Source organism: Gobius niger, assembly GCF_951799975.1.
Source record: "Gobius niger genome assembly, chromosome: 19".
Taxonomy (NCBI): Eukaryota; Metazoa; Chordata; class Actinopteri; order Gobiiformes; family Gobiidae; genus Gobius; species Gobius niger.
The window spans coordinates 265431-409609 of record NC_136870.1 but is presented as its reverse complement, the minus strand read 5'-3'; the positions used below and the strand labels follow the sequence as shown (position 1 = coordinate 409609).

Below are 144179 nucleotides of genomic sequence, written 5' to 3'. Positions count from 1 at the left end.
ACAAACCAGAGGCCATGACGAAACCCCCATCAACTTAAATTACCCCGTGTCCCTGGTCCTGTCTCTTAATTGCTTCCTGTCTCCGTGGGGGTTCCGACCTCTGGTTACCACGGCAACTGTGTCGTCAAAGCTCTGAAACGACAACACGCATCTTCACACGCATTCGGTTACATGTTAACAGCCTCTGGGCAAAAGCGCTGGCAAATTCGTCAATATTAAGATTTATGACAACCCGGCTGTCGTCAGCGCGGCTGGAAAATCAATATGATTCTAACTTTATGACTGTGTGTGTGTAGATAAAGAAGTATACCATGACTTTCCATCTCTTCTTTTCATAGCTTCAATAACAGAGCTTTACACACAGCTGCTGCTGCAGAAGAAGAAGCTGTGAATTCAAAACCATTTTGGCATGTGTGTTTGTTTATGTATGAAATCAATTGCTGACAGTGGTGTTATTGAAAATATTCCAATGTTATATTGTGTGTTCATGTGGTCCTCGGGAACTCGGGCGACCGACTTCCCCAGTTGAATTCACTCAACTGGGGAAAACGACTGAGGAACTCGGGTCAAAACGAGCTTCCTGACCTCCGCTCCTGACTGCGGAAATCAGATGATTTGTTCTTATATCGACTAATGTGAGCTTTTTAGTTAAAGGCACACTGCGTAACATTTTGGACTATACTGTTGCCATCAATACAAAACAAGCTCCTAATGAGCAGCTCAACACAGAAAATGCTATTACTGCAGTGGATAATCAAAGAATGGATTTGGATGAGGACCTAACCTGTTTAAATCTCTAATTATTCTGACTTGAGTCAACATCTCCATGGAGACGAGCTGGAGACGTACCCACTCCCGGTAAAGTTACACTCATGTCTTAGGAGGGGTGAGCCGTTCAATGAGGAAAATATCTGTCATAAAATAAATGCTTATATTTCAATTTGATTTATTGGGTGAAATGTTTCGCAATGTGGCTTTAAACACTGCTACGTTTTTGAGTTTAGTGCGAGCTGTCGTCATCCTTGTAGTAACAAAATTGCGAGTAAAATGCCTGACATCAACGTTAGCAAAAAGTACATTTACGTGATATTTTTTTTGTAAACTAACAAACAACTAACAAAGCTTTTGAGACGCAAAGCACAATTAAATGATTATCTCAGCTAAGCGCTAAAAGATGACCATGACAAAAACCACATGACACAAACCAAGTGGGGAAAAACGAGCGCCCCAGTCCACATAAATGCACCAATGTGACTTACCAAACTGTTTTGAAATCGTTTCTTTCTAAACTTCAAATCACATTATCAACATGATTGTTAGTGCAGTATGATGATTCAAAGTGATTTTTTCCGTTTTGTTATTTTGTCTTTTCTGTCAGAAAGACCAAACCGTGATAGAAATGACAAAATGTCACATTTCTGTAAAAATCGTCAGAAGTGAAGTATTACACTGCGCGGTGTGCGTATGTGACGTCATTGTCTCCAGTTGGTTTGTGTTCACAGATGAGCATTTAACTGAGCTAACATTTTAGTGTTAGCGTCTTAAAAGGGTTGTGGGTTTTTGCAAAATTTGGTCCTCCAACGACTGCTCAAAATAAACTTAAAGGAACAGGCCACCGTTTTTACATACTGAGATATGTTCTATCCTGAGCTTAGACGAGTTGATACGTACCTGTCTGGTCTTTGTGTGTGCCTTTGGCCTCTCCCAGTATATCCAAACGAGGGGGAAGTTGGAAGCTACCACGCTCTTCCACAGGCACAAAGACAGACAGGTACACATCAACTCGTCTAAGCTCAGGTAAGAATATATCTGTTGGGTGGCCTGTTCCTTTAAGAAAACAGCAGAGTTTAACTAAAAGGCTCACATTAGTCGATAAACACAAGTTGAGAAGCTCGTCTTGACCTGAGTTCCCCAGTTGAGCGAGTGTTCATGTGCATTATTCAAGCGGGATTAAACATGTTCCCAGTTCCAGAGGACCACATAAACGCTGCAGTTAGCAAGCTATTCCTAATATTAGCCTTAAACATTAAATACACTCAGAATACACCCACCAAGACAATATTTGTCTTCAATATTTGTGCATTCAAAAGAAATATGAGTTGTTGACGAGCAAAATGTGTCGTCCTGAGGGACTCCTCCCTGGGGAGGTGCTCCAGTTATGTCCCATTGGGAGACGGGCTCTTTTTGTGACCAACACAAATTGTTGGATGAAGTTGGTCAGAGTAGCAGGTAAAATCATTGGTGCACAGCAGACTCAGCTGACCTTTACAGCCAGAGGGTTGTACGTAAGGAGTTTAACCTCCTCCCCTCCGGACGCAGGCTCAGAATGCCCTGTACTGGAACTGGTCGGGCCAGGGCCTCTTTTATTCCAGAGGCTGTTGCAAAGATAAATGATCATATTTTGCTCACTGAAGCTGCTGCAAATGAGGCTTTATTTGATCTTCTGCTGATGGTCTCTCAGCTTCAGAGCCGGACTGATGATGCTGTGACTGTATGATCTTTGTCCCAAACACAATTGTTGTCTCACCATGTGTTCTTGTTTGTTTTTGCTTTATCATGTGTGGACTCCTGCTGCATAATCATTTCCTTCGGGACAGTAATAAAGTTGAACCTTGAACCTTGAACCTTAGGGCACACAGGAGGCCTGGGATCACACGGAGGAGCTGGAGGAAGTGTCTTTAAAAGTCCTCTTGGAAAAGAGAAGACGAGGATGAATTTGCATTTCCTGAGTGCTGGTTTTGAATATTTGAACTCTCTGTTTGTCATCAAAAAGAGGGAAAGAGGAGCACTTCCTGGACCTCCAAGGAGCCCGTCAGAGAGGGAAGGAAGGAGTTCATAAAAGAGTAATTCAACAAGTGTACTAGTCTGCAATGAGTAAAGTCAACTCGTATTTCATATCAGAAAATGACATGCCAAAATTTAACCTCTTAACCCCCGCCTGAACCGAGGGAATTTTTTCCAGTTCAGCTTTACCCAAATCTAAAAGCTTCTGGACTGGAGAGCAACAGTGTAATGCCTCATTTGAAAGCTGAGATCTACAAAAGTGATCGTAACTTTTTTGTCACATCGCCAGTGTTTTCGTCACATTTTTTTTGGTTGTGTCTTTTATTCATCCCTTTTTTTCATTGCGGTTTGTCATGTTTTTGTAGCTTTTTGTTGCATTTTCATCCTTGTTTTTAACGCTATTTTGATGCTTTTTTTTAAAGCTTTCATATTTGGGTAAAGCCAAACTGGTTTCAGGTTGGGGTTTGGACACGTGTCATGATTTCATGTGGCCCCTTTGAGGAGAACGAATTCCTGAGTATGTACAAAAAAAGTACGTCTCCAGCCCATTCCTGTGCGGCGTTATGGATTTTTAAAAAAATAACCAGTTTGCTAACTCCAGCCACTAGGGGGCAGCTTAAATTAAAAAAAGAAAGAATTCCACACGTGTCCAGAAGAGGGCACTGACATAATAAGAGATCAGGATATAAACAGCATATTATAGCCACGTGATAAATGGTCAGTCTGCCCCAGGGCGGCTGTGGCTACAATAGTAAGTTACTGCCATTGAATGTGGAGTGAATGAATAATGACTTAATGTAGCACTTTGAGAAGCATGTGACACAGGCTGATAAAGCACAATAAGTCTAAGCTGTTATTTATGAGGTCACAGTCCTTTACAATATAATGCGGCCAGTGACCCGCCGTGGGGGCTGAATTTCGCCCTCGACCCTGACGACTTCGACACCCCTGAACTGAAGTTTGCTTCTTTGCAGAGAGATACAAACTGCAGCCTTGAAGAAGCTGATTGGATAGTTGTATATGAAATAACTGTCTCAAAGGAATCATCTTCGCCATCTGACACCAGTGACTCATTCCACTCTTGTTTGTATCCATTGTCATGCTGGATACAGTGTTACGATATCTTATTGTTTTAACCTCCTAACACATTTATTTCAGCGTTTTGACAGTTTTTTCTTTTTTGAACATTTCTGTAGACTTTAAAAGCCGAGCAGAGAGCGCCCTTGTGTCAGAGCCTCCTTGTGTGCGTAAACATGTGACGCACTCTGAATAGCGGTGAGCAGACGTGCGTGGGCACTTGTGAGTAAAGTATTGACTGCTGCTGGCACTCGTCCTTCATGTCTTCTTTGAAAGGTTACCTCCGCCGCTCCTGTGAGTCACTCCGCTTGCCCGTCTCCGGGAGCTCCGATGTCTTCTAAGTGACGCAGGAGGAATGACTCACGGTTCAAACTCAGAAACGGAACAGGAGAGTCTAAAAATGTTATGTGTTTTTTGTTTGTAGACCATCCTGGTGGGAGACAGCGGCGTGGGGAAGACCTCGCTCCTGGTGCAGTTCGATCAGGGTAAATTCATCCCCGGATCCTTCTCGGCCACGGTGGGCATCGGGTTCACGGTGAGCAATGAAAAGAAAAGTCCAAAAAGTGACAACATGGCAGCAACAACACGAGGAAAATGGTCCGTTTAGTCTTAGCTTTCAAATGAGCTGTTACTCTGGCCTGTAAGCTGTAACCTTTTAGATTTGGGTAAAGCTGAAATGGAGAAGATGCACTCGGTTAAGCCGGGGGTTAAGAGGTAACGTCTTAGTTTTAATGTCAGAGCAAAGAAAAAAGAGCAAACACCTTTGCCATGCTTATTTAAGGAGGTTAATTCGAGTTATTTCTTGGAAATTATTACTACAGCACGGTGCTCCGTTGTCTTTCACACGCTTATTCATTCATAAATATTGACATGTTTGGTATCCACGTGTAGCATGAAAGGTGTGATCAAGATGACGCTGTAATCCAAATATGGTCATTTCCTTCGTGGGAAACAGCATCGGCTAAAGACGATTTGGAAACGGTACAAAAGCGGCCGTTTTGGACTTGACAATATCTTTAAAGTGTTTTTCTAAGGGATTTTTTTCCAATTATTCCTATCAGATGAATTTGAACTTTGAACTGCAACACTAATATATATCTTGTTCAAAAACAACAAGATCCAAAATCCTAGTGATTGGCGAGTGAAGTCTTGTAACACTTTGGGCCTTTCCGAAACCGCTCCCTCCTCCCTCACCCCCTAACACTCAGTCTGCTCGAGCCCGCGGAGTGGAGTTCTGTCCGAAATGGACCCCTCAGTGAGGGGGGGTGGGACCCCTCAGAGGGGGGAGTGGGAGAAAAGCTCCTTCTCAGCGAGTCTGCATCGACACCACACTTAACAGGTGTGTGTTACACCGGAGAGCAGTCCCACAAGCAACACACCAAACAACTTTAGTTCCGCCTTTATTTAGGGCCTAAGTGTTCATTTCAACAACTTTATCGTCATATAGACGTTTATTAATGAAAAAGAAAGCGACAGTGAGACTTAATATGAGGAAAGGTTCTCACTTGTGAGTTTGAATAAGCTAAATGATATAATGTAAATATGACATATTTGAATCTGAATTACTTTGTTAACTCATAAGAGAACCTTTTATTTATTTAAAAGTATGATCAGTCAAATTTGTGATTTTTGCCACATCGTGAGGGAGAGGGAGAGTGCGTCTGTTGAGTGAACGCTGGAGGTGCCCTCACTGAGGCCTGAGTGGAAGGGTGTAGGGGAAGGGAGGAGGGAATGGTTTCGGAAAGGCCCTTTGAGACTTTCTTACCAAAAAAGTGTTGTATGCTTTGAAGTCTCTGAGCCGTTTCATTCTGTTTGAACACTGACCTCTTGTGGACAAACTCATTTTGACACTATTTGCTGTAGATGGCACTCCTTTCCCTCGCCTGATCAGCTCCACGTCTGCTTTTGTGTCTGTTCAAAAGCAGGACTTTGTAAAGAAAAAGAAAATATATAACATGTATTCTGGCTCACAGCCACTTTCTCCACATGAACACAGTAAAATGGTAAATGTGTGAAATACAGCACATTTATTTATCTATGACTAATGATTTACATCGCTATGTGGACGAGGAAACATCCGTTGTTTAGGCCTCGCCGCTAAAGGCAGCTCAGTGAGACGCTCTGAGCAGATGACCCGCTTTAAGACACGATACGCAGCTCACAGATTGAAGCCGTTTTCGAGACAGTCACGTGACCAGGTGTTTCTGAAAGAGGCTCCGACGCAGTGTTTCGAAGCATCTGCTTCAGGAAGAGCGATACAAGCTCCGAAGCGCTGAGTTTTCTGGCCATCACTACAAAATCCCCATCTGACAAGATCTTTGTAATTAATATGCCAACAAAGTAAAACCCTAAATCAGGGGTCCTCAAACTTTTTTCTCTGGGGGCCACATTGTCGTTCCTGACTGTGATGGAGGGCTGGGCCGGGTTGGCTATAACAGGGTGGCGGGTCAGACAAAGAGCGGTTCAGAAGCCCCTTATAAGAGACCAACAGGCCCGGTTAGAACCATGAGGCCGTCCTTCTGTGGACCCACCACCTGCAGGAGGAGCCATAAGGAGCTGGTGCACAACGGAAAAGTGAAAGAAAATGGATGGATGGATGGATGGATGGATGAATTATATAGGGCTTCACTTTAAAATTTAAGTAGCCCAACTTTGCAGCATGTCTTGGCGGAACTCCAACAAAATCTCAATCTTAAATATTTGATTGAGTGGAGGACTACAACTCTGCAGCACACTCCATGGTTCTGAAATCCGTGCATTAAGACAACAGTGGAACACGCTGGGAGCACTTACACAAATGTGACCTTGAACAACCACTCTTTACTCAGCCATAAACCACATTATCTTGTTCTGTCAGCGCCGTCCGTGACCAAAGAGCTTTTCATGTGCCCTTGCAATTCTTACAGACTTTTCCTTCAAACGTATATGAAGAGCAGTAGGCTTTTCCAAGCTGATTAGGAAACATCCGATTCCTTTTAAAAACCGTCATTGTTCCTTTGCATTTGGAAAGTCTATCCTTTTCAATGGACTATTTTGAGCTTTTTACCATGTTACAATGTTCTTTCAAAAACAGACCTGGACAGACCTGAATTATTATCATTATTATTTTGAAAGGATTTTAAGTATCTCATTTCCAAGTTGTAAAAGAATAGATAACATTCAAATCCACGCTCTGTATCATGGATTTTTCTGAGTGCTCTTTCTTTGTCGTTCCACAGAATAAAGTGGTGTCGGTGGACAACGTCAAAGTCAAACTGCAGGTCAGTCAACGCCTCCCTCTCATTTCGGAACCCAAATCCAGCAGGTGCTATTTTTGGAACAGTGGCCGGCCTCCTCTTTCAGTGTTCTGTTTGTTTCTTTCAGATTTGGGACACGGCTGGACAGGAGCGCTTCAGGAGCGTCACGCACGCCTATTACAGAGACGCACACGGTGAGAATTCAAATGTACCGTGCATAATTATGGCTTATGCACCTGGCATCAAATAAGCAGGAACCTCCCTCTCTCCTGGTACAGCTGCCTTTTTCTGTGAACTACATGTGTGGTTGCTGCTCCACATTGTTTTACTGGTTGCTTTTGTACGTGTTTTTGTGGAGGTTCAGCTGATTTTTTCCATAATAGTCCAGAAGAAACAGCTAGCTTTTGAGCTAAAGACCTTGAGACCTACAAATTTGTTCTTCTGAAACACTGAAGAGGCACCAAGAGCCCCCACACCTGCCTAACAGAGGAGGCGTCACAAGAAGAGCTACAGGAAACAAAAAGGGACAAACGAGGAAGTATCCGGGCAAGACTCACAGCTACGCCACACAGTTATGCCACACATGCCGTCTGTCCCTTCTGTTGCTGTCTGGCTAATGGATGTTCACTGGAGAAAGCTCTTCCCAGAAGATGGTGAAAGACTGTTGTGGAGCGGAGGGAGCTGTGCAGGAGGAAGAAGAAGGAGGTGGAGGAGCTGACCAGTGCAGGACACCACGCTCTGAAACAGGGACAAACCCAGGAGGCAGTGTACCGTTTCAGAGGATCAGAGGAGACTGAAGCCAGCCAGGCTTTTTCCTGGTGCTACGGTTTCCCCGATCTCCATAAACATGCTGGTCAGGTTGAATGGCAAAATGAAGCACTTACTTACTTACTTAAAGGACCATTTATTCTCTTCAGGGATTGTGTTGGTTTGCATAATGGTTTGTGGGCACTTCTATTACGTAACAAAATCTAGGAAAGGAGAGCACTTCAACACTACAAGTAAACAAAGTGGACAGGATTACTCCAAGCTGTGTGACTGAAGCATAGCACTGATATTTTTGAGGAAAAAACATGGTTATGGGCGGGGCGTTATGACCTAAAATGTGTATCACAATATAAATTCACACTGGTGTAACTGTTCCCCCGGCCTAATGGCATGCTCAAAAAATGACATGTATGAATTGTATGAGATCAATCAATCAAACTTTATTTATAAAGCGCTTTTCATACCGAAAGGTATCACAAGGTGCTTTACAGATTACAACATTTAAAACAATACGCCTGGCACACCCTCCCATATATATATATATTTTATATATTAGGATTATAAATAGATTAGTCAGTTAAAAGCTAAGCTCAAAAGGTGGGTCTTGAGCTGCTCTTAAAAACATGAACGTTCTCTGCAGCCCTGAGCTCCTCCTCAGCCCTGAGCTCCTCCTCAGCCCTGAGCTCCTCCTCAGCCCTGAGCTCCTCCTCAGCCCTGAGGAGGAGCTCAGACCTGAGCTCCTCCTCAGCCCTGAGCTCCTCTACAGCCCTGAGCTCCTCCTCAGCCCTGAGCTCCTCCTCAGGTGGTTCCAGAGGCGAGGGCCGTAACACTGGAAAGTCGCCTCACCATGAGTCTTTCTGTTGACTTTAGGAATAACTAGGAGACCCCTGAGGAGGAGCGAAGGGGCCGTGAAGGTTCGTAAGGTAAAAGCAGTTCTGAAAGATAAGAAGGACCAAGACCATGAAGACATTTAAAAAACATTAAAAGAACTTTAAAATCGATCCTGAAACACAAGGGGCCAATGCAGCGATTCTCAAACCGGTGTAATGTGGTCCCGCCTCCTGGTCTTCATCAGGTGTAATGTGGTCCCGCCTCCTGGTCTTCGTCAGGTGTAATGTGGTCCCGCCTCCTGGTCTTCGTCAGGTGTAATGTGGTCCCGCCTCCTGGTCTTCGTCAGGTGTAATGTGGTCCCGCCTCCTGGTCTTCGTCAGGTGTAATGTGGTCCCGCCTCCTGGTCTTCAGGACATGAGCTGCTGAATTTTGTAAAAGTTGTAAACCTGAGATCCTCTTTTTGGGAAGACCAGAAAGCAGGGCATTACAGTAGTGGATGTGACTGGTGATAAAAGCATGCATGAGCGTCTCTGTGTTGGCCCAAGAGAGAATGGGGCGACTCTGGCCATGTTCTTTAGATGGTAAAAACCTGTCTTTGTGATATTCTTAATGTGTGGAATAAAAGTCAGCTCAGAGTCAAAGATCACACCCAGGTTCTTCACCTGTGAGGAAGGATTCATAGACAGTGACTGTAGTTTGGGTAAAAGTCTCTCTCTCTGGGCCGATGATTAACATTTCAGTTTTGTCCTGGTTAAAGCAGTACTAAGTAACTTATTTACCTTAATAAATCCTTTCCGTAGTCCCTGTGGGGGTGATACAAGTGTTTATGGGATGATTGGAGGGTCTTTCATCTCCCCCTGGTGTCTCTGGCCAGAAAACCATGTTTGCAACTTGGACACGAAGTCCTGGTTGAGTTTTTCTGACTGCTGAAGTTTGAGGTCATTGGTACCGGCGTGGATCACTACTGTGGAGATTGTAGGATGATTTTGGAGGATGTTTGGGACAGAGTTATTGATGTCCTGCACGAGAGCACCTGGGTGGCAGGAGGTGTGGCCGTTGATGACTCTCACATCGCGCACCATCGACGTACCGAGCACAAGCACTGATGGATTTGGCTTCACCACGGCCAGAGCCGGGCTCCGATCCACAACCACAGCGGCAGCGCGCTCAGGCTCCGTGCGGTTCAGCGCGGGCCCGGACGGAGTAGCAGGCGTTTCCCCCCGCTCATCCCGAGCACTCGGCCCCAGCATGCACGGAGGGGAGGCGGTGGAGGCCCCTGGGCCATCGGCAGTTTGCGGACTCGAGGTGCGCGATGAGTTGCTCTGGTCTCCGGGCAGTGTCTGTGTACCACACTCACATGATGTTCGTGGGCAGCCCAAGTCCGGAAACTGGCTCTCATGCCATAAGCCTCCAGGTGGTGATCTGACCGAAGCTGGCAGTCCGCTGCCGGTGGAAAGCCGTCGAGGGGGGGTCTCGGACTGAGTTAGCCCCGGCTGCGTTGCATGACGAGTGGGCAGAGGAGGAAAATTCTCGTTGTCCAGGATGTCGAATCTGTTTTCCAGCGCTCCGCCATCGGCGTGATGGGGGGCAGACTTACAAGGAGCTTTGCTGGCTCCAGGGACTACTATCCACTTGTCTGACTTCCGTGGGGTCGAACTAGTTGGACGTTTGGGCTTAGTATCGATTTGGAGCCAGTAGTTCACACTGCCGGGGACATGGCAGGAGGCGGCCTGCTGACGTGGACAGGTAGCGTCATTGGAGACGTCACCGGAAGAATGCACCGTGTCAGCGAGCTCCGCACTGGTGGGACTGGTTTGAGTTTTCCCACGATTATCTCCGAGTCCCTTTCCTCCTGGATTTTAAACAACATGGAAATCCTCTGCTCCAGATCAGCAAATCTTTGGCTCAGATCAGCACAGTCCCTGCAACTGGGCGTGGAGGTGAGCGTAGTAGCCATAAGCTAGCTGCCGGTTAGCACAAGTCCACGCTGAGGTTAGCCTCCGGTTAGCACAAGTCCACGCTGAGGTTAGCCGCCGGTTAGCACAAGTCCACACTGAGGTTAGCCTCCGGTTAGCACAAGTCCACGCTGAGGTTAGCCGCCGGTTAGCACAAGTCCACACTGAGGTTAGCCTCCGGTTAGCACAAGTCCACGCTGAGGTTAGCCGCCGGTTAGCACAAGTCCACGCTGAGGTTAGCCGCCGGTTAGCACAAGTCCACGCTGAGGTTAGCCGCCGGTTAGCACAAGTCCACACTGAGGTTAGCCTCCGGTTAGCACAAGTCCACGCTGAGGTTAGCCGCCGGTTAGCACAAGTCCACACTGAGGTTAGCCTCCGGTTAGCACAAGTCCACACTGAGGTTAGCCGCCGGTTAGCACAAGTCCACGCTGAGGTTAGCCTCCGGTTAGCACAAGTCCACGCTGAGGTTAGCCTCCGGTTAGCACAAGTCCACGCTGAGGTTAGCCTCCGGTTAGCACAAGTCCACGCTGAGGTTAGCCGCCGGTTAGCACAAGTCCACACTGAGGTTAGCCTCCGGTTAGCACAAGTCCACGCTGAGGTTAGCCTCCGGTTAGCACAAGTCCACGCTGAGGTTAGCCGCCGGTTAGCATAAGTCCACGCTGAGGTTAGCCTCCGGTTAGCACAAGTCCACACTGAGGTTAGCCTCCGGTTGGTAAAAACGAACGGGAACCCTGAGGTTTGAGAGAAAGTTTTGTTAAAATCAGCTAAAACTGCACTTGTGTAAGAGCTCGTCTGAGCTGGCAACGAAAACGCAGACGGCGATTGAAGGACTGTATATGACCTGACTGTGTCTCCACAGCTCTGCTTTTGTTGTATGACATCACCAGCAGATCTTCCTTCGACAACATCAGGGTGAGTAACAACTTTAGGTCTGGCAGACAATTGGCATTTAGACTCCACCATTTTGACCAAAATAATATAGTAATAATATTTTATATAGGGCTGAAACGACAAATCAACTATTTTAGTAATCGATGAATCGTTTTCTGGTTCACACAGACTTAAATGGAGCAAAAATGACATTAAAAATGTAGTATTTTTGATGAAAACCTACTGTGTTTTTATAGTTGGGGTCTGTAGTTTTTTGTACATTTAAAATTTCATGAATAGAGCCTCCAACAAACCCTTTTAGTTTACTCCATCAACACATCCTCAAGCAGCGCCACTTAAGCTATAAACTATAAAATCTACGTGTCACTGACGGCTGGTGAACATGGGCCTGTAGATACTCTCTGTCACTGCATCCAACAGATCAGTTTGTGGATGCAAAACAACTTTATCCAACTAAACTCAGACAAAACTGAGATCATTGTTTTTGGCCCACAGGCACAAAGAGAAAGTGTTATCAGTCACCTTGAGTCTCTCTCTCTAAAACCAAAAAATCAGGTTAGAAATCTAGGAGTAATCATGGACTCAGACCTGAACTTAAACAGCCACATCAAAGCAACAACATCAGCAGCTTTTTACCATCTGAAAAACATTGCTAAGATCAGAGGAATAGTGTCAAAACCAGACTTAGAGAGACTTATCCATGTGTTTGTCTCCAGCAGGTTAGATACTGTACCGGCTGCTCACTGGCCTCTCTAAACGAGCTATCAGACAGCTACAGTACATCCAGAACGCTGCTGCTCGAGTCCTGACAAGAACCAGGAAATACGACCATATTAGTCCAGTGCTCCGGTCTCTGCACTGGCTTCCTGTCACTCAGAGAATAGACTTTAAAACAGCTCTGCTTGTTACAAGTCTTTTCATGGTTTAGCTCCAAAGTCCATCTCTGACATGTTAGAGCCGTATGAACCATCTCGGGCCCTGAGAACTTCAGGGAGGGGCCTCCTGGTGGTTCCCAGAGTCAATAATAAACACGGTGAGGCTGCGTTTCAGTTTCATGCAGCTAAAATCTGGAACAGTCTTCACGAGGATGTGAGACAGGCCTCAACTCTGACAATGTTCAAATCCAGGCTGAAAACAGTTCTTTTTACCAATGCATATGACTGAAAGTATTTTATCTGCACTCTTGCCTTTAACTGTAATTGATTAATTTTATGTTGATGTTTTTATTGATTCTATTTGTTTTCAACTGTGAAGCACTTTGAATTGCCTTGTGTATGAATTGTGCTCTACAAATAAACTTGCCTTGCCTTGCCTTGCCTAAAACTCCTACACCATTCACTGCCAAGCGATTAATCCTAAAAATAATCGATAAATTAATCGATTGCAAAATAATCATTAGTTGCAGTTGTTTTATTTAGTGGTGGAACTGGGAATTACATTTTGTATTGAGTTAATTACAGGCCTGTAATTAATTAATCACAATTAATCACATTGAAAACCAAAAACCTAAATGATTCAATAATTAGAGAGAAGCATCAGTTTAACCACAAATGTATTTATTATTGTTAATCTGTATAGTTATTCAAGTAACAGAGGCAAAATGTATCTATAGCTATTGAGCTTTAAGTGCTTTAGGAACTCAGATCACTCATGTAACCTGTAGAGTAGACAACTTAGACAACTTAGTCAACTTAGACAACTTAGACAACTTAGCTACATAAAAAAAAAAGCATTCTCTGAATCACAAGCTCCATTACGCTGCTTGTTTAATGGAAATCGGCCTCATATTCAGTGGATATAGTTACTGTCTCAGATGGAGAACCTAATGTGTCTTTGTGGCAGGCCTGGCTCACGGAGATCCACGAGTACGCTCAGAGCGACGTCGTCATCATGTTGCTGGGAAACAAGGTGAGAGTGGGAAGCACAGGATGTCCGTGCTCAACTTTCTACACCCCTGACAATGTCTGATTCAGGATGCCGCTGTGTTTAGAATAGAAGGGCTTCCAGAGACACTTTTATCCTTTTCCACTCGTTTGGTTTTATTCAGCCTCAGAGATGGCGCTTAGATTTGTCAAGCTTCAATTTCTTATTGGGGCGGCACGGTAGCGCAGTGGTTAGCGCTCACACCTCACAGCAAGAAGGTCCGGGTTCGATTCCCACCAGGACGGGGCCTTTCTGTGTGGAGTTTGCATGTTCTCCCCGTGCCTGCATAGGTTTCCTCTGGGTACTCCGGTTTCCCCTACTACTAAAAACATGTACAATAGATTCCCCTCTGGGGCCAGGACTCCCCTGAAAAAGAAATTCTAATCTCAGTGGGACTATCCTGGTTAAATAAAGGTCAATAAAATAAAAATAAAACATAAATTGTAAGAGGGCATTATTGCCTAGGGCTAGGTACAATTAAACGATACCAGTATGGTATAAAAAAAAAGTTTAGGTACTGCTGGTATTGAAAAGATTAAAGCGTCGAAAGCAGGTACCGTAAAAATATGACACCGCTAGAGACAAAGTTTTGAAATAGTTTCGTTAGGGACAGCATTCAGCTCAGATCAATGATGAATGCAATCTGCAGAAAACGACTTGATTTTCTTTTTGTTTGTTAGTAAACCATCCTCAAAGCTGTACAGCACACAGGTGGATGGCGAGGATTCCTGATTTGCTCTCTGTCTTTGTTGTTGTTTTCCTTCAGGCGGACATGAACAGTGAGCGAGCCATCCGGAGAGACGAAGGGGAGCGACTAGCCAGAGTAAGCCTTTTGGTACAACCTCCAGACAATAAACCGAAAAACAACAATTCACTATGATTCTTTTGTTTGTCTTAAGGAATATTCTGTCCCTTTTATGGAGACAAGCGCAAAGACCGGAGTCAATGTCGAGCTGGCTTTCACTGCAGTGGCCAAGTGAGTGCATTTTTATCACGCCAATAAGAGTGGGCACCAGAATTGCCTTTTTTGTTTTTTACAGCGACAGGTTTGTAATAATTCACTTCTTTGTTTTTTGCTGTTGATGCTTTTAGAGATCTGAAGAGCCGGGCCATCCAACACCCCAATGAACCCAAGTTTAAGATCCACGAGTACATCGAAGCAAAGAAGGAGAAGTCCGGCTGCTGTAGCTACTTCTGAGCCCCTCCCCTTTAATTCAGACGTCTGTCAGAGCTGCGAGGACGGGAACATATCATCCCTTCAAGTCACTCAAAATGACTAAACTGTTTTTCCTTTCGGGAACACCCAGATGATCTCAAATATGGGCCATGCTTTAAAGTTGAAAGACTTCTTCAACCGTTTTTTCCTTTATCTTTTAAATTTTTCTTTTTTCTTTTAAATGCCAGTCTGAGCTAGCCTGGCCAGCCACACTCTCCTGCTCTTAAAAGTCAGATGATTTAAATGTGTAACGCGGCTCTCCAATGCAGAGGACAATCAAATCGTCTATCATTCAGAACAAACTTCTCTGACAAGCAATTAAAATAGTTTTGTTGATTTGTTGTTGATATTTTCAGTGCAATATTTCTCGTTAAATTGGATATATCCGCCATGTTGGAAGGACTATGAGTTTCTCTGATGGGCTCACCCACCCTTCAGAACTCACAGAGATCGCGCTGACTTACCAGACCACACGTCTTTACAGAGGACCGGAAAAGGCATGTAGTCTGACTGGCCAGGCTAGATGAAAGTCTGCACCTTTACATGTCTGGATGTGAGAAAGGTTGTATGCCCCCTCGTCCCCGGTTTACAGCCCCGGGAGGTGCGATTTTCCGGATAACGATGCCTTTTCTGATCCAAAGGTGGGACTTGTTGGTCTCTATGACACGCCCATTGTCCTAATCCGTGAGGTGATTCTTCCTCTTGCAGTGATCTGAAATAGCAGACTTTAGCGGTTCCTGTTCTGCCATGAGGATGACACTTCTGAGGAAACAGAACCGAGCCGAAACACACATGAAACAGCTGTAAGATTTGAACTCTGTTGGATTGAATATTTACCGTGTTGTGGTAAGGTAGCCTGGCTAGCTTTACAAGAGCAGTAAGGACAAGGACTGGGTACCGCTTAACGATACCAGTACAGTATCAAACAGTCCTACTGGTAAAAAAAATATAAAAGTATTGACAGAAAGGAGGTACCAAAACAAAACAAATAAATATATATATATATATCTTTAGCGACAAAGATTCAAAACCTGCTGGGTTCAGGGACAGCATTAAAGGAAGTGACTTGGTTCTTTCACCTCAAATGAATGGGATGAATGAACAGTATTGTTCTGTTTTCTGGTTCTGGAGGACAAATATTTTAGTATAGGTATCAGAAAAAGTATCGTTCAGGTGTTGGTATCGTAAACCAAGTATCGTTAGACTAGTGATGTCATGGTACCCAGCCCTTGTAACGACTGGGACCCGCTTTACGGCAAATCATTTCTCCCACAGATTTGTTGTCGAAACCAGGGGCGAGTACTTTTTACTTCTACTTCAGTAATATTTGGAAATAATTCTACTCTTACTTACATTTGCTTTTCCTTGCTTTTCCTCCATGAGTAATTCTGCATGTAAGCAAGTGGATTTTTCATATGTCCGCTCAGCGATCAGTGCTGAGATTTCCGGAGGTGACACACAGTATTTTGCTATACGCAGAGAAAAAACATTTTACCAAAATAATAATAGTCTCTGACATATCGACATGCAGTACATATACAAACCCAGGTTTACATGTCCAATATTAAGCTGAACTTTCTATATCAAACTGTTCATACATTTGAACGCTTGCCTTAACAATTCCAAACTGGCTGCACATCAGATTTTCTATTACAAGCCAAAAGACCCCTCCAGTGCTGCAGCCATGCCCCAGGCAGCCGAGCTGAAGGCGGGGCAGCCCAGGCAGCTCCGGGACAGGGAGTGGGTGCATCTGAACCATCCTGTACAGATTTCACGTTGAGTGGACTTCTTCAAGGTTTACTTTTTAAAATGATGTTTCTACTTTTGCTTTGGTGTACGTTTTAATGCTGTGTTGCATGTTTACTGGATTGCATGAGAAATTGGGAGCAATCCCCTTTTTATGATTTTATGATTTTTAACCGTTACCATGGGATGCACCGATCCGATATACTGGCATCAGATGTCGGAGCCAATATGGGAAAAAATACAATATCGGGTGTCTATTCCAAATATCTGATACTGAACCGATGCCTGTTTTTCACCAAACTAAATGGAAGTGAATATGGACATGCTGTACCTCATTTAGAAGCTCTGAATCTGGATAAGAAGAAGAAGATCTTTATTTATGTAGCGCCTTTCACAGACATGGTCACAAAGCGCTTTACATGAGACAATTGTACATTCACTCCATACTCTGTGATGGTAAACTACGTTTGTAGCTTCAGTTTCCCTGGGGGAGACTGACAGAAGCGCTTTCACGACTACACACGTCTGCACCAACCATACATACACTCACACACATCATTCATCCTGGCCTATTGTACATGTTTTTAGTGGTAGGGGAAACCGGAGTACCCGGAGGAAACCTACGCAGACACGGGGAGAACATGCAAACTCCACACAGAAAGGCCCCGTCCAGGTGGGAATCAGGGGGACCTTCTAGCTGTGAAGCGAGAGCGCTAACCGCTGCGCCACCGTGCCGCCCATAAGGAGAAAGTCCATTTTAATGTTATTCCATTACAGTTTATCAATAGATATTATTGATCATTAATAGCTAAGAAGAGAAGAAATGAGGACCATTCAACTTTTCACACACAGCAAGACATTTTTAAGAAAGTCCCTTGGTATCGTTTAATATCAGATATGGGTCGATACTCAAAGCATCAGGAGCGGTGCATCCCTGGCTACGAACGCCATCTTGAGGACTTTTGATTCAGAAACAAAACAAAGATTTAGTTTTAGGTCTGTTGTACGCCGTTTTCATGGCGACAGTGTCTATTTATTTTTTACTTACATTTAGGAATCCTCATCATGTTTACAGTGTGTCACCATAGCAACTCAAAGTGATGTCAATGAGAACTATAAGCAGAGTCATACTGAGATGGAGCAAAGGTCAGAGTTCTAAAGTTTTAACGCTGAAAATGGAGATGTTTTGACCTGATTTGTGGTTAATATCTTATTACTTTCATTTCTGGTCCGAACCACATGAACATGAACAACAAACAGGGTCGACAAAAGTGGCTACTTAACCTCTTATTCTCGCCTTACCCAAATCTAAAAGTGCCTCGACTGGAGTTTACAGCTTATATAGGCCAGGGTAATGTCTCATTTGAAAGCAAAGAGAAACTGATCCAAGCTCTTTTGTCGCCGCCTTTACTTTACTACTTTACACATATTTTCAGAAACTAAAAAGTCTTAGCTTTCAAATCAGGCATTGCACCAGACTACAGGCTGTAAATGAAAACGTGACCAAAAAAAACAACAAAAAAGTGACTGAGGCAACAATGAGACAAAAAACGTTTAGATCAGTTTTGTCGGTCTTAGCTTTCAAATGAGGTGTGACACTGGCCCATAGGCTGTAAAGAAAAACGCCAGGAAATAAGCGAATTAGGCAAAGACGTGCCAGAAACGCAACAAAAATGTGACAAAACTGTGACATAAAAGCGGCGACAGGCCTTTCAAATGAGCCGTTAAACTTTGAGATTTGGGTAAAGCCGCACTGGAGAAAATGTGCTCGGTTATGGCGGGGGGTAAGAGCTTAATCAGAAATCAAACCTGAGTATGAGTTGTAAAGGCCCACTCTGGCCATTTTGAAATTCTTGAACTGAACTGTAACCTATTGGAAGTATTGATGAGTGACGCAGACAGGTACTTTGTTGTACTGTAGTACAATAGTATTATACAGGAGTCCGACTCATTTCCAATACTATACTAGTGCAGCTTACAAACTTCTGATGTCTTTAAAACAGCTCAGCATTGATCATTTGACACGATATGCAATTTTCAAACCATGACTCAGGTTTGCTGATTTTTTTTTTCCAAAAGTACAGATTGTGGCCAAACGTGTATATTGTCCACTGTGCTGCTACATGTTTCTCTATGTGTTATATGCTGCATAAGAATAAACTATTTTAATTGATATGCTCATGTCTACGATGATGTGGATGAATGATCGACTGCAGTTCTCGAGTTCTCTCGATAAACTCTGCAGATCGATGGTTTGTTTAGAATACAGATTCTTCCATACGACAACAAAGGCAAGTAACGAAGAGTAGCTTTATCACACAGTGCTTATTCTACTGCAGTGATATCATACTGAAGTATCTGATTCTTTGTGTAGTAGTAGTGGAACAAAATGTGTTTATCTTAGTTTACGATGTATTGAAATAGGACAATTATGGGAAGAAATTGTTCATCTACGTGGAAAGCATTTGTATCAATTGCATGAACTCTCAGGCTGGTTTTCCTGCATTTCTGAGACACTGACCCCGAAAAGTGACCCTGTGAGAGGTGAAATGTGCCTATAAGACGTCCCTGTGAAGGATTGGCATGTTAAAAATGTGTTTGAAAAGTTAACAATGAGTTATGACATGAAAAAAAAACAGCCTTTAAAGGCCCATTCCTGATATTTGTATTAAAATAATGAAAGAGGAAAATGTTAATTTAGGTCCAAACTCATTCCTTACACACTTTTGCAGGATCCCAATTCTTCACAGGGACGAGTTTATCGGCACATTTGCAGAATGTGCACAGAAATGTTAGAAAAGTATGTTCATGAAATTGATACAGATGTTTTATAAATAGCAGTGTTAGGGGAGAAGACTTTGAAATTGTATTTAGATACTGAATACTGAATATTTTCCTTAAAATGTATTTTGTAACATATTTCGTTACTTTGTCTAATCAGAGTCCTGTATTCTGAATACTTTGAATACTTTCACATTGATTGTCATTACATTTATGTATACATTTTATGTATAAATATGAAAAATGAAGAGTACGATTGTTGAAACATCTGTTATGAACTCACTTACCATAAATGAGGAACTCTTTAACTCTCTTGGCCAATGGAGCCGCAGACACAGCATCATGTGACACATGTGCAGCGTTTGTATGTGAATAAGGCGTTTAAATCTTTATTATAGGAGGAAAAACAGCTCAACATTCAAAGTTCCTTCTTAATAATGTTGTGCAATACGGAGCTAAAATGTTATGATTGATACTGGGATGTTTTCCCGTGATATTTGGAAAATAACTGTATTGTAAATACTCAAATGAGAGAATACAGAATACAGTTACTCAAATGAGTATTCCCAACATATGTATTTAGTTACCCCCCTTTCCAAGTGTTGAGCAAGTTACTTTAAAATTGTAATATATTGTATACTAGTAGAAACAGCTTTAAAAATGTAATATGTTTGTATTACATTTTCCTGATTCAAAAATGTAGCTAAGTTACACTACTTTGAGTTACTTTTTGAAATATCAACTTAAAATAGTAATGCCAAAACTTTTTTTTCCTTTCTTCTTGTTGTGGTGCCAAGGGTCTGAAAAGGCAGAGTCTCATAAAAGTTTAATGTTATTTATTATTGAGACAGAAGGCTTTCCATAGGTACTGAATTCACCCCAATAAATCCATTATACGAACACCGTGTACGGTGGTAAACCCGCAAACCCACAATACACTGCAATCTTTAGGTTGAACAAAAACACCCATCCATCCATCCCCATCCATCCATCCATCCATCCATCCATCCATCCATCCATCCCCATCCATCCATCCATCCATTTTCTTCCTCTTTATCCGGGGCCGGGTCGCGGGGGCAGCAGCCTCAGCAGAGATGCCCAAACTTCCCGATCCACACACACCTCCTCCAGCTGTTCTGGGGGGACCCCGAGGCCACACCAGGCCAGCTCGGAGACATAGTCCCACCAGCGTGTCCTGGGCCTTCCACAAACCGCCCCAGAGCAGCTGAAGGTCCTGGACAAAGAAAACAAACAACAAAAACACACGATTGGCTTAAAGGAATAGGCCACTGTTTTTACATACTGACATATGTTCTTACCTCACTTTAGTCGAGTTAATATATCCCCGTCTGGTCTTTGTCCGTGCGCTCACACATACGCAGCCTCTCCCACATGTCACATAGCTCCAAAAAAGCTCACGATAGAAGCTACCAAGCTCTTCCACGTGTTCCCTATTTAAATAAAGTTACGTGAATTGTTTTCATGCCAAGTATATTTACACAGAAATGTAACATGTGGATTTTATAAGCAAATAAAAAGGGGGACTATATTGTGAGGCGTAATGATACAGGAGCAGTAACTCCTAAAGACTTCCCCGCTCACTTCCGTCAGTAGAAGCTGTGTGACTTGTAGAGCAGCAGAGAACAGTTGAAGAAGTGTGGATAACTTGTGAACGATGCCTTTTACGTGTATCGTGCCGGGCTGTGATAACAAGCAGAAAGTATATAGTGTAGTAATGTTTCACAGATTTACAACGACACAGGACTCAGGAGCTCCACCATGAGGTAGGAATGTGCAGCACTTTCCCAAAATATATTTTCTGCTTGTTGTGAAAGGCTCTGTACAAGTCACGCAGCTTCTACTGACGGAAGTGAGCGGGGAAGTCTTTAGGAGTTACTGCTCCTGTATCATTACGCCTCACAATATAGTCCCCCTTTTTATCTGCTTATAAAATCGACATGTTACATTTCTGTGTAAATATACTTCGCATGAAAACACTTCACGTAACTTTATTTAAATAGGGAACACGTGGAAGAGCTTGGTAGCTTCTATCGTGAGCTTTTTTGGAGCTATGTGACATGTGGGAGAGGCTGCGTATGTGTGAGCGCACGGACAAAGACCAGACGGGGATATATTAACTCGACTGAGGTTAGGTAAGAACATATCTCAGTATGTAAAAACGGTGGCCTATTCCTTTAATTTAACACAGCCCCAATCTATTATAGAAAACGCTATCTCAATGGCCGCCGCCTGGGCGCCGCCATGTTTATTTCCCATACCGACTTTGAAGCTAAGCAGGGACGGGCCTGGTTAGGACTGGGATGGGAGACCGTTTGGGAACACCAGGAAGCCTGGCGACAGTACTGAGTGTGTGCGTGGTTGGTGCTGGGGGCTGATCCGCCGTCACAACCACGCGAGTGCCCGAGATCTGACTGCCGTGCGTGTGCGCGCAAACAGGGCGTGTGTGGGCGTGTGTGTATGTGTATGTGTGTGCGTGTGCGTGTGCGTGCGTGCCCAAAACCTGCTCAAACAGGAGCCTCTAATCAAACGCGCTGCTCCGACTGATTTCTCCTCCGTGTGAGTAAAAGCGAAAATGAAACTACAACTTAACGAGCGCATGGCCTGCACTGCGTAGTTTTTTTTCTTTTTCTTTTTTTCTTTGCTGCTGTACCATTTGTTTTCTATTTTGCTTTCACGTATTGTGAGCCCAGAGGTACATTTTATTCTAAAGCAGCTTGGAAAGCATTGCCAATTTTATTGTAAGGTTATAAATACTGTCTAACAACGATCATTAGGCTATTTCATTTCAAAACCTACTCATTATTATTTTTGATTGTGACCTACCGGGATGCACCAAACCACGGGTCCTGCACCGTGAACCAAACCGTTAGAGCTGAACCCCTAATATTTATCCATAATTATCCCACTGTCTCTTGACTCCTGTTCCCCGAGTTTAGCGAAAATATTGTGGTTGTAGTTTATAAGAGAGGAGCACGGGTGCATCAAACACTCCAATTGCAGTTTGTTTGAAATTGTTTTTTGCCTTCATTCTTTTACTCATTTGTAGTGGCCATAGTTTTTGGAATGGGTTGGGAACCACTGGTCTACAGCTGAACTGTGTGACGGGTTGGACATTTCTTTGTAATCACTGACAATCTCAGATTATCAAATGAGGAGCCTAGCGAGGCCCGGCCAAAGGCCGGGCCTTTTTGTAACTCGCTACTTTTGTAATACGTTACCCATAATGCACGTGCCTGTGTGTGTGACTGGGGTGAAATATGTCTCACAGGTGCAAAGAAAGATATATTTGACACACTTTAACCTCCAGTGTGGATGTGATGTAAACATGCAGGGGGTGGTTACAAATATGTGAGATGAACCATTTCATAGTATGTGTTGATTACACTAAATAAGGCACGCAGAAGTTTCATACTGAAAAAAAAATACTTTAAACTATTTTTCCTAGATCTCCAAACTTTAAAACGGGTCAGTTTGACCCGTGTCATAACAGGAGGGTTAAGAAGTCAAACTTTCTGGTCCACTACTTTTGACCTAAGTAACTTTCCTCTTACTCGTGTTGGTATTCAGGCTTCTCTACCCACCTGTTTCTGTTGACATTCCCCTCTCTGTATCTGCCCCCTCTGCCCGGGACGAGGCGCTGTTCCCCCGCTGCTCCTCCTCCCTGGTCAGGCAGGAGGTGTGCGACTGTTTACCTCATCGTAATAACACAGCTCGGGGGGAGGGAGCTGGAGCTGACCCGTGGGAGCGCGCGGCCCGTGTGTGTGTGTGTGCGTGTGTGTGTGCGTGTGTGTGTGTGTGTGTGTGTGTGTGTGCGTGCGTGCGTGCGTGCGCGCGCGCGTGTGTGTGTGTGTGTCAGAAGAAACAAAGTCTCCGTTAGCTCCGTGAAGTCACAAGCCAGTTGAGCGGAAGTGAAGCGCTGCGCAACAGGTGCCAGGAGCGCGCGAGACCCTCTCCACTCCACTCAGTCCAAACTTTAGAACAGAACCAACAGGACGTGAAGCACCAGCAAACATGTCGAATCTCAGGCCGAGGCGGTGCGTGCTGGCGAAGGGCTCCGGGGGCTACGGCTTCCACCTCCACGGAGAGAAGGGCAAGACGGGCCAGTTCATCCGGCTCGTGGAGGCCGACACCCCCGCGGCGGCAGCGGGGCTAAAGGCTGGGGACCGGCTGGCCTTCGTCAACGGCGCGAGCGTGGAGGGGGAGAGCCATGCCCAGGTCGTGGCGCGGATACGGGCCACGACCGACGCGCTGGAGCTCATCGTCGTGGACCCGGAGACGCTGGAGCTGCTCCAGAGGCACAACCTGATGTGCAGGGAGGAGTACGTGACGGAGGGCATCCCCGTGCCGGGGCGCGAGGAGCAGGAGGAGCACGAGGAGGAGGAGGGGTACGGGGACGGGAGCGCCAACAGCAGCCGCAGGGCGTCCAGCCCGGTGCCGCTGATGGTGCATGAGGAGAACGGGGAAAGGATTTCGCAGAGGTCCAGCGTGAGCTTCAAGGTAAGGAGGTCAAGTACGATTTCAGAAACGATCTGACCTCAGATAGAGGTCAGGAGGAATAAACCTGGATAGATCTAGATGAGACTATTGTGCACACACTGAGCTTAGGCCAGGAGTCTGCAACCTTTAACCTCTCAACCCCCACCTGAACCGAGCACAGTTTCTCCAGTTTGGCTTTAAAGGTGCAATATGTAACTTTTTATGTGAAAAATAAAAAAGATATATTGATATTTGCGTGTATTTGACCTGTTCGTGACTCGGTGGCGTTCTGGGTGCAGCGTGGCACCTTTGCTTTCCCTCACAGTGGCCTTTATCACGCTCCAGAATCAGTTGTTTTGGGGTTTCTGGCCCTTTTCTGGTACGAACCCCGAACAATATTTGATCCTGGAGCGTCATAGTGAGGGAAAGCAGAGGTGTCATGCTGCACCCATAACCCATAAAAAGGGTCAATGCGCGCAAATAAATGTGTTTTTTTTTTCACATAAAAAGTTGCACAGTGCACCTTTAAGCTTCCTGACACAGTGTCTGAATAGAGATGAAAACGAGACTTAAACGAAGAGGAAAACAAAAAATCGACAAAATGTGACAAAACTGACACAAAAGCCACTAAGGAGCAAACAAAAAAGTTCCTCAAAGTTATGTCATGTGACTTAAAACAAAATGTGACAAAACCACAAAAATAAAACCACGAAAAAGCAATAAAAATGTGACAAAAAAGCTACAAAAAAGCCATTTAAAAAAACACTGGGGGAACAACCATGTGAGGACAAAGATCCATTTAGATCCATTTTGTAGGTCTTAGCTTTCAAATGAGGTGTTACACTGGCCTATAGGCTCCAGTCCTGAAGCTTTCAGATTTGGGTAAAGCTGGGGGTACGAGGTTAAAGGAGCCATTTCAAACCAAGTAAAACTAGGCCTATTATCTCCTACATCCGCAAACAACAATGCATTCAATGATAAATACATGAATCAAAAGAACACATTAGATTTTTTATTTTTGTTTCATGAAATCTCAAAGAGCCGTGAAAGCTCGGGACAAAGTGACCCTACGTAACGTTTTACACAGTCTGGACAAAGTGACCGTACGTAACGTTTTACACAGTCTGGACAAAGTGACCGTACGTAACGTTTTACACAGTCTGGACAAAGTGACCGTACGTAACGTTTTACACAGTCTGGACAAAGTGACCGTACGTAACGTTTTACACAGTCTGGACAAAGTGACCGTACGTAACGTTTTACACAGTCTGGACAAAGTGACCCTACGTAACGTTTTACACAGTCTGGACAAAGTGACCGTACGTAACGTTTTACACAGTCTGGACAAAGTGACCCTACGTAACGTTTTACACAGTCTGGACAAAGTGACCGTACGTAACGTTTTACACAGTCTGGACAAAGTGACCCTACGTAACGTTTTACACAGTCTGGACAAAGTGACCCTACGTAACGTTTTACACAGTCTGGACAAAGTGACCGTACGTAACGTTTTACACAGTCTGGACAAAGTGACCGTAACGTTTTACACAGTCTGGACAAAGTGACCCTACGTAACGTTTTACACAGTCTGGACAAAGTGACCGTACGTAACGTTTTACACAGTCTGGACAAAGTGACCGTACGTAACGTTTTACACAGTCGGGACAAAGTGACCGTACGTAACGTTTTACACAGTCTGGACAAAGTGACCGTACGTAACGTTTTACACAGTCTGGACAAAGTGACCGTAACGTTTTACACAGTCTGGACAAAGTGACCCTACGTAACGTTTTACACAGTCTGGACAAAGTGACCGTACGTAACGTTTTACACAGTCTGGACAAAGTGACCGTACGTAACGTTTTACACAGTCGGGACAAAGTGACCGTACGTAACGTTTTACACAGTCTGGACAAAGTGACCGTACGTAACGTTTTACACAGTCTGGACAAAGTGACCGTAACGTTTTACACAGTCTGGACAAAGTGACCCTACGTAACGTTTTACACAGTCTGGACAAAGTGACCGTACGTAACGTTTTACACAGTCGGGACAAAGTGACCCTACGTAACGTTTTACACAGTCTGGACAAAGTGACCGTACGTAACGTTTTACACAGTCTGGACAAAGTGACCGTACGTAACGTTTTACACAGTCTGGACAAAGTGACCCTACGTAACGTTTTACACAGTCTGGACAAAGTGACCCTACGTAACGTTTTACACAGTCTGGACAAAGTGACCCTACGTAACGTTTTACACAGTCTGGACAAAGTGACCCTACGTAACGTTTTACACAGTCGGGACAAAGTGACCCTACGTAACGTTTTACACAGTCTGGACAAAGTGACCGTACGTAACGTTTTACACAGTCTGGACAAAGTGACCGTACGTAACGTTTTACACAGTCTGGACAAAGTGACCGTAACGTTTTACACAGTCTGGACAAAGTGACCGTACGTAACGTTTTACACAGTCGGGACAAAGTGACCCTACGTAACGTTTTACACAGTCTGGACAAAGTGACCGTACGTAACGTTTTACACAGTCTGGACAAAGTGACCCTACGTAACGTTTTACACAGTCGGGACAAAGTGACCGTACGTAACGTTTTACACAGTCTGGACAAAGTGACCCTACGTAACGTTTTACACAGTCTGGACAAAGTGACCCTACGTAACGTTTTACACAGTCTGGACAAAGTGACCGTACGTAACGTTTTACACAGTCTGGACAAAGTGACCGTACGTAACGTTTTACACAGTCTGGACAAAGTGACCCTACGTAACGTTTTACACAGTCTGGACAAAGTGACCGTACGTAACGTTTTACACAGTCGGGACAAAGTGACCCTACGTAACGTTTTACACAGTCTGGACAAAGTGACCGTACGTAACGTTTTACACAGTCTGGACAAAGTGACCGTACGTAACGTTTTACACAGTCTGGACAAAGTGACCCTACGTAACGTTTTACACAGTCTGGACAAAGTGACCCTACGTAACGTTTTACACAGTCTGGACAAAGTGACCGTACGTAACGTTTTACACAGTCTGGACAAAGTGACCCTACGTAACGTTTTACACAGTCTGGACAAAGTGACCGTACGTAACGTTTTACACAGTCTGGACAAAGTGACCGTAACGTTTTACACAGTCTGGACAAAGTGACCGTAACGTTTTACACAGTCTGGACAAAGTGACCGTACGTAACGTTTTACACAGTCTGGACAAAGTGACCCTACGTAACGTTTTACACAGTCTGGACAAAGTGACCGTACGTAACGTTTTACACAGTCTGGACAAAGTGACCCTACGTAACGTTTTACACAGTCTGGACAAAGTGACCGTACGTAACGTTTTACACAGTCTGGACAAAGTGACCCTACGTAACGTTTTACACAGTCTGGACAAAGTGACCGTACGTAACGTTTTACACAGTCTGGACAAAGTGACCCTACATAACGTTTTACACAGTCTGGACAAAGTGACCCTACGTAACGTTTTACACAGTCTGGACAAAGTGACCCTACGTAACGTTTTACACAGTCGGGACAAAGTGACCGTACGTAACGTTTTACACAGTCTGGACAAAGTGACCCTACGTAACGTTTTACACAGTCTGGACAAAGTGACCCTACGTAACGTTTTACACAGTCTGGACAAAGTGACCCTACGTAACGTTTTACACAGTCTGGACAAAGTGACCCTACGTAACGTTTTACACAGTCTGGACAAAGTGACCCTACGTAACGTTTTACACAGTCTGGACAAAGTGACCCTACGTAACGTTTTACACAGTCGGGACAAAGTGACCGTACGTAACGTTTTACACAGTCTGGACAAAGTGACCCTACGTAACGTTTTACACAGTCTGGACAAAGTGACCCTACGTAACGTTTTACACAGTCTGGACAAAGTGACCGTACGTAACGTTTTACACAGTCTGGACAAAGTGACCCTACGTAACGTTTTACACAGTCGGGACAAAGTGACCGTACGTAACGTTTTACACAGTCTGGACAAAGTGACCCTACGTAACGTTTTACACAGTCTGGACAAAGTGACCCTACGTAACGTTTTACACAGTCTGGACAAAGTGACCCTACGTAACGTTTTACACAGTCGGGACAAAGTGACCGTACGTAACGTTTTACACAGTCTGGACAAAGTGACCGTACGTAACGTTTTACACAGTCTGGACAAAGTGACCCTACGTAACGTTTTACACAGTCTGGACAAAGTGACCGTACGTAACGTTTTACACAGTCTGGACAAAGTGACCGTACGTAACGTTTTACACAGTCTGGACAAAGTGACCCTACGTAACGTTTTACACAGTCTGGACAAAGTGACCGTACGTAACGTTTTACACAGTCTGGACAAAGTGACCGTACGTAACGTTTTACACAGTCTGGACAAAGTGACCCTACGTAACGTTTTACACAGTCTGGACAAAGTGACCGTAACGTTTTACACAGTCTGGACAAAGTGACCGTACGTAACGTTTTACACAGTCTGGACAAAGTGACCCTACGTAACGTTTTACAGAGTCTGGACAAAGTGACCCTACGTAACGTTTTACACAGTCTGGACAAAGTGACCGTACGTAACGTTTTACACAGTCTGGACAAAGTGACCGTAACGTTTTACACAGTCTGGACAAAGTGACCCTACGTAACGTTTTACACAGTCTGGACAAAGTGACCCTACGTAACGTTTTACACAGTCGGGACAAAGTGACCGTACGTAACGTTTTACACAGTCGGGACAAAGTGACCCTACGTAACGTTTTACACAGTCTGGACAAAGTGACCGTACGTAACGTTTTACACAGTCTGGACAAAGTGACCCTACGTAACGTTTTACACAGTCTGGACAAAGTGACCGTAACGTTTTACACAGTCTGGACAAAGTGACCGTAACGTTTTACACAGTCTGGACAAAGTGACCGTACGTAACGTTTTACACAGTCTGGACAAAGTGACCGTACGTAACGTTTTACACAGTCTGGACAAAGTGACCCTACGTAACGTTTTACACAGTCTGGACAAAGTGACCGTACGTAACGTTTTACACAGTCTGGACAAAGTGACCCTACGTAACGTTTTACACAGTCTGGACAAAGTGACCCTACGTAACGTTTTACACAGTCTGGACAAAGTGACCCTACGTAACGTTTTACACAGTCTGGACAAAGTGACCGTACGTAACGTTTTACACAGTCTGGACAAAGTGACCGTACGTAACGTTTTACACAGTCTGGACAAAGTGACCCTACGTAACGTTTTACACAGTCTGGACAAAGTGACCGTAACGTTTTACACAGTCTGGACAAAGTGACCGTACGTAACGTTTTACACAGTCTGGACAAAGTGACCCTACGTAACGTTTTACACAGTCTGGACAAAGTGACCGTACGTAACGTTTTACACAGTCTGGACAAAGTGACCGTACGTAACGTTTTACACAGTCTGGACAAAGTGACCCTACGTAACGTTTTACACAGTCTGGACAAAGTGACCCTACGTAACGTTTTACACAGTCTGGACAAAGTGACCCTACGTAACGTTTTACACAGTCTGGACAAAGTGACCGTACGAAACGTTTTACACAGTCGGGACAAAGTGACCGTAACGTTTTACACAGTCGGGACAAAGTGACCGTACGTAACGTTTTACACAGTCTGGACAAAGTGACCGTACGTAACGTTTTACACAGTCTGGACAAAGTGACCGTACGTAACGTTTTACACAGTCTGGACAAAGTGACCGTAACGTTTTACACAGTCTGGACAAAGTGACCGTAACGTTTTACACAGTCTGGACAAAGTGACCGTACGTAACGTTTTACACAGTCTGGACAAAGTGACCCTACATAACGTTTTACACAGTCTGGACAAAGTGACCCTACATAACGTTTTACACAGTCTGGACAAAGTGACCCTACATAACGTTTTACACAGTCTGGGGGACTATGCTGGACGGTCAGGGCTGTAAAACTTCCATCAAACTGTTTCAGTTCAGTTCCAGTTTATGCCTCATTTTTTCGCACTGATATGAATCTTTCCCTCGTTCTGACCTGGTTCAGCCCTAGTTCATTCCTTAGTAATAATCCAACTTGCTTTATTCATGCTTTAAACCTGGTGTAGTAACTATTAACTAATTGTCATTCATCTACCTTTAGTTATCTGGATAATAAATGTGCTCTGAGCTCTGGAATATTTTGATAACATAAGGCTGATGCTCTATAGCTTTTTTTATTTAGCACTTTGAGGTTTCGTTGAAATGTAAAGTGCAATATAAATAAAATGTATTATTGTTATTATTGTTATTATTGTTATTATTATTATTATTATTATTATTATTATTATTATTATTATTATAGCTAAAGGTCGTGAGTTTGTTTTTGACTGATGTGGGAAATGTGGTGGAAAATCTCTCAGGACCAGTAAAGAAATAATATTTCACGAGTAAACTAAACATGAAACATGAAAAACTAAAACATGATCACCCGAGCCTCGGCAAAGGACGATTTAAGTATATTCATGCCAGATATCTCGATATCGATACGATATTACTATGGTTTAAGTGAAAACCAAGCATTTTTCAGAAAAATTAAAACATAATAATAAAGAGTGCAGTTTTATTGATGAAAATATATGTCGTCTATATCTTGCTTTATTTGATTTTAATGTTTTGAATGTTCATATCTCAATATCGATACGATAACGATATATCTTTCAGCCCTACTCTGAATACAAGTATTCAGTAACGACCTAACACTGTTGAATAGTTTTCGCAGTAACTACCCAAGCTTATACCTGGCTTGGTTTTCTTTTTCCTTTATGTAGAAACATGCCACTCTAGGCTACTACTATAATGACAACATATACTCACACAAGACTTAAAGCCACACTGCGTAACATTTCACCCAGAAAATATAACAAAATATGAACATTCATTTAATTACAAGTGTTTTTATTGCTGATAAATACCTTATTACCTCTCCTCAGACCTGACTCATAACTGTTCTGAGAGCGGGGACATTGCCAGCTCGTCTCCATGGAGATGCCCCTTCTTGTTTTGCTTCTTTGACTACGGGTGTAAATACAAATGGTTTATTTTGGTAATCTGCCAAGATAATTGCTTTATGGAGCCAGCAGTTTGTGTTTTAGGACAATTTTGTTGCGCTTGTGACACAGCTATGTGCAGCCTGGAATGTTCCAAAGTGTGGCTTTAAGACAGTGTATACATTGTGTTGTGAGATTAATTGTGAACCAGATGAAAATTGCAGTTCTTTAAATGAATGTCATTGGTCTTATCGTGTGTAAAACCAGCTAACTCTGTAGTTTGCCCTCTACAAACTTCTGATCAGCATTTCATTTATTTACATTAGTTTTGCCAGTAATAATGTAAATCAAATCTCAGTGCCTATCAGAAAATCGACAATTCATTTAGAAAACTGATCAGCCTCACTGCTCAGTGGAACTTCTCTGGGCAGGAAAGCTTATGCTAAATGGGTGGACCTGTTAGCGTTAGCCGCGGCGCTTGCACTGACAGGGAGACATTCCACACGGTGATACCGGCTCCAGCCCACAGTGTCATCGCATACGTGAGCGGAATTCCCCATCAGGTCGGACTTGTCGGATCGGCTACGACAGCGCCTTCACTTTATCGCAGGAATACTGTCGGGCACATTGGAGTCACGTGAGCTAATGTCTGGACATTCTAGCAGGAATAGTTTCCACGTCACTGAGCAGTTTAAAGTCTGAGAGGAGATTGGAGCGTTGTGTAACAGTGGAATAAAAGGGTGTTGTTGGTGATTGTACAATTTTTGTCAGGTCAGTGAAGGTAACTCTGTTGATGTGGACTATAGAATACACTAAGATAATTCAACATAGTTATCAGCAATTTGAATAAAATATTTGCCTAGATACGGCGACCAAAGTTTGACTCGCTGTGCATAATGTCATAGACTATGGATAGACATATTAGCTACTGAAGCCTAATAGGAAATGGGGCTTATTTAACACAGGTTTTTCATTCTGACCTTCACATTTCTAACCCTAACCCATTCCTTTCAATATTTTATTTTTATTTTTGCCCTCATCTAGCCACAATAACAACATTTGAAGTTCGATTTATCGAGGCAAGAAAATATCTTGATACACGATAATATTGAGAACACGGACAATAAACTTTTGTTCTAAATGTACCAAACCACACACCACAAATGAAAGTATTGCATAGAGATATAAGGGGAAGTACAGGCAATAAATATGAGACCCAAAAATGTTTTGTTTATCTTTCTTTCATATGTTCAGATTCAGATTCATTTTATTGTTTGTTTTCCGAGGGAGAAATTGCTATACGTTTGTCAAGTGTGACGTCACGATTTCCGCTTCTGGGTACTAGCAGACCGGCAAATATACGAGAAAAAAAACATTAAATACTCTTTCAAACAACCATCAATATTCCTGAAACTCAGGAGAGTTACTGAACCTACTTATTTCTCAGACTCGTTAGCCGAAAATGCCGTACCTACTGCTATAAAAGTAATATTTACTAAAGTCACTACCTCCGGGGTTAGCGTAGCTGCTGCGGCGTTAGCATTTCTATGGGGTGTTAGCCACGTAATGCCAAAACTGATTTTACCACTACTCGGTAGCTAGTGATAATTACTACTATAGAAATCACAGAAGCTCTGTTAGCTGTCTGAGTTGTGTTCTTAAACATGAGTCCATCTGTTTGAATTAGCGTTCTACCCCCATGGAAATGAATGGTGAGGCCAAGCCCTATATTTAAGCATGGTGAGGTGTCATGTCTGATTCATGGCTTTTGTATCATTTCTGTGGTTTCTCCATTATTAATAGAATAGAATACAGAATATGAATTAGCATTTAGCTCAGAGGCTACTTCTAATCGTTAAAGTTCTGTATACTATATTATATAATGATTTCTAACTAGGCTTTGACGTCACCTAAATCTAGTCACTGGGTTGATGACAGCTGAAAACATATGGATCGCTCACACTTCACCGGAGCGAGACTCGTAAATAAATGTAGGTGTTTTAGTCTTGAAGCTAATAGCTAGCATTAATTTGACGTACAATAGATATTAAATTAGCGACATGATCTGAATTAATAAAAAACAATCGCATTCTACATTTATTTGAGTTTTGTTTTAAATAGTATTTTTATTGTTTTATTTTAAGTAAAATATAAGGAGACAGAAAGTCAGTCACAACTTTCTATGCCCAAGTCCTATTACTTCTACCTTTGCGTTTGTTTGCTTTAACATTCTGTTGCTTTTTTTTTCATTAGCAAATCAGTAAATTTGATATGAATGGAATTTACCAGGAGGAGGAGACGTGAAGTCTGTTATATAAAGTATATTGTATCAGTATATTGTATTTGCAGACGTTTGTTGAAAGCAAAGGACTGCTGCTCGGCATTATAAGAAATCATAAGCCCAAATGTAGAACAAAACAGTGATTATTGACGCCGAATGGGTTGTTTTTTAAATAAAAGACATTTTACAGCTTAACATAGATAAAAGAATACTTACAATGCTTTTATGCCATTACCTAAAGGCAATATAGCAATAATGATTGTGTCTGTATCAATAACTGCAGTGTTCCAAAGAGGAAGTTTATGTTCCTAAGCAGGCGGCTCCAGCTATCATTAAAACCTTTGTCTAACTCCGTGGCTGCACACCTCCAGCTGCATTCCTCCTGATGGGACACTTGGCACAGGCCGCCTGATCCGGGACACCCCAGCTAACCCAAACAATAGCCTCTTTGACAGCCCACTGGAGTGCAACGTGCTGGCACTCTTACCGCACAGCAAGATGGTCCTGGGTTCAGTTCCTACACTTTCAAGGGCCTTTCTGTGTGGAGTCTGCACTTTGTCCACTTGGTGTTCCCAGGCGAGACACGGCAGGTCAAAACATTTATTTTTGGTCAAGGTTTAGGTTTTTAGCAGAGTAAAAAAAAAAAGACAGAACTCAGCCTTTGCAATGCTCACTCAGGGATTTCCCGGAAATAACTAAAACATTGTGGCACACGGGCTGGTTTCCCACGAGTATTCATTCACAAATATTGACACATAGGGCCCAGTTGGTATCCACATGACGCTGGAAACCAAATATGGTCATTTCCTTCATGGCAGACAGCTGCGGCTAAAGACAGGACACATATATACAAACATTTGTGTTTTGTTTTTTATTCCACTCTTGCAACACCATAATCCACTTTAGTCTTGGATTTAAAGGAACAGGCCACAGTTTTTCCATACTGAGATCTGTTCTTACCTGAGCTTAGACGAGTTGATACATACCGGTCTGGTCTACGTATCAACTCGTCTAAGCTCAGGTAAGAACAGATCTCAGTATGGAAAAACTGTGGCCTGTTCCTTTAACAAAATGTTTTTTGTTTTTTTCACAGGGATTTTTCTTGAAATATCTATTTCCTATCCTGATTTATTGAGCTTTAAACCACAAAAACAAGACAGATTTGGAATTTTTACAGATTTTCTTGGTAATTTCGGCAGTGAATTTCTCCAATATGAGATCAGTAAAGGAATATCTGATCTTTTGCATGTAATGACATTTTTTTTAATTATGAAAACATAATGGCAGAATGACAAGAATAATGACAGAAAACTCACAATGTAAGACTCTGACAGACTCATAAGTTGTACATTTTATAAGATTGAACTTTTCATTACGAGTTAGATAATGACAGAAAACTCACAAAACATATTTTTCCTTATATTTAATTACTAATGTGCAGCACGTTTATTGTTTTGTTTTCCTATTCACCTGCAGTGTCTCGACTTGACTTTCAATTTGATCCCAAGCGCCACAGAATAGCCCTGACACAACTTATTCCCCAGTGTCCCATTTGGGTGACATCTTAGCCCCCCATCTTGGTTTCGGGGCCCCCGCTGAGGGTTGTCACGGTCTCCATAGCGACCTCCACTTCCAGAAAGGGGCTTTGTCTGAGCTGTTTGCCCTGGGACGAGAGCTCGGAGCTTGGGCAGGAAAGCAAAGAGGGCTCCCACTGCTCACTGAGGGGGCGCTGACCCTTAATGCTTACCGTTAGCGGAGAAGCTAGCTACTTTGTGGGCTAATTGCAGAAAAGGATGAATGTGGACTGATGTAGTGGAATGGCGGAGTTCGAAGCTCAATCTAGTTCATCTTAGTTTTCACATATTCAGCCCTAAAGATCAGGCCTTTTTATCATCACACATGGACACTTTCACTTGGCCTTCAGTGGCTGCATTAGCATAGCATCATTTTCTCAATCAGTGATTAAAACATGTTCATGTCTTAGCAGTTTTATTTGTTCACGCTCTGCAAACTAATTCATAAGTACATTTGTCTTTCATTAGTAAAGCAGAGAATAGCGATTTACACTTTTGGACTCTTCCTACAGCTTCCCCTGCTGCTAGCCAACAAGCTAAGCTAGCTCTTCATATCAGACGTATTACACAAAAAAAAAACACTCTCTTTTCGTCAAAATAGATACGGAAAATAAACCTGAATCCTCACATGGTAATTCGTACACGATGAGGAGAACTATAGTCGAACAGCGCTAGTCGTAAGCTAATGCTAAGCTAATATTTTGTTGAAACTGAAAACCGAGAAACTTTTTGACCTCTTTCTTTGTCCTGTAAAACTTCACTCTCTTTTCTTTAGAAACACCTTTTGTAAGACTGTGTGTTTGACGTCTCTGCTGTTAGCTTTGTTTAAAATGTTTTCTTTTCCATCTTTAATGCTCGGTGACAGTGTTCGGGGGCGTTGGGCCACGTATACAGTTGCTCCCAAGGACAGCAGAGACTTTGAACTTCAGTGAAAGCCAACCTTGGTGAGCTCCTCTCACCTCCTCTCATTATCATTCCTGCCTGTTTCACAATGTCTTATCGCGGCTCATAAGTCTGTCAGAGTTGGTCCATGTTGTAAATTTTATAAGTTACGCAAGTTTGAACTTTTCATTACGAGTGAGATATAGTTTCTGAGGGTGATATTTTCACATGAGAAAAAAGTACCCCAGTACGATCTTAATTATGGATAATTGTTATTTACTAATGGCAAACCCAGGCTGGATTCCAAAGTTTAAAAAAAACATTAATTTTCCCCTTACACTTTTAGTCAGCAGGTTTTTAACATTAGACCCTAGGAGACAATATACAGTATTTCATTGTTTGCTAGCACTGCATAACATTTCACTAATAAACAGAATGAAGCACAATCATTCATTTTGTATGGGTCTTCTTATTGGTGAGCAGTATTTCCTTAGAATAGGCTCGCTGGGAGCAGAACATAACCAGCTCATCTCTGACGACAGGTATAGGTCCTCTTCCAAATGCTTTATTTTGATAAAGTTCTGCAAAAATAGCATTTTTCTATTTATTTGACCACTATTTAAAGAGACTATACAGAGTTTAAAAAATATTAAAATGATGTATTTTCCTCCCCCTTCATGTTCCTCCATGTCCTAATGTGTAGAATGAGCTCAGACCTGTTCACCACAACTGCCTCTAAAATCCTGCACTGTCACTCACAAAGCTGTTACTTCGAGTCAGAAGTGCCGTCATGCACGAGCTTAACATAGAAGCTGCAGTTACGCGTATGATCTGAGGTGGCAGTAGTGAGTATATAATGTCCAACTTGCATCTAGCCCCTTTAACCAGGAAAATCCCACTGAGATTAAGAATCTGTTATTCAGGGGAGTCCTGGCCCCAAAGGAAAACCTATTTTACATGTTTTAGTGGTAGGGGAAACCTAAGCAGACACGAGGAGAACATGCAAAGGACATGAAAAGCTGCCTCCACGTGGGAATCGAACCCTGGACCTTCTAGCTGTGAAGCACGAGCGCTAACCGCTGCGCCACCGTGCCGCCCATGATTAGTTGATAGGCCATTGTGCGTGTGGCTAATCAATAAGAGCTAGTTTGATGACCTTGATGGGCTGCAAACCATGCAGCATTGTTGCTGTTCACTTTGGTTGTTGTTACTTCCTGGCTTCTTCTTCTACTGCTGTAGCACTCTGATCTGTACTTCTTGGCTTATATTGTTTCATAAGTAAAACACAAAATTGTCCTCCACATGTATTTTTAAAGCCCATAATCTAACACTTGGACCCGTTCTGAGAAGTTGAGTTGCTAATCACTCTTTTTGATCATAGTGAAACTATCTTCTCACCAACTCTGGCCTCTGGCCGAACCCTATCCTCAAAGTGGACTTATAAACCTCAGTATTAATATTTTACTTATTACAACTCATGAAGATGTTTGTGCATGGAAACTACACTTATCACCAAGGACTGTGTTGTGTGAATATTTCAGCGTCCTCTACAGTCAGGGGAATTGTCTATCTTGAACAAAGCACAAAAACAAAACAAGCTTTCATTTTCAGTTAATGCTAAGAAAACAAGGGTGTTGTTAATCTGCAGTTTTAGTGCTGAATGACCCGGAACAGGTCCGGTGATGGTTTATGGACTTGCAAAGGACACTTATTATTTTGATAACACAACAAAATGCAGTTCAGAAGCACTTCCTGCTGGTGGAGAATCTAATAATGATGCTCCAAACTGCGTGAATAAAACCAAAACACTTCTCTACAGGTATGTTTTCTGACGAGGAACAATGTAATGACATGGCTAGAAGCGGAAAAATATGTATATAATAAATGTTCATGTTATCTTGAAATGCTTACATGAAGTTGTCCCTCTCTCCTGTCACCTGCCCTTTGCTTTGTCGTGTTCACCACCTGATTGGCCGCATTGCCTGCCTCGCTTCCTGCCGTGGTGGGCGGAGCCTGTGCTAAAACCACTTCCCGTGGCAGCGTTGCTTGTGTTTGCTCTGGGGCGGGCTCACTGATAACCACTCTGCGAAGGCTGCATGTTCTTGTGGTTGGGGTTTATGGACGATAAAAGGCAATCATAAATGATAAAGCGTGCATTATCGTGATGTTCTGAGTCAGTCAGCGTGTGCATACACAAATGTTACACCGGGGAGTCCAATCAGCTCTGATAACGCCAGTGTGGACTTACTGGATACTGGAGTTTTTTTTTAGGTTACATGTTAAAATCATTTTTTTTAGCTTTGTTGTTCAGTAAGTTTTAATCTTGTAGAAGTGGATGTTCAAATTTAGCATTACCACATGGGGCTATGTTTATGTTGATATTGTAGAATCAACATGTCTGAGGAAGGGCGTAAGCCCGAAACGTTACAGTAATAAATACTTTTTCTGGGAGCTACTTAGTTGTGCGGACTTTTTCTCTTTTTCATCTTCATAGTCGACTTTGGTCCTGCACACTATTTAGATTGGATGTGCGTGTTTTTCCTTTTTAACGATATTTCAGAAGGGCTCATTATTGTCATACTGAAAAAAGAACCGAACAAAACTAATTGCAATGCTTAAAGAAACTAGATGCAAGTTGGTCATTTTATGCTCCCTACTGCCACCTCAGGTCTTATGCGTAACTGCAGGTTCCATATTAAGCTGGTGCATGACGGCGCTTCAGACCCGAATTAACACCTTTGTGAGTGACAGTGCAGGATTTTAGAGGCAGTTGTGGTGAACAGGTCTGAGCTCATTCTACACATTAGGACATGGCTGGAACATGTTGCGGGAGGAAGATTTTAACATTTTTAAACTCTGTATAGTCCCTTTAAGACACAAAATCACATTTAACATTTTTAGTAATTTCCAAAAGATAAGATAACCAGTCACAAACCAACATAGCACTGTAGTGTATTCCAGTCATTGTAAGAAGTGCAGTGAGCAATTGTGGAAACAAAACAGTCTCTGTACAAGAGAATGCATCAACATAGCAGAGGGGCAGTTGTCCAGAGTCAGTCAGCTGTACATCTCCATCTCAAAGCCACTGACCACTCTTTTAATGACATGGAGGTCAAAATCCTAGCTATAAAGAAAAAATGGTTTGAGAAAAAGGAGTTTGGGGATGGTGGGCATTTGTCACCACTTTACACAGGAGAAATCGTAGGAGAAGAAGGACTTTGTAAATGCCAAAAAGACTTTTGGAATGAGTGAAACAGTAAAGAAAAAGTAGTAGGTGGGGCTTTAGCTGTCCTGGTCCTTCCCCTCAGTTTGAATAGACTGTCAGCTTGTATGTTTCAAAGGACTATACAGAGTTTAAAAATGTTCAAACTAAGTATTTCCATCCACCTACATGTTCCAGCCATGTCCTAATGTGTAGTATGAGTTCAGAATGTCATGCACGAGCTTATAGAGACTGCAGTTACGCATAAGACCTGAGGTGGCAGTAGTGAGCATAACATGACCAACTTGCATAGTCTCTTTAACAAGTATTACTTTTGGCTACACGGGTTAGACGAAGCTTCTGAAGATAACATACTGCTCGATCACAATAAATGAACAGAAGAATGTATTAGTTGTGGTCATTTCTTACATTCAATTCTTCACAGGGATGAGTTAAATAATAATGAACAACAACTACTAGCTACTGGTTCACCATCAATAAAAAAGCTTTAGTATCAGATGCAAAACACACAAATGTCTGCTTTTACAATATGCTGAATAACAAAACAATATTTTTTCTGTGACTACAAAATAATTTGGTACAGGGCCTTTAATGTAACAAAATAAAATGGAATAAAAAAGTCGAGCTTGATCAACACGGGTGGGATAAAATAGTGATTTACCGTGACATGCCTATAACTGAAACAAAGCCTGTGAAACTGTTCTGTTGTGAACCTGGAGCCGAGAGCCATGTCGAAGCGGGGCAGCAGTAAAAGCATTAACCTTTGGTACACCGGGTCTTTATGGTGCTGAATCAGGTGGATCCTGCGCTCTCTCCTGTAAGCACAACTTCATGTAGTCTTGTCCCTCTCTGAAGATTAAGCCAGTGCAGAAATGACTCATGTGGGAGATATTTTGGCGATGAAACACTGCTGAACCACTCTATTATTGTGTTCAGGATATTGAACGTCTAGTAGCCTATCTGCAAATGAAACCACTGGGAGTTGATTTTCATTCATTCTTGTTTGAGTCAGTGGGTCATCTTCTTAAATGCTATCCCCGTGACGTCATTAGGGCTGTCACGATAATCACTCTATCGACTTATCGTTCAATACATGGCAGATACACATTGCATTTTTATCGTCTGTATAAATTACTTGTCACATTTTGGACTTTTTAATGACAGTACTGATGTTGTAAAGCACCTTGGAGAGATGTGACTGCCGTGATTGGGTGTGAGCAGATATCAGGGCGGCAGCTGCTTTATGGGCTTTATCTTTCACACGTTCTGCTCTGCGTGAGTGAGGCAGCGTGAGGAAAATGTACAATTCCACTGACAATCATTTTAATAACAGACTTATGACCTAATCTTGAACATTCGTAACTCTGAGCGTTCAAAAAAATAACCCTCACTTGCACATGGATTTTACATGTGATTTATTCGTAGCGTCACGTTTTTTTCCTCTGTTCGGTATGAGGTCCTTGCTTCCAAAAGGTAAATACTGTAGTTACTGTAATTCATATGGATCATTGCCATGGTCATGTTGATAAAGCTAAACGGGCAGACCTTAGTTTGCACACCTCTTAACCAGTAATCCGTATTGAGTACACAAAGAAGACTTGTTTGACCCCACTTCCAATGTGTTACAGTCCGGTATGGAACATATTAATGAGGTGGACACAATGCACTACTATGCTACAGTCTGTTCAGAGATAATAATGTGAGCTATGGAGCTGCATGAGCAGCGCTCGACCAATGACGTGGATATAGGGAGATATAGGGAGTTGAGTCAGTTACCATATACGTACGTCTTTTTGACGCACTTTGTTTCATTTTGAGAGGGGGTGAGTGACATAAAACAGCAAGAACTCGCTTAAAGCCTAACGTTTTCTTGGGCTAATAATAAAAATACATCTTTTTATTTGATTTTGTTTTATTTGTTTATTTCTTTGGCTTGCTTCTAGCATAGTGATGAACAAACACATAACTTTTGTACAAAATGGAATGAAAAAGATCAGGCCTAAAATTGACCCCTGGGGGGCTCCTCATTGCACTCACAGCAGTAAATGGTCTGATGATATTGGGGCTGGGTACATTAAAAACAACAACAACAATGGTACCAGCGCTCGTGCCTCACACCTTTCTGTGTGGAGTTAGCTTGTTCTCCCCGTGTCTCCATAGGTTTCCTCCGCAAAAAATATGTACAAGAGGAACCCTGTGGGGCCAGGTTCCCTGAAAAGCACATTATTTATCTCAAGGGGACTTTACTGGTTAAGCAAAGTTCAAAATATACGCCAATACCTGCAACGTCCAAAAAATACAATTTATTTACATTTGGTACAACCAAGTGACTTTCTGTAGTGCTGCCACAGAACATCAGGTATCTTTTTCAGTATCAGTTGTACCTAAACTTTGTCACACTGGTGCTGTATAATGGTATCCAGCCCCTGATATTATGAACACATCACTGTGGTAAAGCAGGGGTTATGCAATGTGTGTCACAACAATGCAGGACTTTGGACACAATTCAGAATTTTATTGCGGCCTTCGACAAAGATCATCCCAGAGGCTGAACGACCCATCTTTTATCTGCTATATTTGATCAATCATCCACAGGGCGTGAACTGATTAAATATCAGGCGCGCCCACTGGAGCGAGCGCTAGCTGCGGAATGATTGACAGAAGCTGCTGACTTCATGGATTTAAAAGAACTGCGCCTTCACTAAACGTTAAACCAACTAGTAGGGATAACTAGTAAATGAATTGATTGTATACTCTGTTTTCACAGTGCATCTACAGCATCGGCAGGGGGTGATATCTTTTGTTTGCAGAAGATAAAGTTCCTAACTGCTTTGCTAATAGATCATTGCAATCATTCACACTGACACTTTTATTTGATGGCCTTTTATTGTGCGGCCTTTCCTACATTATGCAATATTTAGTTTTTTTTAAGAAATGAAGCCTAGGCGTTAATTCAACCTGGGAGACGATTTTCAGCATCACATACCTCCAGCCAATGATCGCTTCCGAGAGGCCACACCTCCACCTCAGCCATCAGCGTAAGAGCCGCACCTCTGTAGCAGCCAATCATCGCCCTCGGTCCTGCTTTTAAGCCCCAGCAATCATGGTTCGTTCGCTTCCCAACTGTGCTGCGACCCACCTCCACTCCATCTCTGCCTCTTCCGTCCACGGCTTCTCCCTGCTGCATCTTCACGGGTCTTCCATACCACCACCAGTGTCCAGGCTCCGGGGGAGACATCCCTAACTACAAGCTGTTCATCCATACTGACTTTCATACATCGATGTTTCCGCCGGGTCTGATCGCCAAAACTAATATACATGTCAATAAATCTTCCTCATCGCTGCTTTTGTCTGTTTGAGTCTATCCAGGTTGAAATACTTTTGTACACTTTACCCTTAGTGATTAGGATTTAGAATAAGCATGTCATTTGAGCGCTTCAATGCTCAGAACTATGTGCCGTGAATGGGGTTTCCCAATCTGCAGTCCTAACAAACGTGCCGGTTTTGCAGATACTCAGTGGACTCTTGTGTTGCAGGAGGAGAGGAGTGGTCCGCGGCCCCGCCTGTGCAACCTGCAGAAGGGACCGGGAGGGTATGGCTTTAACCTTCACAGCGACAAATCCAGACCGGGACAGTTCATCAGAGCTGTGGACGACGACTCCGCCGCTCACAGGGCGGGGCTCAGGCCCAATGACAAGATCGTACAGGTAACGCCATCGCCTTCTGTTAAGGTCTTTTATTGTGTATTGTGTTTGAAGATATCATTCTTCATGATTGGAAGTATCTGTTCTAATCATGAACCAGGAAGTAGCAAACAGATGTTAAATGCAAGCCTGGCGGAGGCTCGTGTTGTGAACACTAGAGGGTCACACTCAGCGCCACAAAGAAGTGGGATGTTGGGAAAATGTGACGAAAGTTACCAAGTTTAGACCTAACAATCGAAATGAACAATCTCCTTTTCTTTGTTTTGAAAATGTGAAAAATGTGAAGTATTGAGGCAGGAAAATATCTTGATAAACTGTATTATTGTGGACCATTTTATGCCGACAAAGCTGTTACTCTAAAGCACAAAAATGACACAAAACTTAAGTTGAGTCAAATGTACCTAAGCACATCTTAAATGAGACAGGTTGAAATTGAAAGTAGAAACAAAAAATGCAAATAAATGTGAAGACGATTAGAGGTCGATCGATATGGGTTTTTCTAAGGCCGATGCATTTTGGGGGGATTTTTATTGGCCGATGCTGATTTATTTATTTTAATTTAATTTGACCTTTATTTAACCCGGAAAGTCCCATTGAGATTACGAATCTCTTTTACAGAGTCCTGGCACCAGAGGGGAACATATTGTGCATGCTCTGCCGATATTGGCAGGTTTTTCCAAATGTCTGGTCTATAACCCTGTTAAAACATAAATACTTGGCTGCTTCAGCAGTGGCCGATTTTATTTTGTTACTTAAGGTGATTCAATCATAATTTCTGTCCCAGCTTTGATTAGTTGCCGTTAGCATTAGCATACTGTTGCTAGCTGCGACATCTTGTGCTGTGATCAAAACATTGTGGAGGTTAAAACTACTTGTGGCCATCCCGCCTCTGCTCTGCCCGATCCCGTCAGACTTGGGAAGCTCAGCAGGAAGGGCCTGGTCGGTTCTTGGATGGGAGATGGTTTGGTCACACCAGGAAGCCTGGGGTGAAGGTAACCTGAATAACACCAGGCTGCTGTGTGCGCTCGAATCATGTCCAACTGCACAGCAGTCTGGGGACCATGGCCGAAATTTTCGCATGGATTTGGGAACCAATCACAGAACGAGGAGGGACGGCGAGACGATGACGAGCCATTCGATATACGGAAGCTTGTACTTTATTTACGGATAAAAAACAAAAAAAGTTTATTTACGAATCCAACATGACAGCAGCAGATGCGATGGTATTTTTCGATCAAGTTTTAGACCTTGTTCTTCATAGTTTAGAATTATTATATATAAAACCAATGCTTTATTATTACTATCATTATGAAAACTAACTCAGGGATTGAATTCTCCAGGTTCGGAGCTTCAGAATGACATTCAGCATGTCCATATCAACGGAGGTTCAGTGAAACTTGTAACCAATTTTCATGGCAATATTCCTCTGTTCCCCTGAGGCCTAGGGCGTCGTGGGAGGACTCGTTTTAAACGGGAAGTCTGTGGAGATATCGGCTTTTTTCTGCGCTAGATCGGCCTTTACAGATCATAAATATTCAGCCCAAAATCATTTATTGAAAGATGAGTCAGATGTTTCACTGTTCTGTGTTGTATTCGTTGCAAAACAGCAAAATGAGTACAAGTAATGAAAGCAGAAGAATCTAAGGTCTCGTCCCTGATTTCTGAAAGTTGTATCTCAGATGTTTCCACCCGCGTCTGAGAAAGACATTACAGTGTGAAGGACTTTTGATACGAACACTGACGATTTACAAACTAATGCTTCAAACAGAGCCTCCCGTCCTTCCCCTGGACCACTCCAGCCGACACTCCCCCTCTGCCTGCATTCCTGACCCCTCCCTGCCGTCCACATGTGTGTGTGCTGATGCATGTATACACTTAGTTTTGTATACACTGTGTCTGCATCTTATTCTAAAGCCTTTTTATTGATGATTTCATCTACAGTATCACTCCTGGAAAGTTGTGAAACATGTTCATGAACTTGATCAGAATGGTGAATGTTGTTTTTGTGGCTGTTACAGTGTAAGTCCAAGTCTTAGCCTGGTCTGTTTTCGTCCCTGGAGCACATGCTACAGCCTAATCCCCCCCACGCTGTCGGCCTCTCCCACGGCGCTCCCAGGATTGCGTGTGGAATGCTGGGAATCCCGTAGGAGCGCAGAAGGCCTGGGCGAGGGAGGAGCCTGGTACAGATGTGCACCTCTGTGATATCAGTGAGCACATACGCCCACGCTCTCCCAGTCTGGAGGAGCAGCACCAACGCCCGTGGATTTGATAGAAACGGATCTAAATTAAATCCAGGCTGGAGATCTGAAGCTGGGCCGGCGGGCAGTGCACTGCGGTCGCCCACTGCTCCTCATTGTGCAGTTAAAGGCGGAGTCTTGCGCAAAAATCACTTTTTAGAGCTTTTTACCATGTTACAATGTTGTTCTCTCATCAAAAAAAGACTTGCAGCTGTGTTACAAGCCACTGGCGCATCTTTGAGTAATCTTTAGATCTTCTCTAGTGGATACGAGTCCATCGCAGACGAATCACATCGCGACCAAACAGTCATTTAGAAACATTCAAGAGTCTGAGTAACATAACTGGACTCTGTAGTGTGTGTAATCTGGACTCTGTAGTGTGTGTGATCTGGACTCTGTAGTGTGTGTAATCTGGACTCTGTAGTGTGTGTGATCTGGACTCTGTAGTGTGTGTAATCTGGACTCTGTAGTGTGTGTAATCTGGACTCTGTAGTGTGTGTGATCTGGACTCTGTAGTGTGTGTGATCTGGACTCTGTAGTGTGTGTGATCTGGACTCTGTAGTGTGTGTAATCTGGACTCTGTAGTGTGTGATCTGGACTCTGTAGTGTGTGTGATCTGGACTCTGTAGTGTGTGTGATCTGGACTCTGTAGTGTGTGTGATCTGGACTCTGTAGTGTGTGTGATCTGGACTCTGTAGTGTGTGTGATCTGGACTCTGTAGTGTGTGTGATCTGGACTCTGTAGTGTGTGTGATCTGGACTCTGTAGTGTGTGTGATCTGGACTCTGTAGTGTGTGTGATCTGGACTCTGTAGTGTGTGTGATCTGGACTCTGTAGTGTGTGTGATCTGGACTCTGTAGTGTGTGTGATCTGGACTCTGTAGTGTGTGTGATCTGGACTCTGTAGTGTGTGTGATCTGGACTCTGTAGTGTGTGTGATCTGGACTCTGTAGTGTGTGTGATCTGGACTCTGTAGTGTGTGTGATCTGGACTCTGTAGTGTGTGTGATCTGGACTCTGTAGTGTGTGTAATCTGGACTCTCCTTGTCCCGTCAGGTGAACGGCGTGCCGGTGGTGGGGAAGCAGCACTCGGACGTGGTAGCCGCCATCAAGGCCTCCGGGTACGAGGTGCGTCTGCTGGTGGTGGACGCCGAGGCGGACGACTTCTTCACCAAATGTAACGTCCTGCCCAGCGAGGAGCACGTCAACGGTAACTGCAGCACGAAACACACACACACTCGCACGCAACGCGAACACACACACACACACACACACACACACACACACACACACACACACACACACACACACACACACTCGCACGCACAAAACGCACACACACACACACACACACACACACACACTCGCGCGCACGCACAAAACGTACACACACACACACTCGCACGAAACACACACACACACACTCGCACGCACAAAACGCACACACACACACACACACACGCACACACACACACACACACTTTCGAAAAATGTCCAAAATGTCCAAACTCAAACTGGTCATCACAATGTCTTGTGTTTTATATAATATAATGTCATTGAAAATACCAAAATTGCAAATCTTAAATGATATATATATATATATATATATATATATATATATATATATATATATATATATATATATATATATATATATATATATATGTGTGTGTGTGTATATTGTATTTGGGCATTAAAAAGCATTAAATTTGACTTGCTTCTGCCTGTATAAACCCTGGGATTAAACATAACAGTATTTTTGAATTGTGGCTTAAAGTAAAGTAGTGCTGTCAATCGATTCATTTCATTGCTTTAAATGTGTTTGTATTTCTTTTTCCTTTTTTATTATTTGTACGACCATAAACAATAAAATAGGTGGTATTACGAACCAACCAAAGGAGAGAAAATGCTTGGTAAATGCTTTTCTATTCCCTTCAGCTTTCCTAAATATAAAGTTTGTACGCTCATACACGAGTACAAATAGATGCCTCCATCTATTTATACCTGGTGTCCATCAAGAGTTTACCAGTGCATCAACCGTTCAACTGTAAACAGCTTTTGTAAAGTGAAAATGTCACAAACTGCAGCTTCATGTTTGATAAGTCAGGGGTGGGTTTTACATAAGTTCTGTGAACTTCAACCTTGAGTGTGCAAATGCTTTCCTTTTCCTGTGATCTGAAGTGAGTGTTGTGCTGATGACAACATACACATGATCATTGTTGTACTTGCTGCTCCGTCAGTGTCCACAGAGTATTTCGTCCACAGAGTATTTCGTCCACAGAGTATTTCGTCCACAGAGTATTTCGTCCACAGAGTATTTCGTCCACAGAGTATTTCGTCCACAGAGTATTTCGTCCACAGAGTATTTCGTCCACAGAGTATTTCGTTCACTGATTTTCTTTGTAATCCTTAACACTTTACTGTCTGTTCCCCTGTAGGGCCCCTCCCAGAGCCGAGTGCAGACCGGGCGTCGGACGAGGAGCAGGTACAGACTCCCCCCACATGCCCTGACCCTTCTCTCTGACCCATCCCCCCCCCCCTCTCTCTCTGGGAAAGCCCTGATCCTCCCTCACGTGCCTGGGGCAGATTAGGTCCAGGGAGGACAGGCAGATTTAATGAAACATGAGCCGAGCAATTAAATTAAATACAAATAAAAACTGTAAAAATATTAACTCTAGTAACCACAATACATCTCACACTGAAAACCAACATCAGATTAATTACGATGAATTAATTAGATAAGTTTAAAAATATGAATGTAAATGAATCCTATTTTACGTACAGACACTTTTTCAGTTTCCTTTGGGGATGGACACGGAGGAAAGCCAAAAACTATTTTACTGTCAAACTTGTTTATTCGCACAGTTAAAAGATAAACTTACTTAAAAAGATCATTCTCCAAAATAAAGTGTTTGAAATGATCACACAGGCCTCACATCTCCACGATAATCCGTTCAAATGTAGCATCGAAAATATTACTCTGACAAATATTTACAACAACTAAATCAGGGGTGTTAAAGCTACGCCCCGCGGGCCAACTGTGGCCCACGGCCCACTTTTAGTTGGCCCACTTCACATTCTACAAAATAATCAAATTTATTTATTTTTTTGCTTTAATTGAATATATATAAAATAAATGAAAACCCATTAATAGAACGTTGTGATGAAGGCTGTGTTTCTTTTTACTTAAGCATATTCAATTAAAAAGCATAGTTAACGTTTTATTGAATTTACTAACTTTAATACAATAGAGGTGAAGTTATATATCTGACCTCTACTGAGTTGTTGTATTTTTCTCTATGTGGCCCTCAGTGAAAACAGTTTGGACACCCCTGTCCTAAGTAAATGATTCGTAAATACAATTAATTAATTACAGAGGCCATAATTAAGTCAATTTAAATAATCGTATCAACCCACCACTAATATAGTCTATATAAAATATAATATAGATTTAGGAATGAATATTGTTCAGGCTGTCTCGCATAGCAACATAGATTTTGTGACTCACTGAACTTGAGAGGTGGTGAACTTTTTCATTACAAATATCACAATATCTAAAAGCATAGTGACATTTATTAATATGATGTTTATTAAAAAGCTGCATGACATGAGGAAGATATTCAATAAATGCCTTGAATACTGTGATATATTACAGAAACCATTTCAACACATTCCAGTTTGTATGAACAAAAACCATTATGCAATTTGTTTTTGTGTAAAAACAATACATAATTGGGTCAGCTTTGGGCCCCATAACCACAGGGGGGGCCATGAAAGAGCCCATTTTCAATTGAAAAAAAATGCCAATTATTTGCATTACATTTTGTATTAATTTCTATATAAAAATAAGGGGGCATGTGAAATCTTCCTGCCCCAGGCCCAAGAAAGTCTGTTGACGGCCCTGTTAGCTGCTATACAGGAGCCAAAACATTATCAGCCAATAAATGACGAAACCATAGGATATAAGAAGCATTCTTTTCTGAGCATATTAGAGGCAAAAACAAAGACTATCCCCCCCCCCCCCCCCCGCCCGGCTCCAGCTCGCCTGTAACCAGATTGGCACTCACAGGCTGACACACTCTCCTGACCTGTCACCATGGCGACAGGCGGCGCGTCCTGGGCGGCCTACGCTCCAGAGGATCACGGGGATTGGGACAAGAGTGGCTTTAGCTCGGGCGGATTATGCTAATGAGGCGCTAACGAAGCCTTGTTGGCCAAGCTAGTCCTGTAAAACCACAATGGCGTTTTCAGGGAATATTACCTAAACACTGCGTCACGTGACCTCTCGACCTCTCGTGTGTGCGCCCACAAAAGGGAGTCGGGATTGGCTAAATTTAGAAGAAGTGTTAAGTAACAAGGGGAATAAACAAGTGATTACACAGGAGTGTTTGTCTCATGTTTATGGTGGTGAAGACTGCTGGGAAATGTGGAAATTGAGGCTAATGCTTCTTAATATTATTTCACGACAACATAAGGTAAGGTAGGGTCAAGATACTGAATCCGATTAAAAAAGATAAACTGTAGAGTTGGTTGCACAGACTTAAAATAAAAGTTTGTGTAAGCTCTGAGTCGTACAAGACTTTCTCATTGTCTTCCATCGTAGGCAAGAGTTTAATGGTGCTGGTTTTCTCACGGTAAAGTGACAGAACCCGTCACTCATGACAAGCCGTGACCCAGATAAGAATTGCATTTGGAATATAAAGGTGAAACTCAGTAAATTAGAATATCGTGAAAATCTCCATTTAGTTCTGTTATTCAGTTTAGAGGACGGTCAGGAAAAGGCCATTCAAAAGTGTTTGGACCTTCACAAGGCGTGACTGAGGCTGGAGTCAGAGCATCAAGAGCCTCCACACAGACAGATCCTGGACATGAACTTCACATGTCAGACTCCTCTGTAGAAGCATCCTGGTCTTCATAACAGGCTGAGAGCATCCACGCCACCGCATTAAGGCCGTCAGTCAAGTACAAGGCCCAAACCAAGTACTAAGTACTTATGATTATAGTTTGATTTCATGTACTATTGTAATCTTCTGAGATTTTGAATTTGGGTTTTTTACAAGCTGTAAAACATTTTTTTTCTAAATTAAAACAAACAAAGGCTTGACATATGTTGCTTTGCATGTCATGAGTTTCTATCATATATTAGTTTCACATTTTTAACTGAATTACAGAAATACATGAACTTTTTCACAATATTCTCATTTTCTGAGTTTCACCTGTAGTATAGAAAAACCTTGAAAAACCTCGAAAAGCTAATTTTTCCCTATCCAGGCTTGACCCAAATCTAAAAGCTTCCTGAAAAAGCGCTAATGGGACGTGAATGAGGATTAAAACACAACAAAAACGTGACAAATAAAGCAATAAAAAAACATTGAGTAACGACAACACATGGAAACACAAGGAAAAACCTTAGACCAGTTTTGTAGCTTTCAAAAGACACGTTACATTGGTCTATAGGTGGCAAGACGTTTTTAGATTTGGGTAAAGTTCAACCAGAGAAAATGTGCTTTGTTGAAGTGGGGCCATTTTCTCCAGTTCAGCTATACCCAAATCTAGAAGGTTTACAGCCTAGAGTCCAGTGTAACGCCTCATTTGAAAGCTAGGACCTGAAAACTAATTTAAACAGCGACAGTGGCGCAGATGGTAGAGCGGGTCGTCTCATGATTGGAAGGTCGGGGGTTTGAATCCCACCTCCTGAAAGTGCACATTGTCGTTGTGTCCTTGGGCAAGACACTTCACCCACATTGCCCCCAGTGTCTGCGTACACTGGTGTATGAATGAGAGTATGAATGGGTGAGTGGATCCTTGCTGTAAAGTGCTTTGAGAGCCTAATGTAGGACGAAAAGCGCTTTATAAGTTGAGACCATTTACCATTTAATTTAAACAGATCTTTTTTATTGCTTTTTTTGTCACCTGGTTGCCACTTTTCTGTTACTCTTTTGTGGCGTTTCTGTTACTTTTCTCTTGCGTCTTACTTTTTTGTCACTGCAGATAAAGTCTGTGGCAGATAAGACCAGCAGATGATGAGTAACACAGATCAGCTTTGAGTCAGTGGTGATGTGACTCACTGCCCTCTGCCGCCCTCTGCTGGAGAGAATCCATGCAGCCATGAGCTTTTGCTTTGCTCACTTTCATTGGACTCTCCAGCCACGTCCAGCTTGATTGTTTTTGGATGGATCAGAGTGACTCATAAACCTATTAAACTCTTGATTTATGTTTTGTTTGTTGTTATTAGGTCACTACTACAGTTCAAACAGGTTCTAAGTAGCATTTTCTCAAATAATAGTAATTGTTTAAAGGCCCTGTTCCAGACCTTCTTTATTAGACGGAGCGCACAGTCTGCTTCTACAATATGTCAAAAAACGACTATTACTTTTTCCCTTTTTATTCATAATTATTTTTTTTTGTGTGCATCAGCGACACAACATTCCCTTGAAAGTACATTGACCCACGGCCCTTTACCTTACACCGTGGGAACCGCCAGGGATGCCCACTCTCACCATTACTGTTTTTAGTCTTCATCGAACCACTCGCCGCAGCAATACGTCAAAACAACCACATCAAAGGAATCCACACACAAAACAATGAACACAAAATCAGCCTCTATGCAGACGATGATCTCTTGTTTTTGCAAGACCCCCATCATCACTACATCACACTATAAGACTCATAGAATCATTCTCTAAACTCTCACAGTACTCAGTCAACTGGAATAAATGCTCAATATTACCCTTGCAGCCAAACAGTCTCACTCTGCACTAACCATATCACTTACCTAGGAATAAAGATTTCCTCCAGGCTGTCCGAGCTGAACTCTCAATTTTTCCCCATTACTTAAACAAATAGAAGAACCTACAACGCTGGATGAATCTCCCCGTCTCAATTACAGGCCGAATCTCCATAGTCAAAATGTCAATCCTCCCTAAAGTCAACTACCTTCTCTCAATGACCCCAGTCCAACCCACCTCTGCCTGGTTCAAATCCCTTGATTCAGGCACCAACAAGTTCTACTGGAAAAATAAACCCCCTCGAATCAAACTCGCAACAGAAACCCAGACTACAAGGTGGCCTCAACGCACCAAACTTCTATCACTACTCATTAGCGAAACATCTACAGTTTATTCACAAATGGATCCATTCAAACCCATCCGACCAAACCTGGATAGACACAGAACAATCATTATGTAATAAAATTCTAATATCAGACCTACCATTCTTGAATCAATCAATAAAGAAAAAGCCACTCTTCAAAGCACCAACAATAGCCGGAGCTCTGACAGTTCTCAAACATACCCCTCACTCGAACAAACCATACACCAATCTGGAATAATCCTGCATTTACAAGTAATAAGAAACCTCTGCATTTCCTCACATGGGCAGAAAAGGGCATAACTCACCTCAGACACATCTTCACCAACAACACTCATTACTTACATAACTTACATCTTTCACACACTTCGTTACAGAGTTTGGCATCGGGAGCAAATGCTTCCTTGAATATTCACAACTAAGATCAGCCATCCAAGACAAACTAAAAACACAAACAATAAACCTCGAGCTTTCACATGTAATCTCAAAATTCATAAATATTACCCCTAAAAAATTGAATTCAAAAATATCCAAAGTACTTTCAAAAACAGACAGCACGCATGCTCTGCCGATCTCAAAATGGCAACAGGATCGAGCATTTGCTCCGATGCCGATTTCTGGACCCAGATTTGTAAAAAATTATACTCAATGACCAATAACAATAACCTACAACTTATACAGTTTAAAGTACTCCACAGATATCACTACACAAACTACAGATGATCTAACATGGGATCCACTTCAGAAACATGTTCACACTGTACACAAGGAAGCAAGGACGACTGCACTCATGCACTCTGGTCACTCTGGGAAACAACCAGTCAAACACTCTCCACACCACTGGGCCCCCCCCTCTCTATTAGCCTACATGGAGACACATCCACACTGCCACCCAACCAATGCAATACCAAACATCTCCTGGTGTCGCTAACTGTCGGCAAAAAGGTCGTCCTTCTCAACTGGAAATCAAGGAAACAAATACACATCACCAAATGGAAGCACCTGATGTTCGATCACATCTCACTACAGAACCACACAGTCCACGCCCGACACAGACCACTCAGCCAACACACCCTGGTCCACTTGTATCTCATTCCTACAGTCATAGCCCCCCATAAATAGCTCAGTATACATACATACTACATTATTCTTACTTTACTTTCTACTGAATCCATTCCTGTCCTGTTAATGTAATTATGAATTATTTGATTTTGTCACCATTCATCATCACTAATGCTGATTTTTTTGTGTCTGTTTTTTATTTATTTATTATTTTTTTATATAATTTATTATTATCATTCTTATTATTTTTTTAGTATTATTTCATTTGTGTATTATTCACACATTCTGAGGTTGAGATGGGTCAGTCATGGCATTAACCACAACAAACTGAACACATCGATCTAGTAATGGAAAACACAAATCTTATACAATATCATCTTCTGTCTGTCTGTTCGTTTTGTAACTATTTTATCACTGTAATCTCCATTAATACTATTATTATTGTAATTATCATTATTATTATTTTCATTATTATAAATGTATGGACTCACTGTAAATACCTGACACCTGGTGCATAAATAAAAAGATAAAAAAAGAAAGTACATTGACCGCTGTTGTCTGTTCTGCCAGCAGGGGGCGGTGGCGGAGCGTAGAGCGAAGACCTCCGTGAGCTCTGAGTCCAGCGCCTCCTCGCACACGTCCCAGCCCAGCTCCAGCGCCATGACGACGGTGGGTGCACCTCCTGTTTTATCATTCGGATGACACACGGCAAAGGCACTTGTTGAGTAAAAACTGGTCTGTTCAGAGTGTTGCTTAGAGCGCCCTCCACTGGCTACGGGGAATTAGTAAGAATAAACACTGAAAACAGCATTAGCAAAGAGGTTCTTTTTAGTCATTTTTTTAGATAAACGCAGATGACGTCATCATAGAATTTGGGTTTTGAAAAGGTGTGAGTAGATGGATGGATCAATGCTTTATTAATCGTGATGAAAATTCAGGTTTCAGCAGAAGCCGCCAGTCACTCAACTTCAAAGTAATTATACATATAAATATAGACTGTTGAGTCAGGTCCAACTGACTGATGGACAGCATCATCCACCAGGCTGTCAGGAAGCTGAACTCTCCCCTTCCCTCGCTCTGCTGCCCCTTATATACAGTTGTTGTTGTTGTTGTTTTTTGAGAGTAACACAATTTCCTTTCTCTGTGTGCACTTTATTTTAAATGTGGTGGAATTGCCCGTGCAGTGCATCTAAATGTGAAGTGTCAGTGGTAAAATGTGACTTTGTGTTGTCCTGCAGGGGGAGCCGGTGAGTGACAGCCTGGGTTTGGGTCTGTCCGTGGCCCAGGCCCGAGAGCGAGCGCTCCAGAAACGAGCCGCCAAGAACGCCCCGCGCATGGACTGGAACAAGAGGCGAGAGGTCTTCAGCAACTTATAAGCCCCGGGTCCTCCATGAGCGCCCTGACCTCCAGACCCCCCCGTCCCCCCTTCAACAGTGTTAAAGAGATGATTCATCCACTTAATTCTAGGGTTGACCACTTTGTAATTTTTATTGTCCAATGTTTTACACTGAATGAATGTTTTATGATGTAAAGATGATGTTTATTCTAAGACGAGTACTTGTGCTCAGCAATACGTCCGATCACTTATTTTCAAATGATTGCACTTTGACCGCAGATCTCACATTCAGATTTTGCTTATGGGAATCTACTGTGATCAGGGCTTGACATTGACCATCCTTTGGTTCATTTCTGGTTCGACCAGTCACTATTTTAATTTTACAAGGCATTTCATTATGAACATGAGCAGAGTCTCCACAGAATAATGAAACTGTGACTAAAAACATCTCAACTCTTTTGTTCACGTCGAGCCCTGACTGTGATACGTATATGTAAATCTTTGACTAGCGAGACTGTGAGCTAGACTCTTCCAATCTCACATTATTTTTTTTAGATTTGTACATACATGAATATATAATTAAAAGATCATTTAATTTGAGGAAGTGTTTGCGGTGCAGTTTATTCGTGCTTTCTATATTGGTCCCGTGTTGGAGTCCCGGACTGTGCGGGCCTTTCTGTGTGGAGTTTGCGTGTTCCTCTCGCCTGGATGGGATTCCTCCAGGTGCTCTGGTTTCCACCATCAACCCAAAACATCAAGGATGGGGTCAAATGTAGCATATAATAACTTTATATCAAGTACGTTTGGTGGCTGGTTGATATTTTTTCCAACAGAAAGACCAGGGTCCAAACCACATTACTTTGATCATCATCTGTTCTCTGTACTTAAAGTGTAGGACCTTTTGCCTTTCATCAAAAGGCTTCAGCAGTGACACTAAAGCTTCTGCTCCCAGGCAGAATACAGTCTGTCACTGGGAGGGGTCAGCTCGTCTCAACAACCCTTTGAATAAAGAGTGAGACAATAAAGTACCCCTTCACCTTAGGACGAGCTAACCCCTCCCAGTGGTCCAGGTGTAGTCCACCTGTGGACAAAGGGTTAGTGTCACTATTGAGTACAGTTGACTCGGGCAAAATGAGCCGAGGTTTCCACACTCGCATCAAGCACAGAAAGCAACGCCTCAGCCGAGCTGTGTCACCAACATATCATTTTAAGAAAAGTTCAGTGACCAACACTTCCACATTTTGTATCATATAGTGGCAAACGCAACGTGCAGCAGCAAGCAGCAGGGGGCGCCAGGTGAACCAGAGCAACCTATGGATTATTGTCATTTGGGATTAATGCACCGGGTGCCAATCCCGTGGCGCTCTCGGGCTCTACCGCCCGCCCTGGGCCGCCCAGATCTTTGGGGACCAGGCGAATCTGCCATGAGAACAAAATGATTTAATAAATACCGTGTAGAGCTCAAGAACCGTCTCTTTTCTTCTCTTTCACGTCCACATTGAAGTGCAGCACAGAGTCTTAGTCAGAGTCTTCCACGAGGCCTCCTCCCAATAGGACATGCCTGTAACACCTCCTGAGGGAGGCGGCCAGGAGGCATCCGGAACAGACGCTCGAGCCACCTCTGCTGCTCCTTTCGACGTGGAGGAGCAGCAACTCTACTCCGAGCTCCTCCCGGGTAACTGAGCTCCTCACCCGATCTCAAAATGTGCGCCCAGCCACCCTGCGAAGGAAACTCATTTCAGCTGTCTGAATATGCGATATTGTCCTTTCGGTCATTACCATAGAGGAGGAGAGCGCCCAGTTTATAATCAGGGGGTCGTGAGTTCCAGTCAGATGATGGTCTATGATGATTTAGTCGTTTGACTTGACATCAGCTAGTAAACAAAAGCAAAAATATGTCTGGTGCCCTATTATTACACAAGCAGTATTCTTGGTCAGTGACTTTATTTTTAGATGGTTGTGCCACTGATTTCTCATTCAATTGTGTCTATTCTCATTATCCAGAGCAGTTTTCCTCTTTCTAAATGATCACTCACTTAGTCTAGTTCACTATGTGTAGATTTCCACTGTTGCGGGATTTTCGATATATTTTTGGAAACCTAATGGTATGAGCAATGAAAAAAACAATGTTTCCATTTGCCCTTGTCATTTGGTAAAATTGTGCAATTATACCACTTTTGAAATAGGGTAAATGGGGAGTTCTGGTGATCGCTATGGAAACATGAAATTATGTTTCTTTGACTTGTTTCGTAAATTTCCGGCAAACTGTGTTGTTTACTCCCCATATAAATGTTATTATCGCTATTAATGCATCTTTTTTTCTCCACATATCAGAAATCAGAAAAAAATAGTTTTGATACTCTAATTACAGAGTGAACCGGACTATCAGCTAAACAGCTCAATCCTGAGTATTTGGCTCACATTTCTGAGAATATATGAGCTCAGTCAGTGCTGAGTTCGCATTTTTCAGGCTCATTGCTGCAATGTTTATTCACCACCAGATGGCGCCTATAAGCCTGCCAACACAGTGTGACACAATTTTACACTTGAGATATTATCTACCCATCACTACAATTAGACATTGAAGAAACAAACAAACCTTGTGCCACATGTTTTCTGATATTGTTTTAAATATTAATAAAAGAAAGAAAAACAATTCTAAATACATAAATAAATAAAGTAAATAATACAATAAAGACAAAGTCTTAAAATAATCTTTTAATGCCAATACATTTTCATTTACAATAAACTTAGAGCACATTCTGTCACTGACCTTTTGGTAACTGGTCCAACGGAATCGAATAAACATCTTTTTGTGCAGTTAATAAGGTGCGTATGAAAGTATTTATAAAAAGAAACTAGTTTTACATCAAAATATTGGCTAAAAATCACCTTTGTCATGAAACCATTTTATATATTTTTTTTGCTAGATGAAATGCCGGACCCGTTTGCATCGTCAAAAGAACTTTCACTGTAATTAATTTAATCTTTAATCTTTGATATAAAAACTCTTTCTCTTTGCCCAAACCTGAGCCAAGTTAGTAACAATAGTGCTTTAAATAATGGCTGTTTCCCTATTTATATAGTTTTTGTTATGAGAATAGAACACATTTATGGAACAGACTGCTTTTCATACATCAATACAATATTTATCTAATATACAGCAGCAGCAAATGCACATTCATAGTTTTCAGTGACATCGTTTGAAGTAACCGTGGCGACGCACAGGTCAGGGCTTTAGACGGCCTGACAAATGTATTTCTGAACAGTGCAGTGGCTCTGATGATGTCGCCTGAAAACGATGAGTAATGCCATTTAACAATAGACTTTAGTTTGTTAGAAAATGTACAACATTTGGTATAAATATATTTAAAGTATAAAGACAAACAACTACACCACAGACACAGACATTAACACGTAAAACAGTAACAAATGGACCCTTTTTGGGCACGTCTAGGCCAAGTCCGTGCCAGTTTGTGAAATCCCCAGTTCCGAAGGCCGAGTGCTGTGGATTTCGTGGAGAAAGGCTGTACAGGAAGTGGGCCGTGATGCGAACACTGCTTTTATGGAAGGAGGTCATTCCAACATGGCGTCCAGCTGGTCGGCTAGGTCGTCGAACATGTTCCCGATGTCGTCCAGAATGTTCCCGGCGGCTTTCACAGAGCTGCCCCCGCTGGAAGAGGGAAAAGAGGAAAGAATAGTACAATGTTGCGCAAGTTAACACAAACTCGTGGAGGTGTCACGATCATAGTAGACTGTAAATATAAATGGACGTCTCCTCCTCACTCCTCCCCGTTTACCACAATGACCACGTTCGAGGGGGAAATCATGGCGGATTTACAGACTCTCCCTCCCCAGCTCTGACGAAGCATGTTCCTAAAAAGGGCATAAGGGCGGGATCTTCACCGTAGACTCCGCCCTTGTGTGACGTGTGGCTCGCGCAGCTCCAATGCTAACAGTCCGACCCTCATTAAGTACGAGATTTCTAAAATTCATATTACGAAAACCAGCCTGGTTTCTTAAGTTGTGACTAACCCAGCGTTATCTCAGGAGGAAGATCAGCCTAGTCCAGTGTTGAAAAAATAGAAACCAGGCGTTAAAGTTGATTTAACGTGTCTAAAGTCCAATGCTTTTCAATGGGGCACTCGCGGCGATATGGAGGTACTACAGCAATGGCGGAGCAATGGCGGCCCCCAGTGTCATGGGCATAAAGCAGAGCAGCCAGCGGCCATTGGTCACGATAACAACATTTGAAGCTTGATATATTGATCACAGTAAATTATATTATTGAAGAACTTTTAATGCCACAGAAACAATCTTAAAATATCATGAATGTAAAATGGATACAATAAAACACACACTTACTTTGGGTTAAAAAAAAAAAAAACTAATGTAGAACAGTGGGAAAATGGGGGGAAAGATGGAAATAAATGTAGAGATAATATTCAGGCCAAAAATGTATTGTTTATCAGTTACAGGTGAAACTCAGAAAATTAGATTAAATTAATCATTAAAAAGTGCATTCACTTCTGTTATTGAACTTAAACTGTGAAACTGATATATGACTCATTGGCTATGGGGGAAGCCACGCCTCCAATTGGCCACAATATTTATCAAACAAACTTTTGTGCACATTGTGTTTGGTGACATTAGGTCTGACTTTTCTTTTCAATTCAGAATTTGCAGAATGACATTAAATACTTCATGTGTCACAAAACAAACAGTAGCTTCTGGCAGTGATGAATGCACTCTCTCACCTCTCCGCGTGGCTGCCCAGGGCCAGCTTGTTCTCCACCACTTTGAGCGCGGCCTCCAGGGAAGTGCTGGTCTCCTCCAGCCGTTTCTGAGCCAGTACCTCCAAGCAGGCCACGGGGCTGGGCGGCTCGGAGGTGCCCCTGTAGGCCATGGTTGGCCTCACTGCGCCGGGGTATGGGGAGGTCGACGGTGAGGAGGGGGCTGTAAACGCCACACTCTGGACAACGCTGATGTTAGGACCTGAACAGAAAGACCAGAGTTAAATCTGGTGTAAATATAACCACAAAACTTCAATATTCCGATGTACCAGACTGGAAACACACAACCAAGGAGCATATTTACACCTCCTTGTGAAGATTGAAGCAAAATGTCTTCCACTCAATCAACACAGTCCAGTCGACAATGTTTGAAAATGTTCTAATGAAACACGTATTACCATGAAAGCTTTACCTGACGCCGTGGTGGACTGCAGTATCCTGTGGAGCTTCTGTGGGCTCTCTGCTCTGAGGACCACAGTGTGCCCCCCGGTGGACACCGTGTGTATCTGCACGCTGGTCAGTTTGGGAATGGCTGTGTGTGCGTTGCCCAGGAGCGGACTGGCAGCTTTCTGAGGGGTGGCCGGTCTGCTGTGACCGTTACAGGAGCTCTTCAGGGGACTGGATGGTTTCGCTGACACGGGGGGCTTGGGACCTTTGCCCATGGAGCCTATTCTGTGGAAAAGCAGTGCTGGCCTTTGGGACTCGTCGTCACCGACAGCCCCCAGGCCGTTTTGGAACACATGGAAACCGTTACTCTGCTCGTAATTCGGCGATGTTGCGTCTTCCGGCGTTGGCGCGTCTTTATCTTTGGGTTTGTGCCTTCGCTTGACCGTGTCCGACTCCTTGAGGTTGAACTCCAGACTGGTTGCCGTCTGCGCTGCCCCGCCTCCGGGCGAAGGGGGCGCTGTAGTAGTCCGAGGACGCTGTTTGATCGTAAGATTCCCTTCCTCTGCGAACGGAAGCCGGTCGCCCGAGTTTCTCTTCGGCGACTCGCTTTTCGTTTGTCTCTCTGTTTTCTTCTTCTCCTCGGCCAAACCGTTCAGTTTGCTCTCCGCCTTTTCGCTCCCGGTCCGCCGCAGACCCCGCACGCCGAGCACTGGCACCGGTTTGGAGTTCGGAAACTGAAAAACGTGTCTGGTCAGCGTTGGTGACGAAACGGGGCTAAAAGCTGGAGGCATGGCGACTTGCGTTGGCGGGATGTCGATCCTTCTGGACGGGCTGCTGCTCCCGCTTTCGAGCCTCGCAGCGATGCTCCGTACGCTGCCGACGCTTTCCGTTTCCACACACCCTCCCACCGCCGCCTCCTCCTCCCCGTTGAAGACGCTGCCGATTCCGGTGACTGAGCTCATCCGCTTGGGCGGTGGCGGCGGAGGTCCCTTGCGTTTCCCGCGCACGGCGAAAGACTGGCTGCGGCTGACGTGGACCGCGGCGTGCGAAATCCCCGTCCTCGCGGTTCTCCGGGACAGAGTGGCGTATGACGGCACGATGGCGGAGGAGGCGGTGCTTCTGGAAGCGCCGTGTTCCTCCTCTTCGTCGTCTGGCTCTCCGTCCGACATGGCGTACCTGGTGAGGCTCTGGGCGCGCTTTTTCAAGCTGTTCGGTTGCGGGCAGAGGATGGGCACGGCGCCAGGGAGCGGCTTGGCGAGGACGTGCCCCGGGATGTAACTGAACTGTTTGTGCGTTGGAGAAGGGGACGTTGGTGAGGGGGGCGGGTACAGAGCATGTTTAGCTTTCGGTGGGACCGCTGGGTAGGCAAAGCGCTGCATTTTGTTCGGCGTAAGGGGTGGAGTCATAGGAGCGAACTGTTTATTTGCAACATCGGCACATCTTTTGCTGAAATGTTCATCTTGACTTTGCCCTGAAAAGGAGTTCCCAGAGTTCCCAGAGTTCCCAGAGTTCCCAGAGTTCCCAGAGTTCCCAGAGTTCCCAGAGTTCCCAGAGTTCCCAGAGTTCCCAGAGTTGCCGGAGCCCCTTGAGCGCACGCTGATGCTCTCTTGACTTACAGACTTGGCTGAGGAAGACGGCACACCCCTAATCGCAAAGGCCTCCGAGGCCCCGCCTCCTCCCCCGCCCTTCATGGCAGTCTGCAGTTCGGCGCTCAGCTCGCTGTCCTGGAAAGAGGTGAGGGTTTTGGGGGAGCGCGGCGAGGGGCAGCTGTCGTCTGAAGGTGGGTCGGTGGGGCGCAGGTGCTGGGCAGCATTGTGGGCAGAGGGCATGTGCTCGATGGCCACCAGCTCCAGAGCGGCGGGAGGCTTTCGCCGCAGGGTCCCACCGGAGTCACCGTGGACACGGGAGCGCTGCAGGTCGCACAAGCGTTTTACGGCCAGCATCAGCTTCTTCTGGTGACCTGCAGGAGACAAAGATTCAAGAGTTAAGATGAAACTACTGTAGATACAGATGTGGAACGCCGCATTTTACTTCAAAACACGGTAACCACAACCTATTTATAAGTTGCTGCCTAATCTCTGTTATTGTGTTCAACACAGAACTAAAACACATTTGGTGGATTTGTGCATGTTTCTATTTCAATGTTACTGTTGATATATACAATAGAAAATAAAATACATTTAATGTTGGGACACTCCCATAATTCTTTGCATCAGCAGCATCAGGTCTGTGACAGTGTTTCCTAACAGGGTGAGTTGCTTCTTTTTGTTTTTACCGGGCAGCATGGTAGCGCAGTGGTTAGCGCTCGTGCTTCACAGCAAGAAGGTCTCCGGGTTCGATTCCCTTTCTGTGTGGAGTTTGCATGTTCTCCTCGTGTCTGTGTAGGTTTCCTCCGGGTACTCCGGTTTCCCCTACCATTAAAAACATGTACAGTAGGCCAGGATGAATGAAGTGTGCGTGAATGCATGGTGGTGGTCAGAGGGACCTTTGGCGCAGATGTGTGGAGTAGCGACAGTGTTTCTGTCAGTCTCCTCCAGGGAAAACTGAACACCACCGAGTGTGGAAAGGTGCTATATAAATAAACTTCTTGAAGCTTGAGCCGATTGAAAAGCCTCCTGGAAGTAGAGTTTTGTGCAACACACGGACTGGGTTCTAACAACCACAGACTGGGTTAGGCAGGTAATGTATGAGTGAAAACACTGAGCACACATGAGCTTCTTCTCACGGAATAACAGTGAAATAGGTTTGACAAAGATGACTGTTGTAATGATCATGATCATCCATAGGGGCTGCACGACAAACACATTTGTCTTAGCAGAATCAAAGTAATGTTGGAAAGATATGGCTGACTAACTTCCACCTGGATGACAGACTCACCTGGTCTTTGGGGCCAGCTCCATGTCCCCCATAGTCCATGTAGAAACAGTTTGCAGTTTGATGCATTGTTTGACCCTTTTCACAATGTAAATTTGATTGTAAGTCCTTAGCTGCAATTATTGTATTATGTTTAAGGCTTTATTGATATTAAGTTCATGGTAATAAAATGTTGCATGCTATTTGCACTGATAAAAAGGATGGAAGAATGGAAAGGAATATACCTTTTATGATTTTAAAGGAATTTTGTTTCATGGTCACAATTGTTGTGTTTGGCCCATGACCCACTGGTACATTACAACTTTGGCCTTCGGGAGGTAAAGGTTTGGACACCAATCTCCATGTCCAGAGCATACTGAATGTCTGAAAAGAACTCTTTCACTGAACTGAAATCTGCCCGCTCTCTCGTCGTGATGTGAGCCTCACCCAGCTTGGTGATACCGATCTCCTGCAGGTCCTCCCAGGTGATGTCTTTGATGATTGTGATGGAGTCGTAGCCATTGTCGCACAGTCTCTTGTGGTACTGCGGCAGCCCGATCACGCTCAGCCACTCGCACAGCTCCGACTGAACAACAGAAAAACATCAAGTGACTGCACACCGACACAGACATGGTCACACAGAGGTAACATCTCTCCTCACTGGAATGTAGTCAGGCAGCCACTCGGGGATGCTGAGTTTGCCGATCTCCAGGGCGATCTTCTTACGATGGCCGGGTTTGGTCACTCCAATGGCAGTGAGGTCCTAGAGAAGCAACACATTGTTAAACTCGTGTAGTAAACCTTTTTAGTGTTTGATGTTCTGCTGCTCACCTCTGGGGTCATGCGGCTGATGGTGGGGACGTCGTAGCCCGCCGTGATGAAGTTGGAGGTGTACTGCTCCAGCTGGAACTCGCACAGCCACTGGTAGATGGCCTCAGCATCCTAACAACACAGAAGATCATTTTAGACAGTCTTTGGACACATGTGTTTTGAAGGCTCATAATAAGAAAGTTTACTTTTCCATCCAGGAGCTGCTCAGGCCGGGGGAAGCTTTTCTGTGGAGTGCCGTTGACCTGCCGCCGGGACCCACCTAAACACAGTTTAAAAAAAATCATAACTTATATTTCATATATTATATATTTTTATACATCACTGCTCAATTATTGGATTTAATTTGGAATATTTTTCATAATGTACTGTAGTCCTGAGGAAGGCCTGTGAGCTCAAACATGTTGGCTTTTTAATCCAGTGTAAAATAAAAGCTTTTTAACTTTTCTAACCTTTTTGATTGCCTCAGTTTATCTACTTTTTCACCTTTTTTCATCCGTCCCAAGCATTTAGATATTTAACTTTATAGCGGCTGTTGTTGTTGTTGAAGTAGTTGTTAAAGAGGGGGTATTATGCTTTTTTCAATCACATAGCACCAGTCTATAGCACACTACAATGATGGTGCAACCTTCTGTTGGTCTGTAAATGCAGTAAATTAAAATAACTGCCTTGTATAAAATTGCTCTTTCAAAATGGCAGCACTGAACGTCTTGAAATAGGCCCCTGTCTCTTTAAGACGCCCCCTGACCCTTTCTGACATGCCCCCTCCACACGCTGTCTGTGGCATCACAACACTGCGCTCGTTTTCTCCACAGTATTGAAACTACGATCGGTGCATTTTAATTTTTATTGTTGGAAAGGAGCTACTGTTTATCACTTTGTGAGCAATGGCCACACAGGATATGATTTGGAGACGAACCTTCCACACCGGACGCTTGGAAGGGGCTTTTGCCTGAAAAATAACTGCTGTTTGGAGGCTCTAGTCGCTCTTTGCTACTGCCATGCCCTATGGATCTGTAACTATACCCCCATGGACGACACCAGGATCTGCAGGAGCCCATACGACTCAAAAGACGGACATTATCTGTGCAGGTTGACAATGGTTATTTGAGGTTACCCGTTAGCTTGTTATAATCGACTACAGCTCATTGTTGATGAAAAGTCTGTAATAAACCACAAATGTGTAAAGCCAGGCTCATTGTGTGATCATCGTAAAGGCTGCTTCAAGTAGTTGCATGTTTTACTGACGTGATAAGTGCATAATAGGCTGCTTGTTTTCAATGAAACGTAGCGGCTAACTGCTAATACTTGTTATCTTCGAGAGAAACCACTCAGCTACGACCCATTGTAGATGAAATGCGAGCAATAAACTTCCAAATCAACAAGCCGGGCTCAGTGTGTGATCATTGTTAAACGGTTCTTTATGTGTGTGGTGGTTTTATTGACTTTATTTGTGCATATTTCTCGTTTTCACGTGATGACTCGAGGTTTAGCTTAGCATTAGCTTTCTCCGGAGGCTCTGTGCATCATCAAGGCCCTAAGACATTCCCAGCGCAGAAGCATCCACTGAAATAAGTGTTCTTGTCACCAGCTTTAATCGTGGGTGTTTCGGTAAAAGAAACACTGATGTCTGTCAGTCTCAGAGCTGCTGTAGCTCCGGTTCACAACACATGAAGCTAATCCTCCATGATGACTCTGTTTACATCTTAGGGCTGGACTCTGTGGGGAGGGGGTTCTGCTGAGGAGCAGTGGTTGGTTACTCGGCTGGTGACGAAAGCTCGGAGGCGTCTCCAGGAGGTGGGGGCGTTCCTAGGAGGACTCAGGCAAACTTATCCCTAAAATGGCCGCCATCAGAGTTTTTACAGATGACTCAAAAATACGTGAATGTGCCAAGGCAACACTTCAGCCATGTTTTTAATGAGGGAATGACATAATAACATGATAAAAAAAAAACAATTTTGCATAATACCCCCCTTTAAGTTTTCTGTCCTTTTCATCCTCAATCTGTCTCCCATAAGGATTGGGTTGAAACTACCACCTTGACACCATAGCTTCAAGTCTGACTCCTGCCCTCAGAATAAGAATAAGTGTCTATATTTCATCCCAGTGGATCTCCAGAACTTCAGCCCAATCTGTTTTAGTTTTAATCTTGTAGTTGTCCTGGATGTGAAGAAGGGAAAACATAAAATATCCAAGCTACTTTAACTAATGTAGCTATTCCATTTTCAACATATTCCGACAAAGATTTAAATCCAGACCATTAGCTTGGGCAGTCTTGATAATGTTCCAGCAGACAACAATCAAAATATACTCTTTAAGATAAGATAAGATAAGATAAGATAAACCTTTATTGATCTCACAAAGGAGAAATTCACTTGTTACAGTCGGCGTTCAAGAAGACTTTACAGTCTTATTGTACAGCAGTGGGGATAAAGGCTTTGCGGTAGCGCTCCGTCCTGCACTGAGGGTGTCTTTAGCTCGATATACAAGCATTTTGTCAACTTCTATGAACATTTTGCTCTTATTAGGCTGTGTTTATTGACATAGGCTGCTCTTGTGACATGAGCTGCTCCCTCAGGAGTCCAAAACAGCAGCAGCAAAGAGGTATTTGCCTCAGGGACACAGACAAATAGCAATTCATCAACTTAACCCTGAGAAACTGCATACTTCACCAACAATAACAGAGAGTCGGGTTACAAATATAAAACTACGTGACATTTTATTGTAATACAACCACATGGCCTGTAGAATGTTATATATTAAGCCGCTACATTGGACCATCTGCTCGGGTTGCAAGATTAATCTCCAATAATCCAATCGTGATCGCAATCAAAAAGGTTCTTAAGGTAGAACAATGTGCTTTCCCAAATGAAGACCTTGAATGTCTCTATTGTTTGTTAATTCATGGTTCAAAATCATTTCCAACAGTAAGGATTTAGAGTCATCACTTACCTTTCAGGAATGACAACCAAAAAAGTCCTGCTGCTTTGCCCTTCATGCTTGTCTCGTATTGCTAACATTTACAAACTGGACGCCCCACAAAAATCGCTTCTCTCTCTGTCTCCTTTAAACCCTCCCCCTTTTCACCCTAAGGTCCCCGCACTCCCATCCATCATGTCAGGTCATCTCACGGCAAACTCAAGCAAAGACACGCTGCTACATCCTACACTTTATTGTTGTTGTTGCGTAATGCTTTTTGCGGCTTTTAACCCCGCTCACCACAAGCCAAGGCTGAGCTTCTTGAGTCCACTCCTCTGTTTGCGTTATGGCGGTGCCTTCATGGTGCCCTCTTAGGGTTGGTTTTATGGGTTTTCTGTGGTCAGGTGAGGTGAGGTTAGCCTCTCTGTCGCCTCATTTCCTCCCAGACCAGCAACAAAACCAGTGTGATCCGCACAACGAAAGATCACGCCCTCTCGTATCGGGGGAGGCCATTGGAGACAGACATTCAATAAAGAAATGTTTTGATACAGTTTGAAAAATACTACATTTCCTATTGAAAATTCCAGTCTTGTATTTTTAATAATGTCACTGAAGGAACCATCAAAAAATATTGTTTGAAGCTACTTTTCCCCCCACATTTCCATTGCCATTTGTCACTTTTTTGTTGCTGTTTGGTGGCTTTTGTATTGCTCTTTATATGTTGCGTTTTTGTCACTCTTCTGGAACTTTTTTGTCGCGGCTTTTTCATCAATTTTCCGTAACATTTTTGTTTCTTTTCAAGAAGCTTTTAGAATTCGGTAAAGCCAAACTAGGGAAAATGCGCTCTGTTCAGGTGGGGGCTAGGAGGTTAAATAAGAGGGCTGTATTGTGAGTATTCCAATCGATTTTGAGACACCAAGTTCTGAAAAGTCCAGCCCCAGCCAAAACTGAACCAGCCCTAGAGCTTTGCATATCGCTCTTAGAATATGTGTACAATAATATCACATTTACATCGGCTTTCCTTGAGCAATGCCTTTCAGACATAAATCACCATGATACAGCTTTATTTAGAAATAAATAATTTTTTTTATATATATATATAAATCTCTGGCCCATTTTATCAAACCGGGCCAAAGTCTGGAACTGAGTTGTGCCAAGGCAGGGTCTGGAAGTTTTCACAACACCCAAACGAAGTGCTCTTTAGACTTTTTGGTTTTACTTTTTAAGCAATGACTAGTTTACTCAAATAAAAGCAATGTTGGTAACACTAATGCATAAAATGTGCAAAGAAAAATCACTTATTTAAATCTTTCCTTTTCATTCTGAATGCATTTTATGGTACAGACCTGCTGATCCCTCTGCCTGTTTGTCAGCTCCCGCCAAGTGGATGTGGTCTCCAGACTGTCCAGCAGAGGGCGCCAGCTGCACATAGAACAGCATTAGTGAGCTTCCGCTTGTGTTTAGTTACATACTAGTCTTTGATTTGACATTCTGAGATTATGAGTTATGACAAAGCAATGTCCACCCTAGTCCCTATGACCCGTCACTCAGTATAGCTGTAGACCCGCACTAAGTAGACCAGTGGTTCCCAACCCCAGTGTTGGGAAAGTTCATTTCCTACATGAACAAGTTCAAAGTTCAGTTCACAAATTTCAAAATGAACTAGTTCGTTCATAGTTTATAATTGTTTATAGTAAATAGTTTGTTCATAGTTCCAAAAATGAACTAGTTCATAGTTCTTTTTTTTTTTTTTTTAAATCTTTTTTAAAATATTTTTTTTACTATTATTGAGGCATGAAAACGGGTCAGTGGTGAAATAGGTGAGAAGTATATGTCCCCTCTCAGGGAAATATTTTTATATTCCATATCTTAAAGCAACAATCTGAAGTATTTTGAGATGTATTTTTGCCAACCTTGGGAGAGCTGGAGAAAGTTGACTTCAGCCATGAGTCAAAAATATTATGGCCTTCTCACTTAGTGTTAAAGCTCTTTATGTCAGCCTCTCACTGTTTTAGGAGTGGATTTTGGATATCTTTGCTAATCATATTTTATTTTTATTTTTTTTAGTTTAATTGGTAAATTCTTAGTGGAAAATGAAGCTACAAATATTCAATTGCATTTGTGTTAAATTGGTAAATTAATCATGTGAATAAGATTGTTTTAGGAGCTAATTTGTAGTTAAAAAACTCCACATTGTGTCTTTATGCAAATGAGTGGCAGCGCGGAGCAGAGGAGTTTGGAGCGACAGACGTTACACAAGGGAAACTAGCGTTGTATCCTCACACTGTGGCTGCTCACGGGCACCGTGTGGACCCGCTGGTTACCGGTGTGCCAGGGCATGTGCCAGGGCCTGTGCCAGGGCCTGTGCCAGGGCCATGAACAGCAGAGTTCAGCGCCACAGAACTGGACACAGTCGGGCTGTGGGCGCGGGGGCAGAGCGGAGCGAGCGCGAGCTACACCGTGGACCCGCCAGAGTTTAGAACCGCTGGTAAACTGACAGTGCGGCGGGGTTTTATATTCACTGATATAAGAAATCTGGCACCAAATTGAACGAACGTAAATAGAACGAGAATGCCGTTCATAGACACCAGAATGAACGTGTTCATGGTTTCGTTCATCAGGCAGTAAGTTCAGTTCACGTTCGCCCAAAATATGAACGCGTTCATGAACGTTCGTTCAATGAACGCGTTCAGGTACATCACTGCCCAACCCATTCCAAAAACTATGGCCACTACAAATGTGTAAAAGAATGAAAGCTCAAAATAATTTCAAACAAACTGCAATGGAGTGTTTTATGCACCCGGACTCCTTTCTTGTATTTGATGATTTTACTCAAGACCTGACCCTTTGACCAGACAAAGCTCTGAGTCTCTACAATCCCAGAACCTCTGTAATGACTGTATAGTCAAGTGCAAAGTGACCTACTCGCTGCAGCTGCAGAAAGGAGTGAGCCCAGTGTCCAGAGCACCAGCAGCATGAGCGACTACATCTACGATATGTTCACTAAACTCAGGGAATAGAATTCAAGAGACAGTGGAATGTTTATGGATAAATTAGGGGTTCAGCTCTCACGGTTCGGTTCATGGTGCAGGACCCGTGGTTTGGAGCATCACGGTGCAAGTACAATCTAAAAAATAATACGTTGGTTTTAAAATGAAATAGCCTAATGATCGTCATTAGACAATATTTATAATCTTAGAATAAAATGGGCAATGCTTTCAAAGCTGCTTTATAATAAAATGTACCTCTGGGCTCACAATACGTGAAGGCAAAATAGAACAAATGGTACAGCAGCAAAGTAAAAAAAAAAAAAAAAGAAGCAAGGCAGTGCAGGCCATGCGCTCGTTAAGCGGTAGTTTCATTTTCGCTTTCCTCACACGAGGCTAAAGCACTCGGAGCAGCGCGTTTGATTTTATGTTTGGCCAGTTGTTGGACAACATTCAGCGTGTACTTTTTTTCTGAGACAGAATACGGCCAGGACTAGATCTTACGCATTTGTCTGCGCCTCAGACATTACGCAGCCCTGGATCTATAATGAACCACAGCCACGGTCATCTGCAGGGGAAACTTAAACAAAGACATGCAGATGTCATTTGTTTTGTAGTGTGACGGATTGACACTTTGTTATTCTTTTTGTTTTTATTTTTATTATGATTGTTAAGTTCTTTTTAGGGGTGCCAGTCAGGTCCCAGGAGGCTTAACCGGCGGTGGGAACAGGGGGAGCGAATGGGAGAAGGGGCAGAGATGGGCGTTGTGTGTGAGGTCAGAGAGGGAGGCTGGACAGGGGAGTAAACCGGGTGTGGTGAAGGCGAGGGTATAGGTGACTGACCATGCACAGACGGGTGCCTGGTTGTCACAGTAGGATCTCACAGTACCGGTGCGGAGCGTCTCCAGCTGCAGTTTAGCGGTAAGTGACGATGACACACATCGGCCCGTTAGGATGCGCACACAGGCAGTCAGATCTCGTGCACTGCACTCGCTTTGTTGTGACGCCGGGTTGTCCTCGGACAGTGGTACGTACAGCAATGCACCACGGTCCATATGGACCCGTGGCCGGTGGGACGGTCACGGGTGGAAGGACCGTCATGTGGGGGCCGCCCGCGGAATTCTGGGAAATAAACATGGCGGCGCCCTTATGGAGCTTAAGCCCCGCCCTACTTGCGATTGCGTTTTATATTATAGATATGCAACCTCTCAACTCTCACTTTGAGTGCATTTTCTCTATTTCAGCTTAACTCAAACCTAAAAGCTTCTCGACTGGAGAGATTACAGACGAGAGGCCAGAGTAACTCATTTGAAAGTGAAGACCAACAAAACTGATATAAGCTTCTTTTCATATTTTCACATTTTCACCCTTTTAGGTTTTCATCATGTTTCCGTTTTGGTTTGGTTTTATGTTTTGGTCACATTTTTGTAGTTGCACAATTAAACAAAAAAAAAATCTAAATGCGCCCAAAATGAAACAAAAGAACAATGAAAATGTGACAAAAATTCCACACAAAAAAACAAAGAAAAAAGGACAATATGGGGGAAAAATACAAACAAAAGAGCAAAGAAAATGTGATTAAAAATGGGGCAAAAAATATGACAAGAAAGCAACAAAAATGTAACAAAAATGGAAATTAATACGTAATAAAAAATGCAACAAAAGCGAGTAAAACGTAATAACATAAAACAAAGAAGAAGCTTAGATGAGGTTTGTCGGTCGTAGCTTTCAAATGAGGCGTTTACATTGGCCTATAAGCTGTAAGCTCCAGTAGAGAAGCTTTTAGATTTGGGTAGAACTGGAGAAAATGTGCTTGGTTAAACTACCAGATTGCACCTTTTTTGTCTGTCATACAGTAAATAAATAAACTTTTGTGTTTGTGTCAGAGACTGCGGGGAAAGCGGACCTTGCCCATGTCGCTGTTGTGCCGCTGCGCTCCGTTCTGTTTGGGCCCGCTCTCGGAGCTCTGTCCGCTGCCCGCACTGCGACTGCTGCCGACGCTCTCCCCGCTGCCCACGCTGCTCCGGTCTCCTGAAGGAAACAAACAAAAACATTACCCACAGTTCCTGAGCGTGAATGGTCAAATGAATAGTACAGATAGGGAAAAGGAAAAACAGAGACAGAGCAAATGTAAAGTAAGCTATGTACTCATGGCTAATATCCTGGGTCAAGATGTGGAGAAGGGTTCTTGGTGCTGCATTATGAATTTCTCTATGGGGTGAAGCCCATAAGTAGTAGTAGTAGTATAAGTAGGCAGTTTTATTGATATGGGATGGGAAATGTATTTGATTTATATGATTAGTTGTCAAAATTAATATATGATAAGGCAGCAGGACACGCAGGCCAAGGTTATTTGTCAAGCATATTTCTTACACAGGTTTTTTTTTTTTTTTTTAAATAAGCATGCCCTCCACAATCAGGACTAAGCTGGACTTACTGTCAGCCTTTCTCCACAATGGGCCGGTCAACTGCAAGAGGGTGTTCAGCTGAAGATAAAACTGCCATGCTACTCAACTGAGACAAGTCATTCCCTGTCACTATCAAGCTACCATACAAATGCGCTTTAACAGATTGTCTGATATTATCTGAAACTAAAAGACGTTCCCCATGGACATCGATGAACAAAAACATGCTTTGGCAAACATTTACAACACTGCATTAACGCAAAGCAGCAGACATCCCTGGCCGAGCAGACTTACCTTCATTTCCTGTAGACACACACTACAGCATTAGGTCAACGTTATTGTGAATCTAAAGGAAGCGCTACAATAATAAGCTGCTGGAGGGCTGTGGGCTATGGTTTAGTCGCGTGCAGCCGGAACAGGGGCAGGTCTACAGGCTCACACGGGTCGGGGGAGGCTTAAAGCGTTTGGGACCACACAGTCTTACCAGACGGGGGACTCCTGAGAACCCAAATGTCCTGACAGGGGATAGCAGGAGAGTGGGACAGCGCACTGCACAGGGGAGCACCTAACAAACATCATACACTATGAGAAGGTTTCCAGACAGGGAACCGGACTGGTACGTATAGCAGGGCATACAGTGGGATGACATGATTGTTGTAGGGAGGATGATGTTATTTCTGGAAAAAAACATTAAAGGTTGGACATTTTTATTGATAAATATTTTATATACATTTGCTATCTGCCTTCAATATTTACCTTGTTGTTTTGGATTTAAAGCTTGATTAATCAGGATAGAAATTTTAAAATAGGTGCAGCTAAAGTGAAGATGTTGATGCCGGAGTATAATAAAAAAAAGTAATTCTGAGAAACTAGACTTCAACATTTTGAAGTGTAATTCCGTTATCGACTGAAGATCCCCCTGGAGACTTGGGGTTGGTATCTTCCCTAAAGGAAATGCCCATATGCAGATTACATAGTGTTACAAAGGAGGCTGAGTGATATTTTTGGCCCAAGTTGAACAGGAAGCTTAAGAAGCATGTTAAAATGATAACTTAACCTGTGCCAAATCGTTAAGTGGAAAACAATGAGTAAGAGACAGAAAACAGAAAACAAGGAGTAATGTTGGAAGTCTTAACAGGACCAGGCCGAATGGTAGGAGACTTTAGTACCTGCTGGATCACAGTCCTCAGCCTGAGGGGCGGTGGGAGGAGCTCTGGAGGACGGGTGTCTCTGGCAGGGCAGGGAGGCTTGGCGGGAGAGGGTGCCCCCTATGGACATGCATGAGTGGAGGACAGGGGCCTGGTCAGCATGCATGTGTGAGGAACAACAAGACTGGACAACATACAACTAGCGGGTTTGAAATGCCTGATAGCGAGCCAACGCCACGGTAACGCTCACATCCAACACCGATACTGCCGATAACGAGTATGAGTCCGAAACTACGGGTGTGGATCAATAACAACTCTGACGCCCTTAAAGTGGAGCATAGCCATATGGCAAGTCTATGCGCTTCGGTTCTACCTGCACACTTCTGTTTCCATTCTAAAGACAAAGTGAAAGCATCCAAAAGATAACTTGAATCCTTTCTATGTGATTAAGACATGAACAGCACAAAGGACTGATTCAAGAAAGAACTTTAACTCATGACCACATCCTAATTGTATAAATACTTTTTGCTGCAGTTGACACCTCTCTCTCACAGACACCGTTAGCTTTCCAAAGCCGCACTCGAGTCGAACCTTGTCTCTTCCCTCATGTGGAGACGACGGCAGCGGCTTTAGCACCGAGCTGACACTTCAATCTGGACGAACTAATCCTATTAATGTTGCGGCGCCACGCTTTGCCTTGGCTGCGATGGAGACTTAGGCGCTAGAGCGTTGCACCCCTCCGCTGCGCTGGTCTCGCCCTTTTAGGCTGTGAGCTGCGAAAAACAAGCCCTGCACTCCACTTTCTTTTATTTCCCGGGATTATATCGAACAAGGGGCAGACGAAACGCAAGTCTCAAAAGTGGTCTTAGCTCCACAGAACCAGATCCTGGGAGGAGGTAGCCTTTCTGGTACATCTTAAAAAGGCTCAACTCCCCGATTATATGTTTCCAATCACACTACCAGCTTGGGAACTATCAAATTCAAAGCCAATCTTGAGGAGCTTAGAGTCGTATTATTTGGGGCTTTTACCCGTTCTTCTACTGAGGACCTCCACCACTGATGGGGGGAAGAAGCCCACCCGGTCGGTCCCACGCTGAGGGTCATGGATGTGGCCTTTCCAGCGACCGTCTGAGGGCTGCTCCAGGACCTGGAAAGGCAGACAAGTGATGTAGCTATATACAACCCCCCCCCCCCCCCCCCCAAAAAAAATGTAGAAAGTAAATAAGGAAAAACACATAATCGCATTAAAATAATAAACTGTGTTGTTTCTAAACACTGGTCTTGGTAATAACATATTTCTTCATTCCTACAGTATAAAGTTGTTCATTTGGTTGCAGTATTATCCTGTCCATGTGTACATTATAGCGAGTACACGCAATTACCCGTGAACAAGATTCCTCAGGGCATATTTTTGAGCTGGAAGAAGTGGAGGCAATGAGCTGCGAATACACTCTGAGAGAACAAAATGCCCGCAGAGGATGAAAAAAGCCAAAACTCAGTCAGGCACGTTCCGACAGGAGCCCTATTCAAGCTCACAGCAGAGTGTGGCAGCCTGCAGCGCGTGGTGGAAGGAGCAAACAAGGTGCTAATGAGAGAGTGACAGGAGCGAGCCTGGGCCTGCCCCTCTGCTGTGGTATCAGAGAACACAAAACTACCCACCAGGGCCATTTACACATTTGTGGGGGCCATATGCTAAAGGCTGTTTGGGCCCCTATTTGGTTATCAATAACAGAGAGATTGCAAACGCTGGCTGGCACAATCTTTTCTGCATCAGGGGAAAGAAGGCTAAGACACTGTCACAAAACATTCAGCCAAGAGGCACCAATCTGGGGCTCTGTGCGTATTCACAGTTGTTCCATTACTGATGTGATGCAGATTATGCAATTATGCATAGCCAAGTCCATCCGTTCCTAACCCTTATCATAACCCTTATCCTAACCCTAACCACCTGATCAGGGGAGACAGCAAGGTTAAACTAAATCAAGATCTGAAGAATACATTCTTGTGGACATTTTATTTGCAGATTATTAAAGCTGCACTACGATGTGTCTTTTTGAATTTGTTTCATCAGTAGGTATAGTAGTGAAGCCCCCTCTGCTCCACCACCACCCCCTCACCTGGCTTTCCCCACTCTCCTCCACACCATAGACCACACCTGCTCTGATCATGGATTCAATGAGATATGGAAATCTCATTAATCTTGTGGGCAACACACATTTATCTGCAGAATAAATAAGAGTAAACATTTTGAGACTTATATTTATTTGCTAAACTGCAACTTTCATGCAAGTCCGTTATTTTTGGCATTTAGAAAATAATAATTACATTCCCTGAACTAAGTTTACAGTGCAGAGCTTTTTTCCCCACAACCCTTGAACGCTTCACAGCCTCCTGGTGCCTGCTTTTAATCATGAGGAGAAAAATGACCTGACAGCTCCCTGTAGATGTTGGATTATTAAACACATTTTCAGGAGGATTTCAGATGCATCAGAGCAGGTCGGTCAGATGTTCGTCTGTATACGATATTATGGTAAACTTCTGCCTTAATGCTACACTGTTAGCCGCTAACTGTTGTGCAATCTCCGCAGGTGTTTGTGTTTACATGGTGGAGGTGTGTTGTGGGGTGTGCTGCGAGGTGAGGGAGGTGCAGCCGTACTACAAAGCTGGATAACCAGCTCTGTTCCAGGTTTAGTTCTTAGCTTTGATAAGAGGACGGCTCTTTGACCAATTAGAGGAGAGAATTCTCCGCTTTGTCACCCAAACTCTGCCGTTTGTAGAGGGGAGTGAGGAGCAGAGAGGGGAGAGGAGAAGCCCCTTGAGCGGTGGAAAGAGAAGTCCTTTATTTGAAAGCATGCATGGATTATATAAAGGGGGGACATTGTGTTATTTTCCTACACATGTAGCTGAAGCAGATTGTAGACGATAACATAAAAAAGGCTTATATCTCATTCACAAAATAATACAAGTGTTGCATTTCAGCTGTTATAAAGATTGTTAACAGATGTGAACTTGCTCTTTATGTGCTACTTGGTTCAGATTTGTGGCGTTCATGGCGCTGTAGAATATATTCGTCTTAAGTTTAGTTTTAGATTCTGATATTCAGATGAACTGTGTGTCTCTTCTAGGGTTAACTAAACCGACTGTCTCTTATCCAGAAGCTCCATGTCAGGGTTTGTCAACTCAGGTTAGAGGAACAATTCAACCAGCTTCATAGTATAGCCCTATGGTCTGTATCAATGGCATGAAAAAAGAAGTCACTAGTTCTTGATCAAATGCACACAACTTTAGTTTCACAAGTGACATCACGGAGATATCTGCCTTTGCAAAGTAACTTTTCATTTATAGTGTCGAAATGACGAGTTAGGTGACGGGTATTTCAATAGTCATTGTTAATCCTATGAGAATAATATGTAAGCATGATTATAACATTAAAAAAATACGTCTAGGTCCCATAAGGTTAGGGAGTGTATAAGCATTTCATCTCGACTTCGACTCAACTTCGGCTCATCCCAGTCAAGTCTTGTCAGTTTCCCTCCCTGCAGTCTAAGTATGTAGAGCAAAATCTGCATTCTGTCGGAGGGAAGTACCAGGGGAAATCACGTTTTCCCTAATCCTCGTCTCAGATTCAAAATATGGGAGACATCTAGATTTCTCATCGTCTTGTGTAGTTTGCCAAAAGTCCTATGGCATACACAGTAAAACACGTACAACGCGTGCATTAAATAGCATTAAAACACACAGCTAAACTGAACCTAAATAAACTGCACTGCAAGTAGGATGTACCATAATTATTTCCCCCGCTCTGAGGTTGAGGGCAGTGGGATCGTGGAGGTTCCAGTAGTCCTTCACCGCTCGCACTTGGAGAGAACTGGACGCCTCTGCCCAGACAAACAAACACAACTATAAATGCTGTTTTTTGCTGTTGTCATAAATTACAAAAGCTTTGCATGTAAATTGAAAATCCTGACCTCTGAGCAGCTGTTTGATTTCCCGACTGGCCGTGGAGGTAGTGAACTGGTTGACGATGTCCAGGGCAGTCTGGTTGTAAGTGTTGCGCATGTTGACGTTGATGCCCGCCTACGCAGAAAAACACACAGAGAATTGAACGGAGACGTCACCGTGTTTATTATTGTGGTCTTACAATAGTGTGCCAGGGTTATTTTAAATGGTTATTTATACATTTTGGAAGATCTTCAAACTTTTCAAAAAGCCCCTTCATCCTAAGCATAACATCAACCCAACTTACATCAAGCAGCAGCCGCACCACCTCTGTTTTCCCATAGAGGGCGGCTTCGTGCAGTGATGTTCCCGCTTTAGTGGCTTTGTTGATGTCGATTCCAGCTTTGAGCAGTAACCTAAAGGAATTAAAAAAGTAAAATAAATCAAATCATAAACAATATGTGACGCCGCGGGCACAGAGATCCAGCCAACGAACCATCTGCAACATGTCATTAACCCCCCCACTCCTCCGCGCCCACGGCGCTCCCCTCATCTGACGCACAGCAGAATGTTGTTGTTGAAGCCTACACTCCCTATCAACATGTAAACTTTAGATCGGGAGAAGTAAACACCACAGAGGACCTGCTGGAAGGAATTAACACAAGTATGTGCAAGATACTTTTCTGCAAGGTTTGTTTACGCTTTGCCCTGACACATATCAGCAAATACAACAAACTAGAGCAAATTTGACAATTTTCTGTACATAGATATAGAGTTATAAGAGTTGCAAGGATGTCAACAAATGCTTAAGAGATATGATGCTGATTTGTTATTTTTACCCCATATGCAACCTGTGGCTGATCTTTTCATGGCAGTGGAAACAACACAGATCTGATATTTTCAAATGTGCTTCTAAATCTGACGTGTGCAATATTTTGCAATGCAGCTGTTAAAGTGCGCAGGAGCAGGAAGGAAAACAACACATTCTCTTGTTGTAATGAAACCTGTTCTGGATTCCACAGCAGTACGCTTCCACTGCCTCACACAATAGGTTGAGGTGCTTTATTTTGTCATAACACAACACTGTACAACAAGATGTGTCCTCTGCATTTGACCCATCCTTCGACGCCGCTGGGACAACCCGTAAAGAAGTAGTGGGTGGTGGCAGTACCGCGCCCGGGACCCCTCTCCAGATGTCGAGCCAGGCCAGTATCATGTCAGTATCTGAATGGAGGATTAACCTATTGTACATGTTTTAGTCTATCCCTTTTTAAAGCGATAGTCTGTAAGATTGCAAAAACAGGATGTAACTGTCTGGTCTTTGTTAGATTCACAAAAGCGTTTAACTTTGGCAGATTTGCTGCACACAGGAGATCACATTTTATTAGAAACATTAACATTTCAACCTGGATAGACTCAAACAGACAAAAGCAGCGATGAGGAAGATTTATTGACATGTATATTAGTTTTGGCGATCAGACCCGGCGGAAACATCGATGTATGAAAGTCAGTGTGGATGAACAGCTTGTAGTTAGGGATGTTTCCCCCGGAGCCTGGACACTGGTGGTGGTATGGAAGACCCGTGAAGATGCAGCAGGTAGAAGACGTGGACAGAAGAGGCGGAGGCGGGGCGGAGGCGGGTCGCAGCACAGCTGGGAAGTGAACGAACCATTATTGCTGGGGCTTAAAAGCAGGACCGAGGGTGATGATTGGCTGCTACAGAGGTGCAGCTCTTATGCTGATGGCTGAGGTGGAGGTGTGGAAGAGATCATTGACTGGAGGTGATGCTGAAATTAGTCTCCCAGGTTGAATTAACGCCTAAGCTTCATTAGTATTTCAAAAAAAAACTATAATATATCCCCCAAAAGTCTGCAGTCTGAATATAAGACTTGTCTACCTTGTGAAACTTCACATAGTAGAGATAAGTCCCACTTGCCAACTCAGAGAAAGCTCAGAAGAGAGACATTACTCCTCACGTAAGGTCTTTACGATACTGACTCCTACAGTATTAAACTGAAGTACAACTTACAAAGCTGGTGCCGATGGGCCACAGCCCACTAAAAGAAGTCAATATTCTGCCTGCAGCAGATACTGTACATCAACACATCGGACCTCATTAGAGACTGGTTAAAACTAGGCCAGATTTTGCATTTATGCTGCTTTACAAACAGCAAATAAACCAAAATATCTTTACATTAGCGATTCTGAATCAATCAACACTTTTTTACATAAACCCAGGGACTCCAAATTCTCGCTGCTTCTTAAATTGTGTGCTCTTTGAAGAGACGTAAATCCCTTAGCGAGAGACGGCAGCGAGATTCTGCTGAGTAAACGCTGCATAAATTTGTGCGTTGTGTCCCCATTCCATTTGTGTCGAAACCTCAATATCGGTGGGGTCAAATTCAAGGGTTTCAAAAAATGGGAAGGAGAGCAAGGCAATATGAAAGTAGCAGCTAATGCGAGAATCCCGTGCATGTGTGAAGTGTCACCATTCTTTCGATCTGATTGGGATTTATCTTTTCATTTTGCATAGATGGGTCTCATTAGGAGTCTGTCTGAGAGGCTGGGTGGAGTGACTTGCGTAATCACTTACAGGGCTGTTGAAAAATGCTGGTTAAGGACGAGACCGCACCAGAAATGTGAAGTGTGTGCAAATACACAAATACCGCTGCAATATTTAGCAAGCAGACGATTGCAGCTGAAAATAATGCTGACAGAGTGAAGGCTGATCGCTTTTGAGATGGTAAATTATTCAATGCTTCACTGTCAACAATCCAGGCCATTTTTTGTGCCAAACAGAATAAGACTTACCCCCCACACGCCGAGAAATCCGCAGGAATGGAAAGACGAGCGCGTTACTCACTTGATGACATCCTTGTGTCCGTTGCGGGCGGCCAGGTGGAGGGGCGTGGTGGTGGGAGGTTCCGAACTTTCGTGGCCGCCCTCGCATTCGAGCAGGTTCGTCACCATGTTACTGCTGAGCAACAGCTGCGCCAACTGCAGGAAGAAAAAGACGGGATCGTGTAGCGATAGGCAAAAATCAGGGGAATAACACCGTGGCTGATATATATGGACAAGACGGTAAAGAGAGACTGGGCTGGTCAAGGTGTTGAATTGGCCTGTGAGCACCCTAGGGTGAATGATGACAGTGGTTAACAATTCTATGCACACTCTGAGCCAGAGATGGGGACTCGGACTTAAGTCGCTATTTTTAGAGACTTGAGATTCGACTCGGACTCGTCCCCTAAACACTTGAGACTTGACTCGGACTTGTGCCCTAAAGACTCGAGACTTGACTCGGACTCGTGAACATTACGAGTCCCTCATGGACTTATTACAAACGCTGTTTTGATGCTTGATCTTGGCTTTTTTTTTTTTCGTCGGCCGCTCTCTCTGTCTCTGTCACACCGGAGCTGCCAGAGACGCTGGAGCATGTGCGCTGCTCATTGACTCCTTTGCCCATGCCCCCCTCCCTCTGTGTGCACGCTGCCCTCGTGGGTTTGCTGATATCGTGAGCGTGCCATTCGGACTGTACTTTTAGCGACCTATCACATCAACAGTTTCTCCTGTTATTAATGAAAAGCCCAACGGAGAAAGCCTTCATTGGGCTTAATACTAGCGGACTGTAAGCCCCAGGCGCGAGTGAAGGAAAAAGGCGGAGTTAAGAGGAGTTTGGGCTGCAGCATAAGTTGTAACCTAAACTAAAGTTACTACTCAGAAAAGTGATTAGTGATCAAATCGTAACAATTACAAGGCTACCCCATTTATTTAGGGAATATTTTGTCAGACAAAGACCAAAAGCTGGCAGTGGATATAGCAGAGTCCTGTCATGTAGCTCCAGGCTGAAGATACAGGAGCCTCATGTCAACTGTCTGTAAACCTGCGTCTTCAAGGTAAGACTGGAAGTGTTATTATATGACCATAGTGGATGGTGTATCAGTTTTTACTGTATGATACAGGGCACTTCAGTATCCTGCTGAGGCTAATACTGCAAACATGTTTGGTACAGAGTACAGCTGTGATAACTTATATTGATGTTACTTTTACAAAACTGAACTAAGAAAAGTAGTGGAAAAAAACTTACCATTGCATTGGGATTGACTGTGACTGAAATAGTGTGATGTTGAATATTTGTGTGTGGAAGCCCTGGGCTTGTATTTGTATGATAGTTATTTATAATTTGCAGGTGTTTTTTTATTTTAAAATTGTTTTACTGTGCCGTGATTTGAATGAGTGTAAAACATATAGAAACCATGGGACTTGGACTTGACTTGGACTTGTGGTCAGAGACTTGGACTTGACTTGGACTTGTGATCAGAGACTTGGACTTGACTTGGACTTGTGATCAGAGACTTGGACTTGATTTGGACTTGCGGGGTCACAGACTCGGACTTGACTTGGACTTGTGGATCAGGGACTTATGTGCATCTCTGCTCTGAGCGCAGAAATGCTCATAACAGGTTTGGTGATTGACGATGGACTTTAAAGGGCTACTAACCCCTCCTTCCAGAGCCTCAGTATCAGAGCCTCAGATTTGAAAATCTCAACAGAAAGGGGGCGTTGCCTGGAGGACTAAGGGGCACGCGGGAGGGGTGAGGGGTGGGAGGGGCTTGAGGCTTCTGACTTCGACGCTGCACCTGCAGCGCTCCTCGTAAACAAAGTCCGAGCATGGGAGCATGGAGTTCCAGCGAGCTAACTTATTTAGCAACTTGTTCCACTGGGACAGCTCGACAGCTCTCTCTACACAGGGGGGGCATCGTGGCAGACAGCGACCTTGTACCTGAGGCGCTGGGTCATTTATTCCTCTGTCATTTACAAAGCTAGCAGCTTAGCATTGAGCTCGATCGACGTTAGCATCGCAGCTAAGGGACGTAACTGTCCTGGCTGCTTCAGAATTTACCGATCTATTTTAGATGTAGACTTTTGCTGTGGTCTACGTGAACATGGGAGATGTATCTCAGTGTCCTCAGCAGAGTGTGTGATATAGAGACGTGGCTATTTGTGTTACAAAGATTTTTATTATTTTTCTTACAGCAAAGTGCACAAAACATATCAAATAAATAAATGTAGGCCTGTATTATTGAGCAGGAACGCTGTCTTTTTTAAATTGATTTTTGGTTTGCCATTGAAGATGTGAGACAGAATCATTCAGGTCATGTTTCTCTAAAGGCTTGACTGTAACATTGTGAACCCAAAGAGCCAGTTAGCCCTAAGTAAATAGCCTGAAGTAATTTCTATTACTAAATTTAGTGAACTAAAAGGTTTAACCAACGTTAACACATACACTAAACTACCACTGAATGATGACACTGTAGAGTAAAGGCTATAATGAAGTATTTAGATGTATGCTGTTTTAGTTGAATATTGAAATATTAATGAAAATTATAGATCTTGTTTTGTACCAGTACTTGATTCTGCACTTCTGGCTCTTACAACAGTGCAATTTCCAAATTATAGCACAATTTCTTTGGTAAAACTTACTACAAACTTACAGCTCACATTTCACTTGAGGTTGAGCTGCATGTGCCACTCACTTGGCCTACATAGTGTGCAATAAACAAATTGAACAGACAAAGTTGACTGGTTATGTTATACAATACCAACTGTAATAAATATACATGCAGTAAGTTTTCAGCTTCTAGAAACATAAAGTGGTGCTGCATATACCTTCCTGTGACATATCTGACAGAACATATACAGGCTTCATTTTTTTTTTACTGCCCACAATTAAATCTTGCATGAAACATTGATTTTAATCTATTACGTTGTCCAATGGGCACAGAATGGTTCAGGCACAGGTCCTTTGTGTGCTCCTGATATGGGAGAGGATCCTCGACCACACTTTCAAACAGCAGGGCCATTAGTTGGTCAAAGTAGACTGTAAACAAAGCACAAAACATTTGTCCTTGTAAAAGCATTGGTTGTGTTGTTTTTAATGTGACATACCTGAGGTAGCTCTGGTCTTCATGGCTCTCACTGTGTAGTCTCCACGCTTGAATTTTGGATACACTATGACGATTTGCCTTTTTTAATCATAATTCAAGGCACCAACCTGCACCCTAAAATTTCACAAATAAACATTAATATGCAGTATCTATTTTCTAAACATTTCAAAGTGATAAAATAACTAGTGAATATTTGTTGAACCTTTAGGAATCATTACCTGGCCAGCATTCCTTTGAATAAGAGGCCCAGACTATTGTGAGAATCAGACTATGGATTCCTCAATATTTGAAGTGTGGTATTGTGGGCTTATTTTAGCTTAATCTTTCAAAAAACGTGGTGTTAACAAAAGAGTAAGAGTCTCTCGCATGCTGCTGTGCCTACAAAGAATTATAAAGAATTACAAAGAATAATAAATTGATATGTGAAGTGTAAATACATCAATATAAATTAGATATTAGGAGGAGTAGTTGTAATTACACATACTTGATTTTGGCCACACTCTTGCATCATCCCCAACCAAAGGCCTGTGAAGACAGCGAGGGAACAGGGGGTTTTCCGTGGACATTCTGAATGTAGTTGCCCAGATGTCCACTCAGCCACAGCCTTTGATGGTGACCAGTAGAGATGATTCATATAGATGGTTCACAATGCTTTTCTTCCACCTCGTCATTTCCTCCGTTCACCTTTTCTGGCCCAGCGCATCATTTTTTTCCAATCTCTGGGACACAAAACACAAACCCCTCCTTCTCCATGCGCACGCTGTTTCCAACCTCATTGCTCTAATAAGACAAAAAAATAAGAATATGAGTTCTATCATAATGCACAGTTATCCAAAGTTACATATTTATGTTTGTATTGTAATGTTTTACCTGGACTAGCTGGATGTCAATGACTTTGTTACTCGTTAGATTCATCATGGTGTAACTGCCATACTTGGCTGAATGTCCTACATGAATGCAAGTTATACATTAGCTGACTTTTAATACTTCAAATAAATGTTTATTAAATGTATTTACCAGGTGAATCTGCCCGCATGTCCCCGCCCAGTGTAACAGAGCCGCTTTCAAGAGCCTCCCTGATGAGGTCCTCCTGCTCCAGCTTCCACTGCCAGTTGACCGTAGGGATGAGGAGCTTTGCCTGATGCCTATAGAAGCACTGCTCTGACAGTCCCTGAATATTGAAGGCCCCCAAGAACTATAAAATTAAAACATCTGTTATCATCGGATAATATATGGAAAAATAAAATGTTTTTGTAGTACCTTTGAAATCTGGCTAAAGGATGAGCCGGTGAACAGCACAGCAGCACAGAGCTGTAGGTTTCCAGCTGGGATGTTGTTCACCATGGGCTGACTGGACCACTGACTGGAGAACTCACAGCGAGGACACTGTTGAGTGACCCAGACAGGACATCGCCTAAACAGCTCCAGCAGTTGGTCCTCAAGAACAATATGTTCTTTGTCCTTGTGTGGAGGGACTTCAGCAGGAATGCTATATAAAATAAAGGATATTTCATCCCTCAAAAAACCAGGACGCTGTATATATTTTTTCAATTAAAACTCTAGATTTCCTTTGTACCTTGAACAGTTCACAGTGCTGGCACTGTCGTCGATGTGGAAGCTGGGGTCAGACGCTGACACCTCACACCTTCTCCTTTTTAAAGATGTAGAGGCTGCTCTGGGACTGTCAGGGAGAGGGATTTCCATCAGGTCCTCAGTCCCACAACCGACGCTTGTGTAAGCGGTCCGGGCTTGAGTAGCTGTACAAAACACAAACAAAAAAAACACGTTTAAAATGGCAGTAATTACACAACTTGTGTCTAACTACAGTATATAAAAAAACAAAAGTGTAGACTGTTTTATACATAAAATGACAGTGCTGTATAAAGGATAAATAGATTTCACCTTTGCGTCGCCTGCTCGGCTTCACATTGGCCTGGACACTTGCATGCCTTGTAATGACTGGATCAGTCTGGACATTTCTCTCTGCTCACTTTTGGCTGAAAACATAACAATAAATAATATTTATAAAGTGCACACACAAGTGACATGCAAACACATTGTTTGTATTGATGATTTATAGGAATACAACCTAGGATATACTTCAGAATATGCCACCCTATAGCAGATCAACCAAATATTTGTATCAGGTTAATTCTGGCTACAGTCGGCTACTAAAAACTTCCAAATGGTTTGGCATTTTGAAAAGCTGCGTCCAAATAGGTGTAAACTTTGGTTCACTTCAGAAAACTTGTCAACATGAACATAATTATCAGAATTTATCCTACTTTGTGAACCTGTTCAACAACAATGGCAATAACAACTATACTGATTCTGAAACCACGTAAGAACAGCTCACATCTGTGAGCGCCCAATGACCACACGGTCCACCTGGAGTGGTCAGCCCTCTCCTCACTGACCACACGGTCCACCTGGAGTGGTCAGCCCTCTCCTCACTGACCACACGGTCCACCTGGAGTGGTCAGCCCTCTCCTCACTGACCGCATTCGAGCATCAAACGGGAGCAGAGCGCGCACGGAGCCGGTCAGTTTAGCCTCAGACACACAGTACGTTCTAGCTATACGTTAGCTTTACAGGCTAGCTATACGTTAGCTTTACAGGCTAGCTTGTAGCTACTGTCAAAAGCTACAGTCATGTCAAACTTCGATTAGTTTGGTGCTCAGACTCGTGCACATTTGCGCACAGTGTTGGCGTAACTTTGCAGACGGATGCATTAGCAGGCTGCCCCGGGCAGCGAGTAGACGCGCTTATAACCGGTGGCTGCTGTTCCTCAGCCACAGTGAGCGAGTGCGGGACACGTCGCCTGGAGCTGAGGCTGCAGTGTCTATTTACACGCCATATTTTTTCAACAGATCTACACGACTCATGTGATTGGTGTTATCAGAGGCCAAAACGGCGAATTTGTTTGAGACACTACAATAACGATCTATTCTGACGTGCACATAAAAATTCTATATACTGTACATGACTCAATCTGTGAGCAAAGTAGCTACTACTGACAGAAATGACCGGGACAGAGTGAACCAAGTGCCTCTTTTTACAGCAGCTACAATCAATGCAATTACTACCAAATCCAAAATGGGTAAATCATTATTTTTCTCACTCACCTCACATTGTTGGCGGGGCAGGAGTGTCTGTGGGGACGGCCTCGCTCTTCAAACGGAGAAGACTAGCATAGCCCAGTTCAACCTCGGTGAAGTTGGCGAAGGAATCAGCACGTAAAATGGTCTTTGCAAACTCCAGCCCCACTACGCTACACTTCCTCCCCATCCTAACACAGTACAATTCACAACTAACAATTAAATTATACACGATAGACCACTAAAAGCAATACTAACAAACGCCCTAAGCTAAACTGAGCTAACTAATCTAACAATAAAAGCAACTAGTGACTAAAACTACAATATTCAACAACTAACACAACTAAAACTATACACTTATTTATAATAAAAAAGCTATCCTAATAAAATCTACCTAAATGCTATGACAACTAATCGCAAACCTGACAATCGATGAAAATATTCTCTCGTTATTCCAACTCCAACTCGCTACGGGGGCGTGAGCGAGACTGAGCCGCTTTTATACCCCAGAGCGGCAGGGCCCGTGACATCATCTCTCGCCTCCTGACATCATCTCTCTCCCCTCCGCTAATTGGGTGCCGAATTCAAAAAATCAAATGCAGTACCGACAGTTCGCTGCAGATGGCGCCACACGGACGGTTTGGGACACAAAGACAGGATTTCAACAAATTTGCACTAAATTGTTAAAATAGTGACATATACACGTAGACAACACTATAAGATACCCATTTATACAACTTAGCTAGAAAAAAAAGTTGATTTGGGGGTTAGTTGTTCTTTAAAAATGCGGAGAGCAGAAATACAGATCAGAGTGCTTCAGCACCTTGCGGCTTATAGGCACATTGAGTTGCCTTGTATACAAAATGCGCGGTATAAATAAACATGCCTTGCCATGCCTACAATGGTGCGGCTAATTTGTAGATTTTTATGGTTGGGGGCCGCAGGATGCCCTCCCGCGCTGGTATGTGGCTTCAGGTGCAAAATAAATGTGTTCACTGAAGCGAAGCCAGCTCAGAGCAGCTGAAGAGGAGTCGTTATAAACTTTTACGTTCTTAACACACTTTTCTAAAAGTAAATGTATCTGTAGGCATCGTTCTCTTGAAATTTTTGTCCAGTATTTCCAGCGCTGATGGCGCTTCAAATGCGGAACAGTGTGGACAGCTGCGGCTTAAAGACCAGTGCGGCCTATGCACAAAAGATGTTTTTTTTAATAAATTATTCTATGTAAGCTCTTTTTTTTTTCATTCAAGTAACATAAATGCTTAATTATTAAATATTTCAACTGGACTTTATTTTGATTAGTTTTTTGTATCAACTAAAACCTTTCAATAGGGGGAAAATAAATAATAAATACTACTTATAGTGCTGTGCTTAAGACAATACCTCAGATGTTTGAGAGTTAACACCTTTTTCCCCTTAGACTAAAGGGGGGTTGCCTCAAAGGGAGGTATGCCATCTAATCTGGCAACACCCAACTGTCACATGTGTGGCCTATTGGGTCATCACCTACAGCTGTGTATATAAGACCAGTGCTTAGTCTCAAAGACCTAACTGAGGATGACAGTTGGATGACTGTTGAAAGGTTTTAGTTGATACAACAACTAATCAAAATAAAGTCCAGTTGAAATATTTAATTTTTTAAAGCATTTATGAATTATGTTGTTGCGGCTTATGTTCAGGTGCACTCACTAGTCTGGGAATTACGCCACTAAATAATACTGCACAAATGGAAGAGTGAAATACTATCCCAGTTGTGATTAAGACGAGGGCACATTTGAACATGGTCAAAAACTCAAAAAAAGTCAATTTTGCATTTGTCTCCTTTAACATCGTTTCTAAATCCCATGGCATAAACTTTTTTTTTTTATATATTTCTATTTAGAACAACTAACAAACCCTCTGCAGATGATTTTCAATGTCTTAACCACTCTTGCCAATCCAGTTATTTACAATTCCGAATGGCCTTAGCGTTATTGCTGTTGTCAAACATGAACTTATGCCAAGACAGTCTGCCCTCAGCTAAAGTAAGCCTATTGCAGCCAGAGGAAGATCTGCTTTGAGGGCTTTGGACACGCACTGCGGTGGAGCTAAAGAGCTTGTCTGACTCTGCCTCATGTGCGCTTAAGGCCAGCTGTTTTCCCAGGCTGCTAAATGTTCACTGTCATGATCTGCCCTGGTGCATTTCCAGCGTTGAAACACACTGGCTGGGATTAGGTACTTACTCATTTCAACGACGTATCAAGAGCTGCGAATCAGTTATTATACACTAAATTAAGCTTAAGGAAATGTGATGCTGATGTTTGTATTGTGGATAACGGTTCATCCCAACAGATGTAATGCATTTTTGGAATAGATTCTTTAAATTTTATGAGAGAGAGAGAGAGTCGAACCTTGGATCCAGGAGGAACAATGCGGTTTTCGTCGTGGCACACTGGACCAGCTCTATACCCTCCGTCGGGTGCTTGAGGGTTCATGGGAGTTCGCCCAACCAGTCCACATGTGTTTTGTGGACTTGGAGAAAGCGTTCGACCGCGTCCCTCGTGGTGCCCTGTGGGGGGTGCTCCGGGAGTATGGGGTCCGGGGCCCTCTGTTAAGGGCTGTCCGTTCCCTGTATGAGCAGCAGGAGCCTGGTTCGCATTGCCGGCAGTAAGTCAGACCTGTTCCCGGTGCGTGTTGGTCTCCTCAGGGCTGCCCTTTGTCACCGGTTCTGTTCATTACTTTTATGGACAGAATTTCTAGGCGCAGCCAGGGGCCGGAGGATGTCCGGTTTGGGAGCCTCAGGATCTCATCTCTGCTGTTTGCAGATGATGTTGTTCTGATGGCTTCAACGAACCAGGACCTTCAGCTGCCCTGGGGCGGTTTGTAGCTGAGTGTGTAGCGGCCGGGATGAGGATCAGCACCTCCAAATCTGAGGCCATGGTTCTCCTTCCCCTCTACAGGTCGGTGGGGAGTCCTTACCTCAAGTGGAGGAGTTCAAGTATCTCGGGGTCTTGTTCTGAGTGAGGGACGGATGGAGCGTGAGATGGACAGACGGATCGGTGCGGCGTCAGCAGTGATGCGGTCGCTGTATCGGTCTGTCGTGGTGAAGAGGGAGCTGAGTCGGGGCAAAGCTCTCGATTTACCGATCGATCTACGTTCCCGCCCTCACCTATGGTCATGAGATTTGGGTCATGACCGAAAGGACAAGATCGCGAATACAAGCGGCCGTAATGAGTTTCCTTCACAGGGTGGCTGGGTGCACCCTTCGAGATCGGGTGAGGAGCTCAGTTACCCGAGAGGAGTTCGGAGTAGAGTCGCTGCTCCTTCACGTTGAAAGGAGCCAGCTGAGGTGACTCGGGCATCTGTTCCGGCTGCCTCCTGGTCGCCTCCCGCGGGAGGTGTTCCAGGCATGTCCTAGTGGGACAAGGCCTCGTGGAAGGCCCAGGACACTGTGGTGGGACTATGTCTCCGAGCTGGCCTGGTGTGGCCTCGGGGTCCCCCCAGAACAGCTGGAGGAGGTGTGTGTGGATCGGGAAGTTTGGGCATCTCTGCTGAGACTGCTGCCCCCGCGACCCGGCCCCGGATAAAGAGGAAGCAAATGGATGGATGGAAGTTGAAATGTATGGTTTTATTTTGTTGATAATGATAAATTAGGATTATGAATAATTTTTTTCATTTTGGATGTTTAGTTTTTTAATAAACTGTAACAAGCAGCTAAATAATGAGCTATAACAAGCAAAAATTTTAATTTCACGTTGTTTGTAGCCGTTCAAAGCTCAATAAAACAGGTAAGAATTAGATATAAATGTTTTTATTTTAATTTAAAATAAACATTGTTAAGTCCAAGCCTGTCAAGTTTGGAGTCTGTAGGAGTTACTAAAGTTGAGATGTTGTAACGAGTGGAATTAAAACCTCATTTGGAGAAAATGGGCACTAAATTATAAATAAACATCTGCGCATGCACGTGTATATTTCACCCATGTTCCAGAAAGGAAATATTTGGATTACAGCATGATCTTGGTTGCCTTTTGTGTTCCGCTTCTTATCCAAGACAGCAACTAATGACCCTAATTAGACAACAAGCTGAAAAAATACTAATCCATTCGGAGAGGTTTCACTTGTAATGGTCACATGATTAGGCCCACATTTACAAAGCAAGATTGCACTCTCTTGTCAAACTCAATGTTTTTTTTCTTTCATAAAATATCTGACGGTTTTCTTTTACATGTACCTTTAGTCTTCCAAATTCACAAGCCAAATCCAGGGGCGTCTTCTTGGCTTTGTTCCTCATACATGGGTTGGACTGGTGCTGCAGCAACATCTCCGACTGCCAGAAGAAAGAGAAAGTCAGCTGTAAGCGATACCTGCCGTGTCGGGTCTCACTGTTAAGTCTTTGAACACCGAAGAGTAACAGGAGAGCTCTAGAGTGGCCGGTATTCCGACTCGCAGCTATTATCCTGGCAAAAGGTGAGCGCTATCGGTTATATGAGCAGGTAGGTGCAATTCCAATGGAGAGAGACGAGGTGAGAAGACAGGAATGTTTGTCTCTTTGTAGACAATACAAGGGGACACACAAAAGGTGTGCATTTCACTGCTACACTGCACTAGCCTTCACTCTCGGCACATATGAACTCAGGTCAAATGATGGTGTAGACTAGGGATGCACCGATACCACTTTTTACCACTTAGATTTAAGTATCTGCCGATATCAAATACCGATACGAGTACAAGGCATTTTCTTCAACATATTTACTTTTTTGCAGCAGATTGGTTTGTAATTAGTTAATCTACTCATTTACATTTCGTTAAGTAAAGTAGACTACACTTTGAAGAGAAGTCATATCAAAATTGTATGATGCCATTTTTTTTTCATTTAATATCATTTTTTATTTTTATTGCACTGCACAACAGCTCATGTCCAAAAGCTTCTCAATGCTTGTGCTTTATTCATTTATGTATTATTATTTTAACAATAGTATTGAGATGGTTACTTATTACTGCAGCGAAAGGGTCTCTTTTCGCCTTTACTTCAGCTCCGTGTGTTTATAGCAACTTATCCAGTAGCTACAGCATTGTGCATTGCTGCAGCTCACTTTCGCTCAATATAAACATGCAGTATGTCTTTTATTTTGGATTTTCTAAGTACGTTTTAGTTGCTGGGTTAGTTTTAAAGATGAATAAACCCCTGGGCATAAAACGGAGTAAGAATCGCCAAAACTGATAGCCGCGAGTTAGCGGCTAGCTTAGCAACATTAGCTTGTATCTCGTAAACACTGCTAACGACATTTAGCTCTGGTTTAATCCAGCACAGACTCTGATTTAGGGAGTGTCGTCTGTAATAAAGTCAGCTCTATGTGGAATATTGCATTTTCACTGAAGAATTCTCCAGTTTGTTGCTCTTTTCTCTCCTCAGCGTAGAGCTGCGTCCTGTAGGAGCGCCGGCCACACGTCAAGTGGTATAGGTTTCTGGTATCGGGACCTCATGAATGAGTGTAAGTACAAGCATGTTGTAGCGGCATAGGTGCATCCCTAGTATAGCCAATATTCAAAATTCTGAGCTTGGTGTTGGTCAAGGACGAATCCAATCACTTCCAAATAATGATGATCAGGGAAAACATTTGGCCATTTTTTGTTTGGAGATTCCATTCCAAAACTGTGTCTTGTATCGGCCCCTGCTACAACTCACATTAAAACATTGACGGGTCGACCAGACAGTCCTGTGGCAGTAACCGGTTTGGACTTTGGGAGAGTGAAATTGAGTTTTTGCTGTGTGAAATTATGCTGCGGTGGAAAGCTTCTCCTCTACATCAGCACTGGAGGATTTGAGTCCGAACAGCTTGTCTCTTCCCACCTCTTTCACTCTGTGCTGCAATGTTCAATAAATAAATAAAACAGATTCAAATCATTTAAAGGGCCAGTACCGCGTTTTACGTTGTACTACACAGATATACAAGATTACAGCGCCTCAATAAAGCATTCCATATGTCCTATATAATGCAGGAAAGAACTAAAAAACTAAACCAATACACAACTATAGTACATAGTGCGGCGGCGGTTCCTGCGCCTGAAGGGGGTGGTCTCTTGTTGACGGTACTCACCACCTCGTAGTGTCCATATTGCGCAGACAGGTGTAAGGGGATCTGTCCGTCGAGTGAAGGGGAGTTGACTGAAGCACCTGAACGCAGCAGCAGGAGGACGGAGTCGGCTTTGCCCTGCCACGCGGCGTAATGGAGTGGACGCATGCCTGCGGAGAAGATGCGATGAGGAGTGAAAGACTGACGAGTGAAAGACTGCAAGTTGAATGGAATCAGAGACAAAATCAGGAAGAAGCACTTGGGTTTCAACAAGAGCTGCTCGAGGTCAAAACCACAGAGTTATAGCAGGTTTTATACTTAATAAGGGAGAGACAGTATTTTGTTATTTGCAAAGAATATTGTGCAAAGATTGTATTGTATATCGGCCTCATCCTCTTTCACCACCACAACAGCACCATATCCTTCATCGTGCTCAGGCTTATACTTATCAACGTCTTTCCTTCTGCCGAGGTTTCAAAAATTGCTCCTTGTACCTTTTCCCTTGTGTCTTTTAAAATCTCTTTATAAATAAGATATCCTTCCTTTTGCTACCGGCATGCATTAACCACTTTTTTAACCAACTGGCATTAATCTTGCCCTCATAATCAGAAGGAGGTTACATTAGGGCGCAGACAAAAAGCAAAGGCAAATCCCATTTTTGATGACGATGCTTCATTATGAATTTGTTATAAATAAGGAGCACCAGTTGTTCTCAATCTACCTCCCGGAAGCGTTAGCACAATGTGGCCTGAGGGGTGCAGAAAAGCCAGACAAAAACACCTAAAATGACAGACTTCCGGCATTTTCTCTTTGACGGGCTGTCACTTTTAATTACACCACAGCGGCAGTTCATTCGAGGGCGCTGAAATACTGTCTTTGTACAAATGTAAAAAATAATTGGCATAAAACAAAACGCAGGACTGCAAATTCCAAACAACACATATTTAGTTTTAATATTTTCAAATAAGGATAACAGAAGTAAGGCTGCTCCACACCACAGCTGCAAGTAGTACCCAAATAAATCCACTCGTAAGATATTTACTTATTTTATTTATTTGACCTTTATTTAACCTCTTAACCCTCACTTGAACCCAGTACATTTTGGCTTTACCCAAATCTGAAAGCTTCTTGAAAGCAGCGTTAAAATAGCAACGTAAACAAGGATGAAAAACGTGACAAAAAATGTGACACGAAAAGTGGCAAAAGAGCAAAAACGTGACACGAAAAGCAACAGTGACACAATAAAAAAAAAGCCACAAAAACACGACTAAAGAGCAATGAAAAAGCAACAAAAAACATGACAAAAATGTAATCAAAAACTGAGGTAAACACGACAAAAATGTTTTAAAAAAAGCAACGAAAGAAAAGAAAAAAAAAAATGAAAGAACAAAAAAATGTGAAAAAGCAGCGACAAAAAAACTTTTGTAGGTCTTAGCTTTCAAATGAGGTATTACACTGGCCTATAGTCTGTACGCTTTCAGGGTGTATTCAGACCTGCACTGTTTTGGTCCACATTTTTTTATGCAGGTGTGAATACAAGAAACAAATCCTGGTGCGGATCAAAGAACCGGAGCGAGACCCACTTTTTCAGGTGGTCTCGGTCGCTTCCAAACAGACTCTGGTCCAGTTCGCTTCAGGCGTGAATACAAACCACTGTTGATCCGAAACAACTGCAGGATACATGCGCCTTTTTGGGCTTAACAAGCCACCATAGCAAGGCACCGTGGGAAAAGTTATCCCTTTGCTGCTGCTAACGCTAATACTGGATGGATGCTTCAAACAATGAGCCGTGGACAGACCTGGAGCAACGAGGAGACACTGACTCCTGGATATTTGGGCAGATACGCACTAACCCAACTGCTAGAAAAGACACACAAAAATGTGTTTCTGTTCAGCGAGAAAATGAAGGAGAGGGGCTTTGAGCGGTTTCCTGAACAGCTGCGGCGTCAAAGTGGAAAAAACTTTGCCAAACTTAAATGAAAGTACGAGACGCATTAAAAAAGAGGAGGAACAAGACCAACAGTTTGTCCCGTGGACATAATAGAAACAAACAGCTCAGCAGACGATCCTTCATCCGTACAAAACACCTCCTCCTCCAGCTGCTCCGGTGAAGCTGAGGTTAATGGTCAGTGGTTTAGTCTCTTACATTTCTTTTATTATCATAGTAAGCGTCAAATATTATTTTTTATTTCATTTCTTGTGGTCCTTGCTGTCCAATGGGAGCATCGATCGTCACACATGTGTATGTGTTTACAAAATATAGTTCTCTTGCAAAAAGTACAGTCTGAATACGAACTGCACCAAACGAAAAAAAAAAAAAGTCCGCTTCTGATCCAGAACAAACAAGCAGAGCAAAGAACTTTTCTGGTCTGAACACCCTAAGATTTGGGTAAAACTGAACTGGAGAAAGTGCACTCGGTCAAAGGGGGAGGTAAGAAGATTAAAAATCTCTTTTTCCCTGACCAGAGGTGAACCTATTGTACATGTTTTTAAGCAGACACGAGGAAACCATTGCAAACCTTCTTGCGTGCTAACCACTGCACCTACCTATCATTCACACAAAAAAACAGCCATGGGTAAAGATTCAAAGATTACTTAAACATGCGAGTGGCTCAAAACACAGTTCTAGGTACAGTATGTTTTTGACAAGACAACACACCTTTTTGATAACAACACTGTAACATGGTAAGAAGTCCATTTTGTGTAATACCCACTTAAATATTACCTGTAGAGCAGGGGTGGCCAACTAGTCAGAGACCAAGAGCTGAAATTTTCAACCTTGATCCTGTGAAGAGCCACAAAGGCACCGACCATTAGCGAGATCCCGGGGCGGTACTTTATTGTGATTAAATAGAATGTGACCGTTTTATTTAATCACAATAAACTATAATTTTATGCCTGGCCTTTTTCTGTTTTTTGAATAATTGTGTTAGATTGAATGGTTTTACTCCTCAACAAGATTGAAATACATGTATATTAACTGAAATGTTGTGCTTTCTGCTCTGACTGAGACAGAATTAGATTATTATTATTATTATTTGATTTAATGCTGGGGTGTGTTTGTATGGGGGGCCCTGCCCACTGAGCCCCCTTATCTGATCTGCCCCTGGCCTGTGGCTCACTGCCTGCAGCTTCGTCCTGACTGGACTGTGCAGAGAACGCACTCTAGGCTGCACAAAGTTCATGAACTTTAACCAGGAGCCTCTGGAGGATCTGAGAGTCTGTTTTAAGTTGCATCTGTTACAGTTATAGCACGTGTGAAAGAAAAGTCATGACTTTGTGTATTTCCGCGTTACGATGTCGCGCTTCGCATCATAAGCTTCAAAAGAGCTCCGCTTTTTTCCATTTCCTAATTTTGATCTTTTTCTGTGAATATGTGGCCAAATTACATCAAATAAAGAGTAGCTGATCAGAAACCTGAAAAGCACAGAAGCTAATCCTAGTGCCACGATCTGCCTGTTGTTTAACCTACATCCCGCTGTGAGTGAGGCTGCACGGGCTCCTTTTACACGCCGCCTCGAAAACAAGGGAGATACAGACTCTCATTCATGTAGAGATGGAAACAGGGTCTGTAGGACGATGGTTGGATTTTTGGTCAAAGACTGTTACAGTTTATGGGAAATATTTACCAATTATTTTGCAAAGAGCCGCATTGTATTAAACATATCCAATCATGCAAAGAGCCGCACTCTGATTGGCCAAGAGCCGCATGCGGTTCGAGAGCCGCGGGTTGGCCACCCCTGCTGTAGAGGCTCTCCAAGATCTAAAAACATGAATAAAGACTAAGAAACATATTATTACTTTGATGCCTTAATTTAGTCTTTAGAGTGGAAGAAAAGTGCACAGACTTTGTGAGACAGAGCTATGCATAATAAATTGCCATGTGCTTTGGGGTTTCCTCGCTGACAACCTGGATCGATAGGAATCAAACGACATGATATTCTTGGCCGTTGGCTTGACCCTGGAGAGTGGTCAGGATTTACCACCGCCCCCCCAGTAACCCCCCCCCCCCTCCTCAGGCGTCCTCCTTGTTAGACAGCCGCACTTTTGACTTCAGCAGAAATCCATCGTCCTTCCTTTGGCTTTGAAAATGAGGATTTCTGCCCGACGCCGCTGCCACTGGTACTTCAAAAGCCTGTCAAATTTATTCATACGTGCCGCATCCCATTTGATGCTCAGTGCGACACAAGAAAGAAGAAAAAATCTGCTCGGGCCGTGCTTGACATCAGAGTGAATTTCTACTGGGTCAACGATTACTCAAAATCACTCTTTTCATTTTATGTGCACTTTTTGGAGTTGATGAAATGTCAAGCAAACATATGCAACAACATTGAATTCTAATTTAATCATTGCACTGCTTGAAGATGTTAAAACCTCTAGCAACATACTCTTTGATGGACAGTAAAATCAATTTGTGATGTATCTATTGGGCCATGCTGTACCATCGGTGTAGCCTGGCCAGCCAGAATACACGCTTATCCTTTTATTTACAGAAGACAAACAGAAAGAAAAAGTTGAAGCCGGACACTCAAGCTTTTTGTTGCTGGCCATCAGTGAAGTACAACCATAACCTTGGTTCTTAGGCGCCTTTTGTTTTGACTTGCTTATCAAAAAGACACAACCGAGGCTACATGTTCGTGTGGAGGCGTCACCGACCTTGAATGGTCAGACCAGCACAAAGCCTCCGGGTCATCCAGACTCAAACACTCTACAACTGCTCTGAGTGGTTGAAGGATGGGTCAAAAGGATGGGTCATGAAATATTAGACGAAAAGATTTAATAAGATAAAACTGGGTATCCAAAATAGACCTAAACTGGATTCAAATATTGTGTCAGAAGTGGATGTAAAGCATGTCTAAACCAGGAAAGGAAAGGAAAGCACCTAAGTTAAGAGATAAAAAGCCTGGATGGCAGATTCCTTGTCATGCTGTTTACCATTGATGTCTTTGATGTCCACCGTGGCCTGCGCCTCCAGCAGCAGCGACAGCAGCTCGGTGGTTCCTGTCAGAGCGGCGTGGTGCAGCGCTGAGAAGCTGAGGGACAGAGAATATCAATCAGGGTGAGGACTTTACAGCAGCTGGGCCTCGGGAAACCGAAGACTGAAGCAAAAGCAGGAGCCCATTACGGATGCCAGACAAGATGCAGTTGTGCTCAAAGGTTTACACACCCTGGCAGAATGTTAGATTTTAGAAGTACCAAATATGACCCTGATCAAAAGTTTATGATCAAGAGGAATGGGCTGCTTTACCATTAGATTATATACAGAACCTTCTTCACTCACTTTGAGCACAACTGTAAACTGTATGTTCAATGCAATATTGTTCATGTACCAAACTAAGACAAGGATCACATGCATTTCAGGGCATGTTTGTAGAGAACTAAACTACAGGGTTAGCAGGACACGTACAAGTTGTTTGCGGAGGACATGAGTTTGCCAAAGTAAGCATGAAAAATGGGATCATTTAAGTGCAGTTTTTGTTGGATAGTAATCAATACCTCAAAAAGCAAATAACCACACTAAAACATTTTTTCGGGTTTATAAACAAAGAAAGAGTGAATGAAGTTATTCCAACCTCTCCAAACACATTTCTAACACACCGAATCTTAACTTTACACAACTTTCAGTGCACAGAGTGGAGCTTTACCGTGCTAGCAACAGCTAATTCACAATGGATGGCAATGCTTCATATGGGGCACTGCAGAACAATTCAGTAAATATTAGTACCCTACACCGCAATCATTATTTATTCTCTCCGTACTGGCAGCCCAGGGGCAGAAGTGAAGCTGCCGCTCTCCCTCTACCACCAACCATTCACTCACACACTACATTCACACAGGCAGTGAGGCACACTACGTTCTTTTGCAATCAATTTGAAGTACAATCAAACATAAATTTGTTTAGCTAAAATGCAAATGATCACAAAGAAAGATGGGAGCAAATGCAAATAAATGTAAAGGCAATAAATAATGGGTCCAAAAATGTATTGTTTATCAGTCATTTATTGAACGATTAGTCGATATAGTAATTAGTGTGACAGTCCCAAGTACAGGGCCTTTAAAATGTTTTCTTTTTTCCGATGCTAGGCACAAAATAGCCATATGAAAAGCATGGCGTAAACTTGATTATAGAAAGCAAGTTTCTAACATCAGTTTCCATACTTTTGTTGAAACTACCACAATTATAATCTGTAGAAAAAGGTGAAGTACTTGGTTATTGTACCCAACAGAAGATATATTTGGACTGCCACAGTTTGAAGAAACATACTGTTGCTGGTCGGGAAAAACAGTTTTTCTGGACAAGCTTTCACTGCTACCAGCTGATCTCCATTCACAAGTTTATACACCCCATGTGGTAGGCATCTGGGTAGGTTTAAATCATAAAAAGGTTTGTCCCAGGTGTCGACTTTACAACATGAGTAAAGCCAGATGTAGGAAACCAAAAGCCTGGGAGGCAAATCTGTCAACTTTATGAGGAGCTGGAGCTTTGGGTTTACAGGTAGCTCTGTGGTTTAGAATGGAAATAACTCATTTTGTTGAATCATAGTCACCCTTAGCAATTACAACAGTAGTATAGATTTGTATTTTTTTTCTAAGATTGATACATGTAAGGCCATACCGCCTTTGCTCTGCCCAATCCTATCAGACCTGGGAGGCTAAGCAGAAATGGGCCTGGCTGGTACTTGGATGGGAGTGGCTGGTGGTGGTCGGAGGGGCCGATGGCACTGACTCGCTTCCGTCAGTCTACTCCAGGGCAGCTGTGGCTACAACAGTAGCTTACCACCACCAAGTATGGTGTGAATGAATAATGACCTGAAACTTTGAAATAGAAGCTTGTAAAGCACAATACAAGTGTATGGCATTATTATTATCATTATGTCAAATTAATAGTCACCTGATTATGACACAGCACTTGAGTCAACTTTGGTAGTTGTAAAACTTGATATATGTTGACTTTATAAACTACAGTTCTGTGTGATATAACCACAGCCCTATGAGATTATCAGAAAAACTAACTAAAACTAATTTAGTAGTTGGTGACCATTATATAAAGCTGGGCAGCATAATTTAATCGGAATCATACTTTGAATGGTTGCAATAATTAAATTGCATAGACAGCAGTAGCAGTAGAATACACTGAAAAAACAGATACATATATAATAATAATAATAATAATAATAATAATAATAATAATAATAATAATAATAATAATAATAATAATAATAATAATAATAATAATAATACGTTAGTCTTACAGTATATAATAACCTTTTTTCAAATGTTCAAAGTTGTGCATTATTCATTCACACCACAGGCCACATCTGCCCTGGGGTAGACTGGAGTGAGGCTGCCAATCTGCACCATCTCTGACCACCCACTCACACACTACATGACCAGGATGTGTGAGAGTGTTTGTGAGTGTGGGACAATGGATGAAAATTAGCCCATGGCTACAATGCGGCGTGTTTACATGCATGAGTGCATGTGTTCATTAACATGCACTGTCCTGGCCAAATAAACAAACAAAAAACTAAAAATTAGAAGAATACATTCCCCCAGGCCTCCTGGTGTTTCCCGGCAGTCTCCCATCCAAGTACCAACCAGGCTCTACCCTGTGTGGACTCTCAAAGGTTAATGCTCCTGGACAAATCTGCAGTATGAAATGTATCTTGCTTTAAAACCAAGAATCGGTAATCAAATTGTTTTCAGCAAAATAAGTCTGAATAATTACAAAGTGCAATTTTCAGTTCTGCCTGAAATTGTTCCCTTTTTGGATCATGTGTGCTCTAAATCAAACGTTTCCAAATGAGCAAACATTCGTGCAAAAACAGTTTTGGGATGTGTGTTGAGGGTTTTGAAGATAAACTCCTGTCTTTAAAGTGGACATATCATGCAAAATCCACTTTTTAAACTTAAAACCTTGTTATAACATTGTTGTATCCGTGTCAAAGACAACCTTGGATTAGTTTCATCACATCAGTTTTCATTAATCCTCGGACAAAGCTGTTTCATTTAGCCGTTTCTTCCTCGACAGTGTCAGCGCCCCGTTCTGTACTTCCTGGGTACAATTGCATCATTGGTAAAACTCTAAACTGTGCTCCACATGTTTAAAGCCCATAATCCAACATTATATGGGCTCTGAGTGGTTCTGCTCAAAGCGTGTTGATCAAGCTATGCTGTCTCAGTTCTCTTTCATTGTTACTATTCAATTCTTATATACATCATTTCAAATAAGAAAATGTAAAATACCATTTTATCATGATATTTTACATCATAAGACAGTAAATCATGTTTTTAAGTCTATTGTGCAGGGTATGTGTGCTGTCAGTCTGGTGGCTGTGAGACATGTTAGTAAAGCTTGTCTGTCTTGTGCTGCCTCCTCCTGTGTGAGTTCGCTGCTCGGCCCCAGGTCCCAGTAAAACACTCAGTCTGCGTGAGTGAGTGTGGGGCATGGGAGGTGCTGACAGGCCTGTGTTCAGCTCACCTCTGCACTGCTCTCATATATCACACAAACCCCCCCATACACACACAAATGTACACAGACCCGCCCCACTCCCCAAAGACCACAGCAGTCACTTCACAGCCCCCTATTGTGTTCAGCCGCCCACAGCAGAGCGGCCCGGGGCATGTGCGCACAGGCACAAGATCTGTTCTACATCGCCGCCATGGTCTATGTCAGTGAGTCTCAAACTGTGGCAACTTGATTTAGACTGATCTTCATTTACGTTATTGTTGACAACTTTACATCCAGTTTACATTTTAGGATCATTTTAGGCTTGCTTTAAGGCTAGACACTACATCTATTTAGATACCACTTTGAAACTTTTGCTATAGATAACTGATATTACGCAGGTTTTTTTGTCATTATTTGTTTTCATATAAAAATATGATGCTTTGTGCAATAAAATGGCCAGATTTGCGTATATCTATCCATCTGAATAATGGATAGAACCAGATTTTGTTGACAAATTCGTTACAAAGTTTAGTTTTAGAATAAGCCAAAAGTTTTAGCAGGAATTCAATATATAAAAAATCCCTCGGAAAATAACCTTCAAAATATTGTTAAGTCCAAGACTGGAAAGTTTGGAGTTTGCAAGAGCTACTAAAGTGAATCTTCTGTAGTCCCAGTTCATTTTCCAGAACCTAAATACTATTCTAAATTTCAACAAGCCTCTCAATGAGTCACAAAATTTACTGGACAAATGATAACAGTTTTATTTACTTTACAATTTTCTGCAATTTTTAGTAAGAACGGGATAATAACTAAGTAAGGCGCCGTCTAACATGAGTCACTGAATTAAAGAAACAACACAAGGCGGATATTCCAATCCGACATGTCAATCACGACCATGAGTGTTAGGTTTTGTTCTTCTGACTCATTTTTTTGAGCGTACACTTTGGGCTAGTATGTACAAGTTTGCCCCCACTGGCTCGCCTTACCCGTCTGCATCCTGGTAGTTGACGTTGAGCCTCTTGGTGGAGCCCAGCAACTCTGAAAGACACACAGAAAAGTAGAAAACCTTAAGTATTTTGAGAATATTTACTGGTGATGAATGCAGAAAAAAACTTGGGACAATGATCCGGAGCCCTGTACATAAACATAGCTCACATTTACAAAGAAACTACCCCTGCTCAAGTATGATGCCATTGTTTTTGCTGTGATAAAGAGAACGTTTCCACCTCATTTACTTATCACGGACCTTCCAGGATTAACAACGACAAGCGCGTCTGGAAAAACAAACGCAACAAGACCCGACACGAGTTCTTTTTTTTTTTTTGAGTCAGCTGTGAGCACACAAAGGCTTGTGCAATGTCCGTGAATGAACACTGACAGCCATTCACATGTTGGACTTGTACTTGTATAGAAAGAAGGGGAAAAATGGGAAAGTGGAAAATCTGTCATCTGCCCGATTCCCTTTCGAAAACAGGAATGCCTTTGACTTGAGTTTGAACAGACTTAAAAACAGACTACAGATATAGAGCAGGTGGGGAAAATAAAGATCGAGATCCCAGTTGAAGGATGTGTCAAATGCGGAAGACAAATTCCCCCAACACATAGCTTACAAACCTTATGTTGAGATTAGATTTGGTGTTGCTTGTACTTAGCGTTCTACGTGATTTTGCAAGCTGGTTCGCTAAAAAAGTCAACTATTTAGGTCTTGAATCCTCAAACTGAATGAGAAACCAAGTATTAATATTGCAGAAATGTTTATTGAAAAGCAGAAAGGGTAAGTAGTTATGTCTTGAATAATAAAATGCCAGCAAAAGTAGCTTGCACTAACTACTCTGAAGTCTCACAGCACTTATAATGATGGACAAAAGCGAAACTATCCCAGAGTGAGTTTTCTAAGCTGAGGCAACGTCTGCGTCAATGGATTTCATTGGTCTATAGATAGCATGAACACAGCGGCAAAGACAGCGCATCGATGTTCCAGCACTCCTGGGAAAATATTTTTAGGACTAGACGACCTGCCACTAATGGGATGACTCTTCTTGTTCACTTCTGTCCACTCCAGTCAAAAGGTCATCTCGTCAGGTGTTGTTCTATGATGAATGATGAATCCGTTTCCATTTTCCAAAATTCGCACAATTCAAAAAACACCTCAAGATTCCGCCAAACAATCATGGAACCATAAAGCTGGAAAAGTTGCTTCGAAAATCCCACTAGTGGTCATCCGATTCCCACAAGTCTTGCATACCGGTAGGTTTCATCATGACCTTAACATGACTCTGCTCTCCATCTTGCTGGTGCGTGTAGAAACCAGACAGGCCTTAATATTACAGTGCCCCCGTCAGCAGTAAAGGCCCACTGTCCACGGAGACCTGCTGAATACAGAGCAATTCAGGGTCGTAAATATCCCGCTGGTCTGCACCTGGGTGTGGAAAATCACAGAGGTGTCTGAAGAGCGCTGGATGGATGGGATGGGTTAAAGGGCAGTCCAGGTATAGGAAGAAAAAAACAAATCGCACAAGGTTCCCAAAACTCCAAATGGTTGAGAATATTGTTCAAGACGTGAACAATCTCCATATATCCTCAATATTCAACACACTGAAATATTACGCTCAATCGCATAATGTGGGAAGCCATCCTAATCATAATAACCATGGTATTGCGGTGAAATATTCTCCTTACAATAAAATCTACTCTTTATGTTCATGCCATTTATTACACAGCCAAGTGAGCCGCAGGAACAGCTCCTGTCATAAGCCGACGTTTCCATATCAGCATTTTAACTGATGATTAAACAGGGCTGTATGAATAAAAACAATGTCAAGGCTCAGTACCGCCAAGTAGCAACAGAACACTGAGGAAACTGGTCAACTGGTCCCTTCAGCTTTTTTCCAGAATACGTGGGAACAGGCCAAAGCAGTGAGACTCTACCCAAGCGTCTTCTCACAGTGGCTTTTATGTTTTTCTTTATTTGGCGTTGCAGATTTACACGAGATTTCCATGTCGTGAGCGCAGTCAGGCAGTAGAATGGCTGCTTAAGGCCTCGGGGCGCACAGAAAGCCGCATTGACAGTGAGTAAGTGATAGAGGGGCTGGGGGGCGTCGCGCTTTGGAACTGTCCCCAGGAGAACACAAGCCTTTCAGGGGTTCCAGTTACAACATGAGCCGGAATTCCTCGCATAGCACACCCACCGCGCCACCCCACTCTCCCGCCACTCCCTCCCTCCCCGCAATGGCTCTCTCCACGGCTGTCAAACTGCTCTTTCTCCACTGGGCCCTGGCCTTCCGCTCACAAAGACGAGAGGAAAAAAAAACAGTAGAGGGTTCACTCTGACAACGGATCAATGTCTGCAAGTACAGTGTTGCATTACGGGTGGAACAATATACCATACAATCGCTAATCGCTAAAATTAGGCCATCGTAGAATTGTTCATGACTGGGATCATAATTTATGAAGCTTTCTGCCAAAATAACACGGTTTCAGTGCCCATGCCTATGCACAGTCAGTCCAGCAGTGCATGGTTCTGCCAAAGTTCGGCTTTCACTCAATATACTTAATGAAGGACTCTGAAGTAATACAAATACTTTCTCTATGATTGGTATAATGTGTGCTGTCTGCAGAGCCACCACAGTCTGTGATTTTGCTGCTCAGTGATGAGTATCTCCAGCCTGTAGGAACGACAGTCCCTTCAGCCCTTTTCTCCCAGGGACACAAATTATAATTTTCAAATGTATTGTATTAAATAAATAGGTAAGTGCAACCAGCATACTGCAAAATGTACTTTACATAATTACTCAATCATTCAGTCATTCAGCAGTCTACTTGCCATCGGACAGAAACTGTTATAGTGTCTAGCGGTCCTGCAAAGAATGTGACATAACTTTTTTCCTGAGAGCAGCAAGGACAAATGTGCATGATTTGGATGCAAGGCATCCTGTATCTTTGCCCGGGACACACAGCACTTTACGCCAATGTCTTGGACAGGGTAGAGCAAGGTCCCGATGATCTTCTCTTAATCCTGGTACTGCTGACCATCTCAACAGTCGTGTTGTTTATGACGAGAGAAGCATGGCTGGGCCGGTTCTTCTTGAAGTCCATGATGATTTCCTTCATCTTGTTTACATTCAGGATCAGATAGCTGATTTTACACCAGCTTGTTTAACCTGCCATCTCCTCACTGTAGACCAAGTCGTCGTCATCTCTGATAAGGCACACCACAGTTGTGTTGTCTGTGAACTTCACAATGTGGTTAGTGGCAGACAGCAGAGCAGTCGTATGTCATCATATTTGTGATAATAAAAATCACGCAATAGCAAACAAACTTACAGTATGCACTGTAGCGCAAATGTGTTAGTAAATTAGGTCACACGTTTTGTAGTTTATGTTTGAGTTTCTTTATCAATAGAGTATTGGCCAAAGTTTGTTTGCATGTTAGAACAGGTCATCGAGTTGGTCTCAGAAAGATTAATGTTTGAATCAAATACAACGATTTAAGAAAAGAAACATGCTACAAATCAAGCGATTCCTTTTATAACAATGCCAGTTCTTTTTATAATGCATACCAGAAACAACAAAGTGTGATGAAAAGGCGTCTTCAAACTGCATTTTTTTTGTGCCCGAAGACTAAAATTACCAACACACATTTGCAGCCATTGTTCGCAGCTGTTGCACGTCCCCTTACCTTTAGCTTCCACACACAAAAAGAAATTACAGGGTTGGCTTCTCGCTGAAAAAAATAGCTTTCACACAAACCAACAAACAAACGTCATTGAAAGCTACAGGCCGACAGAAAAGAAAGGGCTGTCGGTGGTCAATGGTTCCCACACACAAAGCGCTTCCCGGTCACGTGACACCTTTGTTTTGAAACGTGATGAAAAGCAGCCGTACGTGGATAACGTCGCATGGAAGTGGGCTGTGAAGAGTGCTTGTTGTGGTGCTTTTGCGCTGCACCTTGAAGGAGAAGAAGAAAAGCGCAGTGGGGGGCTTTGATGTGGAGGATGGGGTCACCTGCAGTAGGAGGAGGAGGGAGAAGAAGCGCTTGTTCAGGTGCAGTGAGGCTGGGGAATTTTTGATTTTATTCTTTTTTTTTTTCAAAGTGTGTAAACAACAAACACACTAAAGACTTCTAAAAAACACCAGCTTGGAGATCAAGTGCAGGCTGCAAAGACGGATGAAACACCCTCAGAAGAAAGTTTAAGTAATAGGCATCAGGGAAACTGAACTGGCTTTTTGAGCTTTTATCCATGTTCATGCTGGCGCTCAGTTGTACTGGAGCTTTTCAAGTTACTGGCTTGTTTTAGAATTGAAAGCCTTTCAACCAAAACTCAGCAGCTGAACAATTAGGCTAATGTTGTCTTCAGTCTTCAATAAAAAACGCAATACGGATGACAACTTGAAAACCTTTTAGTAAGAGTCCTTTAGCCATCTAACAATGTTTTAATGTCCTGCTTATAATAATAAATAATAATAATGCATTGGTTTTATATAGCACTTTTCTGGACACTCAAAGACGCGTTACATTGCACTATTATTCGTTCACTCCATACTCGGTGGTAGTAAGCTACAATTGTAGCCACAGCTGCCCTGGGGTAGACTGACGGAAGCGAGGCAACCAGTCTGCGCCATCGGCCCCTCCGACCACCACCACCCACTCACTCACACACTGCATTCGCTAGGCTTCCTGGTGTTACCAAACGGTCTCCATCCAAGTACCGACCCGGCCCTTCCCTGCTTAGCTTCCGAGGTCTGACGGGAATTATAGACTATGTTTTAGAATAATAGACTATGGTTTAGTCTATCATTCAATCTGTACATGGAGCTAGAGTGGAGAGCATTCATACTTCATTCGAGCTCAAGTTTATTTAAAAAGTATATCATACAATTTTAAGGTTTTAAATAGGAGAAAATGAAATTGAAACCAAATTCTAAATTGTTCTTTATAAGTGGGAAAAAAATGGAGGATATATTTTTTGCCATATTGCCCAGTCTGTGTTCAAAAAATCTGAATTTAGCCACTGGCGCACACTAGCAGCCTTTGTTAGCAAGTTTCGAATAAGTGTGAAGATAGAGGAGTTCTCTGCTGGAGTTTTGTATCCACACATTTTATAACTGAGGTTGCTTGACCTTTGCTTATATACAAAAGCTATGATGTCCAAAAGGAGTTTATATGTTCTAATACTGCATAATTGATATCCTTTAAGTATGCACAATAACAAGCAAAGTTATATTTCAAACGTTTTCATCAGGTTTCAGTGCTTACCGTCCTAGAAAGGTCCAAGCTTTTCACTTCCCAAGCTTTTACACCTACGACTGAAATAGTGTTTGTTTATTCCTGGGCTGGATTTAGTCAGCAAGGCATCCCTACATGTATTTCTGCATCATCAAAAGGAAGAGACTCAGAATTAAACCTGCTCAATAGACACAATAATTAAAACTGGTTATGCACGCAAATTTGTTGAGGAGGTACACTTCTGAATGTGTACTTTTGGGACATCATTACAGTGTTATTTAGAAAAGAAAACCTACTTGTCTCAAATGTCTGGAATCGCGACGACTCGTCTCAGCCGCCCGCCCTTGTGCAGTTGTCAAATCCGTCAAGTTTTGCGTCTCAACGTGTGTGTTTTAATAATTTACGCCAAGAGAAATGTCGACGCTGCTGCTGCTATACAAAGGGAAAAACTAATTTGGAAGCACTTTTTTTGGATGGCTTTACTTGGGGAGTTTTGTTTTCTTGAATATTGTGGAAAAGTTTTTGCAGTATTTTATTGAAACAAAAAGAAACCAAAAAGTTCCAGTAAGGCCTCAGTGACGTGGGGATATTTTGTTTTGTGTAAATACCAACATAGCGAGGTTCGGATGCAAAACGCGCGACTTGTTAGGCTGGATACCCAAACAGAGAAGCCACAGTCGGCCCGAGGGCTGAGCCAAAATACAAAGGAGTGAGGAGAGCCGGTAATTTAGGGTCATCATGAGTCTGTGGCAAAAAGCAGTTTGTGGTCAGGTCAGCGCCGCATCAAGGGAAACACTTATCTGTGGGACACATCTAGAACTGCACTGATCACTGACAATATAAACACTGCTTTAGCCTTTATCTGGGCGGACAACACAGTGAGGGGAATCCAACAGTAATACAAGATTGGAACAGGCTTTTCCAATCTTTTGAGGCCTTAAAAGTACAGTAACCTAATAAATTGCCCAGCAGTCGTAATAATTTGTAGATGTTGCAGATTCAACGTTTCGCCATAGATTTATCATGGAAATAGTATTTTTCTTACATTATTGCAAGAATATATCGAATCTTAAAGTAGCACCTACAACCACCACATTTTCCTTTCTTGTCCTGAAGTTGTTATTCCAAAGGACTGTTGTAAGAATGTGTTGCCAAACGGCCAAAGTAAGGCTGCACAATAAATAACAACTGAATCCTAATTCTAAAGGTTGCAATAAGAGAAATGTCAAGACTGCAATAATCTAGGCTTGTGGTTCTCAAACGTTCTCACCAATTGCCACTTCATTAACTATTTCACTTTTCAAATACTGCTGCACAAACCAAGACAATTCTAAATTTAGATTTGAGCCTCAAAAGGAATTCCCACCAACATTCAATTCAGGTCAAGGGAAAGAAAGTTTACAACTTTTGACAGTGGCACTCGGGTGATAAGTTTGTCCCCATTTACAAAGCTATTTAGTAAGTGGTTTGGCAGTAAACTGAAGACACCCATCAAGTGACTTTATGACTCTGACACAGGGACCTAACTGACCTGCAAGTGCCCAATCATAAAGGCAATTAGCGATAGTTGCTCTGTCAAGTCATTTATGACGTTTAGGAGAGCGTACACCCCAGGGAAGAGTGGAAATTAAAGACTTGGACCCTCGAGATTCTTCTGCTTTTGAAGATTTCACAGATTTTTATCAAAATGAGCTCCCGCGGGGTCATTGAGGGATAAAAGTGCTCAGGTACTTTGCGTTAAAACTGTTTTATGCATATCCAGGATTACCTGAAACCTGCAAAGCCTGTGTCAAAAGTTTCTCACTTCTAAATGCCTTCCATTTCTTCCGAAAAACTGAGATGGCTTTTCTTCTCGGTTTAGCTTACACATAGTGAAATAATTTATTTTTACATTGTCCTCAAATAAACAGCTCAACTTTTTGAACAAACCAAAATGTATTCTGGTCGTGCTTGGTATCAACAATGATGCCACGGCCTTGTCATCACCTTTGACAGTCTATAAATCATGCATCTCGACTCCAGGTCTTTTGACAAGTCAGCTTTAGTCAAAAACTGGCAGTCTTTGTATTTGTTTTTGGTCAGGCGGTGTATTTAGACTTCAAAGTCACCACCTGGATGTAAGCAACAGTTCTAATCTGGGGTCGCTGCAGTTGGTCAAATCTATGTTCTGCAACAATAGATTGAGAGCATCTGATGACCTCAACATCCTGAATGACACTTTTATTCCATCAATGGGTTTTGACACTTTCAATCCATCAATGGGTTCCTTCTTCGCCATGGGTATATTCCACGATGACAGTGCTGGGATTCATTAGGCTCACCTTGTAAAAGAGTGGTTCAGCTGGAGAAGGCTTTGTGCAGTGGTCACAGTCTACCATCCTCAATACAAGACCGTAGTGAAAAATTAATGCAATACTGAATGCAAACAGCCTTGCATCATTCTACTTTCTGTAGAAAATGGTTTGGTGAAATGTTTGCCGGATTACTCGGTTCCAGGCACACATGGGATCATCACCTAACCTGCTACTGCTCAGTGGCCAACTCACTGATATCAGCGACCGATCTGCGCTCATTCATGAGAGGACTGAAGGATTTGATGCAGATCCTAAGACCAATTGAACTGAGCAGTGAGGACTTGCTCTGAATCAAAACAAGAAATCAACAATCAATAGGGACAGTGATTTTGTATAGTAAAGCTCAATATCACAACAGGAGTTGGCCCACAGGAATGCACACACATTAAGACAATGATAGACATGATGACAATGTAAAGTTCAGGCAAATGAAGCATCCAGGCAAACATCTTGTCCAAATAAGGGTCAGCAGCAGGTGGTGACGAGCCGCATGGGTGTCTCCTGTCCTTAGACTCTCAAATACAGCAAGGAAACATTTCTAAAGAGGGGGTATTATGCTTTTTTCAATCACATAGCACCAGTCTATAGCACACTACAATGTTGATGAAACCTTCTGTTGGTCTGCAACTGCAGTAAATTAGAATTATATAAGGCAGTTATTATATAAAATTGCTCTCTCAAAATGGCTGCAGTGAATGTCTTGAAATAGGCCTCTGTCTCTTTAAGAACCTCTGAGCCTTTAGACACGCCCCCTCCACACGCTGTCTGTGGCATCAGTGGGGAGGGGGCTCTGCTGAGGAGCAGTGGTTGGTTACTCGGCTGGTGACGAAAGCTCGGAGGCGTCTCCAGGAGGTGGGGGCGTTCCTAGGAGGACTCAGGCAAACCTATCCCTAAAATGGCCGCCATCAGAGTTTTTACAGATTACTCAAAAATACGTGAATGTGCCAAGGCAACACTTCAGCCATGTTTTTAATGAGGGAGTGACATAATAACATGATGTAAAGCTTGAAAAAGTCGATTTTGCATAATACGCCCCCTTTAAGATAATCCATGCTGAATTTTGACAGCCCTAGTTTGTTTTTCTGGTTGTCTGCATATTGTTTACATTATCATTATTAGTTATGATAATACTGCCATGAAATTGGTCTGGTTAGCAGTGGTCGAGGCAAAATATGCCAAGCTACGTGCATAGTAAAGTAAATCAAAGCCTAATAAAACTCACACTTATTAGTCATTTGAGGGCCTTCATTGTACATTACACTGTGCGCACAGACAAAACTGGTTTCCTTGTTTGTTCATGGCTGCGTTTTCAAGGAAACTGTCTGGTATTTGTTGCCAGAAAGCAAGACAAGGAACTCCCCCCAGGACAGACATACGCGGGACTTCAGATGATTCTACACTTGAAAAAATAATCCCTTCTGTAGAAAAATAAACTTTCATCTTAGATATCCAAACAGCTGTGGGCCGCATTATCCAATACATTTGCCTCTTGGTTAAAAATGCAGAGTGTAATCTCCCTGGGCACTTGAGGCAACTGGGTCAGAGGCGTTTGATATTGTTGGCGTTGGAGCGCGTGATGTGTTTACTTGCACCAAAACAACGTGAGCTAAAAACACACCTGCAGGCATCGTGTTGCATAACCCGTCTGAACCCAGAGCTTTGAGGGACAAAGCGATTTACATGCCATTGGAAATCCAAGCACAGTGGGCCCACCTTTTTTTTTTTTTTCCATAATATGACGGCTAAGAGGACAGACGGGGCGGCACAGACAGGGCTGTCTACGGGAGTTAAATGTATAGGAAGAGAGAGAAATATGTTGGAGGTGTGTCTGGATGTGGCACAACAAAACCAGAGTAACCATGGAATCTATAGGGCTGAAACTATCATTAATCTTCTGTCAATTTACTATATTTAGTGTGCTTTATATGTAGTAGCCAAAAGTCACAGTATATTGAGTGAAAACAAATGCATTATTGATCATTTTCCCCATTTAACTTTATTTTGGTTTCAATAACTTCTTGGTGTGGGGACAGTGATGTATTAGCTTGAATAAAAATGACTTTTGGATCAACAGAGGAGCGTGTGCTGGCGTCTGACATACTTCCAATCCGATATTCACACACGTGTTAACAAACTAGCCAGGGGGTCATTATGCAAAATAGTCAATTCTGTGCGTGCGTGGGACTCGCGGGCATTTGTAACTGACCCATCACTGTCCTCATTACAAATGAGGGTCAGCAGTTGATGCCAGCAAGCCATCAACTGACAACTGACAATGTGTAGCTCATCATTTATTATTGAGCATAAGATTTGTAGCGTTTCATCTGAAAGACCTCGTATCGTATCGGAGTCAAAACCAGCGCTATTACTGAGCTCTGCTTTGTATACATGTCATATAATTGGGGAAATTATACGCTGGTGCGCAGCTGCTGCATCAAAGTCTGCTTCGTGCTGAGCCAGCACAAGCACCATGGCTAATACAGCCAGTTTTTCCCAGGCAGGTGAACTTCTCCTGAACCATCATCAAGTTCCCACTCACTCTCTGGGAAATGCCATCCTGTCTCTTATTTCCTCACAAAATAACAAGATAAAGGCTTAGTTGTCGTCTAATAGCACAGAAGAAATGCTAACTGCGGAGTTTGGTAAAACAAATAATTATGTGTGCGTGCTTCAGTGTACATTCAGGAAAATTAGCAAAATACATTGTCTGGGGTTACACAGAAGTCCTGACATAGTCAAGTATCAAGAAAGTTTATCAAAGTTGTGTTGCACACTCTGGACAAACCTCACTGTATTTTAAGAGAATAGGTGAAGGTGTTGTTTTTTACTTACATGACTATTACGACCATTGTAAATGAAGAAGGTGATAGTTTTCATTTGCGGGCCATGTGGGGTCTGTCAGTGCTGGATTGCGGGGCTATTTAGTCATTAGGAAAACAAAGCCTTCACGTCCTCTCCAAGTCTCCTATTTACATGGTAATGACGAGGCGTCAATAAATCCCATTTGGAACAATGAAACTGCAGTGATCCCTTCATCCCTTCCAGTCGTTTATTTTATTTTATTTTTTTGAGCAGTTTACATTTAAATTTTATTTACAACATTCACAATCAAATTATTCTGTTATAGAAAAAACAAAAAAATATAGAAGTAGGCTGAGGCTTATATACGCCTACCCCACAATCAATGTAATAAACATTTACATTTCCCAGTGATACTGCACAATCCGTCTGTATCCGAAATAATAATTCAGAAAATATTCCATTCCAGAGGTGGGTTGTACTCCATTATATTTACTCAAGTACATGAACTTGAGTAACTTTTAGAAGTAATTGTACTTAGCGCATTTCATCCATACAGTACTTTTAACTTTTTACTGTACTCTTGCATGAATAAAAATAATAGTTATATTTTCCACTGTGAGTAAAGCGACAAATGCCTCATTTTGGTCAGTTATTTTGTAAATCTTTTTTAATTTAGCCTTTATTTAACCAGGTTAGTCCCATTGAGATCTTAGATCTCTTTTACAATAGAGAAGATGGGTATAGATGTAACTCGTCTTTGCCCCTTTAACTTTACAATTATTTTGTTTTTTTGTATTTTCTGCCATTTTCCTTTTACTTGAGTCTTAGACACCACCTTCCACTTCTACTTGAGCGAAATGACTCCAAAGCAACGTTACTTGAGCAAATATCTTGGAACACTCAAGTGTTCAGACTGAGTCTGTGAAGAGCAGGGCTGCCAACTTTGGCGTGAGACTTTGGTCGGTCCCGAGCTGTGTGGCCTTTTTCATGGCGATACTGTCTCGTAATCATATTGAATTCTAAGCCAAAAACAAACTTATACGTTTTACATCACTGAGCACATCAGGAGCTGCATAATGGATCAGAGGGGGTTTGGCACCACCCCACATGACCATCAGAACCTATTGAAAGTGTGGGAAGGCACTCTGAAGGGGGGGTTTGGGGGTTTGATTTCTCAAACTCGTTGCCTTATGCACTTTGAGCTCCCTGTGGGGCAGCAGCGGCGGAGGTGACTGGGGCGGAGGAGGGGGCAGTGTGCGGTGATGTCGCTTCGGAGGCGGCCAAGAGCGGAGTGAGCTGAGTGAACAGGTGGAAGATGTGAGTGTGGGGGCTCCTGTAGCCGCCTCGTCACTCACAGAACCCACACGCCTTTTTCTCTCCCATGGCCTCACTCTCGCGTTTCCCCGGAGCCGCGTTCAAAACCCTTTCTCTGCAGAACGCGCTCACGTCCCACAGGTGGTGCATTCGCAGTCCCTCTGCCACTCCTCTCTCCGTCCACCCCACTCCAGCAGTGACTTTTGTTTTGCAAAATAAGCATGCACAAGTTAAGTGATGCCCCTCCTCCGAAAAGGAATAAAATAATACAAAAAATGAGCCTCACTTCACTAGAGCCGCTGACACACGCGCCAGAGGAACGGTGGACAAGCACACAGACAAAATAAAGCGTCTGCAGCCGCTCAATGCAAAAAGTCAGGGATATTTTTTGGTTGAGCGTGTGATATGAGGAGTGTGGCGTGAGAGCATGTGAAGGCACTCAAATGCGTGTGTCTCATGGTGAAAGCGTGAGAGTTGGCAGCCCTGGAAGAGTTGACAGTTTTCAGTGGAGCCCAGACGGCAGATGTGTATTGGAATGAGTAAGAGATGTTTGATACAAATGTACAAACGTGGTTTTCCTCATCAACCACAAAGGCATATTGATGGCTAATCTTTCAGCTTGGTACCAAGTTCCTGACAAAGGATCTGGAGACATGTTACCGTGCTTGAAAGATGGGCTCATTTTCATCATGCTTTGAAGAAAACAAGTTCTTACAACCTAAAACTGTTCCAAGCACAAAGTGTAAATTGTTTTTGTTACGATGATGAAACATAATAACACTTACCAAACGGAGTCAAACACTGACATTGTTTTTGTCACTTACAAATGTAATATGACTCTGAACAGCCAAATATAAATGCATGACAGATGAGGTTCATTTTAAAGGAAACTGTTTCATGTAACACAATGTTGAAAGATTGACATCAGAGGCATGGTGATGAAACATTCAGAAGGGCTCATCTCTAAAGAGCTGCTCTGATAAAAAAGACAGTTTGTTGTCCTCTTGTGACAGGTTCTTACAGACTCCGCAGTTAAGCACCGACTTATCATGTGCTACAAAGCTGAACTTCACACACTTAACACCTCTCGCTGTGAGGCTGGTTAAAAATACAGAAGAACACCGAGGTGAATGATCCAACACAGAAAGATGATGCAAAAGATCAAACTACAGTTCAACAGTAGAGTTTTCCTCTGGTATACCTGATCACCAGCGACGCACAGACAGCCCGATATAACACTTGGCACAGGCCTCTGCTAACATCCGTGTCGCTACATGTACAGAACGCTCCGCAGCACACATTAGCCTTTGTAATTTGATGGGTTGAGAGTGAGACTGAGGCTGCACAATCTCAGCAATAAGCAAAAATCACTACAACTGATTACATGCGTTGCTAGACGGGCCTTTTCCACTCTTAGTTTTTGAGGGTTCGAGAAGAATTTATTTTAGATCACCAGATTTATGTACCCAGTCTGTCAAACAATGGCGAGAAATATGAGCATTTATCACGTGTTCTATTCATAATTAACTCAAACTTCGGAAAGTGCTTCTTGCCACACAGACAGCAAGAAAAATAAATATTTATTTCTTTAACAATTACAATCTAATGACTAAGGCTTTACTGAACAAAGAGCAAGACGGTTAGAATCTCCAGCAAAACGTCCAAACGATTTCAACCGGCATCTCTTGCATTCCCAGTCCACTCCCTGAAAATAAGGTCGAGAAGGGAAGGGTGTGTGTGCCTTTCAGTGCTATGTCAACAATATCCAGCTCGATAGAATCCTGGCTTAAGATCTGGAGAATGGTCAGTTAAAGGCTACTCTACATACTGTATGTATGCAAGCCAAGGCCAAATTATCAAGGCCAAATTTACGGTTCAGTTAAAGGCTACGGCCACAGCACCTCAATAAAATGTTTCCCTTTAACAATGAATTTCATAGATTTCCCACTCGCAGCAGCAATCTAATCAGAGCACCTTTTGCTCGCTCCAGACACTCTCAGTTCAGTGTTCTATACAGAGGATATGGAATATCCTCATAGAGCTTTCCCCAATTCAGTTTAGAAAATCTCTTAAATCTTTGCTTCAGAGTGATCGCTATTTTCCTCTTGGGATCCATTTCTAAACCCAGTATTGAAGTATGTTGGATTGTGTTTTCTGACAATATATTTTAATTTACTTTATTCTTTTGACAACAGCAGGCCTCACATTTGCTTTTACTTTAAACTTATGGAGGTTGCCACTCATTAAGCCCCTTGAGGGTTTTCGGTAACCTTCCATCACATTTGTGAAACCAGATGTAATCATGCTATTGTTTTTATTATGTGAAAATAAATCAAAATCAAATAATAAAGTAATACTATCCGATATTCTGTCACTTCGTTCTTTAAGAAGAACAGTTTTCAAGTTGACTATAACTTCTAAATATAATATTCTTCATTTTGATTTTGAGGCTGTTTATATCGTCTAAAACTTTTGGAATTAAAATGTTGTTTGTGTGGAGCCATAGCAGTGCTAGATTAAGAGTGTGTCTAGTAGTAATTCCTTTGGTAAACTCCTGCACGGTCCCAGACAGACTCTCCCATCTGTCGAGGGGGAGGGAAGGCTGCGGATTAATGTGTGTACATCACACAATATCTCCACGCCCTAACTGTCTGGCTAATCAAGAGTGATTAGCCCAATTAGCTCAGGTAGCAAACAGGTCAACTACAATGACCTGCTGCTATCAAATCCAAATTAGAATACTAAAGGACAGGCAGTAACTATTGTCAACATTGAAGCTGTGATAGATTTCCCATATAGCCAATTACAAATACCTGTGACTTAAATCAGACTAATCTGACAGGGGCCAGATGGGTTATCCCAAAGGAGTACAGTATAGAGGATTGGAAATTCCATGGAAAGAAGTGAGTCAGGAGGAGAAAACTGTGCTGTTAACTTTTAGACTGAACATAGTGCATTGAAAATAGTAAAATACAAAAGTCACAAAAAGTCAGTTTAAGTAATTAACTGCCTGACTTAACCGCTTGATTAGAAGAAATTAGTTTTACAACAGTAACTACTGGGAACCCATCCACGCAAATATTACATAGACTGATATCCAGTTACTCCAAAACTCATCTTGTAATTTCTTGTGCACCAGAGCAACCCTGCTGGCACCATGCACAAAGTTAAGCAGGAAACAACCAAACTGGAGCTATTTCCCTACAAAGAAACCAGTTTCTGACCTATTTTCACTCTTTGTTCATAGCCAACAGCGTGTCTCTGCAGGGCTTCCACGGCAACTTGTTCTGAAAAGGTGTGAAACTGCACAGAATTCTTGAGGTGATCATTGCCTGGCCCTTGTGTCCTTGAAACAATAACATTTCATCAAGTCATTTCCTCCACTCAAGGCCACAAAACTGCAACAAATTAAGAGGCATTTTCTTGCAGCTGATAAAATCCTGTTCAAAGTTCTCTACCGACATTAAAAGATTGTGAGTCCCCAAGTATCTAAAACTTGGACAACTCCACTGCTAACTTTAAAACCTTCTGAGCTTGAGACCGGGAGAGACAGTGATGATCAGCGATAGCTTCAGAGACTAGTATGGAGATGACTAAAAGGGAAACGCGCTCAGCAGGCCGAAGCTTGTTAAAAAGAATAGACAAGTAAAAGCTTATTGCAGAAGGCCTGAATAATGAATACAGTCGAAACACTCTGAAGTTTGCCTTTTTTAAGTCTGAAGAGCTGTGTTCCCCAGCGGGAGCCTCCAAATTACTGCAATGAGCCCAAGTAATGTCAGGTTTTGACAAGGAAAACTATATTCTCCCTCAAAAAGGGTGTAAATCTCGTCTCTATGGTGAGAAAATGTACGGTGCGTGAATCATGGCCTGTCCCTTTTCTAAACCCAGTCATTACAACCTAAGTATTAGGTTGTATGAGGTTTTCACTGTAAACTTATTTGATTCAGCATTTCGACCAGGATTTTGGTTGTTGAGACGATTTAGGTCTTTAAGGCACAATGCCTAACAGCGGTTTAGAGATATTCAAAAATACCAAGTAGTAAAGTACGCTCTTAGCTGAGCTTCTGCCCAAATAAATGTTTAAAAACACCACCATCGCTGACAAAATTCAACTTTAGTCAGTTTCTTCCATATTTTGATAGGGCTGGGCTTTTTTGCGCATATTGATCCATCTCAAGTTAGTTTTTTTCATAGTAAAACATATACATGATGATAAATGACCAGCCTCCAAATCTAACCCAAATGCGAGCGGTGGCTTGACACGTTGACCCGCTCACGACGTGGCCCTGGAGTCAAAGTGAGCGACGCGGCAGATGTTCCAATATGATGTCTTCTTTTTGTGTGGCGGCAGTTTTTTTGTCCTGTGTTTAGCGGGACAAAGGAGAGGGCGAAGCATGTGTTGCAACAAAGACGTTGTAATCACGGGGACCTTTGAAGGACCTCCAGTCTGTAATGGTCTGTACACAGGGAGGGGCCAGTCCACTCCCAAAAGGGCAAAGGCTTTAACAACGGAGTCACAAGTTCATTGACTATCATGTAGATGAATAGACATCGCGGCCGCAAAACAGAACAGCGAAAACTAATATTATCCTTCGTATTTCAGAGCAAAAAAATTAACACTATGTTTTTCTGCTTCCAATAATTACGCTCCAAACCTAAAGTGGAAAAAATCGATGAAGACGGTCACAGTTGATGTAGTTGATGTCAAATGTCGTCGACTGGACTGGGTTGATGGGGGCATTTTGCTTCTGAGCAAGAAAAAGCTTCTAATGATACAACAAAACAATACTTCTGAACATAGACGTGAAATATACTCATCTAAACCATCTAAGTCCGGTCAGAAATATGTGCAAATCTACAGCGATGGGGAATCCCAGAACAACTACACAAAACATTTATTATTACGCCAAAATGTGTAAATATCAATAAAAGTATGACATAATCATGCATTGTAAGTAAAATCCATGAATTGCTGCTTGAGTTATTTTAATACTGTTAAATCTAAGTAAAGGCATCAATGAGATAACGTAAATCAGTTAAAAGTGAAACTAGAATAAAGAACCATTAAAAATACTAGACCAGTTACTCTCAAGATTTTTCACAGACCAAGTGCGAGGTAGCTGACTTGTTGTTTTGGGAAAAAAGGCTGCGATAAGTCGTCTTCGCCTGAGTGAGCGGTCGACCTGATGTCAGCAGATGGGTGATCGTGAAGAACCCTGTCCTCAGCTCCCTTGTCCATCACTAATCCTCCCGAGACACACTCCTTTTGGACCAGCAAACTCACCGCGGTGTTAGGTTAAGGATCAAATCAGGAAAGTGGGGCAGCACGTGATTTTACATGGACTGAAACAATCGATACTGACGAAAACATGAATGGTGAAGGAAAACACAACTACTGGTTTCCCGCAGAGTGGGAATAACTTAAAAAAAAATCATAAAAATAAAAATAATTTAAAAAAATCTCTCTTTTATTTTTTTTGTATGTACTATTTACTTCTTGCTTTGACGTTCACGGACCAGCGGTACATGCGAGGCAGGCGTAATACATACCGCTCGACAGACACCACCAATTAAGGTGACAAATAGATAGATTTTGTTTTGTTTTGCGGTTTTTAATGAATTGAAAATACATTTCCCTACTTCCCCATTTCCGAGTTGTTGAACAGACTGACAGTCAATCATAACAAAGTCAACTGGCGTGCATTATTGTTGTATTGCATAATTCAGCAGCTCACAACCGAGGCACGTGTGGAGGTCTTTGTTGTTCTTAGTCCACAGCTCATGCCCCCGGTGACACCCTGACCTCCCGGACCTCCCGCTCCCTGCCCCCTAAGGCTGTTAGAGAGACTGTGGTGCAGGTGCAATATGCCGCCCGGGCTTAGCACCAGGCCTAGGGAATGTTCAACAGGCAGACTGGAAACACGTTTGAGAGTTTCAAAGCAATTCTAGATTATTTATATACATATATATACATATATACATATATACATATATATACATACATCTATTATAGAAAACGCTATCTCAATGGCCGCCGCCTGGGCGCCGCCATGTTTATTTCCCATACCGACTTTGAAGCTAAGCAGGGACGGGCCTGGTTAGGACTGGGATGGGAGACCGTTTGGGAACACCAGGAAGCCGCGGTGCTGCGGTGCTGCTGTCCGAGGACAACCCCCCGTCACAAAAACGCGAGTGCACGAGATCTGACTGCCGTGCGTGTGCGCGCATTCAACCAGGGCGATGTGTGTGTGCGCGCGCGTTTGTGTGTGTGCGCGTGTGAGCGTCCGTGCATGTATGTGTGCGCGCGCGTGCATCCAAACAGGGCTATGTGCGCGTGCGTGCGTGTGTGTGCGCGTGTGAGCGTCCGTGCATGTATGTGTGCGCGCGCGTGCATCCAAACAGGGCTATGTGCGCGTGCGTGCGTGTGTGTGTGTGTGTGTGTGTGTGTGTGTGTGTGCGCAGGCGTGTATGTGTGTGCGCGCGCGCATCCAAACAGGGCGCTGTGTGCCATCGTCACTCACCCTAAACTGCAGCTGTAGACGCTCCGCACAGGTACAGGTACATCCTCCAAAACACATCTGCCTGTCTTTGTTTAAGTCTCTCCTGCCCAAAACCTGCTCCAACACGAGCCTCTAATCAAACGCGCTGCTCCGACTGATTTATCCTCCGTGTGAGTGAAAGCGAAAATGAAACTACAACTTAACGAGCGCATGGCCTGCACTGTTGCTGCTGTACCATTTGTTTTCTATTTTGCTTTCACGTATTGTGAGCCCAGAGGTACATTTTATTCTAAAGCAGCTTTGAAAGCATTGCCAATTTAATTGTAAGGTTATAAATACTGTCTAACAATGATCATTAGGCTATTTCTGTTCAAAACCTACTCATTATTTGTTTTATTGTACACTACCATGATGCACCAAGCCACGGGTCCTGCACCGTGACCCAAACCGTTAGAGCTCAACCCCTCATATTTATCCATAATTATTCCACTATCTCTTGAATTCTATTCCCTGAGTTTAGCATATAACATAGCATATTGTCGTTGTAGTTAATAAGAAAGGAGCACGGGTGCATCACACTCTCCAATTGCTGTTTGTTTGAAATTATTTTTTGCCTTCATTATTTTACACATTTGTAGTGGCCATAGTTTTTGGAATGGGTTGGGAACCACTGTTCTACAGCTGAACTGTGTGACGGGTTGGACATTTCTTTGTAATCACTCATAATCTCAGAATATCAAATGTGGAGACTAGCGAGGCCCGGCCGAAGGCCGGGTCTCAGCTAGTATATATATATAATGTTAAACCTTCATTGCAGGTTTGTAGCTGAATGCAAAGTTTAGCTACAACATTTTCTTTCAGTCAAGTAAACAAGTCTGTGAAATGTAAAAAACCGCTAAGGTTGAGGTTAAAGGTAGTGACACCAGTGGCCCGGAATACGATTTTAGCATGATGGCACTGAAAGCTCTGAAAGCAGGTCAACATTGGCCTACAATCCATGCGCTCCCATCGACGTGGCGGCCCAGTGTAGGTCATCTGGCAGCTGCTGACTGATGCTGTCAGACACTGGCAGCACCAGTCCACACACAGCAGGAGTCCGTGCAAACGAACAGGGACGGTGCCTAACAGTCTAGGTGACTGTTAGTCACAGGAAGTAAACATCTCTACTCTAGTATGCTGCCCTGTCGTCTTTCAAAAAAGAAGTGTGAGACATATTAAGAGATTTGTATGTGATGCATTATTATCAGTGGTCCTGTTGAGGCTGATGTGACTGAGGAGGAAGAGGGAAGACTTTAGAAAGATCTATGAAGCTTGTCAACATAAGGACATTTGCAGAGTGTTTTCAGCACACACGCTGCTACTACCAGAGGCATCCCATTGCATTTAACTACATTAGTGTTCATTATTACATCAGAGATTGGGCTGTTTGGTGAAATGGAAAAAGCAGAGCGCCGTTTTATCTGAGTGAAAACAAAAACATTGGCACGCCAGAAACATGACAACAATCACCAGAGATTGCTGTTGTAAAAGTGTTTCACACTTGAACGAGGCGTTCAGAGACTAAAGTCTAGCAATACAGTCAGCGACTACAAGAGGAAGTATTCATTGTCATAAAAGTCACCTGTCTTATGCCACATCTATATTTTGTTATTTGTGAATTTCAACCATTCAAATTGCAATTTGAATTCCTCCCTCAGCCTCAGAACACATGCAGGAGCATTATCATGGCCTGCCCAAAGCGCCGAAAACATCAGCCTGACTTTTCCAGCAGTGAGCGCCTTGTCTGACAGCCAGCTCTTTGTTCCTCTCGCTGGAGCCGGCCGTTGTGATGAAAGCCCTCCACAGATAACACCACCGAAGGGGAGGGGACTTGGCCTTAACTTTCCCCGGGCCGCGATGAGCCGCCACCGACGCTGTGTCAGTCTCAACAAAGCTACAGTAACGCAAGTGCGCTTGTCGCCTCGCCGGGATATCTGCAGATAAGGGGCGTCTCAAAGAAAAGACAGTCCTTGAAAAAGCCCAGAAGAGAGAGCGGCAGGGGGCTGTGTTGTGGAGATTAGCTCATGTTTTGGCACACTCTGAATCCACTTAACTCTGAAATTGTCCTCGGCCGTGACTGCTGCGAGGAGTGGGGTTTGTGGTCGACACCCTGATCCTTTTGAAGTGTGGACAGACTTCGATGTAGGCCACACTGAACTTCTTTGTTAAATTAAAAACTTAATTTATTTACTTCTCACCTTTTTCTCTTTTTTCCCATAGGCTCTACTAGACAGCTCAGGATGAGACACCCAGTAAACTGTCAGGGCCGGGACTCAAACCCACGACTGCGGTTGGAACGGTGTTCCATTTAAGGCATTTATGGCGGCAGCCCTAACCACATGACTAACCACATGACATCGGCCGCAGCAACCTCGCTATATAAAGCTAAAATAATCATTTTTCTTATTTTATCTGATTAGTTTAGTGGAATACCTTTGTACCCTTTAGTCCATGCACATCTGGTGTGTGTTTTTTTTTGCCTGGCAAAGCAGACCGTCTAAATAACAGAGGACATAAATCCAAACATTTTGTTGTTGCACACCACACCATTTAGCCAATTAGTCATCACCAGAATACGAGCGATCGCGATGTCGTCACGTACGTTGGCCATGGTAGGCATTTTTCGTTTCACATTTGATAAACATTTTATTAAAATCCTATGATCGCCATAAAACAATGTCCATGAACAGGGCATTGCTTCTCTTGCGCTGTAACAGATCTATCATTTTATAAACCCGAGCTAGAGACCTGGCTGCATCAGCTGTTGCCGACCGTTCACCAAAACATCCGGCGAAAATTGCAGAAGTAAACAATAACAGTGATCGCTTGTATACACTTGTAACAATATGGTGATGCAGTCAAAACACAAACTCATCACCTCATGACACCAGCAGGTGATGAAGGAGGTCGACTACTGAATATGCAGCATTAGTCGAATTGTGGCAGCAGTACTCACTTGCTTTGTTGCCCTTGACTTTGGCAAGGAGCTTGTGGGCCAGCAGCAGGTCTCCGCTCTTCACGGCCCCCAGTAAATCCTGCTCCTTCCCCATGGCTCTTCCCGCACCCAGGCCAGACCCCGACTCTTTCTTCACTGGGGTTTAAGTCGCGCAACCATCTGAACGGAGTTAACAGTCAGCTGCCAAATCCCCAACTATGTGTCCACGCCCCAGGGTCAAAAATGTCTGGGAACAATGGGACATCAGAAAACCTGCTTCTCCTCAGAGGTTAGGTCCATCTTCAGAGGTCCAGAAGTTTCAAGATGGAGACTGGTTGGTTGGTCATAAAGGGACCAATGGCTTCCCTCTGTAAGACAATGGACAGTTATAAATATTGTGATTGCAGTGGATGACCTTTAACTAAAAAGTAAATCAATGAATGAGAATTTGAGCAAAGACTGGAAATAATGACAGCTTAACAACAAACTATAAATGGTAAATGGACTCAACTTGTAGCACTTTTCTACCTTTATCAGGCCCAAAGCGCTTCTTCTGCTTTTTTCTCTGTGTTACAAACTAGTGACCTTGCCTGCAAGCCAAATTCTAGCGGTATTTGTGAGTTCACAAGCACACGAGAGCTTTGGACCAAATCAGCCACATGGCGGTATTGCTGCAAGTGTGACATTAACAAATACCAAGAAGCACTTTTATAGGTACTAATTAAAAACGTGCAATGGGAAAACACAAGGTGCTGCTACAGACTTAAAAACGCACAAAACCTTTCTGATAAATAAATATTTAAAGGCTTTGCAGTTTGTTGTTTCAAGACTTGGCTGTGATTGGCTGAAACAAAGTCGACTCAATTCAATGAGCAGCAAATGCAGCGCTAAAAGTCCATCCTCTCCCCAAACAAGAGAAGCCATAGAGATCCCAGATGGATATTCAGGTGCTAATGTTATTGGCACTGTAACATGAGTCTATGGGTCTTATGCGATTCCAAAACAGAATCAGCTGTCTCTAAATGTGTCATTCTTGCTTGAGTTCAGCAATCTTCTCTCAAATGTGAATGCTTCTGTTAATGTGGTTAAATGTGTCTATGAATACATTAAACATTAAGCTAATCACAAAAAGACTGTAATTAGGTGTTTTTCCACACTCGTTCAGCACAATCAAAAACACCACAGGACCCCCTCCATCTCCACTTGTTTGTGTGGTTTGCATTGAGAGACAATGGAGCGGCTAATCTGTCAGTCTTTCCATCCAGGAATCAACCTTGCTCCATCAACAACATTCCCTGGCCTTTGAGGAAGCATCTTCTACCCTCACACCACCACTGGACCAGTGCCACGACGGAAAAGGAGCAGAAGAGGGGAAAGACAAACAGAGCTGACCACAGTGTCAAAACACACACAGGAGAGAGGGAAAGAGGGAGGTAGAGCAATGGTGACATGTCTATTTCATTGCAAATGCAAATTACAATAGATTTTTCCCTCAAAGTAACTGGAGGTGGAAGGGTTCAGTAAAAACAAACTCTATTTGTCAATGAAGAAAACTCAACCGTCTCGGTCACGCCAAAGTGCTAATGGAGCAATACTGCCCGCTGGTTTTAAATGGCTCATTAGAACTCACCTGTAAAATTGGTCATTAGCCAACCAAGTCACTACGGTTTTAAGCTCTGCCTCTGGAAGTGAAGTGTCCAGCTTAATGGTGTGAAAAACAAGGATGCTAAGACACAAGTGGGATTCAAATCACTTATGCTAATAATGGGCAGCTTGGTTTGTAAAAGCTTGGCAAACCATTAGTGTTTTTGTCACAATCACAAAGCCCTATCTGCTCAATTCTGATTCAATCAACCAATACAAAGAAAAAAAACGGAGATTTGTAAATTAAAGTCTGATCAATCGAAGCCGCCAGATTTTGCCAAAACATGTAGCTTCATGCTAGATAATATGGATCATATGTGTGGGTCAGCATGCAAAGACATTCTAGGTGTATAGCTCAGTTCAGGAGTTGGTTGTATTGTCAGTTTTTTCACATGATCACATGCAGATTATTCAAATTGTGTTACCCTTGGTGCAAAAAGTTATAAAACACAAAATGTCCCAGCTTGAGGTGCCCAACATCCTGCAATATGTCCACTGCTGATGGGCAGTTGTACTGCAGCAGAAGTCCAAGAGTGTGTCCCATAGCGCCACACTGTAAGCTCAGGGCGGTTCAGATCAGGTACAGTCCCAATGGAGGTAATACAATCTGTTACTATACTATTTTAAAAGCTCCGGAGGAATACGGCGGTGTTATTTCACGTGATAGCCAGCAGTGGAAGCCAGAGCATGCTTGCATCCTGACACGCCATCTAAAACTGGCCGCGGACTCCCCGCCAAGCTGTAAACAAGTGCACCTCGCCACCGCAGCCACCGCCGGCTGGAATGTAAACAGGCCGCAGCATAATGGGCTCATTAGGCAAATCTCTGGAGGAAGGCGGGCGTAGTGGAGAGGATGAGGAGGAGCGAGACAGAGGAAGAGTACGGTCTATCAACGCAGCTGTTAAAATTGACTTCTAATAAGTTGATGTATGAATATTTGTGCATTTTATTTTTAGGGCATAAGGGAGAAACCTGGACAATGGGGCGGTTAATTTTATGAATCCTTCTTTTTTAAATCATATAAAATCGTATTGTTTTGTATTTCCCAATAGGGTTCAGGAATGTGATGTCATATTGCGAAGTATTATGGGATTAGCAGCAATTGTAAAATAATGATTTTAAAAGTTAAAATACTGGAGTTATTGTCCACATTAAAACACTTGGACACCACAGTGAGTTAGATGTATTTACCAGCAGTAACTCAGCAGCTAACGGAGCTGTTCCACTGGCTTTTCCTCCACTTTTCATACAGTTTTTAGCTATTATTAGTCTATGGAAATGTAACATCTGCAAAGATGGTGGATCTCCATGGTAGCTGTAGAATTTCCCAAACTCTGTATCACAAAAGACACTTTATTTACCAGGAGAGTCCCCACTGAGATTTCAGAATCTCTCTTCAGGTGAGTCCTAGAGCCAGAGGAAGAGGGGAACCTACTGTACATGTTTGAGTGGTTACGCCCGGTGAACCTGTTATTAACTCCCTGAAACACAGTAAAACTATTGAGTTTTATTGGATTGGCATTATAAGTAACTACTTACTTGTAATAACTGCAGATTCTAAGGATAGATGAATAGTAAAGCCTAGGACGAAAAGTCAAATATCAAAAGGATTAGTAGTAGTAACTGTAGTAGTAGTAAAGGCTATAACGTGCATACCAGTATACATACTACAGTGTTATTCCATTAGAAATTAGAGCTTTACCGTAGCTACTTCATGTTCAAAATTTAAGAACAATACATGTAACTCGCTGCTATAAAGTGCTGGTTGAAAGTCATCATAGCCAGTAGATATATTCTCTGTCATAGCAGAACATTTGACATTATAATTACGGCGCTGCAGAGACAACATTGTCATAGCTCCAGGCGAATTCTGTCAAGAAGAGCCAGCAGTTTCAAATCCAAGACTCAAGCAGGACTAAAACAGGGGCAGCTGTAAACTACGAGTTAAGTAGGTCTAAACCGAGTGGAAATGGACTAAACCGGGACTCACGTAGATAACAATCTTCATCAGGTCCAACACTTGTAAACCTGGTCTAAACCGGGACCCTTCCGACTGGTTCTATATTGAGAAATAGCCCGAATAAGGACACACAAAAACGCGACTTTAGTGACTGTAAGTGAAGCACAACAGAAAAGTAAGCGGGCTAGCTCACTCACCTTTAGCTAACTTGAGTAAATAATATCCAGGTGTCGCTCGGTCTCGGTCGTGGGGATACGCTGTTCCTTGTCTCCAGAGAGTGGAAGAAGTTGTCCGGATCGAAGCCCAAATGGCGGTTCCACGGCTTTAAAGTTTGTATGTGAAGTGTATTTCGCGTCTGATGGTATTTGTGACCTGTAAAGACGGTACAGAGACGGTAAAGAGAGCGCAGGTGAAGGCTCCGCAGACACTACTCCGGAGCTCGCGACTGACTGACTGAGCGAGCGCTCGTGCCGCGGCGGTGCTGCTCCAGGCACGAGCGAGGCGCGAAATCAAAGTAGTAGTTCCGGTTGGCCCTTTCAAAATAATATGTATATCTGCAGGTTCCTTTAACCTCTTTATTTTTCTCCAGGCGGCTTTACTCAAATCTAAGAGCTTTTCGACTGCATAGTTTACAATCCATAGGCCTGTGTAATACCTCATTTGAAAGCTAAGGCCTACAAAACTGATCATAACTTTTTTGTTGCGTTGTCACCGCGTTTTTGACGCTTTTTGTCATATAGGCTGTATGCACAGTTTCCCCACGTGACGTCTTCCTGGACAGTCAGCCAGACGCTGGACTTCCTGTCAGCGATCGTTTACATTCACAATCAGAGCCGGTTCTTCCTATACGCAGACTAAGCAAGGTGCGTAGGGCCCCCGCGGCTGCAAGGGCCCCGCATCTCAGTCAAACTACCCTGTTGTTTCACTGATTAATCAACGCGTTTTTACAGGGACAGGCGCTCTCTCACCCTCCGCCTACTTTGCCACATATAACACCAAAATGGAGCAGTCTGCAAGTGAATGATCAGGAGAGACCGACCGCCTTCCCCGTCTCTCCCAACGTGCGAGTGCTTCTCCGCTCGTGTCCCGCTCGGCCGTTTGTCTCCCGGTGCTTTGCCTCATGTGCGGCTCCTCCGCGGCTGCATCACGTCCCCGTGTCCCGGGCGCAGCTCTCATGTTTTGTCTGCGCGGACTCGGGGCATCGGCCTCACACTCATGTAAACTCTCTTCTTGTTGTGTCTAGCGGAGAATCAGGACAGTAGTTTGATGGATAGACGAAAGTAAAGTCGTGTCCGTGGCCGTTTTGTCTCAAAGAGGAGTTGAATCCACACGGTTCTCACGAGCACAGTAACTTACAGTAACTCTGGTTCTCTGAATGTGCACAGTCTATAACGAGTTGGGCGACTCACAGGCTAATTCTCAGTGGTCAGACAGAAATAACCATCAGGTGCAGGTTTCAGTTAGTTTTAAATCAGCGGTTCCCAAACTGTGGGTCAGGGCCAGAAGTGAGAGAATGGGACCATTTGCCATTCTAAAAAATGGGGGAAATAGACGAGTAGTCGTCCTAAATCCCAGTTGGACGATGGCTTAGTGGTTAGTGATTCTGATTGATTGAATTGAGGTAATTATTTTCCACTTCTGCCCTGCTTTACTGCACAGTGGAACTGTTTTTGACCGTAAATAGGTCCGCCCGAATAACCATGGGATGCGTATGCATACTGTAGGGCCCCCATGTGGATTTTTGCTTAGGGCCCCAGAAGGGCCAGCACCGGCTCTGTTCACAATTAGCAGGCTCCCACACAAATATAGAGATAGCTCAGGATCTGGTTAAGGACAACGAGTTACTGATGATGTCACAGCAACGTATTACAAACATCATGTTCGCTGTGAATCCAGCACCCAAAGGAAACGCCAGCGCTCGTAAGGGGCGGAGCTTTATCTTAGAGCTAAAGGCTAGTGTTGAAAAATAATAATATAACATGTAAACAAGTAAATATTATTTAAACTAACAGGACGATTCTGTTTTGCGCAGGCTCGTTCAAAACTTTGCGCTAGATTTATTTTTTATTTTGTTAGCCGCGTTAGCCGCCTTAGCCGCCTTAGCCGCCTTAGCCGCGTTAGCCGCGTTAGCCGCGTTAGCCTCAAGACAAAAACATCCACCACTATGAACACAGAGTTTCCTCCAGTGAAGTCGTTACGTCTCATGTAATATTTTTTAACCTGCTCCGTCACATCCAAACTTTTACTCACTGTCCTTTACCAAATCTTAAGCTATTGCTTCATTTCTGTGGGACCTGCTCATGTTTAATGGGAAGACATAACGCAGGCGGAAATCACGTGGGGTCACTGTGCATATAGCCCATTGCTTTTGACTCACTTTTTTGTTGGCTTTTGTTTTGTTGCTTTTTCGTCATATTTTTGTCTCGTGTTTGTAGCTGTTTTGGTGCTTTTTTCAAGAAGCTTTTAGATTTGGGTAAAGCCAAACTGGGGAAAATGTGCTCAGTTCAGGTGGGGGTTAAGAGGTTAACTCCTAAGTGAGTCTGTCTCCTATTTATTTACTAACTAGCTGAGACTCGGCCGAAGCTAGTGTCCACATTTGATATTCTGAGATTATGAGTTATTACAAAGAAATGTCCACCCTAGTCCTTATAACCCGTCACTCAGTACAGCTGTAGATCTGCAAGTAGACCAGTGGTTCCCAACCCATTACAAAAACTATGGCCACTACAAATGTGTAAAAGAATGAAAGCTCAAAATAATTTCAAACAAACTGCAATTGGAGTGTTTTATGCACCCGGACTCCTTTCTTGTATTTGATGAATTTTACTCATGACCTGACCCTTTGACCAAACAAAGCTCTGAGCCTCTGCTATCCCAGAACCTCTGTAATGACTGTATAGTCAAGTGCAAAGTGACCTCCTCCTGCATTGTGCAGAAAGGAGTGATCCCGGTGTCCAGAGCACCAGCAGAGTGCACAGAGACTACAACGACTATATGTTCACTAAACTCAGGAAATAGAATTCAAGAGACAGTGGAATAATTATGGATAAATATTAGGGGTTCAGCTCTCTCGGTTCACGGTGCAGGACCTGCGGTTTGGAGCATCACGGTGCAAGTACAATCTAAAAAATAATACGTTGGTTTTGAAATGAAATAGCCTAATTATTATTTTATTATTATTAACCTTTATTTAACCAGGATGGTCCCACTGAGATTAAGAATCTCTTTTTCAGGGGAGTCCTGGCCCCAGAGGGGAATCTATTGTACATGTTTTTAGTGGTAGGGGAAACCGGAGTACCCGGAGGAAACCTACGCAGGCACGGGGAGAACATGCAAACTCCACACAGAAAGGCCCTGTCCAGGTGGGAATTGAACCTTCTAGCTGTGAGGCGTGAGCGCTAACCGCTGCGCCACCGTGCCGCCTGAGAATGATCGTCATTAGACAATATTTATAATCTTAGAAAGAAAATGGCAGGTCACATCACTTATTTAGGCGTGAGGGTCTCCTCCAAGCTGTCAGAGTTGAGTGCCCTCAACTTTACCCCATTACTGAGAACAATAGAAGAAGACCTACTCCGCTGGCTCAACTTACCACTTTCCATAACCGGCAGAATAGCAGTGATAAAAATGACTATCCTACCCAAATGAAATTATTCATTTTCAATGGTTCCAACTCACCCCAAACCCAGGTGGTTCAAGAAACTAGACTCAGTCATCTCTCATTTTTATTGGAAAAACAAAACACCAAGGATTAAACTCACCACCTTACAAAAAAATAAATCTCAAGGGGTTAGATGCACCAAATTTTTCAATACTATTCTCTAGCTAATCTACTACAATACATATATAAATGGACACACCCCACTCAATCTGACATTATATGGTTAGACTTGGAACAAACACTCTGCGAGGACATACACCTATCAGACATCCCATTCCTTACCCAATCCATTAAACACCACGCATGTTTCAAAGCAATCACAATTGCCTCAACTCTGACTAATCACTAATTGTACACTTGCCCCAACTAAATTCACTCCACTCTGGAATAACCCTGATTTTATTAGCAATAAGAAAATACTTAACTTTCGCACATGGGCAACAAAGGGTATCACTCACATTAACCATATTTTCAAATCAAACAAATTAATACCCTTTCCATTACTGACCCAGGAGTTCGGCATCGGGAGTAATCAGTTTCTGTAATATTTACAGCTCAAATCCTCACTTCTATCAAAAATAAACAGATCTACAAATCTTCAACTTCCACCTGCAATATCGAACTTCATAAACATTTCATCGTCTAAAAAACTACTCTCAAAAATATACAAAACAATATCAAAACCCATTCAGTCAATATGTATACCAACAACCAAATGGGAAAGCTCTCAATTGCTCTCGATGCTGACTCCTGAGTCAAATCTGTAAGAATGTATATTTCATGACTAAAAATGCCAATTTACAATTAATACAGTACAAGACACTACACCGAACTCACTACACAGGGGAAAGATTAGCAAAAATGGGATTTACATCAGACATCTGCTCACACTGCACCCAAAATTGCACCGATACATACACTCATGCCACCTGGCACTGCACCCCCGTCAAACACAGGCACTCTCCTCCCTGCTGGACTGCCACATCCCACTGTCTCCCCTGCTCTGCTTACTAGGGGACCTCACAATACTCAACAATAAAACAATAAACCTCAAACTAGTTCTCATAGCTCTAACCATCGCCAAGAAAACTATCTTCATGAACTGGAAAAAACGAAATATCATCCATATTAATCATTGGAAACATTGACTGACAGACTTTATTACAATGGAATGCACACCACCCCCATACAGTTACTTAGCTGAACCCGAACCCTATAATCCAACCCTTTCTGATTTGGTATTGCTTTAAACATTTTTTTTTTTTTTTTTACTTTTTCCTCCATCTCATACTCTTCTGTCCCGAATTTTGCTCTCCTGTGTTTGAGATCCAACTGGCCAGTTGTTGGACAACATTGTGCATGTACTTTTTTTCGGAGACGGCATATGGCCAGGATTGGATCTTACACATTTGTCTGCGCCTCTGACATTACGCAGCGCACTGGATGTATAATGACCCACAGCCTCAGTCACCGGCAGGAGAAACACACAGATGTGATGTGTTTTGGAGGATGTAACTGTGCCGGTGCGGAGCGTCTACAGCCTGCAGTAGCAGTGAGTGACGATGACACACATCGCCCTGTTTGGATTCACACACACGCGCACGTATAACAAACAAAAAATCAATACACTTAATCAACATATATGAAGAATTGATTCATTCATTAATGCTGTCATTTTCATTTCTGTTTAATTTGTGTCTTTTTGTTCTTTTTGTTTTTGTTATTATTATTTTAGTGTTGTCTTTGCTCTCTCTTGTTTTTGACGTAGTGCTTGCAAAAATGCTTTAAAATGCTGTATAAGTAAAGTAAGGATAAACGAATCGAACATGAATGTTTAAGAATATAAGTTGTAAATAATGTATATGTGTACATATGATTTAATGTAAATAAAAAAATAAATAAAAAAGACACGCGCATGGCAGTCAGATCTCATTCACTCACGTTGTGACGCCGGGTTGTCCTCGGACAGCAGTACTGCAATGCACTGCGGCCCATATTCACCCGTGCCCACGGCCGGTGGGACAATCACGTGGCTGGGAAATAAACATGGCTTAAGCCTCGCCCTACTCGCGATTGCGTTTAGAATTTGGCTTTACCCAAATCAAAAAGTGACAAAAAATCAACCATAGAGCCACAAAAAATTGTCAAAGAATAAAAAAAAAGTGACCAAAAAATCCATGGAAAAAGTGACAAAAAAATGGTCAAAAAGCGAAGAAAAATATGATGCAAGATCAGTTTTGTAAGTCTTAACTTTTAAATGAGTCGTGACACTGGTCTGTAGGCTGTAAGCTCCAGTCAAGACGCTTTTAGATTTGGACAAAACCAGTTTGGCTTCACCCCAATCTAAAACCTTCTTGGCACAATAAAACTCCAATAGTGACAAAAACGTGATGAGCATGCAACAAAAAAGTGTTAAAAAAAGCAATAGAAAGAACTATGAAAAAGCAACAAAAACATCACAAAAAAAGTGTCAAAAGGAGATGAAATCATGACAAAAACACTTAAAAACTGTGACATCAATGCGGCAAAGTTTCTGTATAATCAGACTGTAAAATTAAGGATTTCAGTGGATTCTACAGTAAATGTGTGCAGTGGGTTGCGTAAATATCAGCCACCATTTAACTTTTCAATATTTTGCCACGCTATGGGCCATAAACATAAATATATCTAATTTAAATCTTATGTGAAAGACACACACTAAGTGATACACAGGATGTGGTTAGAAGAAGCCATTTTTAAAAGGAAACATGTTGTCTGTTTGCCAGAAGCCATGTAGCCTCCACTCTGCCACAAAAGCCAGATTGGTGCAGTGTTCGACTAATAGTTGTCCTGTGTACAGTTTCCCCCACCTGAGCTGTGTCTCTCTGCAGTTCATCCAGGGTCATCATAGGCTTCTCTGTAACAGCTGTGGTCAGTGCTGTCCTTGTTCGGTCTGTAAGTTTAGGAGGACGGCCGGGTCTTGGTAGGTTTGCAGTGATGTCAGACTCTTTCCATTCCTGGATGGTTTATTTAACTGTACTTTGAGAGAAGTTCAAAGCTTTGAAAATCTTTTTATAACCTAACCCAGCTTTATACTTGGATATCCCGGACCTGTCTGGTGTGTTCTTCATGATGCTTCTGCTCCACAATAGTCTCTAAGAGACCTGAAACCATCACAGAGCAGCTGTATTTGAACTGACATCAGATCACACACAGGTAGACTCGATTTAGTCAGGGGGCCATGTGTGATCATTCAGGAATCATCAGGCAACTTCTGAAGGCAGTTGGTTGGACTTAGAGGAAAGGGGGGGGGGGGGGGGGGGGGGGTACTTATGCACATCCCACTCTTCAGCTTTTTATTTACAAAAAATAAAAATTCTAAATCATGTATAAATTTCATTTCACTTCACGATTTTGTGTCACTTAGTGTGTGTTTTCCACATACAATTTCAACTAAACATATTTAAGTTTATGGTCCATAGCGTGGCAAAATGTCGAAAAGTTAAAGGGGGCCCATATGCAACACATATGGGCCCAAACCTCCCCCCAAATGTACTTGGAGAAAATGTTATATTTGAGTACTGTGTGTATTGAGTAACTGATTTATGTTTCAGCTGTGTCAAATTATGAGAAACCAAATGTGAAATAATGTAAATAAAACGGGCACTAAACACAAATATAGGTATTTTTTCACAAACTGTACATATTTTAGGTCAACATGAAGCTTTTATAACTTTACAATTTACTCACAGTGACACTTTTACTCAAGTAAAAGTAAAGATACTTCATTGCAATATTACTCAAGTAGAAGTAAAAAGAATGATATTACTACTCCATACTAGTGCCCGCCTCTGCATGGCGGTGGTTTACAAGAGGTACCATGAGGACATCTAGTGGTTAGGTAAAACTACAGCTATCTGCCTGCCTCACCTGGACCGGCTGTAAGCACTAAACGGTGGGGAGTACTCAGTGACATTACTCAAGTTCATGTGCTTGAGTACGTTTTTTAAGTAAATAGTACTTATTGCATACACTACTTTTTACTTCGACTTAAGTAATATTAAAATGAAGTATCTTTCTTTTACTTGAGTAAAAAAGAAAATAGTAACTCGTTCCACTGTGAGTAAATTTTTAATGTGACAATAAATCTATAAATCATAAAATAACAGTAAATCTTATATACCAAAATAAATCTAATTTTGCCTTTCTTTTTAAATGTATTTTCTTTGAAAATATTTAAAAAATAGCATTATGTCATGTTTTGTGTCTCATGGTTGACATCACAACTGAGGGCGTTTTCACCATCGACTGTAAACAAGGGCCGTTTCTCAGTCTGTGTACTTGTGCGGACTTGTGTGCTCGTGGACTCGTGAAACGTCATCCCGCGTGGCCCAAGTCCTGTTCCAATTCAAAGTTCGCTTCTCAGCAAGTTCGCTGTAAATCCCCGGATGAGAACTTGCTCCGCCCGTTTCACCGAGGATGCATCAGAGGAGACTTGTGCGTTCTCCGCCAGCTATATAACCCGGCATGCATTTCGAACGACCGCCCATTCAAAAAAAACAATGGAGAATGAAAAGACGCACACCTGTAAGTACCCAAATTCACACCTTCCACACCTTCATTCCACAAGTAAAATACAAGCACCCTGCATATGTTGAAATGTAATCTAATGGCCATATGTATAATATTTTAATTCCAATGTTACAACTAAAGGGACAACAGAGGAAACAAATGCCCTCATTGAGAGGAGAGGGGCAAATGAGGACAAATTTACAGGCAAGCGCAACTCGGCGACTGTCGGACGGGAGTAAGAAAATCTATAGCCTATACATTTTTTCATTTGTGTTGCATTGTTTGTTTGGTTATATTGCGACTTGTCAATGGAATTCATGTTCCTGTCACACTTATTTTGCAGGAGTTTTGTGTCCACCTCTGGCCTGTCCATTTCAGCCAAACAGGCAAAGAAAAAGTGGAATAATCTAAAAGACCGATACAAGGTGGGTCTCCAAATACCAACTGTCATGGTCATTGACATGGGGCATTGTATTATCATTGTAGGCTCATTGTTCTTTACTGTCACACTTCAGGAGCTCCGTGACCCTTCCACAGGGAAGGGAAATGAAAAGGGGACATTAACGGCCGATACGTGGCCGTGGTACGGGCCCATGGATGCCGTCCTTCGCGGGCAGCGCTCCATCAGCCCGCCTGTGGTCGTGGCAGCAAATATATCGGCCCCAGGCGGTGGGGTGATCGTGTCAGACGCCCCCCCTGACACTGCTCCAGAGCCTGGGCCGTCTCGTGGACGAAAGCGTCCAGCAGCCACTGAGCTTCTCCACTTCTTCAAGGAGCAGGCGGAGAAGGAGGACGAAGCCATGCGTGAAGCACTGGCGAGGGAGGAAGAGAGGGAGCGGGCCTCCGCTGACAGGGCTGAGCGTTTTCTGGCCTTATTTGAAAAATTTGCAAATAAATAATTTTAGTGCGTTAAATGATTTTTCTTTTGTACATAGGTTTTCAGGCTCCTAATTTATTTTGCTGTATTATAAAAAAGTTTGCCCTCTTTCTATACAAACATTTTGTGGCCTGTATTTATTGCCTATATTTCTCAAAACAACCAATGCATATAATCAAGAGGCAGGATGTAGCATGCATAGTTTGAATTTATTCTTGTGAAATGTTTTGGGTGTGAGGTGCATCAAACAAGTGTACAAGATAAGCAAATAACAAAAGTTGTATGCATGCTAGTAAATAATAGGCACAGACAAAAACATACGAAGTAAGACATTACATATAATCGTGCTCTCTTAAACAATCGTGCAGTTGTGCTGGGGCAGACGTCTCAGCAGCAAGACGGGCGCGCATTCTGTTGCCTGAGGTTTCGATGGCCGCTGGTTCAGTCTGCTCCTCATCTTCTCCATCGTCACCTTCCTCCGGTTCCTCCAGCACATCCTCCGAGGCCACGCAGATGTTGTGGAGGATGCAACAGGCCCCGACCACAAGTGGGGCAAATTTTGGCCGCACCTCTACTGCGCGTAAAAATATGGACCTCCAGCGCGTCTTCAGCATTCCAAAGGCGCGCTCCATGACGTTGCGGCCTCTGGCGTGATGCCTGTTGTACCGGGCGTCATGAGGCAGACAGGACGCTGCAGGCACGGGTATCCTCCGTCTCCCAACAAAAAATAACCAGCAGGGGGGTACAGACTCTCTTTATACATTGGACATCTCCTCAGCACAAGTGCGTCATGGACCGATCTTGGGTTCCCCACAAAGACATCTAAGAAAGCCCCTTGTGCGTCACAGATGGCCTGCAATATAATAGAAGGAAAAAGTTTCCTATTGATGTAGGATGCCCTCTGTGGCTCAGCTGGGGGCACTATTCGAATATGGCACCCGTCTATTGCCCCAGCTGCATATTTGAAGGCATCATGGCCAGCCATGCGTGCAAATCCCGCACCGACGGCCTCCATTGCATCCTCTTTGGGGAAATGGACGACACTGTGGAGGATGGTCATCATTTTTTCCACAGTACTGTGTACAATCCTGCACACAGTGGAGAGTGGAATAGCACAGACATCCCCTGTTTGGCGGTATGAGGCACCACAGGCCAGCCAGTAAATGGTCACTAGCACCTCCATCTCATGGCTCCATCCATGGTGCTTCTCCCTGGGAAGCAGCTGGAGCACTCGAGTGATGCTTGTTCTCGTCAGGCGCATGGCAGGTTTAGGGTCTCCATTATTAAAGTACACGTCCAGCATGGGGACAGTGTAGTTTGGCTGCACATATCTTGCAGTAGCCTGTTGTTCCTGCAAAATTAAATTACAGTGTTTACAAATCGGAATTGTTCCATTGCATTTAGTTATTTATTTATTTGCATAGGTGCACAGTAAAGTAGGCTATGTGCCAAAAGTTTTATTATTTTTGTTATGAACTGCAGTGAACAGATTTTGAGCAGTAATGGTGAGTAGCATTTGTGAATGAAGTAGGGGTAGTGGGCAGGTACTTACCAAGCCTACTGCAATTGCCAGAGCGAGCCACCTCCTGCGTCTTTGCTTTTTGCGTATGGTTCTCAAGGCCGCAATTCTTCTCCTCAGTTTAGCTGCCTTCTCCTCGGCCTCCATGAACAAAAAAACGGCCGCAATAGCAAGTGCATTGTCCATGGCGATGGTCTCAGGTGTTTCCTCTCACAGATTAAACCACTTGGCACATGTGCCTTTTATGGGCGGGTATGCGGTGATGCGTAATTAGTGGCAACAATTACGCACTGCTTCAATTAGCCTACTGCAATGAGCCATTGTTGAGCCTTGCATTACGGTGTATTTAATTATCATGTTTGTGCTCATTACAAACAAAGATACAACAATACTAAGATTTTGCATTATTTCTTACTTAAATATTAAGTAATAGTGGTGCAATGATGATTAATCTAGCCTACATCACAAGAGGAATCCCACCTATGTCGCCTACACATTGAAATAGCATACTGTAGGCCAATGTATACATTGATTGCTGTGCACACATATCATACAGGCTGTATGAACATCATTTTGAAATTCCTTGATCGTCATATTTCCTCTCTTAAAGCTGCATGCCAATGAGACGGAACCATATAGCCTAAAAGTGTATCATTTAGGATACATAAATGACTTTATTTTAATGTTATGGCTTTTCAGACAATAGCTGTTACAAAGTGCTTGACATGCAGACAAAAACCTTCCGCAATTACAATACAAAGATACAAATGTCACACAATGTGGTATTTCAATACATTTGCGTTTATTGACGCTGTCGATGGTAGTGCACCGGGCGGCTGCGCTCTGGTGACGCCCTCCCCCTCCCCTCAAGTTCACATGTTCCAATGTTGTTAGGCGGAAGTCTGTGACTACGTTCTTCTCAAGTGCGTTCTCCGAGTCTGCTCCCGCAAGTCCGTTCCCCGGAGTTCACGAGTACTGAGTACGCATACTGGGGATTGAGAAACGGCCAAGAATAGACGTCTCCTGCTCACTCCTCCCCATTTGCCACAATGACTATGCTTGAGGAGGAAATCATGGCAGGTTTACAGACTTCCCCTCCACAGCTCTGACGAAACATATTCCTAAAAAGGGCATAAGGGCGGGATCTTCACTGTAGACTCCGCCCTTGCATGACGTGTAGTTTTGTGCTGCTCCAATGCTAACAGGCCCTCATTAGTACGAGATTTAAACATTACGAAAACCAGCCTGGTCTCCTTAATTGTATCTAACCCAGCGTTATCACAGGAGGAATATCTAGATTAGGGACCAGGCTCTAAAGTTGTTTTTTACGTGTCTAGTCCAATGCATTTCAATGGGACACTAGCGATAATATGGAGGTTCTACAGCAATGGCGGACCAATGGCGGCCTCTAGTACTGTTGCCAAATAGCAGCGCAGTCTGTGGGTTTTCACACAGGCTCCACTGTCGACCTAAAGTGGCTCTCGCAAAAAACGCTTCACCAGGAGGTGACGACAGGCTGTAAAGCTATCAAACCCCATGTGACCAGTGGTGATGGCCACCGCAAAAAGACCCAGTTGCGGCAGCCCTGCCCCTGTCCAGCAGGTCCGGGAGCAATCTCAACACATTCTCAATGGAGCAAGATGTGGGGTCCAGATCCCTATTAGAGCACCATTCAAAAAAAGACACCACCAGACCTCGTAGGCCCTGGTCACGGATGCAGCTCGACCCCCTTGGATTGTAGCCACCACTGAGGGGGGAAGGCCTAAACGTAGCAACTTCCCCCTTTCAGCTTCCAAACCATGCATTGGTGCCCTAGAACCGGGGCATAGGGGCCACGGATGGGCAAGAGTCCGGGTACCAACTGGTACATGTGCTTGTGGGCCACCACAAAAATGAGAACTTCTTCGGCCCTCACCCTGTGAAGCAGCAACGCCATAAGCCGGAGAGGTGGGAAGACTTATAGGAGGCCGACTGGCCACGGCCGACGGACCGAATCGTCCACCCTGAGAGGAGGCCCGTCTGTTGACCTGAGCGAGAACCAGATGAGAAGAGCAGATATGTGTTTCTGTCCACAGACCACACAGGCCTGCTTTTTTCCCTTTAGCTTGCTAGCGCCGCTTTGACACTTGACCTTTCCTGTCACAGGGCAGTCCTCATAGCGACAGTACGTAAGGTGCCATCGGCTTGGAGATAGTCTTAAGATTGTGGTCCAGCAGAGCCTAGAAACCTCGAAGAAAGATGTTACGTCTTCAAGTATCAATTGTTCAATTCATCATGACTTTTTGGCCTCTCGAACCACTCCTTGGTTGTTCGTGGCTAGTCCCAGGTGGTTGTTTAGATTTATTTGCATGTGATCAAGTCCATGTAAAACAGGTAATTTCCTTTTCCAGGCACAAAGAGCAATGGCACGGGCAAGGGCACTAAATTACACAAAAACAAAGTACAAAATGATACATTCAAGCAAATAAGCAGTGATTTACAATATGCAAAGGTGCCACAGTAAGATGAGAGTGTCCAGAGTTAATAACACTGATTACTTGTTTTGCATTTTTCCTTTCCATCTTAATTTCGATCTTTTTTTGTTCCGATTAATATTGTCACAATTTTCGTTACAGACAATGTCCTTCGTACAGGGATTTAGCATTAACTTGGATGTTAATTTCAGTTCTTCTTTCATTTTGTCCTAAACCAAATGCTCATTTCATTGTGGTCTTTAACGATTAGTGTGGCATCATATACCATCATATACCCGGTTTCACACCTCTTTCTACGGGAAAACTCAGCGCTCCGCCTCTATCCTGGAGCATCATAGGCCACTGGGACGTAAAGCAAAGGTATCAAGCTAGCCACCCATACAGCCCTGGGTTACTGAAAACTATGCATTACCAACAATACCAACTTTTTTTCCAGTGTAATTGTGTGAACTATGTTTTAGCAAAAATTGTGTCTAATATGTGACATGCATTTTAGCAGTCGGCCCTCGCTTACATCCAAACTGTCCATAGGTTTACATGCACAAGGGCCCACAGTGGCCAGTTTGGGCAATTCATTTTACAGCACGTTTGTGAAAGTAACACAAACAAACTAGTCCTTGCAGCTGAGGAGGACACAGTGGTAGAGAGAGGAATGAACCTGCAACTCGCTGAATCCGATGAAAACATTCTTAGAGAGCAACAGCTGCAGACTGCTACCCAAAGAAGGATATGTACATGACAAAATAGGCATTAGCACTGTGGATTGTTTCTCTATTGCGGCACAAAACACTGTCAGTGCGCATTCAGGGTGCACATGTTTTCTTTCAGGTTCTCAGTCAGTGAATATAAATTGGGAGTCTGAGGCTGATGTGCATTCTACTTTCTATACATAGAACAATAAAACATGTCTGGCAGAGGTAAGGGAGGCAAAGGCCTGGGTAAAAGTGCTCCGTGACAACATCCAGGGCATCACCAAGCCCGCTATCCGTCGTCTGGCTCGCCGCGGCGGAGTGAAGAGTATCTCCGGTCTGATCTACGAGGAGACCCGCGGGGTGCTCAAGGTTTTCCTGGAGAATGTGATCCGTGACGCCGTGACGTACACCGAGCACGCCAAGAGGAAGACCGTGACCGCCATGGACGTGGTGTACGCCCTGAAGAGACAGGGCCGCACTCTTTACGGCTTTGGAGGATAACTCTTCATCTGAGAAACAACGGCCCTTTTAAGGGCCCCCACTTCCTAAGAGAGGCACTTTTCTTTGAAGTTAAACACACATGTATTTAATATTTATATGATTAATACAAACCTTTGTTTACACTGTAATTCAAATGAAGGTTTCTTGATGAAACGTGTCTGGCTGGATTAAGTCCATGTATATTTCTGTATTTCACTAAATGGAGATGTCTCTGAAGCAACTCAGAAGTTCTGCCAACTCAGTGTGTTAATAACTAATCCTGACATGGACTCTCTTCCTGAACTTTGGCTGCTCAGCAGTTTCACGCTCTGGGAACAAAGGCCACGACAGGAACATTTTAGGACTCTGATTATTAAACTATTACTATGCACTGCAGTAAAAATACAGGACGAGCATTTGTGCTTAGACGAAAAAATATAACAGAAATATAATCCAGATTAAAACCTATGCACTAAAATATATATTTCTGGGTTGATTTATCAAAATATGCTTATTTAAAGAAATAAAGTACAAACACCCCTCTTCACTAAAATGATTTGGTCTGATGTGTCGTTGCTGTAGCTCCGCTCCCTCTCCTCACAGCCCTGACTCTGCTCTCTCCCTGGAGTTTAAACTTTGGTGCTGGTCTAATGCAGCACATACGGAGTAAATAATGACTGTAGGATTTGTATAGATGTTATAGAGGCTACACATCCCAAGCTTTTGGACAGTTCTTATTTTTTGAAAATCTGTCTCATATACACGGACTTATACCATTTGTGGCTGTATTTCACATGAAAGAGCTCCTATAGAATCATCATCACACTGTAAAACATGAGGCTAGGAGTCCTGACAGAGGTTTCAGACTTTAGTTTAGTGCAGCCTGTGTCACAGCCCTGTGTCAGTGAAGGGACAGAGGGGCATTGTCCTGAAACCACAGTACAGTCAAAATGTTCGGAAGAGGAAAAGGCGGGATGTGAGTTATGTGAGCCAAATGGCTCAAAGCAAATCTCTCGGGCGCCCCTTTTCCTCTCAGTTTGGCCGCTTTTGGGCTCGTTTGCAATACTCGGGCCAAGGAGACCCACCCAGCAGGGAGTATGTTGGTGATAATCTACTATTTGAGTCTTGTTGGTTAAATGCAAGAGACATTTATTCCTTTATCGCACTGCCAAACTAGAGGGACTTTGAGCTTTGTTTTGTGAGTGAAGCCCCCTTGAGGCGGTTTTTGGAGTTACATGCTTCCAAATCTTCCCAAACAAAATGGAAGGACTGGTCCATTCAGTCATCTATACAAACTAGCTGAGACCCGGCCGTGTCAACATTTGATATTCTGAGATTATGAGTGATTACAAAGAAATGTCCAACCCGTCACACAGGTTAGCTGTAGACCAGTGGTTCCCAACCCATTCCAAAAACTATGGCCACTACAAATGTTTAAAATAATGAATGCTAAAAATAATTTCAAACAAACTGCAATTTGAGTGTTTGATGCACCCGTACTCCTGTCTTATAAACTACAACCACAATATGTTCGCTAAACTCAGGGAACAGGATTAAAGAGACAGTGGAATAATTATGGATAAATATTAGGGGTTCAGCTCTAACGGTTTGGGTCACGGTGCAGGACCCGTGGTTTGGTGCATCACGGTAGTTTACAATCTAAAAAGTAATAAGTTGGTTTTGAAATGAAATAGCCTAATGATCGTTGTTAGACAGTATTTATAACCTTACAATAAAATTGGCAATGCGTTCAAAGCTGCTTTATAATAAAATGTACCTCTGGGCTCACAATACGTAAAAGCAAAACAGAAAACAAATAGTACAACAGCAAAGGAAAAAAAAAGAAAAAAACTACAGTGCAGGCCATGTGCTCGTTAAGTGGTAGTTTCATTTTCGCTTTTACGCACACGGAGGATAAATCAGTCGGAGCAGCGCGTTTGATTAGAGGCTCCTGTTTGAGCAGGTTTTGGGCAATGTTTTGCGTGTACTTTTTTTTCGGAGACAAAGCTTTGGAGACGGAATACGGCCAGGATTGGATCTTACGCATGTCTCTGCGCCTCTGACATTACGCAGCACTGGATCTATAATGAACCACAGCCTCGGTCACTGCAGGAGAGACTTAAACAAAGACACACAGATGTGTTTTGGAGGAGGTAACTGTACCTGTGCGGAGCGTCTGCAGCTGCAGTTTAGGGTGAGTGACGATGACACACATCGCCCTGTTTGGATGCGCGCGCACGCACGCACGCACGCACACACACACACACATACACACATGCACGCACAACACACACGCGCGCACGCACACATACACACATGCACGCACAACATACACACACGCACATCGCCCTGTTTAGATGCGCGCGCACACATATGATGTAATAATAATAATAATAATAATGCATTAGTCTTATATAGCGCTTTTCTAGACGCTCAAAGTCGCTTAACAATGTGGTGCATTATTCATTCACCCCATACTCGGTGATGATAAGCGAGGCAACCAGTCTGCGCACATCAGCCCCAACCACGCACACACTCAGTACTGTCGCCAGGCTTCCTGGTGTTCCCAAACGGTCTCCCACCCCAGTCCTAACCAGGCCCTTCCCTGCTTAGCATCCGAGGAACGGTCTCCCACCCCAGTCCTAACCAGGCCCTTCCCTGCTTAGCATCCGAGGAACGGTCTCCCACCCCAGTCCTAACCAGGCCCTTCCCTGCTTAGCTTCAAAGTCGGTATGGGAAATAAACATGGCGGTGCCCATGGCGGCGGCCATTGAGATTGCGGATTCTATTATAGATGGACACAACCTTCATTGTTGTTAAATTCTGGACCGGCAGGATTTCCGATGAGGACATCGAGCTGTATCTACAAAGGTACTGTACGATTATGCAAAAAACAAAACCACTTGATAACTATGGCATATGGTACGGAATAAGAAAATACAAAGTCCAGATGAAAAAAGACTCAAAAGGACTCGTTATCCAAATTCTGAACTCAATATCATTGGGCCCTTATAATGGCAGAATAATCTATCCCGGTCAACAAACCACCTGTTTTATCTGTCAATCAGCTGATCACCAATTGAGGCAATGTACATATATCAAGTGCTGGAAATGTGGTCAGTTTGGGCATAAAGCTAAAGATTGCACCTGTGATGCACTGTGCACTTTATGCAATAAGAGTGGTCATACTTTTTTCACATGGCCATATATATATGCAAACAAGTTTAAACACCCTCATCAGTCCAGACATCCAGATCCAGATCACACTGATCCACCTCCTGGATCCAGCACCCAGATCAACATCCCGCCGCCCGGAGCCAGAGCCCGGAGCCAGCGCCGGGACCGCTGAGCTTCCGCCTGGAGACAGCACCGGGACTGCTGAGCTTCCGCCTGGAGACAGCACCGGGACTGCTGAGCTTCCGCCTGGAGACAGCACCGGGACCGCTGAGCTTCCGCCTGGAGACAGCACCGGGACCGCTGAGCTTCCGCCTGGAGACAGCACCGGGACCGCTGAGCTTCCGCCTGGAGACAGCACCGGGACCGCTGAGCTTCCGCCTGGAGACAGCACCGGGACCGCTGAGCTTCCGCCTGGAGCCAGCGCCGGGACCTCCGAGCCTCCGCCTGGAGCCAGCGCCCTGACCGTGGACCTCCTGAGGATGAGCTCTCTCACCCTCCATCCTCTGAGTTCTGCTCCTCAGGTGAGATTTCAATTGAATCATGTTCAGATGAAGAAAAATACGAAAGTGCAAGTGAGAGCTCCGTCTGACCAAAGCTCCAACCAAGACTCCCTTAGCTCTCCCGAGACAGCGTCTACCTCCAGCTCAGAGCCTGGTGCTCCAGGAGAGTCAACTAAACGAAAAAGAAAGAGTAGATCCCATGGCCTTGAAAAACGTGCCAATAAAAATCCCTCTTCCTGATGTCCTCTTGAAGCATTGCCACATGGAACATCCGTGGTGTTCAATCATCTACTTTTCGAAAGAAAAAGTTATAATTCTTGCACAATACTAACTATGATGTATTATTTGTCCAAGAAATGAGGCTTAATACTTTTGTGGATGTTGATGATGTTTGTAAGTTATGGTCTAAAGGTAGAAGTATAATTTCTATTGGAGAGGATAAAGCAGATGGAGTCGGAATCCTTTTCAAAAATAATCAAGTAAAAAGAAATGAGAAATTATTCCTGGG

The 144179-nt window shown here is 43.1% G+C and overlaps 4 protein-coding genes and 1 pseudogene across 8 annotated transcripts in view; 3 read left to right on the top strand and 2 right to left on the bottom strand.

Moving 5' to 3' along the window:
• The window catches only part of LOC306978999 (ras-related protein Rab-37-like), a 53780-nt gene extending 38944 nt beyond the window's left edge, over positions 1-14836 (top strand). Inside the window, exons 2-9 of the mRNA XM_079577758.1 lie at positions 4286-4396; positions 7080-7121; positions 7225-7291; positions 11511-11563; positions 13385-13450; positions 14232-14288; positions 14365-14441; positions 14558-14836. Of these exons, the coding sequence (XP_079433884.1) occupies positions 4286-4396; positions 7080-7121; positions 7225-7291; positions 11511-11563; positions 13385-13450; positions 14232-14288; positions 14365-14441; positions 14558-14663 (579 nt within the window). The 3' untranslated portion in view covers positions 14664-14836. The remainder of the gene's footprint in view (positions 1-4285; positions 4397-7079; positions 7122-7224; positions 7292-11510; positions 11564-13384; positions 13451-14231; positions 14289-14364; positions 14442-14557) is intronic.
• Positions 14837-23211: 8375 nt separating this feature from the next.
• Positions 23212-54756, top strand: LOC306978996 (Na(+)/H(+) exchange regulatory cofactor NHE-RF1-like). 2 transcript variants are annotated; one of them, XM_079577755.1, is made up of 6 exons: positions 23212-23726; positions 42272-42442; positions 45730-45883; positions 47112-47158; positions 53398-53493; positions 54063-54756. In XM_079577755.1, exons 1-6 carry the CDS (start codon positions 23241-23243, stop codon positions 54198-54200), a joined length of 1092 nt encoding a protein of 363 aa, XP_079433881.1. In that variant the 5' UTR covers positions 23212-23240; the 3' UTR covers positions 54201-54756. The 2 variants fall into 2 exon arrangements, with proteins under 2 accessions (XP_079433881.1, XP_079433880.1); XM_079577754.1 differs by having other exon boundaries at positions 53395-53493.
• Positions 54757-57728: 2972 nt separating this feature from the next.
• On the bottom strand, positions 57729-126210 carry LOC306978994 (CASK interacting protein 2). 3 transcript variants are annotated; one of them, XM_079577750.1, is made up of 22 exons: positions 125938-126210; positions 122158-122504; positions 100953-101004; positions 96450-96547; positions 91539-91684; positions 89672-89767; positions 79282-79415; positions 76726-76834; positions 76448-76556; positions 76263-76357; positions 73509-73626; positions 72501-72599; positions 71816-71896; positions 70833-70957; positions 67287-67362; positions 63210-63283; positions 63025-63135; positions 62855-62956; positions 62641-62779; positions 59373-61300; positions 58918-59159; positions 57729-57833 (listed from the first exon to the last, which is right to left on the bottom strand). In XM_079577750.1, exons 2-22 carry the CDS (start codon positions 122249-122251, stop codon positions 57737-57739), a joined length of 4125 nt encoding a protein of 1374 aa, XP_079433876.1. In that variant the 5' UTR covers positions 122252-122504; positions 125938-126210; the 3' UTR covers positions 57729-57736. The 3 variants fall into 3 exon arrangements, with proteins under 3 accessions (XP_079433876.1, XP_079433877.1, XP_079433878.1); XM_079577751.1 differs by lacking the exon at positions 71816-71896; XM_079577752.1 differs by lacking the exons at positions 71816-71896; positions 72501-72599.
• An 8951-nt stretch (positions 126211-135161) lies between these two features.
• LOC306978286 (putative nuclease HARBI1) lies at positions 135162-136534 on the bottom strand (the record flags this gene model as incomplete). The annotated part of the gene is made up of 3 exons (XM_079576809.1): positions 135162-135543; positions 135591-136180; positions 136382-136534. 3 exons carry the CDS (start codon positions 136532-136534, stop codon positions 135162-135164), a joined length of 1125 nt encoding a protein of 374 aa, XP_079432935.1.
• Positions 136535-139726: 3192 nt separating this feature from the next.
• Positions 139727-140015, top strand: LOC306978727 (histone H4-like; annotated as a pseudogene). The gene has a single exon. The product of its transcript is annotated as a histone H4-like (transcript).
• Positions 140016-144179: the final 4164 nt, after the last annotated feature.

Excerpts from the sequence above, each read along its gene's own strand:
- LOC306978996 (XM_079577754.1), top strand. The coding sequence starts at position 23,241 with ATGTCGAATCTCAGGCCGAGGCGGTGCGTGCTGGCGAAGGGCTCCGGG. Across the intron at positions 42,443-45,729 it reads CCAATGACAAGATCGTACAG|GTGAACGGCGTGCCGGTGGT; the intron begins GTAACGCCATCG and ends TTGTCCCGTCAG. Across the intron at positions 45,884-47,111 it reads CAGCGAGGAGCACGTCAACG|GGCCCCTCCCAGAGCCGAGT; the intron begins GTAACTGCAGCA and ends GTTCCCCTGTAG.
- LOC306978994 (XM_079577750.1), bottom strand. The coding sequence starts at position 122,251 with ATGGGGAAGGAGCAGGATTTACTGGGGGCCGTGAAGAGCGGAGACCTG. Across the intron at positions 67,363-70,832 it reads ACAACAGCGACATGGGCAAG|CTGGCGCCCTCTGCTGGACA; the intron begins GTCCGCTTTCCC and ends TTCTATGTGCAG. Across the intron at positions 62,780-62,854 it reads GGCTGCCTGACTACATTCCA|TCGGAGCTGTGCGAGTGGCT; the intron begins GTGAGGAGAGAT and ends TCTGTTGTTCAG.